This window comes from Onthophagus taurus, chromosome 10 (assembly GCF_036711975.1).
Source record: "Onthophagus taurus isolate NC chromosome 10, IU_Otau_3.0, whole genome shotgun sequence".
In the NCBI taxonomy this organism is placed as follows: domain Eukaryota; kingdom Metazoa; phylum Arthropoda; class Insecta; order Coleoptera; family Scarabaeidae; genus Onthophagus; species Onthophagus taurus.
Genome location: NC_091975.1, coordinates 11565526 through 11691964, shown reverse-complemented (window position 1 = coordinate 11691964; position 126439 = coordinate 11565526). Strand labels below are relative to the sequence as shown.

The 126439-nt window shown below is 27.2% G+C and overlaps 4 protein-coding genes across 4 annotated transcripts; 3 read left to right on the top strand and 1 right to left on the bottom strand.

Annotated features, from left to right (window-relative positions):
* Positions 1-12680: 12680 nt before the first annotated feature.
* Positions 12681-123981, bottom strand: LOC111421536 (uncharacterized). The gene is made up of 4 exons (XM_071199176.1): positions 123881-123981; positions 56690-56824; positions 13553-13667; positions 12681-13340 (listed from the first exon to the last, which is right to left on the bottom strand). The coding sequence occupies exons 1-4, from the start codon at positions 123896-123898 to the stop codon at positions 12997-12999; spliced, it is 612 nt and encodes a 203-aa protein (XP_071055277.1). The 5' UTR covers positions 123899-123981; the 3' UTR covers positions 12681-12996.
* Positions 37982-38857, top strand: LOC111421533 (transmembrane reductase CYB561D2-like). Its single transcript, XM_023054704.1, has 2 exons — positions 37982-38293; positions 38345-38857. Exons 1-2 carry the CDS (start codon positions 38099-38101, stop codon positions 38855-38857), a joined length of 708 nt encoding a protein of 235 aa, XP_022910472.1. The 5' UTR covers positions 37982-38098.
* Positions 84168-85358, top strand: LOC139431445 (dynein axonemal intermediate chain 3-like). Its single transcript, XM_071199173.1, has one exon. It carries the CDS (start codon positions 84267-84269, stop codon positions 85356-85358), a length of 1092 nt encoding a protein of 363 aa, XP_071055274.1. The 5' UTR covers positions 84168-84266.
* LOC111418297 (missing minor mitochondria) lies at positions 92890-105457 on the top strand. The gene is made up of 2 exons (XM_023050805.2): positions 92890-95018; positions 104081-105457. The coding sequence occupies exons 1-2, from the start codon at positions 92991-92993 to the stop codon at positions 105329-105331; spliced, it is 3279 nt and encodes a 1092-aa protein (XP_022906573.1). The 5' UTR covers positions 92890-92990; the 3' UTR covers positions 105332-105457.
* Positions 123982-126439: the final 2458 nt, after the last annotated feature.

Genomic DNA, 126439 nt, shown 5'->3' with positions numbered 1-126439 from the left:
TTAATCTTTGATTCTATGTATAATAAGTAATACGTTTGATGATAAAGTTTGTTTGTAAAATCGAGAAACGTCAATGTTTAATTATAGCAAAAATCGAAAATATTTGTTAAACTTTAAAAAATCATACCAACTTTATTAATAAGAATTAAGAAACGACTTGTATCTTAAATTAAAGCTTAAACTTTAATCTTTGATTCTATGTATAATAAGTAATACGTTTGATGATAAAGTTTGTTTATAAAATCGAGAAATGTCAATGTTTAATTATAGCAAAAATCGAAAATATTTGTTAAACTTTAAAAAATCATACCGACTTGGTTTATAGGAATTAAGAAACGACTTGTATCTTAAATTAAAGCTTAAACTTTAATCTTTGATTCTATGTATAATAAGTAATACGTTTGATGATAAAGTTTGTTTGTAAAATCGAGAAACGTCAATGTTTAATTATAGCAAAAATCGAAAATATTTGTTAAACTTTAAAAAATCATACCAACTTTATTAATAAGAATTAAGAAACGACTTGTATCTTAAATTAAAGCTTAAACTTTAATCTTTGATTCTATGTATAATAAGTAATACGTTTGATGATAAAGTCAGAATATTTAGAATCTGCTTTACTTATTATATATTGTAAATATTAATTTTAAATACTCGAGGCTATTATACAGGTGTTCCTGTAAGTGGTGACATAATTTTAATAACAAATACTAGAGTTAAATTGATTATGATTCGTACAGAAATTAACATTTATGTTTAAGGTTATGCAAGGTTGCAATCGAAATATCATATCTCCAAAATTTGCAGATTCAAAAAAATGGTGTTCAATATACCAAATACTAAATACATTGGCTTTAAATTGCTTCTTATTTCATGATGATATCTCCATTCGTTCTTGAGATACGATTGTTTTAACATCTCGTACCTATAACAACAAACAAATATGCAGAGTTGGGTTTAAAAAATCATAACAACGATGTTTATTTGAAATAAGAAATTATTTATGGCACATTCAATCTTCATCAAATTTACTTTAATTATTCTTTATTTCAATTCGATATCTCAATTCGTTCTTGAAATACGATCTTTTAAAGTTTATATTTTATAATAGAAAGAATGATGGATGATACAAAAAGTGTTGTGTATTAAAATTCGATAAATGCGATTTATTTTAATAATATTACGTATTACCAGACAATTCGTCATCCATGGTTTTTTATTTATGCACCTCCACTATTTCTACTCTGCATTGTAATCCAAGGAGGGGATGTTGAGATGTTGGTTGGCCAATAACGCTTTTAGTTGATGTGCGGACATTGTGGGGTGGTAAAGTAGTTGCGAAAATTAAAACTTATTACGCGAATTAAGTGATAAATACTAAATGTTATATTTGTGCTAAATGATGAGTGATGTTAGTGATGTTGAGATCGTCGGATTGCTATTTTGTGGATGTTAAAAGGTATCATATTAATTCATTTTTTGTGGCAATAGATTAATTTATCTTTTTTTTCCAGCTGAGCTACGACGTGAGCACCAAGGAAGTCAACATCTAATCGGTGAGTCATTTCGAAATTTATTTATGGTTTCCATAAAAAAAAACCAATTCGATTTGTGCTTGAAAAAAACGTTACGCCGCAGCCTGATCTTATTTACTGATTTAGTACTTTCAGAAAATGCAATTTTTATCGGTTTTTTTCTTATACAACCTTATGACATGATATGTTCATAAGACAGAAGGAAATATTTCCTATCAAAACATATAAAAACAACATTGCGTTCCATTTAAGATCACAATACTGATTACCATAGCCATAGTCATTTGACAACGCTGCAAAAATGTTCGGTCAATATAATAATTACAAGTACATGTCAAAGAAAACAATAAATATGCTGATTATGTGTCATATACTGCTAACTCCCTAAATCTTGTTGGTAATGAAGCAGTAAAGACTTCAACTCACATCATTAATTTTTTTGGAATAGTTCAACAAATATATATCTTCTTCCCTCTTAAATAGTGAAAGAAAACTTAAATTTTCAATAAGATGGTTGAGCCAAACTAGGTGGTCTTGCCATTATGATGGTGTCAGAGCGTTAAAAGATAGTTATGGCAATACTAAAAAGTTTATCAATTGGGGTTGCAGAGCTTCTAAACTTGCTTGCATTATGGCAAATTCCGCTCCAAATTCCAAAAACTTCTCTATTCCAACATCCATCGTATCACTTCTTACCCATTAAAATTTCCCTAAATATAATAAAAGTATTATGTAAAAAAGTTGATAATTGGATATTTTGAGTATATGTATTAATGAGTTCTGAATAAGAAATGGGAGTAACGTAATTTTTCGACCCAATCTATTAAACAACTCATATGATAATTTTTGGGTTAATATATGGAATATTTGGCACATATCAATGCAAGCTTTTTACCTTTCTGCTGATCAGTTTCTCGCATCTTCTCAGATAATTCCTCACGCTATTCAGCACTGAAAATATTTGATACTTCACTTCTTTACCTCATGATGATATCTCAATTAGTTATTGAGATGCGATTTTTTTATATTTATATTTCATATCTATAACAATCAAACAGGCAGAGTTGAATTTAAAAAATCATAATAGCGATGTTTATGGAAGTTAAGCAATTATTTATGGCACATTCAATCTTCATCAAATTTACTGTAAATTGTTCTTTATTTCAATTTGATGTCTCAATTCGTTCTTGAAATACGATCTTTTAAAGTTTATATTTCATATCTATAACAATCACACATGCAGAATTGGATTTAAAAAATCATAACAACGATGTTTATGGGGAATAAGGAATTATTTATGATTACTAAGGCCCACTTTTACCACCTCTTGATAAATTTAACCGATAGATAAATTGGAGCTCTTAACCAATGAAAGCGCTTAAAACCGCTGTAACCATGGTAATTATCTATCGGATAAATTTATCAAGAGGTGGTAAAAGTGGGCCTAAATCTTGTAAATCTTGTTAAATCAATTGTAGCCGAGGTCGCTTGCGGCCGAGGCAGAATATTTAAAATCGATTTTATTTATTATATCTTGTAAATATTAATTTTAGACAATTTTGGTCATTATACAAGGTGTATCTGAATGACTGCAACAAACTTCAAGGGGTGATTCTTTAGTGAATTTTAAGGGTACTTTGATATATGAACCATGGGCGACTTCGGCTCCCATAGTGTCCCATTATGTTTAACTCATAATAGGGCATGTTTTGATCTTATTTGTACTTTCAACCTACCCTTCTAAACTACTAAACGTAACCACCCCCTTTGCATTTTTGCGAAAATTTTTTTATATGGATCTATTTTTATATCACATTCAGTAAAGATAATCCTTTATGATCTTGGTATATAAGCGTAGCCGAGGTCGCTTGCGGCCGAGACAGAATATTTAAAAATGTTTTACTTATTATACCTTGTAAATATTAATGTTAGACAATCTTGGCCATCATACGTTACACTCATCAAAGACAATACTTCATGATCTTGGCATATAATTATAGCCGAGGTCGCTTGCGGCCGAGGCAGAATATTTGAATCGTTTTACTTATATCTTGTAAATATTAATTTTAGATAATCTTGGCCATCCTATATCGCACTCTTCAAAAACAATCCTTCATAATCTTGGCATATAGTCATAGCCGAGGTCGCTTGCGGCCGAGGCAGAATATTTAAAACCAGTTTTACTTATTATATCTTGTAAATATTAATTTTAGACAATCTTGGTCATCATAATATATCACACTCATCAAAGACAATTCTTCATGGTCTTGGCATATACTCGTAGCCGAGGTCGCTTGCGGCCGAGGCAGAATATTTGGAATCTATTTTACTTATTATACATTGAATTGTACTTATCATTGTTATCTCTCTTTTATCCTTAAATATCAACAATAGACAGTTATTTTTACGGGAAAGTACTGTATCACCTTCTTTCATTTTTTTTACTTATTGGTAATCCTCTATTTTCCCTGATTGTTCCGCAAACTCTAGTTTTTATTGTAATAATAATTCTGCATTTTGGACACTATTATAATAATTGTCTTGGTATAAGTAATGCCACTTTCGTGATACTGGATGCAAAACCGACAACATGGTCTCTTATAATTTGTTACCTTTTGCTCAGTATATTTCTAGATTTATTAGATATCCAGACTTACTTTCGCATACAGCCGTTCTTTGTTTTATAAGTAAAGGTAACGATGGAGAATCGGAACATATTATAAAAAAACTTTTAGAACTAAAGTTGTAGCAAATTTTATTCTTAACAATATTACTCTCTTTCACTTTTGCTCTCAAATGTATTGATATGGAGAAAAATACGAAAATATAATAATTTGATGAATTTCGTTGTTTTACAAACTTGTAACGACTGTTAATGGTAATAATCAGGAATCAGAACATATTACAAAAAAATTTTTAGAACAAAACTTGTAGTAAATTTCCTTCTTAATAATATTGCTCTCTTTCGATTTTGCTCTCAAATGTATTGATATGGAGAAAAATACGAAAATATAATAATTTGATGAAGTTTGTTGTTTTACAAACTTGTAACAACTGCTAATGGTAATAATCAGGAATCGGAACATATTATAAAAAAATTTTTGGAACAAAACTTGTAGCAAATTTTATTGTTAACAATATTGCTCTCTTACACTTTTGCTCTTAGATGTATAGATATGGAGAGAAACACGATAATATTGTAATTTGATGAATTTCTTTGTTTTACAAGTGATGGTAACACTGGAGAACCGGAGCATATTATAAAAAAACTTTTGAAACTAAAATTGTAGCAAATTTTATTCTTAACAATATTGCTCTCTTTCACTTTTGCTCTTAAATGTATAGATATAGAGAGAAATACAATAATATTGTAATTTGATGAATTTCTTTGTTCTACAAGTAATGGTAACACTGGAGAACTGGAGCACATTACAAAAAAACTTTTACAACGATAGTTATAGCAAATTTCATTCTTAATAATATTGCTCTCTTTCACTTTTGCTCTAAAATGTATTGATATGGAGAAAAATACGAAAATATAATTTGATGAATTTCGTTGTTTTACAAACTTGTAACAATTGTTAATAGTAATAATCAGGAATTGGAACATGTTACAAAAAAAATTTTAGAACAAAACTGGTAGCAAATTTTATTGTTAACAATATTGCTCTCTTGCACTTTTGCTCATAGACGTATAGATATGGAGAAAAATACGATAATATTGTAATTTGATGAATTTCTTTGTTTTACATGTACTTAATGGTAACACTGGAGAACCGGAGCACATTACAAAAAAACTTTTACAACGATAGTTATAGCAAATTTCATTCTTAATAATATTGCTCTCTTTCACTTTTGCTCTCAAATGTATTGATATAGAGAAAAATACGAAAATATAATAATTTGATGAATTTCGTTGTTTTATAAACTTGTAACAACTGTAAAATGGTAATAATCAGGAATCGGAACATATTACAAAAAATATTTTAGAACAAAACTTGTAGCAAATTTTATTGTTAACAATATTGCTCTCTTGCACTTTTGCTCTTAGATGTATACAGTGTGTCCCCGAATTGTGTCCCCGTAAGGCATAATTGACGATAAATTTTTGAATTCAAATTCCATCTTTTGCAATTAAAGTCTGGATGTCATAAAACGAAATATAACCAAGTTTTACGTCAAATGTCCTCAAAGTACCAAAGTTAACGCAAGAAGTTTGTTAACCGTGGCAGGTAAAGTGGTCTTTCTGAGCAATGTACAACAAAAGTTGATTAAGATAAAATGTTTGTTATGTTAAATTATAGCGATATGCCGAATTTTATTAATTTTGGATATAAAAGCAAAATGCAAATTTTTAAATCATAAGATTAACAAAACATTTTCGATCTAAGCTAAATTAACATAAAAGCTTATTCAATGATACCACCACCAACACTAACACATAATTCAGCCCTTTTCCGACATTGTTTATAACTTTTTCTAATATGGTCCAACGGAATTTCTCTAATAACAGTTTCAATTTTTTGTTTTAAACTGTCTAAATTGTTATTAAAATTTAAAATTTAGTGTACACTTTTTGTTTTACATAACCCCAAAAATAAAAATCCATAATAGATAAATCCGGACTTCTTGGCGGCTATGGTTGCGAACCATATCTACCAATCCATTTTTTTCCAAATAACGTCTTTAACAAATTTCTAATTAAAGTAGTCGAATGTGGGGCCGTAACCATCTTGTTGAAAATATAATTTATTGCGTTCTTCTAAATCCGCGCCGTCAAGATAATTAAATAAATAATTTTCTAGTACTTCCAAATATCGGTGTTGATTCAAATTGCCGTTTATGAAGTAAGGTCCAATAACACCGTTCAACGAAACAGCACACCACACATTCACTTTCTGGGAATACTGGCGTTTACAAGCGATGCGATAATGTGGATTAGTCTTTGACCAGAATCGACAATTTTGCGATGTAACCACTCCATTAATGGTGAACCATGCTTCGTCCGAAAATATTATGTTTTTTAAAAAAGTTCTGTCTTTCAAAATTTTGTACCCAAGCCACAAACAATAATCTAAACGCTTTGCTTCATCACCTAATTCGATGGTGTGGTGAAATTTTGGTTTATACGGCAATATTTTATTTTCTCGATACATTCTTTGTAATTGGGATTTACTTACACCAACTTGAACTGCCTTTTTTCTTAACGACACCTTACCGTAATCCATTGCATTCGTTAATGCAACAATCGACCCCGCATCATGTTCATCTAAAAGCTTTTTTCCTTCCTATTATTTTCCACATTGCCCGTTTCCAAAATTTTTTTATCAATTCTCTTAATTGTTTTCTTATCTACTAAAAATCCAAATTTTTCCTCAAATTGTCTTTGCATTGTAACTAATGTTCCCTAAGCCATAGCACTGCACTATAAATATTTTATGTTGTAATGTAAACATGTTTAATTAATACTTGACAATAGGCTAAAGCTAAGCTATCAAATGATAATTGTTAGTTCACTCAGATCATTTGTTTTTGATGTAAAACGGAATATTAGAAAAAAATTTTCAAGAAAAAACTCATTTTCTCTTTTATACAGGTGTCCCGTAAAGCGTACGGTAAGACCTAGAGGTTTGGGAAAAAAGTCCTTATAAGCAAAGTGACCAAGAGAAATAGCTGGAAATTATTTAGAAGTTCGTAATTCGACCGCTAGGGGGCGTAACTGCCATTGAGAAACATAAAGTTGCCGCTATCTCAGAAACTTAGACGATGAGCTATAACTTTGACAACATCATTTAATAGCTTGGATAATACCGCATCGCTTTTGTTTTGCGATATTTCTCGTATCTGTCATAATAAGGGAAGGGGAGGCCAATGCGTTTTCATATGTTTACATTTTAATATCTCCTAGACCATTCAACCGATTTGAATATTTTCGGTATTGTTTGAAAGAGCATTTTATGCTCTTTTTAAAGATGTTTTCAGTAAGACCGTTTGTTTTAAAACAAATGAGCTAGAGGACGTTATCTGCAGCGATTACATATCTTTGTGATTTTTGAAGAAAAGTTAAATGTAACGATACTATTTACTTTACAGACCCTTAGTCACCTTAAAATTTGCTAAATTTTAGTGAAAACCGCATCTCGATATCGCCACCCGTTCTCGAATTATAGAAGAAAATGTTAAAAACTCGAGTGCCATCAATTGGATCCAGTTACCTCATCGAGAAAAACAAATCACATAACCATGGTAACTGTAAACATGCCATTTACTAACGCAGAAGCGTATGATGATTTATTTTCAATGTTTCGAATACGATACAACTGCATGGCAAAAATGTGCAATGCAATTACGACAAAGAAAGACATTTATCTCTAGAAGTGTTTTTAAGATTGACTTAGCGATTACGGAAAACTGGCAACGTGTAGCCCATTCAGACATCTCTATGAATTCGTAAATCACATTGGTGCGCAATGTGATTCCTCATAATCTGGGAACTCCGAAAACAATTGTCCACAAGAGTTCTCAAGAGAATAATATCTCCACCACGTTGTTTTACATCAGGCCTTAACAGATACCGATTATGATAACAGACTGAACTATTACCATTGACTTTTAAATATGATTTGGGCAAATCCAAACCTTTTATCACAAATGCTATGGATGCATGAAGCATCTGTCCACAAGCTGATGTAAACTTGCATAATATGCATTCTTGGTTCGAGCAAAACCCACATTGCTTTCACCCCTTTATCTATTGGGTAGACTAAACGACCTGACTTTTCAAGAAAACCCAATAACCAGGGAAAATATGACAAAACACTAAATACCAGTAGAAACGTGTCCAGGGCCGAGACTTAAGCAGCGCTTTTTTTTCATCGAAACTAGATTAAATAAATGCATCGAGGTTTATGAAAGGCATTTAGCACATTAGCGAGTTATTTTTGCCAAAAATTTAAGTTATTCTAAGTGTTTTGGTTTATTTTGTTTTATTATCATTGTTGATGTTTCATTGATCCGTTGGCTTTTCAACACGCCTCAAAAGTAGTTTTGAAGCAGTTCTAAGCTTGGATAAAGTGTTCTAGAAGGTTCTAGATAATAAAATTATTGTTCTCTCTTATTTGTTTCTTAAGGTAACTTGATCCGATTAAGATATACGAATTTTTAACATTTTCTTTTATAATTCGAGAATGGATGGAGATATCGAGATGCGGTTTTCATTAATATTTAGCAAATTTTATGGTGATTAACGGTCTGTCAAGTAAATAGTACCGTTCCATTTAACTTTTTTTTTAAATCACAAAAATATGCAACCGCTGCAGATAACGCCCTCTAGCTTATTTGTTTTAAACCAAGCGGTCTTACTGAAAATATCTTTTAAAAGAGCATGAAATGCTCTTTCAAACAAGACTAAAAATATTCAAATCGGTTGAATGGTCCAGGAGATATTCAAATGTAAACATTTGAAAACGCATTGGCCTCCCCCTGCCTTATTATGACAGTTATGAGAAATATCGCAAAACAAAAGCGATGCGGTATTATCCAAGCTACTTATTGATGTTGTCAAAGTTATAGCTCATCGTCTAACTTTCTGAGATAGAGGGAATTTTATGTTTCTCTATGGCAGTTACGCCCCCTAGCGGTCGAATTACGAACTTCAAAATAATTTCCAGCTATTTCTCATGCCCACTTTGCTTATAAGGATTTTTTTCCCAAACCTTTAGGCCTTACCGTTGTTGAGATACAGACGCTCCCTACGCTTAACAGGACACCCTGTATACTAAATTAATAAAATTCGGCATATCGCTATAATTTAACATAACAAACATTTTATCTTAATCAACTTTTGTTGTACATTGCTCAGAAAGACCACTTTACCTGCCACGGTTAACAAACTTCTTGCGTTAACTTTGGTACTTTGAGGACATTTGACGTAAAACTTGGTTATATTCCGTTTTATGACATCCAGACTTTAATTGCAAAAGATGGAATTTGAATTCAAAAATTTATCGTCAATTATACCTTACGGGGACACAATCCGGGGACACACTGTAGATATGGAGAGAAACACGATAATATTGTAATTTGATAAATTTCTTTGTTTTACAAGTAATGGTAACACTGGAGAACCGGAGCATATTATAAAAAAACTTTTGAAATTAAAGTTATAACAAATTTTATTATTAACAATATTGCTTTCTTGCACTTTTGCTCTAAGACGTATAGATATGGAGAAAAATACGAAAATATAATAATTTGATGAATTTCGTTGTTTTACAAACTTGTAACACCTGTTAATGGTAATAATCAGGAATCGGAACATATTACAAAAAAAATTTTAGAACAAAACTTGTAGCAAATTTTATTGTTAACAATATTGCTCTCTTACACTTTTGCTCTTAGATGTATAGATATGGAGAAAAACACGATAATATTGTAATTTGATGAATTTCTTTGTTTTACAAGTAGTGGTAACACTGAAGGACTGGAGCATATTACAAAAAAACTTTTACAACGATAGTTATAGCAAATTTCATTTTTAATAATATTGCTCTCTTTCACTTTTGCTCTCAAATGTATTGATATGGAGAAAAATACGAAAATATAATAATTTGACGAATTTCGTTGTTTTACAAACTTGTAACAACTGTTAACGGTAATAATCAGTAATCGGAACATATTACAAAGAAATGTTTAGAACAAAACTTGTAGCAAATTTTATTGTTAACAATATTGCTCTCTTGCACTTTTACTCTTAGATGTATAGATATGGAGAAAAACACGATAATATTGTAATTTGATGAATTTCTTTGTTTTACAAGTAATGGTAACACTGGAGAACTGGAGCACATTACAAAAATACTTTTACAACGATAGTTATAGCAAATTTTATTCTTAACAGTATTGCTCTCTTGCACTTTTGCTCTTAAATGTATAGATATAGCGAAAAATACAATAATATTGTAATTTGATGAATTTCTTTGTTCTACAAGTAATGGTAACACTGGAGTACTGGAGCACATTACAAAAAAACTTTTACAACGATAGTTATAGCAAATTTCATTCTTAATAATATTGCTCTCTTTCACTTTTGCTCTCAAATGTATTGATATAGAGAAAAATACGAAAATATAATAATTTGATGAATTTCGTTATTTTACAAACTTGTAACAACTGTTAATGGTAATAATCAGGAATCGGAACATATTACAAAAAAATTTTTAGAACAAAACTTGTAGCAAATTTTATTGTTAACAATATTGCTCTCTTGCACTTTTGCTCTTAGATGTATAGATATGGATAAAAATACGATAATATTGTAATTTGATGAATTTCTTTGTTTTACAAGTAATGGTAACACTGGAGAACTGGACCATATTACAAAAAAACTTTTAGAACGATAATTATAGCAAATTTTATTCTTAACAATATTGCTCTCTTTCACTTTTGCTCTCAAATGTATTGATATGGAGAAAAATACGAAAATATAATAATTTGATGAATTTCTTTGTTTTACATGTAATGGTAACACTGGAGAACTGGAGCACATTACAAAAAAACTTTTAGAACGATAATTATAGCAAATTTCATTCTTAATAATATTGCTCTCTTTCACTTTTGCTCTCAAATGTATTGATATGGAGAAAAATACGAAAATATAATAATTTGATGAATTTCGTTGTTTTACAAACTTGTAACAACTGCTAATGGTAATAATCAAGAATCGGAACATATTACAAAAAAATTTTTTGAACAAAACTTGTAGCAAATTTTATTGTTAACCATATTGCTCTCTTGCACTTTTGCTCTTAGATGTATAGATATGGAGAGAAACACGATAATATTGTAATTTGATGAATTTCTTTGTTTTACAAGTAATGGTAACACTGGAGAACCGGAGTATATTATAAAAAAACTTTTGGAATTAAAGTTATAGCAAATGTTATTGTTAACAATATTGCTCTCTTACACTTTTGCTCTCAAATGTATAGATACAGAAAAAACTACGATAATATTGTAATTTGATGAATTTCTTTGTTCTACAAGTCTGGAGCACATTACAAAAATACTTTTACAACGATAGTTATAGCAAATTTCATTCTTAATAATATTGCTCTCTTTCGCTTTTGCTCTCAAATGTATAGATATGGAGAAAAATACGAAAATATAATAATTTGATGAATTTCTTTGTTTTACAAGTAATGGTAACACTGGAGAACCGGGGTATATTACAAAAAAATTTTTAGAACAAAACTGGTAGCAAATGTTATTATTAACAATATTGCTCTCTTGCACTTTTGCTCTCAAATGTATAAATATAGAGAAAAATACGATAATATTGTAATTTAATAAATTTCTTTGTTCTACAAATAATGGTAACACTGGAGAACTGGAGCACATTAGAAAAATATTTTTAAAATGATAGTTATAGCAAATTTCATTCTTAACAGTATTGCTCTCTTGCACTTTTGCTCTCAAATGTATAGATATAGAGAAAAATACAATAATATTGTGATTTTAAGAATTTCTTTGTTCTACAAGCAATGGTAACACTGGAAGACTGGAGCACATTACAAAAAAACATTTACAACGATAGTTATAGCAAATTTCATTCTTAATAATAGCTCTCTTTCACTTTTGCTCTCAAATGTATAGATATGGAGAAAAATACGAAAATATAATAATTTGATGAATTTCGTTGTTTTACAAACTTATAGCAACTGCTAATGGTAATAATCAGGAATCGGAACATATTACAAAAAAAATTTTAGAACAAAACTTGTAGCAAATTTTATTATTAACAATATTGCTCTCTTGCACTTTTGCTCTCAGATGTATAGATATGGAGAAAAATATAATACATGGTAATTTTACATGAGAAGATAATTAAATTCTATATTCTTAGTATTGTACTTTTGAAACAGGTTCTATTATTTATTTAATTAAGTCTTACTAGTTTCGGCCCATGGCCATCTTCAAAGACTAATGTAATACTAATAAGACTAATATTAAGTGTAATTGTAAATATTTTAAACAAAATTACTTTGAAGTTACGACAAACAACAGATCGACACGTTAAAAAGAACGTTCTTTGGCAATATAATGGATTTTAACTATAATTATCTATGGTAATTTTAAATGAAATGCTTGTTCATCATTTTTTTACGTTTATTGTCCCTCTAAAAATCTAAATACATAATTACAAGTGAACCCTACTTTTATCTACATAAATATTTTATTAATAACGATTTTATTTGGTAATATTGACGTTGATATCTTCATTAATTTTGGGCTGTTTATGGATCTATTTGTGTCTTAAAATTTCTTACACAACCCAAGCAACTCTTCCAACTCTTTCGTTACTTGTAGATGTAACCATAGCGGGTGCTAAACAATTATTTTCCCCACCGACCACGCTAACCCCGATTTGATGGGTTCCGCTTTGGTCGATGGTAAGCGCAGATCAATCTGGGTCGTATTTGCAATCGATTCTTAATAAGGTAATGATGGAAATGATGACAACGAAACACAAGGATGCTTCCAACGAGGCTAAAATCGTCAAATCGCGTTTGTGACATAAATAATTAGGTTCTTCGTCGTCGTAGTTAGGCTTCATTATCGGATTAATAGTTAACGTTTTAAGTGATTTAACGAAAAGTGCGACTAGAAACGAACAAGCTGTCCCCCAAATGATTGTTAATGGAACGGCGATTTGAAGTGTTGGACCCAAAAAGCGTAATGGAGAGTTTGGTGGACACGTTGATGTTTTGTAGCCTCCGAAACCTTTGGTTGTGTGCAAACTTCCAGCTAAAAATAAATAAATAAATAAATAAATAAATAAATGATAATATAGAAAGGAAGATTGAAATAAATTGTAAATGAAATTGCTGAGGGAGTCTATTTATATTCGTTATCTGGAAAGCGCAGCGGTTCATTTTCTCTCCGTATTTTTGTTGTAACACTTCCGGCTCTTGGTATTGATTGGGAGGGCTGATATATTGGATTTAATTGTAACGAACCTGCTGCTAAAATTATGGCCGATCCCGCTGGTATTCCAAATCCCAAATTTAGTTCTCCTCTTTCTTCGATAAATCCAACGGTGCCCATTATTAAAAAAGTTATTCCACAAACAATCTGTAAAAAAGAGAAATTTATTAATTCAAAATGATTCTAATGAGTGTTTCTAAACATTTTAATATTTTAGAGTCATTTTCAAAAAATCATAACTCATCGATTTTTTAAGATACCAAAATGAATCATTTACCAAATTATAACGCAAAGAACCCACTTTTTAACAAAATAAAAGATTTAAGCGTATCTCGATTAGTTTTTGAGATAACACGTTTCAAATTAAATCGCGTTTGTAGACATTTTAATATTTTAGACTTATTTTTAAAAAATCATAACTCATCGATTTTTTGAGATACCAAAATGAATCATTTACCAAATTATAACACAAAAAACCACCTTTTTAACAAAATAAAAGATTTAATTGTATCTCGATTAGTTTTTGAGATAGCACGTTTCAAATTAAATCGTGTTTGTAGACATTTCAATGTGTTAGAGTCATTTTCAAAAAATCATAACTCATCGATTTTTTGAGATACCACAATGAATTGTTTATCAAATTATAAAGCAAAGATAGCACTTTTTAACAAAATAAAAGATTTAAGCGTATCTCGATTAGTTTTTGAGATAACACGTTTCAAATTAAACCGTGTTTCTAAACATTTTAATATTTTAGAGTTATTTTCAAAAAATCATAACTCATCGATTTTTTGAGATACCAAAATGAATTTTTTATCAAATTATAAAGCAAAGAACCCACTTTTTAACAAAATAAAAGATTTAAGCGTATCTCGATTAGTTTTTGAAATAGCACGTTTCAAATTAAATCGCGTTTGTAGACATTTTAATATTTTAGAGTTATTTTCAAAAAATCATAACTCATCGATTTTTTGAGATACCAAAATGAATTTTTTATCAAATTATAAAGCAAAGAACCCACTTTTTAACAAAATAAAAGATTTAAACGTATCTCGATTAGTTTTTGAGATAGCACGTTTCAAATTAAATCGTGTTTGTAGACATTTTAATATTTTAGAGTCATTTTCAAAAAATCATAACTCATCGATTTTTTGAGATACCAAAATGAATTTTTTATCAAATTATAAAGCAAAGAACCCACTTTTTAACAAAATAAAAGATTTAAGCGTATCTCGATTAGTTTTTGAGATACCACGTTTCAAATTAAATCGTGTTTGTGAACATTTTAATATTTTAGAGTCATTTTCAAAAAATCATAACTCATCGATTTTTTGAGATACCAAAATGAATCATTTACCAAATTATAACGCAAAGAACCCACTTTTTAACAAAATAAAAGATTTAAGCGTATCTCGATTACTTTTTGAGATAACACGTTTCAAATTAAATCGTGTTTCTAAACATTTTAATATTTTAGAGTAATTTTCAAAAAAACCTATCTCATCGATTTTTTGAGATACCAAAATGAATCTTTTACCAAATTATAACGCCAAGAATCCACTTTTTAACAAAATAAAAGATTTAAGCTTATCTCGATTAGTTTTTGAGATACCACGTTCCAAATTAAATCGCGTTTGTAGACATTTCAATATTTTAGAGTCATTTTCAAAAAATCATAACTCATCGATTTTTTGAGATACCACAATGAATTGTTTATCAAATTATAAAGCAAAGATAGCACTTTTTAACAAAATAAAAGATTTAAGCGTATCTCGATTAGTTTTTGAGATAACACGTTTCAAATTAAACCGTGTTTCTAAACATTTTAATATTTTAGAGTTATTTTCAAAAAATCATAACTCATCGATTTTTTGAGATACCAAAATGAATTTTTTATCAAATTATAAAGCAAAGAACCCACTTTTTAACAAAATAAAAGATTTAAGCGTATCTCGATTAGTTTTTGAAATAGCACGTTTCAAATTAAATCGCGTTTGTAGACATTTCAATATTTTAGAGTCATTTTTAAAAAATCATAACTCATCGATTTTTTGAGATACCAAAATGAATTTTTTATCAAATTATAAAGCAAAGAACCCACTTTTTAACAAAATAAACGATTTAAGATTATCTCGATTCGTTTTTGAGATACCACGTTTCAAATTAAATCGCGTTTGTGAACATTTTAATATTTTAGAGTCATTTTCAAAAAATCATAACTCATCGATTTTTTGAGATACCAAAATGAATTTTTTATCAAATTATAAAGCAAAGAACCCACTTTTTAACAAAATAAAAGATTTAAGCGTATCTCGATTAGTTTTTGAGATACCACGTTTCAAATTAAATCGTGTTTCTAAACATTTTAATGTGTTAGAGTCATTTTCAAAAAATCATAACTCATCGATTTTTTGAGATACCAAAATGAATCATTTACCAAATTATAACGCAAAGAACCCACTTTTTAACAAAATAAAAGATTTAAGCGTATCTCGATTAGTTTTTGAGATAACACGTTTCAAATTAAATCGCGTTTGTAGACATTTTAATATTTTAGACTTATTTTTAAAAAATCATAACTCATCGATTTTTTGAGATACCAAAATGAATCATTTACCAAATTATAACACAAAAAACCACCTTTTTAACAAAATAAAAGATTTAATTGTATCTCGATTAGTTTTTGAGATAGCACGTTTCAAATTAAATCGTGTTTGTAGACATTTCAATGTGTTAGAGTCATTTTCAAAAAATCATAACTCATCGATTTTTTGAGATACCACAATGAATTGTTTATCAAATTATAAAGCAAAGATAGCACTTTTTAACAAAATAAAAGATTTAAGCGTATCTCGATTAGTTTTTGAGATAACACGTTTCAAATTAAACCGTGTTTCTAAACATTTTAATATTTTAGAGTTATTTTCAAAAAATCATAACTCATCGATTTTTTGAGATACCAAAATGAATTTTTTATCAAATTATAAAGCAAAGAACCCACTTTTTAACAAAATAAAAGATTTAAGCGTATCTCGATTAGTTTTTGAAATAGCACGTTTCAAATTAAATCGCGTTTGTAGACATTTTAATATTTTAGAGTTATTTTCAAAAAATCATAACTCATCGATTTTTTGAGATACCAAAATGAATTTTTTATCAAATTATAAAGCAAAGAACCCACTTTTTAACAAAATAAAAGATTTAAACGTATCTCGATTAGTTTTTGAGATAGCACGTTTCAAATTAAATCGTGTTTGTAGACATTTTAATATTTTAGAGTCATTTTCAAAAAATCATAACTCATCGATTTTTTGAGATACCAAAATGAGTTTTTTATCAAATTATAAAGCAAAGAACCCACTTTTTAACAAAATAAAAGATTTAAGCGTATCTCGATTAGTTTTTGAGATACCACGTTTCAAATTAAATCGTGTTTGTGAACATTTTAATATTTTAGAGTCATTTTCAAAAAATCATAACTCATCGATTTTTTGAGATACCAAAATGAATCATTTACCAAATTATAACGCAAAGAACCCACTTTTTAACAAAATAAAAGATTTAAGCGTATCTCGATTACTTTTTGAGATAACACGTTTCAAATTAAATCGTGTTTCTAAACATTTTAATATTTTAGAGTAATTTTCAAAAAAACCTATCTCATCGATTTTTTGAGATACCAAAATGAATCTTTTACCAAATTATAACGCCAAGAATCCACTTTTTAACAAAATAAAAGATTTAAGCTTATCTCGATTAGTTTTTGAGATACCACGTTCCAAATTAAATCGCGTTTGTAGACATTTCAATATTTTAGAGTCATTTTCAAAAAATCATAACTCATCGATTCTTTGAGATACCAAAATGAATTTTTTATCAAATTATAACGCAAAGAACCCACTTTTTAACAAAATAAAAGATTTAAGCGTATCTCGATTAGTTTTTGAGATAACACGTTTCAAATTAAATCGTGTTTCTAAACATTTTAATGTGTTAGTCATTTTCAAAAAATCATAACTCATCGATTTTTTGAGATACCACAATGAATTTTTTATCAAATTATAAAGCAAAGAACCCACTTTTTAACAAAATAAAAGATTTAAGCGTATCTCGATTAGTTTTTGAGATACCACGTTTCAAATTAAATTCCGTTTGTAGACATTTTAATATTTTAGAGTTATTTTCAAAAAATCATAACTCATCGATTTTTTGAGATACCAAAATGAATTTTTTATCAAATTATAAAGCAAAGAACCCACTTTTTAACAAAATAAAAGATTTAAGCGTATCTCGATTAGTTTTTGAGAAAACACGTTCCAAATTAAATCGTGTTTGTAGACATTTTAATATTTTAGAGTCATTTTCAAAAAATCATAACTCATCGATTTTTTGAGATACCAAAATGAATCATTTACCAAATTATAACGCAAAGAATCCACTTTTTAACAAAATAAAAGATTTAAGCGTATCTCGATTAGTTTTTGAGATAACACGTTTCAAATTAAATCGTGTTTCTAAACATTTTAATATTTTAGAGTTATTTTCAAAAAATCATAACTCATCGATTTTTTGAGATACCAAAATGAATCATTTACCAAATTATAACGCAAAGAATCCACTTTTTAACAAAATAAAAGATTTAAGCGTATCTCGATTAGTTTTTGAGATACCACGTTTCAAATTAAATCGTGTTTGTGAACATTTTAATATTTTAGAGTCATTTTCAAAAAATCATAACTCATCGATTTTTTGAGATACCAAAATGAATCATTTACCAAATTATAACGCAAAGAACCCACTTTTTAACAAAATAAAAGATTTAAGCGTATCTCGATTAGTTTTTGAGTTACCACGTTTCAGATTAAATCGCGTTTGTAGACATTTCAATATTTTAGAGTCATTTTCAAAAAATCATAACTCATCGATTTTTTGAGATACCAAAATGAATTTTTTATCAAATTATAAAGCAAAGAACCCACTTTTTAACAAAATAAACGATTTAAGATTATCTCGATTCGTTTTTGAGATACCACGTTTCAAATTAAATCGCGTTTGTGAACATTTTAATATTTTAGAGTCATTTTCAAAAAATCATAACTCATCGATTTTTTGAGATACCAAAATGAATTTTTTATCAAATTATAAAGCAAAGAACCCACTTTTTAACAAAATAAAAGATTTAAGCGTATCTCGATTAGTTTTTGAGATACCACGTTTCAAATTAAATCGCGTTTGTAGACATTTCAATATTTTAGAGTCATATTTAAAAAATCATAACTCATCGATTTTTTGAGATACCAAAATGAATTTTTTATCAAATTATAAAGCAAAGAACCCACTTTTTAACAAAATAAACGATTTAAGATTATCTCGATTCGTTTTTGAGATACCACGTTTCAAATTAAATCGCGTTTGTGAACATTTTAATATTTTAGAGTCATTTTCAAAAAATCATAACTCATCGATTTTTTGAGATACCAAAATGAATTTTTTATCAAATTATAAAGCAAAGAACCCACTTTTTAACAAAATAAAAGATTTAAGCGTATCTCGATTAGTTTTTGAGATACCACGTTTCAAATTAAATCGCGTTTGTAGACATTTCAATATTTTAGAGTCATATTTAAAAAATCATAACTCATCTATTTTTTGAGATACCAAAATGACTTTTTTATCAAATTATAAAGCAAAGAACCCACTTTTTAACAAAATAAACGATTTAAGCGTATCTCGATTAGTTTTTGAGATACCACGTTTCAAATTAAATCGCGTTTGTGAACATTTTAATATTTTAGAGTCATTTTCAAAAAATCATAACTCATCGATTTTTTGAGATACCAAAATGAATTTTTTATCAAATTATAAAGCAAAGAACCCACTTTTTAACAAAATAAAAGATTTAAGCGTATCTCGATTAGTTTTTGAGATACCACGTTTCAAATTAAATCGCGTTTGTAGACATTTCAATATTTTAGAGTCATTTTCAAAAAATCATAACTCATCGATTTTTTGAGATACCAAAACGAATTTTTTATCAAATTATAAAGCAAAGAACCCACTTTTTAACAAAATAAAAGATTTAAGCGTATCTCGATTAGTTTTTGAGATACCACGTTTCAAATTAAATCGTGTTTCTAAACATTTTAATGTGTTAGAGTCATTTTCAAAAAATCATAACTCATCGATTTTTTGAGATACCAAAATGAATTTTTTATCGAATTATAAAGCAAAGAACCCACTTTTTAACAAAATAAAAGATTTAAGCGTATCTCGATTAGTTTTTGAGATACCACGTTTCAAATTAAATCGTGTTTCTAAACATTTTAATGTGTTAGAGTCATTTTCAAAAAATCATAACTCATCGATTTTTTGAGATACCAAAACGAATTTTTTATCAAATTATAAAGCAAAGAACCCACTTTTTAACAAAATAAAAGATTTAAGCGTATCTCGATTAGTTTTTGAGATACCACGTTTCAAATTAAATCGCGTTTGTAGACATTTTAATATTTTAGAGTTATTTTCAAAAAATCATAACTCATCGATTTTTTGAGATACCAAAATGAATTTTTTATCAAATTATAAAGCAAAGAACCCACTTTTTAACAAAATAAAAGATTTAAGCGTATCTCGATTAGTTTTTGAGATACCACGTTTCAAATTAAATCGTGTTTGTGAACATTTTAATATTTTAGAGTCATTTTCAAAAAATCATAACTCATCGATTTTTTGAGATACCAAAATGAATCATTTACCAAATTATAACGCAAAGAATCCACTTTTTAACAAAATAAAAGATTTAAGCGTATCTCGATTAGTTTTTGAGATACCACGTTTCAAATTAAATCGTGTTTGTGAACATTTTAATATTTTAGAGTCATTTTCAAAAAATCATAACTCATCGATTTTTTGAGATACCAAAATGAATCATTTACCAAATTATAACGCAAAGAACCCACTTTTTAACAAAATAAAAGATTTAAGCGTATCTCGATTAGTTTTTGAGTTACCACGTTTCAGATTAAATCGCGTTTGTAGACATTTCAATATTTTAGAGTCATTTTCAAAAAATCATAACTCATCGATTTTTTGAGATACCAAAATGAATTTTTTATCAAATTATAAAGCAAAGAACCCACTTTTTAACAAAATAAACGATTTAAGATTATCTCGATTCGTTTTTGAGATACCACGTTTCAAATTAAATCGCGTTTGTGAACATTTTAATATTTTAGAGTCATTTTCAAAAAATCATAACTCATCGATTTTTTGAGATACTAAAATGAATTTTTTATCAAATTATAAAGCAAAGAACCCACTTTTTAACAAAATAAAAGATTTAAGCGTATCTCGATTAGTTTTTGAGATACCACGTTTCAAATTAAATCGCGTTTGTAGACATTTCAATATTTTAGAGTCATTTTTAAAAAATCATAACTCATCGATTTTTTGAGATACCAAAACGAATTTTTTATCAAATTATAAAGCAAAGAACCCACTTTTTAACAAAATAAAAGATTTAAGCGTATCTCGATTAGTTTTTGAGATACCACGTTTCAAATTAAATCGTGTTTCTAAACATTTTAATGTGTTAGAGTCATTTTCAAAAAATCATAACTCATCGATTTTTTGAGATACCAAAATGAATTTTTTATCGAATTATAAAGCAAAGAACCCACTTTTTAACAAAATAAAAGATTTAAGCGTATCTCGATTAGTTTTTGAGATACCACGTTTCAAATTAAATCGTGTTTCTAAACATTTTAATGTGTTAGAGTCATTTTCAAAAAATCATAACTCATCGATTTTTTGAGATACCAAAACGAATTTTTTATCAAATTATAAAGCAAAGAACCCACTTTTTAACAAAATAAAAGATTTAAGCGTATCTCGATTAGTTTTTGAGATACCACGTTTCAAATTAAATCGCGTTTGTAGACATTTTAATATTTTAGAGTTATTTTCAAAAAATCATAACTCATCGATTTTTTGAGATACCAAAATGAATTTTTTATCAAATTATAAAGCAAAGAACCCACTTTTTAACAAAATAAAAGATTTAAGCGTATCTCGATTAGTTTTTGAGATAACACGTTTCAAATTAAATCGCGTTTGTAGACATTTCAATATTTTAGAGTCATTTTCAAAAAATCATAACTCATCGATTTTTTGAGATACCAAAATGAATTTTTTATCAAATTATAACGCAAAGAACCCACTTTTTAACAAAATAAAAGATTTAAGCGTATCTCGATTAGTTTTTGAGATAACACGTTTCAAATTAAATCGCGTTTGTAGACATTTCAATATTTTAGAGTCATTTTCAAAAAATCATAACTCATCGATTTTTTGAGATACCACAATGAATTTTTTATCAAATTATAAAGCAAAGAACCCACTTTTTAACAAAATAAAAGATTTAAGCGTATCTCGATTAGTTTTTGAGATAACACGTTTCAAATTAAATCGTGTTTCTAAACATTTTAATGTGTTAGAGTCATTTTCAAAAAATCATAACTCATCGATTTTTTGAGATACCAAAATGAATTTTTTATCAAATTATAACGCAAAGATAGCACTTTTTAACAAAATAAAAGATTTAAGCGTATCTCGATTAGTTTTTGAGATACCACGTTTCAAATTAAATCGCGTTTGTAGACATTTCAATATTTTAGAGTCATTTTCAAAAAATCATAACTCATCGATTTTTTGAGATACCAAAATGAATTTTTTATCAAATTATAACGCAAAGATAGCACTTTTTAACAAAATAAAAGATTTAAGCGTATCTCGATTAGTTTTTGAGATACCACGTTTCAAATTAAATCGCGTTTGTAGACATTTCAATATTTTAGAGTCATTTTCAAAAAATCATAACTCATCGATTTTTTGAGATACCACAATGAATTTTTTATCAAATTATAAAGCAAAGAACCCACTTTTTAACAAAATAAAAGATTTAAGCGTATCTCGATTAGTTTTTGAGATAACACGTTTCAAATTAAATCGTGTTTCTAAACATTTTAATGTGTTAGTCATTTTCAAAAAATCATAACTCATCGATTTTTTGAGATACCACAATGAATTTTTTATCAAATTATAAAGCAAAGAACCCACTTTTTAACAAAATAAAAGATTTAAGCGTATCTCGATTAGTTTTTGAGATAACACGTTTCAAATTAAATCGCGTTTGTAGACATTTCAATATTTTAGAGTCATTTTCAAAAAATCATAACTCATCGATTTTTTGAGATACCACAATGAATTTTTTATCAAATTATAAAGCAAAGAACCCACTTTTTAACAAAATAAAAGATTTAAGCGTATCTCGATTAGTTTTTGAGATAACACGTTTCAAATTAAATCGTGTTTCTAAACATTTTAATGTGTTAGTCATTTTCAAAAAATCATAACTCATCGATTTTTTGAGATACCACAATGAATTTTTTATCAAATTATAAAGCAAAGAACCCACTTTTTAACAAAATAAAAGATTTAAGCGTATCTCGATTAGTTTTTGAGATAACACGTTTCAAATTAAATCGCGTTTGTAGACATTTCAATATTTTAGAGTCATTTTCAAAAAATCATAACTCATCGATTTTTTGAGATACCACAATGAATTTTTTATCAAATTATAAAGCAAAGAACCCACTTTTTAACAAAATAAAAGATTTAAGCGTATCTCGATTAGTTTTTGAGATAACACGTTTCAAATTAAATCGCGTTTGTAGACATTTCAATATTTTAGAGTCATTTTCAAAAAATCATAACTCATCGATTTTTTGAGATACCACAATGAATTTTTTATCAAATTATAAAGCAAAGAACCCACTTTTTAACAAAATAAAAGATTTAAGCGTATCTCGATTAGTTTTTGAGATAACACGTTTCAAATTAAATCGCGTTTGTAGACATTTCAATATTTTAGAGTCATTTTCAAAAAATCATAACTCATCGATTTTTTGAGATACCACAATGAATTTTTTATCAAATTATAAAGCAAAGAACCCACTTTTTAACAAAATAAAAGATTTAAGCGTATCTCGATTAGTTTTTGTGATAACACGTTTCAAATTAAATCGTGTTTCTAAACATTTTAATGTGTTAGTCATTTTCAAAAAATCATAACTCATCGATTTTTTGAGATACCACAATGAATTTTTTATCAAATTATAAAGCAAAGAACCCACTTTTTAACAAAATAAAAGATTTAAGCGTATCTCGATTAGTTTTTGAGATAACACGTTTCAAATTAAATCCTGTTTCTAAACATTTTAATGTGTTAGTCATTTTCAAAAAATCATAACTCATCGATTTTTTGAGATACCACAATGAATTTTTTATCAAATTATAAAGCAAAGAACCCACTTTTTAACAAAATAAAAGATTTAAGCGTACCTCGATTAGTTTTTGAGATACCACGTTTCAAATTAAATCGTGTTTCTAAACATTTTAATGTGTTAGAGTCATTTTCAAAAAATCATAACTCATCGATTTTTTGAGATACCACAATGAATTTTTTATCAAATTATAAAGCAAAGAACCCACTTTTTAACAAAATAAAAGATTTAAGCGTATCTCGATTAGTTTTTGAGATAACACGTTTCAAATTAAATCGTGTTTCTAAACATTTTAATATTTTAGGGTTATTTTCAAAAAACCATAACTCATCGATTTTTTGAGATACAAAAATGAATTTTTTATCAAATTATAAAGCAAAGAACCCACTTTTTAACAAAATGAAAGATTTAAGCGTATCTCGATTAGTTTTTGAGATAACACGTTTCAAATTAAATCGCGTTTGCAGACATTTTAATATTTTAGAGTCATTTTCAAAAAATACTAACTCATCGATTTTTTGAGGTACCAAAATGAATTTTTTATCAAATTATAACGCAAAGAATCCACTTTTTAACAAAATAAAAGATTTAAGCGTTTCTCGATTAGTTTTTGAGATAACACGTTTCAAATTAAATCGTGTTTCTAAACATTTTAATGTGTTAGTCATTTTCAAAAAATCATAACTCATCGATTTTTTGAGATACCACAATGAATTTTTTATCAAATTATAAAGCAAAGAACCAACTTTTTAACAAAATAAAAGATTTAAGCGTATCTCGATTAGTTTTTGAGATAACACGTTTCAAATTAAATCGTGTTTCTAAACATTTTAATGTGTTAGTCATTTTCAAAAAATCATAACTCATCGATTTTTTGAGATACCACAATGAATTTTTTATCAAATTATAAAGCAAAGAACCCACTTTTTAACAAAATAAAAGATTTAAGCGTATCTCGATTAGTTTTTGAGATACCACGTTTCAAATTAAATCGAGTTTGTAGACATTTCAATATTTTAGAGTTACTTTTAAAAAATCATAACTCATCGATTTTTTGAGATATCAAAATGAATTTTTTATCAAATTATAAAGCAAGGAACCCACTTTTTAACAAAATAAAAGATTTAAGCGTATCTCGATTAGTTTTTGAGATAACACGTTTCAAATTAAATCGTGTTTGTAGACATTTTAATATTTTAGAGTTATTTTCAAAAAATCATAACTCATCGATTTTTTGAGATACAAAAATGAATTTTTTATCAAATTATAAAGCAAAGAACCCACTTTTTAACAAAATAAAAGATTTAAGCGTATCTCGATTAGGTTTTGAAGATAACACGTTTCAAATTAAATCGCGTTTGTAGACATTTTAATATTTTAGAGTTATTTTCAAAAAATCTTAACTCATCGATTTTTTGAGATACCAAAATGAATTTTTTATCAAATTATAAAGCAAAGAACCCACTTTTTAACAAAATAAAAGATTTAAACGTATCTCGATTAGTTTTTGAGATACCACGTTTCAAATTAAATCGTGTTTCTAAACATTTTAATGTGTTAGAGTCATTTTCAAAAAATCATAACTCATCGATTTTTTGAGATACCAAAATGAATTTTTTATCAAATTATAAAGCAAAGAACCCACTTTTTAACAAAATAAACGATTTAAGCGTATCTCGATTAGTTTTTGAGATAACACGTTTCAAATTAAATCGTGTTTCTAAACATTTTAATGTGTTAGTCATTTTCAAAAAATCATAACTCGTTGATTTTTTGAGATACCAAAATGAATTTTTTATCAAATTATAAAGCAAAGAACCCACTTTTTAACAAAATAAAAGATTTAAGCGTATCTCGATTAGGTTTTGAAGATAACACGTTTCAAATTAAATCGCGTTTGTAGACATTTTAATATTTTAGAGTCATTTTCAAAAAATCATAACTCATCGATTTTTTGAGGTACCAAAATAAATTTTTTATCAAATTATAAAGTAAAGAACCCACTTTTTAACAAAATAAAAGATTTAAGCGTATCTCGATTAGTTTTTGAGATACCACGCTTCAAATTAAATCGTGTTTGTAAGCACTTTAATATTTTAGAGTCTTTTTCAAAAAATCATAACTCATCGATTCTTTGAGATACCAAAATGAATTTTTTATCAAATTATAAAGCAAAGAACCCACTTTTTAACAAAATAAAAGATTTTAGCGTGTCTCGATTAGTTTTTGAGATAACACGTTTCAAATTAAATCGCGTTTGTAGACATTTTAATATTTTAGAGTCATTTTCAAAAAATCATAACTCATCGATTTTTTGAGATACCAAAATGAATTTTTTATCAAATTATAAAGCAAAGAACTCACTTTTTAACAAAATAAAAGATTTAAGCGTATCTCGATTAGTTTTTGAGATACCACGTTTCAAATTAAATCGTGTTTCTGATCATTTTAATGTGTTGGAGTCATTTTTAAAAAATCATAACTCATCGATTTTTTGAGATACCAAAATGAATCATTTATCAAATTATAAAGCAAAGAACTCACTTTTTAACAAAATAAAAGATTTAAGCGTATCTCGATTAGTTTTTGAGATACCACGTTTCAAATTAAATCGCGTTTGTAGACATTTCAATATTTTAGAGTCATTTTCAAAAAATCATAACTCATCGATTTTTTGAGATACCAAAATGATTTTTTTATCAAATTATAAAGCAAAGAACCCACTTTTTAACAAAATAAAAGATTTAAGCGTATCTCGATTAGTTTTTGAGATAACACGTTTCAAATTAAATCGCGTTTGTAGACATTTTAATATTTTAGACTTATTTTTAAAAAATCATAACTCATCGATTTTTTGAGATACCAAAATGAATCATTTACCAAATTATAACGCAAAGATAACACTTTTTAACAAAATAAAAGATTTAAGCGTATCTCGATTAGTTTTTGAGATACCACGTTTCAAATTAAATCGCGTTTGTAGACATTTTAATATTTTAGAGTCATTTTCAAAAAATCATAACTCATCGATTTTTTAAGATACCAAAATTAATTTTTTACCAAATTATAACGCAAAGAACCCACTTTTTAACAAAATAAAAGATTTAAGCGTATCTCGATTAGTTTTTGAGATAACACGTTTCAAATTAAATCGCGTTTGTAGACATTTCAATATTTTAGAGTTATTTTCAAAAAATCATAACTCATCGATTTTTTGAGATACCAAAATGAATTTTTTATCAAATTATAACGCAAAGAACCCACTTTTTAGCAAAATAAAAGATTTAATCGTTTAGTTTTCGAGTTAATACATTTCTTCAAAAATTACTTATTGGTCAGATTAAGAAATGTAGATGATAAATCAATAGTCACAACTAAATTTTTAATATCGGTACACGTATCCACATACACGTAAACTCGAAGCTAAGCTTTCTTTTTAGTTCAACATCATTCAAGATGTCGAAAACATTCGGTTTTTACCTTCTCGAAAAGTATCTCCGCAAATGCCACTCTTGGCCCATATCGCGCGGGTTTAATAAAATAGGAACATCAATATTGGTCGTAATCAACTTAATTTGGAGCTTTTATCCGCTTTTTATAAATCTTACAGGTGAGTGTGTTACAACAACAATAATTAAGTATACTTTAGTGGTTATTTTAACGATTTTAGATTACAAGAAGAATTTTACTAATATATTACTTAATCTCGAATTTTTTGCTATAGCTGCAGTTATTCTGGTTAATACCATTCAAGTTTTGCGAAAACGATTTGAGTTGCTCGAAATGATTACCATATTAAGTGATATTAAACAACTCGTTGACCACGAAAGATTTAAATTTATTGAAGAAAATATGAAAATTATTTTGAAATTGGCTCGTTTTGGTGGATTTCTTTTGGGATATGTTTTGGCGTATTATGTTATGATACGAAATGATTGTGACAACGTCGTTAATACTAAACTCTGCTTTATAATAGAATGTTATGTACCATTTAAATTAAAGCGGTGGGAAATAACGTTAATAATGTTATTCCAAATTTATGTCATAAGCAGCGAATTGCATATCATAATTTTTTCATTAATAATGTATACCTATGCGATTGAATTATTAATCGTACGAATTGAAAACGTTCAAATCATGATTAATAACACATATTTAACGAGAAATAAGAAAGGAAATTTTAAGAGTTTACGACCTATCATCTTGTATCATCAAGATATTTTCGGGTATACTAATCTTGGAGTTTATTTTTTAACCTTTACGATATTAAAGCAACAATACATTTTCTTTGTTTATTTTTTCTATGATGATTTCGATTGAGATTTATGACCTGAAAATTTTTATAATCCTACATAAAACTTTTTATGTATACCATGATAGATAGAAACAGGAACAAGCAAAGATATATAGATTAAGAGAAGAACATGTACGTAAGAAAACTTGCTGTTTAGCTTTCTTGGATATTTGATCACCATGAAGACAGATGTGGGCATAAAACTTAGAGTTTAACAACACTTTACTCACCAAACTCAACCAAAATAATAATGCAGAAATCTGAAAGAAGTTGTCTAACACACACAGGACCTCACACATATGAGGTCCTCAAATCTGACCCAACTACCACGGTTCAAAGGAAATTCGATTAAACTCGATTTAAAACACATCTCGAAGGAAACATATAGAAGACTGGTTTTCCATAATGGTACCATCCCTAAATTATATGGTTTACTAAAAATCCATCCACCCTACTCCATACAATATCAAAGACTCGTTCACCTTGGCTGAAAATGTTAGAGATTCTTTTTATCAGAATCCCATTAAGCTCCCCTTAAATTATAAGCTTTCCCATAAAAAAACGGATTAAAAAATCTTTTAGTTTTTGGAATATTAATTTTTAAACATTTCTTGATAACAATTATTTTCAAAAAATCGTAATAAATTGTAAGTTTAATGAATTCTTGTGAAATTATCAGCATATCTAATTCAATTTATGAGCTTTCCAATGAAATAAACGGATTTTCAAAATATCTTTTAGTTTTTGAGATATTAATTATTAACGAGTTTCTCATTTTTTGGGTTAAGCAATTATTTTCACTCATTTTCAAAAAATCATAACAAATCGGAATTTCAATAAATCATTATGAAACTATCAGCACTTATTCTGCAAATTATAAGCTTTCCAATGAAAGAAACGGATTCTCAAAATATCTTTTAGTTTTTGAATTATTAAGTTTTAAACAATAACTCATCTTTCGGTTTAAGCAACAATTTTCACTTATTTTTAAAGAATCATAACAAATCGGGATTTAAACACATCATTTTGAAACTATCAGCATTTATTCTACAAATTATGAGCTTTCCAATGAAAGAAACGGATTTTCAAAATATCTTTTAGTTTTTGAGATATTAGTTATTAGACAGTTTCTCATTTTTTGGGTTAAGCAACTATTTTCACTCATTTTCAAAAAATCATAACAAATCGGGTTTCAATAAATCATTATGAAACTATCGGCACTTATTGTACAAATTATGAGCTTTCCAATGAAAGAAACGGATTTTCAAAATATCTTTTAGTTTTTGAGATATTAATTATTAAAGAGTTTCTCATTTTTTGGGTTAAGTAACAATTTTCGTTCATTTTCAAAAAATCATAACAAATCGGGATTTAAACAAATCATTATGAAACTATCAGCACTTATTCTACAAATTATGAGCTTTCCAATTAAAGAAACGGATTTTCAAAATATCTTTTAGTTTTTGAGATATTAATTATTAGACAGTTTCCCATTTTTTGGGTTAAGCAACCATTTTCACATATTTTCAAAAAATCATAACAAATCGAGATTTCAATAAATCATTATGAAACTATCAGCACTTATTGTACAAATTATGAGCTTTCCAATGAAAGAAACGGATTTTCAAAATATCTTTTAGTTTTTGAGATATTAATTATTAGTTTCTCATTTTTTGGGTTAAGTAACAATTTTCGTTCATTTTCAAAAAATCATAACAAACCGGGATTTAAACAAATCATTATGAAACTATCAGCACTTATTCTGCAAATTATGAGCTTTCCAATGAAATAAACGGATTTTCAAAATATCTTTTAGTTTTTAAGATATTAATTGTTAGACAGTTTCTCATTTTTTGGGTTAAGCAACTATTTTCACTCATTTTCAAAAAACATAACAAATCGGGATTTCAATAAATCATTTTGAAACTATCAGCATTTATTCCACAAATTATGAGCTTTCCAATGAAAGAAACAGATTTTCAAAATATCTTTTAGTTTTTAAGATATTAATTATTAGACAGTTTCTCATTTTTTGGGTTAAGCAACAATTTTCACTCATTTTCAAAAAATCATAACAAATCGGGATTTCAATAAATCATTTTGAAACTATCAGCATTTATTCCACAAATTATGAGCTTTCCAATGAAAGAAACAGATTCTCAAAATATCTTTTAGTTTTTAAGATATTAATTATTAGACAGTTTCCCATTTTTTGGGTTAAGCAACAATTTTCACTCATTTTCAAAAAATCATAACAAATCGGGATTTCAATAAATCATTTTGAAACTATCAGCATTTATTCCACAAATTATGAGCTTTCCAATGAAAGAAACAGATTCTCAAAATATCTTTTAGTTTTTAAGATATTAATTATTAGACAGTTTCCCATTTTTTGGGTTAAGCAACAATTTTCACTCATTTTCAAAAAATCATAACAAATCGGGATTTCAATAAATCATTTTGAAACTATCAGCATTTATTCCACAAATTATGAGCTTTCCAATGAAAGAAACAGATTCTCAAAATATCTTTTAGTTTTTAAGATATTAATTATTAGACAGTTTCCCATTTTTTGGGTTAAGCAACAATTTTCACTCATTTTCAAAAAATCATAACAAATCGGGATTTCAATAAATCATTTTGAAACTATCAGCATTTATTCCACAAATTATGAGCTTTCCAATGAAAGAAACAGATTTTCAAAATATCTTTTAGTTTTTGAGATATTAATTATTAGACAGCTTCTCATTTTTTGGGTTTAGCAACTATTTTCATTAATTTTCAAAAAATCATAACAAATCGGGATTTCAACAAATCATTTTGAAACTATCAGCACTTATTCTACAAATTATGAGCTTTCCAATGAAAGAAACGGATTTTCAAAATATCTTTTAGTTTTTGAGATATTGATTATTATTCAGTTTCTCACTTTTTTGGGTTAAGCAACAATTTTCACTCATTTTCAAAAAATCATAACAAATCGGGATTTAAACAAATCATTTTGAAACTATCAGCACTTATTCTACAAATTATAAGCTTTCCAATGAAATAAACAGATTTTCAAAATATCTTTTAGTTTTTGAGATATTAATTATTAGACAGATTTTCATTTTTTGGGTTAAGCAACAATTTTCACTCATTTTCAAAAAATCATAACAAATCGGGATTTAAACAAATCATTATGAAACTATCAGCACTTATTCTACAAATTATGAGCTTTCCAATGAAAGAAACGGATTTTCAAAATATCTTTTAGTTTTTGAGATATTAATTATTAGACAGCTTCTCATTTTTTGGGTTAAGCAACTATTTTCACTCATTTTCAAAAAATCATAACAAATCGGGATTTAAACAAATCATTTTGAAACTATCAGCACTTATTCTACAAATTATGAGCTTTCCAATGAAAGAAACAGATTTTCAAAATATCTTTTAGTTTTTGAGATATTAATTATTAGACAGCTTCTCATTTTTTGGGTTAAGCAACAATTTTCATTAATTTTCAAAAAATCATAACAAATCGGGATTTAAACAAATCATTTTGAAACTATCAGCACTTATTCTACAAATTATGAGCTTTCCAATGAAAGAAACGGATTTTCAAAATATCTTTTAGTTTTTGAGATATTAATTATTAGACAGCTTCTCATTTTTTGGGTTAAGCAACAATTTTCATTAATTTTCAAAAAATCATAACAAATCGGGATTTAAACAAATCATTTTGAAACTATCAGCACTTATTCTACAAATTATGAGCTTTCCAATGAAAGAAACAGATTTTCAAAATATCTTTTAGTTTTTGAGATATTAATTATTAGACAGCTTCTCATTTTTTGGGTTAAGCAACAATTTTCATTAATTTTCAAAAAATCATAACAAATCGGGATTTAAACAAATCATTTTGAAACTATCAGCACTTATTCTACAAATTATGAGCTTTCCAATGAAAGAAACGGATTTTCAAAATATCTTTTAGTTTTTGAGATATTAATTATTAGACAGCTTCTCATTTTTTGGGTTAAGCAACAATTTTCATTAATTTTCAAAAAATCATAACAAATCGGGATTTAAACAAATCATTTTGAAACTATCAGCACTTATTCTGCAAATTATGAGCTTTTCAATGAAAGAAACGGATTTTCAAAATATCTTTTAGTTTTTGAGATATTAATTATTAGACAGCTTCTCATTTTTTGGGTTAAGCAACAATTTTCATTAATTTTCAAAAAATCGTAACAAATCGGGATTTAAACAAATCATTTTGAAACTATCAGCACTTATTCTACAAATTATGAGCTTTCCAATGAAAGAAACAGATTTTCAAAATATCTTTTAGTTTTTGAGATATTAATTATTAGACAGCTTCTCATTTTTTGGGTTAAGCAACAATTTTCATTAATTTTCAAAAAATCATAACAAATCGGGATTTAAACAAATCATTTTGAAACTATCAGCACTTATTCTACAAATTATGAGCTTTCCAATGAAAGAAACGGATTTTCAAAATATCTTTTAGTTTTTGAGATATTAATTATTAGACAGCTTCTCATTTTTTGGGTTAAGCAACAATTTTCATTAATTTTCAAAAAATCATAACAAATCGGGATTTAAACAAATCATTTTGAAACTATCAGCACTTATTCTACAAATTATGAGCTTTCCAATGAAAGAAACGGATTTTCAAAATATCTTTTAGTTTTTGAGATATTAATTATTAGACAGCTTCTCATTTTTTGGGTTAAGCAACAATTTTCATTAATTTTCAAAAAATCATAACAAATCGGGATTTAAACAAATCATTTTGAAACTATCAGCACTTATTCTACAAATTATGAGCTTTCCAATGAAAGAAACAGATTTTCAAAATATCTTTTAGTTTTTGAGATATTAATTATTAGACAGCTTCTCATTTTTTGGGTTAAGCAACAATTTTCATTAATTTTCAAAAAATCATAACAAATCGGGATTTAAACAAATCATTTTGAAACTATCAGCACTTATTCTACAAATTATGAGCTTTCCAATGAAAGAAACGGATTTTCAAAATATCTTTTAGTTTTTGAGATATTAATTATTAGACAGCTTCTCATTTTTTGGGTTAAGCAACAATTTTCATTAATTTTCAAAAAATCATAACAAATCGGGATTTAAACAAATCATTTTGAAACTATCAGCACTTATTCTGCAAATTATGAGCTTTTCAATGAAAGAAACGGATTTTCAAAATATCTTTTAGTTTTTGAGATATTAATTATTAGACAGCTTCTCATTTTTTGGGTTAAGCAACAATTTTCATTAATTTTCAAAAAATCGTAACAAATCGGGATTTAAACAAATCATTTTGAAACTATCAGCACTTATTCTACAAATTATGAGCTTTCCAATGAAAGAAACAGATTTTCAAAATATCTTTTAGTTTTTGAGATATTAATTATTAGACAGCTTCTCATTTTTTGGGTTAAGCAACAATTTTCATTAATTTTCAAAAAATCATAACAAATCGGGATTTAAACAAATCATTTTGAAACTATCAGCACTTATTCTACAAATTATGAGCTTTCCAATGAAAGAAACGGATTTTCAAAATATCTTTTAGTTTTTGAGATATTAATTATTAGACAGCTTCTCATTTTTTGGGTTAAGCAACAATTTTCATTAATTTTCAAAAAATCATAACAAATCGGGATTTAAACAAATCATTTTGAAACTATCAGCACTTATTCTACAAATTATGAGCTTTCCAATGAAAGAACCGGATTTTCAAAATATTTTTTAGTTTTTGAGATATTAATTATTAGACAGCTTCTCATTTTTTGGGTTAAGCAACAATTTTCATTAATTTTCAAAAAATCATAACAAATCGGGATTTAAACAAATCATTTTGAAACTATCAGCACTTATTCTACAAATTATGAGCTTTCCAATGAAAGAAACGGATTTTCAAAATATCTTTTAGTTTTTGAGATATTAATTATTTGACAGCTTCTCATTTTTTGGGTTAAGCAACTATTTTCACTCATTTTCAAAAAATCATAACAAATCGGGATTTAAACAAATCATTTTGAAACTATCAGCACTTATTCTACAAATTATGAGCTTTCCAATGAAAGAAACAGATTTTCAAAATATCTTTTAGTTTTTGAGATATTAATTATTAGACAGCTTCTCATTTTTTGGGTTAAGCAACAATTTTCATTAATTTTCAAAAAATCATAACAAATCGGGATTTAAACAAATCATTTTGAAACTATCAGCACTTATTCTACAAATTATGAGCTTTCCAATGAAAGAAACGGATTTTCAAAATATCTTTTAGTTTTTGAGATATTAATTATTAGACAGCTTCTCATTTTTTGGGTTAAGCAACTATTTTCACTCATTTTCAAAAAATCATAACAAATCGGGATTTAAACAAATCATTTTGAAACTATCAGCACTTATTCTACAAATTATGAGCTTTCCAATGAAAGAACCGGATTTTCAAAATATTTTTTAGTTTTTGAGATATTAATTATTAGACAGCTTCTCATTTTTTGGGTTAAGCAACAATTTTCATTAATTTTCAAAAAATCATAACAAATCGGGATTTAAACAAATCATTTTGAAACTATCAGCACTTATTCTACAAATTATGAGCTTTCCAATGAAAGAAACGGATTTTCAAAATATCTTTTAGTTTTTGAGATATTAATTATTAGACAGCTTCTCATTTTTTGGGTTAAGCAACAATTTTCATTAATTTTCAAAAAATCATAACAAATCGGGATTTAAACAAATCATTTTGAAACTATCAGCACTTATTCTGCAAATTATGAGCTTTTCAATGAAAGAAACGGATTTTCAAAATATCTTTTAGTTTTTGAGATATTAATTATTAGACAGCTTCTCATTTTTTGGGTTAAGCAACAATTTTCATTAATTTTCAAAAAATCATAACAAATCGGGATTTAAACAAATCATTTTGAAACTATCAGCACTTATTCTACAAATTGTGAGCTTTCCAATGAAAGAAACAGATTTTCAAAATATCTTTTAGTTTTTGAGATATTAATTATTAGACAGCTTCTCATTTTTTGGGTTAAGCAACAATTTTCATTAATTTTCAAAAAATCGTAACAAATCGGGATTTAAACAAATCATTTTGAAACTATCAGCACTTATTCTACAAATTATGAGCTTTCCAATGAAAGAAACAGATTTTCAAAATATCTTTTAGTTTTTGAGATATTAATTATTAGACAGCTTCTCATTTTTTGGGTTAAGCAACAATTTTCATTAATTTTCAAAAAATCATAACAAATCGGGATTTAAACAAATCATTTTGAAACTATCAGCACTTATTCTACAAATTATGAGCTTTCCAATGAAAGAAACGGATTTTCAAAATATCTTTTAGTTTTTGAGATATTAATTATTTGACAGCTTCTCATTTTTTGGGTTAAGCAACTATTTTCACTCATTTTCAAAAAATCATAACAAATCGGGATTTAAACAAATCATTTTGAAACTATCAGCACTTATTCTACAAATTATGAGCTTTCCAATGAAAGAACCGGATTTTCAAAATATTTTTTAGTTTTTGAGATATTAATTATTAGACAGCTTCTCATTTTTTGGGTTAAGCAACAATTTTCATTAATTTTCAAAAAATCATAACAAATCGGGATTTAAACAAATCATTTTGAAACTATCAGCACTTATTCTACAAATTATGAGCTTTCCAATGAAAGAAACGGATTTTCAAAATATCTTTTAGTTTTTGAGATATTAATTATTTGACAGCTTCTCATTTTTTGGGTTAAGCAACTATTTTCACTCATTTTCAAAAAATCATAACAAATCGGGATTTAAACAAATCATTTTGAAATTATCAGCACTTATTCTACAAATTATGAGCTTTCCAATGAAAGAAACAGATTTTCAAAATATCTTTTAGTTTTTGAGATATTAATTATTAGACAGCTTCTCATTTTTTGGGTTAAGCAACAATTTTCATTAATTTTCAAAAAATCATAACAAATCGGGATTTAAACAAATCATTTTGAAACTATCAGCACTTATTCTACAAATTATGAGCTTTCCAATGAAAGAAACGGATTTTCAAAATATCTTTTAGTTTTTGAGATGTTAATTATTAGACAGCTTCTCATTTTTTGGGTTAAGCAACTATTTTCACTCATTTTCAAAAAATCATAACAAATCGGGATTTAAACAAATCATTTTGAAACTATCAGCACTTATTCTACAAATTATGAGCTTTCCAATGAAAGAACCGGATTTTCAAAATATTTTTTAGTTTTTGAGATATTAATTATTAGACAGCTTCTCATTTTTTGGGTTAAGCAACAATTTTCATTAATTTTCAAAAAATCATAACAAATCGGGATTTAAACAAATCATTTTGAAACTATCAGCACTTATTCTACAAATTATGAGCTTTCCAATGAAAGAAACGGATTTTCAAAATATCTTTTAGTTTTTGAGATATTAATTATTAAAGAGTTTCTCATTTTTTGGGTTAAGTAACAATTTTCGTTTATTTTCAAAAAATCATAACAAATCGGGATTTAAACAAATCATTTTGAAACTATCAGCACTTATTCTACAAATTATGAGCTTTCCAATGAAAGAAACAGATTTTCAAAATATCTTTTAGTTTTTGAGATATTAATTATTAGACAGCTTCTCATTTTTGGGGTTAAGCAACAATTTTCACTCATTTTCAAAAAATCATAACAAATCGAGATTTAAACAAATCATTTCGAAACTATCAGCACTTATTCTACAAATTATGAGCTTTCCAATGAAAGAAACAGATTTTCAAAATATCTTTTAGTTTTTGAGATATTAATTATTAGACAGCTTCTCATTTTGTGGGTTAAGCAACAATTTTCATTCATTTTCAAAAAATCATAACAAATAAGAATTTCAACGAATCATTTTCAAATTATCATCACTTATTATATAAATTGTCAGCTTTCCAGTGAGAGAAACGGCTTTTCAAAATATCTTTTAGTTTTTGAGATATTAGTTTTTAAACATAGTGTCAAAGTGGCAACAGTTGAAATAACCTGTTGAAGCAACAAATCTCAAAATTTAGATTAGAAGAAAAACTAACGTGATGGTCACCTCGAACATACAAGTTACCACATATATATTGAAGGCTTCCTCAATACAGGATTCTGTTTCCTGAGAGGATCCTTTCTAAGACATGAGGAAATTTCCAGAAATGCGTATTCATGGCTTTGAAAGCTGAGTTATGGCAAGTAACCAAATATAAGTCCCAAAATTTTGGGCAACCTGTAATAAAACTTGGTTTAATAGAAAATTCGTGTACAAAAAGGAATGATTACGACCATGAAATGTTAATTTAATATCGTGAGAGAGAAGAGCACCCCTATTAATTCGGTGTTAATTAAAAGATTTATGCGGGTCCTTGATAATTAAAATTCGCGACGACGATGAAACTGGAACGAAAAGAAAAAATGCAAATAGAGTTCAACAAAAAAAAATGAATCAATAACCCGGAAAATCCATTAAAACATAATAATCCTAAAAATACCACGCTTTTTATCTTTTTTATCAAAATTATTATCTAAATAACGCAACAAATATTATTTCCACATCAATTTTCGTCTTATTAATTACATTTTTTTATCGGAACCGAAGACAAATCGTTTAATATAATTAAATTAATTTTTAGATCTCGCCAGTACGTGATTTGATAAGAAATGTTTTTATTTCATTGTATTCTTTGTTTATATACTTAATGGTAAGTAAACGTAAAGCTTAGAGCATCAGTCAAAAATAATCTGTTGGTTTAAGGACTTGTCTCGAAATCCATTAAAAAGATTCCGTTTGGATCGTAAATCTAATTTTGATCGAATATAAAAGAATACGATCGCTTTTTTAGATGTTATTTTTCATTTTTATCATTTACAATGAATTTCGATCAAAAAGTTAAACAAAATGAGCAACCTCCTCTTGATTGTCTTGAAGATCTTATGGCTCATGTAACAACGGCGATTCGGATTATAAATTTGGGGTTGTCTATTTATATTATTTATTTGTGTTTTCCCGTTCCTGAAGATGGATTAAGTTTAACAACTTGGCATGTGCTTTTATATACAATTGGGGTGAGCTACATCTTAAATTAATTTATTATTTATCAAACAAATTCTTTTTAGTGGACATTTTTAATGGTGGAAGGAATATTTTTTGTACCAAAAGAAAATATTTGTACAAGCCGACTTTCTCAACCAACAAGAGTATTAATTCATTGGTTGGTTTTGGTGGTTGCAACAGGATTTATAATCGCAGGATTTACCGTGATTGTTGTGCAAGCTGCTGATAGGGGTAGTGATCATTTTAGTACTAACCACGGTTTACCGGGGGCGGTAGCTACAATTTTAGCTTATGTTTGTTGCATAAATGGAATTCCTGCTGTTTTCGCAGGAAAGCTTCGCAAAATCATCAAGCCGAATATAAACAAGCTGTTCCATGCTTTGGTTGGAATCGCAGCTGTGTTAAGCGGAGCTGTTGCCACTGTAACTGGTTTTTATACGGGGTGGTTCAGAAATAGATCGACTCCGACGATGCAAAACGTTTGTTATGTCGTTTTAGTCATAATTACGTGTTGGTTGTTGTTAAAGCCTGTTATTAATTCTTTGGTTAGAATAAAAAGTTTTTGTTCTTCATAAAAATATATTTTCTTTCATCAAGATTGACTAGGCAAATTTTTGGATTTGCCTAGTATGCAACTAGGCAAACTTGTACCAAATGAGGCTAAAGCAAAGTGCGAAAAGTGCAACTTAATCAACATACAAACTGACCTATCCTAACATTCCTTCACGTTATAATTAGGGTTGCAAAATAAAACTAACCCAACCTAACATTCTTTCCCCTGGATGATTAACATTTCAAAAGAAAACTGACTTTTCACAATAGAAACTGTCTAATAATTAATATCTCAAAAACTAAAAGATATTTTGAAAATCCGTTTACTTCATTGGAAAGCGCATAATTTGTAGAATATGTGCTGATAGTTTCATATTGATTTGCTGAAATCCCGATTTGTTATGATTTTTTGAAAATGAGTGAAAATAGTTGCTTAACCCAAAAAATGAGAAACAGTTTAATAATTAATATCTCAAAAACTAAAAGATATTTTGAAAATCCGTTTACTTCATTGGAAAGCGCATAATTTGTAGAATAAGTGCTGATAGTTTCATATTGATTTGGTGAAATCCCGATTTGTTATGATTTTTTGAAAATGAGTGAAAATAGTTGCTTAACCCAAAAAATGAGAAACAGTTTAATAATTAATATCTCAAAAACTAAAAGATATTTTGAAAATCCGTTTACTTCATTGGAAAGCGCATAATTTGTAGAATAAGTGCTGATAGTTTCATATTGATTTGGTGAAATCCCGATTTGTTATGATTTTTTGAAAATGAGTGAAAATAGTTGCTTAACCCAAAAAATGAGAAACAGTTTAATAATTAATATCTCAAAAACTAAAAGATATTTTGAAAATCCGTTTACTTCATTGGAAAGCGCATAATTTGTAGAATAAGTGCTGATAGTTTCATATTGATTTGGTGAAATCCCGATTTGTTATGATTTTTTGAAAATGAGTGAAAATAGTTGCTTAACCCAAAAAATGAGAAACAGTTTAATAATTAATATCTCAAAAACTAAAAGATATTTTGAAAATCCGTTTACTTCATTGGAAAGCGCATAATTTGTAGAATATGTGATGATAGTTTCATAATGATTTGCTGAAATCCCGATTTGTTATGATTTTTTGAAAATGAGTGAAAATAGTTGCTTAATCCAAAAAATGGGAAACTGTCTAATAATTAATATCTCAAAAACTAAAAGATATTTTGAAAATCCGTTTCTTTCGTTGAAAAGCTCATAATTTGTAGAATAAGTGCTGATAGTGTCATAATGATTTATTGAAATCCCGATTTGTTATGATTTTTTGAAAATGAGCGAAGATAGTTGCTTAACCCAAAAAATGAGAAACTGTCTAATAATTAATATCTCAAAAACTAAAAGATATTTTGAAAATCCGTTTACTTCATTGGAAAGCGCATAATTTGTAGAATAAGTGCTGATAGTTTCATAATGATTTATTGAAATCTCGATTTGTTATGATTTTTTGAAAATGAGTGAAGATAGTTGCTTAATCCAAAAAATGGGAAACTGTCTAATAATTAATATCTCAAAAACTAAAAGATATTTTGAAAATCCGTTTATTTCATTAAAAAGCTCATAATTTGTAGAATAAGTGCTGATAGTTTCATAATGATTTCTTGAAATCCCGATTTGTTATGATTTTTCGAAAATGAGTGAAAATAGTTGCTTAATGCAAGAAATGAGAAACTGTTTAATAATTAGTACCTATCTCAAAAACTAAAAGATATTTCGAAAATCCGTTTGTTACATTGGAAAGTTCATAATTTGTAGAATAAGTGCTGATAGCTTCATAATGATTTATTGAAATCTCGATTTGTTATGACTTTTTGAAAATCAATGAAAATAGTTGCTTAATCCAAAAAATGGGAAACTGTCTAACAATTAATATCTCCAAAAGTAAAAGATATTTTGAAAATCCGTTTCCCTTATTGGAAAGTTCATGATTTGTAGAATAAGTGCTGACAGTTTCATAATGATTTATTGAAATCCCGATTTGTTATGATTTTTTGAAAATGAGTGAAAATAGTTGCTTAACCCAAAAAATGAGAAACAGTTTAATAATTAATATCTCAAAAACTAAAAGATATTTTGAAAACCTGTTTACTTCATTGGAAAGCGCATAATTTGTAGAATATGTGATGATAGTTTCATAATGATTTGCTGAAATCCCGATTTGTTATGATTTTTTGAAAATGAGTGAAAATAGTTGCTTAATCCAAAAAATGGGAAACTGTCTAATAATTAATATCTCAAAAACTAAAAGATATTTTGAAAATCCGTTTCTTTCGTTGAAAAGCTCATAATTTGTAGAATAAGTGCTGATAGTGTCATAATGATTTATTGAAATCCCGATTTGTTATGATTTTTTGAAAATGAGCGAAGATAGTTGCTTAACCCAAAAAATGAGAAACTGTCTAATAATTAATATCTCAAAAACTAAAAGATATTTTGAAAATCCGTTTACTTCATTGGAAAGCGCATAATTTGTAGAATAAGTGCTGATAGTTTCATAATGATTTATTGAAATCTCGATTTGTTATGATTTTTTGAAAATGAGTGAAGATAGTTGCTTAATCCAAAAAATGGGAAACTGTCTAATAATTAATATCTCAAAAACTAAAAGATATTTTGAAAATCCGTTTATTTCATTAAAAAGCTCATAATTTGTAGAATAAGTGCTGATAGTTTCATAATGATTTCTTGAAATCCCGATTTGTTATGATTTTTCGAAAATGAGTGAAAATAGTTGCTTAATGCAAGAAATGAGAAACTGTTTAATAATTAGTACCTATCTCAAAAACTAAAAGATATTTCGAAAATCCGTTTGTTACATTGGAAAGTTCATAATTTGTAGAATAAGTGCTGATAGCTTCATAATGATTTATTGAAATCTCGATTTGTTATGACTTTTTGAAAATCAATGAAAATAGTTGCTTAATCCAAAAAATGGGAAACTGTCTAACAATTAATATCTCCAAAAGTAAAAGATATTTTGAAAATCCGTTTCCCTTATTGGAAAGTTCATGATTTGTAGAATAAGTGCTGACAGTTTCATAATGATTTATTGAAATCCCGATTTGTTATGATTTTTTGAAAATGAGTAAAAATAGTTGCTTAATCCAAAAAATGGGAAACTGTCTAATAATTAATATCTCAAAAACTAAAAGGTATTTTGAAAATCCGTTTCTTTCATTGGAAAGCTCATAATTTGTAGAATAAGTGCTGATAGTTTCATAACGATTTATTTAAATCTCGATTTGTTATGATTTTTTGAAGATGAATAAAAATAGTTGCTTAATGCAAGAAATGAGAAACTATTTAATAATTAATATCTCAAAAACTAAAAGATATTTTGAAAATCCGTTTCTTTCATTGGAAAGCTCATAATTTGTAGAATAAGTGCTGATAGTTTCAAAATGATTTGTTTAAATCCCGATTTGTTATGATTTTTTGAAAATGAGTGAAAATTGTTACTTAACCCAAAAAATGAGAAACTGTCTAATAATTAATATCTCAAAAACTAAAAGATATTTTGAAAATCCGTTTCTTTCATTGAAAAGCTCATAATTTGTAAAATAAGTGCTGATAGTTTCATAACGATTTATTGAAATTCCGATTTGTTATGATTTTTTGAAAATGAGTGAAAATAGTTGCTTAACCCAAAAAATGAGAAACTGTCTAATAATTAATACCTCAACAACTAAAAGATATTTCGAAAATCCGTTTCTTTAATTGAAAAGCTCATAATTTGTAGAATAAGTGCTGATAGTTTCATAACGATTTATTGAAATCCCGATTTGTTATGATTTTTTGAAAATTAACAAAAATAGTTGCTTAACCCAAGAAATGAGAAACTGTTTAATAATAAATATCTCAAAAACTAAAAGATATTTTGAAAATCCGTTTCTTTCATTGAAAAGCTCATAATTTGTAGAATAAGTGCTGATAGTTTCATAACGGTTTATTGAAATTCCGATTTGTTATGATTTTTTGAAAATGAGTGAAAATAGTTGCTTAACCCAAAAAATGAGAAACTGTCTAATAATTAATACCTCAACAACTAAAAGATATTTCGAAAATCCGTTTCTTTAATTGAAATGCTCATAATTTGTAGAATAAGTGCTGATAGTTTCATAACGATTTATTGAAATCCCGATTTGTTATGATTTTTTGAAAATTAACAAAAATAGTTGCTTAACCCAAAAAATGAGAAACTGTCTAATAATTAATATCTCAAAAACTAAAAGATATTTTGAAAATCCGTTTCTTTCATTGAAAAGCTCATAATTTGTAGAATAAGTGCTGATAGTTTCATAACGATTTATTGAAATTCCGATTTGTTATGATTTTTTGAAAATGAGTGAAAATAGTTGCTTAACCCAAAAAATGAGAAACTGTCTAATAATTAATACCTCAACAACTAAAAGATATTTCGAAAATCCGTTTCTTTAATTGAAAAGCTCATAATTTGTAGAATAAGTGCTGATAGTTTCATAACGATTTATTGAAATCCCGATTTGTTATGATTTTTTGAAAATTAACAAAAATAGTTGCTTAACCCAAGAAATGAGAAACTGTTTAATAATAAATATCTCAAAAACTAAAAGATATTTTGAAAATCCGTTTCTTTCATTGAAAAGCTCATAATTTGTAGAATAAGTGCTGATAGTTTCATAACGGTTTATTGAAATTCCGATTTGTTATGATTTTTTGAAAATGAGTGAAAATAGTTGCTTAACCCAAAAAATGAGAAACTGTCTAATAATTAATACCTCAACAACTAAAAGATATTTCGAAAATCCGTTTCTTTAATTGAAATGCTCATAATTTGTAGAATAAGTGCTGATAGTTTCATAACGATTTATTGAAATCCCGATTTGTTATGATTTTTTGAAAATTAACAAAAATAGTTGCTTAACCCAAAAAATGAGAAACTGTCTAATAATTAATATCTCAAAAACTAAAAGATATTTTGAAAATCCGTTTCTTTCATTGAAAAGCTCATAATTTGTAGAATAAGTGCTGATAGTTTCATAACGATTTATTGAAATTCCGATTTGTTATGATTTTTTGAAAATGAGTGAAAATAGTTGCTTAACCCAAAAAATGAGAAACTGTCTAATAATTAATACCTCAACAACTAAAAGATATTTCGAAAATCCGTTTCTTTAATTGAAAAGCTCATAATTTGTAGAATAAGTGCTGATAGTTTCATAACGATTTATTGAAATCCCGATTTGTTATGATTTTTTGAAAATTAACAAAAATAGTTGCTTAACCCAAGAAATGAGAAACTGTTTAATAATAAATATCTCAAAAACTAAAAGATATTTTGAAAATCCGTTTCTTTCATTGAAAAGCTCATAATTTGTAGAATAAGTGCTGATAGTTTCATAACGGTTTATTGAAATTCCGATTTGTTATGATTTTTTGAAAATGAGTGAAAATAGTTGCTTAACCCAAAAAATGAGAAACTGTCTAATAATTAATACCTCAACAACTAAAAGATATTTCGAAAATCCGTTTCTTTAATTGAAATGCTCATAATTTGTAGAATAAGTGCTGATAGTTTCATAACGATTTATTGAAATCCCGATTTGTTATGATTTTTTGAAAATTAACAAAAATAGTTGCTTAACCCAAAAAATGAGAAACTGTCTAATAATTAATATCTCAAAAACTAAAAGATATTTTGAAAATCCGTTTCTTTCATTGAAAAGCTCATAATTTGTAGAATAAGTGCTGATAGTTTCATAACGATTTATTGAAATTCCGATTTGTTATGATTTTTTGAAAATGAGTGAAAATAGTTGCTTAACCCAAAAAATGAGAAACTGTCTAATAATTAATACCTCAACAACTAAAAGATATTTCGAAAATCCGTTTCTTTAATTGAAAAGCTCATAATTTGTAGAATAAGTGCTGATAGTTTCATAACGATTTATTGAAATCCCGATTTGTTATGATTTTTTGAAAATGAATAAAAATAGTTGCTTAATGCAAGAAATGAGAAACTGTTTAATAATTAATATCTCAAAAACTAAAAGATATTTTGAAAATCCGTTTCTTACATTGGAAAGCTCATAATTTTTACAATAAGTGCTGATAGTTTTCTAATGATTTACTGAAATCCCGATTTGTTATGATTTTTTGAAAATGAGTGAAAATAGTTGCTTAACCCCAAAGATGAGAAACTGTCTAATAATTAATATCTCAAAAACTAAAAGATATTTCGAAAATCAGTTTGTTACATTGGAAAGTTCATAATTTGTAGAATACGAGCTGATAGTTTCATAATGATTTATTGAAATCCCAATTTGTTATGACTTTTTGAAAATGAATAAAAATAGTTGCTTAACGCAAGAAATGAGAAACTGTTTAATAATTAATATCTCAAAATCTAAAAGATATTTTGAAAATCCGTTTCTTTCATTAAAAAGCTCATAATTTGTACAATAAGTGCTGATAGTTTTCTAATGATTTACTGAAATCCCGATTTGTTATGATTTTTTGAAAATGAGTGAAAATAGTTGCTTAACCCAAAAAATGAGAAACTGTTTAATAATTAATACCTCAAAAACTAAAAGATATTTTGAAAATCCGTTTCTTTCATTGAAAAGCTCATAATTTGTAGAATAAGTGCTGATAGTTTCATAATGATTTATTGAAATCCCGATTTGATATGATTTTTTGAAAATGAGTGAAAATAGTTGCTTAACCCAAAAAATTAGAAACTGTCTAATAATTAATATCTCAAAAACTAAAAGATATTTTGAAAATCCGTTTCTTACATTGGAAAGCTCATAATTTGTAGAATAAGTACTGATAGTTTCATAATGATTTATTGAAATCCCGATTTGTTATGATTTTTTGAAAATGAGTGAAAATAGTTGCTTAATCCAAAAAATGGGAAACTGTCTAATAATTAATATCTCAAAAACTAAAAGATATTTTGAAAATCCGTTTATTTCATTGGAAAGCTCATAATTTGTAGAATAAGTGCTGATAGTTTCATAATGATTTATTGAAATCTCGATTTGTTATGATTTTTTGAAAATGAGGGAAGATAGTTGCTTAATCCAAAAAATGGGAAACTGTCTAATAATTAATATCTCAAAAACTAAAAGATATTTTGAAAATCCGTTTATTTCATTGAAAAGCTCATAATTTGTAGAATAAGTGCTGATAGTTTCATAATGATTTCTTGAAATCCCGATTTGTTATGATTTTTTGAAAATGAGTGAAAATAATTGCTTAACCCGAAAGATGAGTAACTGTCTAATAATTAATATCTCAAAAACTAAAAGATATTTTGAAAATCCGTTTCTTTCATTGGAAAGCTCATAATTTGTAGAATAAGTGCTGATAGTTTCATAATGATTTATTGAAATCCCGATTTGTTATGATTTTTTGAAAATGAGTGAAAATAGTTGCTTAATCCAAAAAATGAAAAACTGTTTAATAATTAATATCTCAAAAACTAAAAGATATTTTGAAAATCCGTTTACTTCATTGGAAAGCGCATAATTTGTAGAATATGTGATAATAGTTTCATATTGATTTGCTGAAATCCCGATTTGTTATGATTTTTTGAAAATGAGTGAAAATAGTTGCTTAATCCAAAAAATGGGAAACTGTCTAATAATTAATATCTCAAAAACTAAAAGATATTTTGAAAATCCGTTTCTTTCATTGAAAAGCTCATAATTTGTAGAATAAGTGCTGATAGTTTCAAAATGATTTGTTTAAATCTCGATTTGTTATGATTTTTTGAAAATGAGTGAAAATTGTTGCTTAACCTAAAAATGAGAAACTGAATAATAATTAATATCTCAAAAACTAAAAAATATTTTGAAAATCCGTTTCTTTCATTGGAAAGCTCATAATTTGTAGAATAAGTGCTGATAGTTTCATAATAATTTATTGAAATCCCGATTTGTTATGATTTTTCGAAAATGAGTGAAAATAGTTGCTTAATGCAAGAAATGAGAAACTGTTTAATAATTAGTATCTCAAAAACTAAAAGATATTTCGAAAATCCGTTTGTTACATTGGAAAGTTCATAATTTGTAGAATAAGTGCTGATAGCTTCATAATGATTTATTGAAATCTCGATTTGTTATGACTTTTTGAAAATCAATGAAAATAGTTGCTTAATCCAAAAAATGGGAAACTGTCTAACAATTAATATCTCCAAAAGTAAAAGATATTTTGAAAATCCGTTTCCCTTATTGGAAAGTTCATGATTTGTAGAATAAGTGCTGACAGTTTCATAATGATTTATTGAAATCCCGATTTGTTATGATTTTTTGAAAATGAGTAAAAATAGTTGCTTAATCCAAAAAATGGGAAACTGTCTAATAATTAATATCTCAAAAACTAAAAGGTATTTTGAAAATCCGTTTCTTTCATTGGAAAGCTCATAATTTGTAGAATAAGTGCTGATAGTTTCATAACGATTTATTGAAATCTCGATTTGTTATGATTTTTTGAAGATGAATAAAAATAGTTGCTTAATGCAAGAAATGAGAAACTATTTAATAATTAATATCTCAAAAACTAAAAGATATTTTGAAAATCCGTTTCTTTCATTGGAAAGCTCATAATTTGTAGAATAAGTGCTGATAGTTTCATAACGATTTATTGAAATTCCGATTTGTTATGATTTTTTGAAAATGAGTGAAAATAGTTGCTTAACCCAAAAAATGAGAAACTGTCTAATAATTAATACCTCAACAACTAAAAGATATTTCGAAAATCCGTTTCTTTAATTGAAAAGCTCATAATTTGTAGAATAAGTGCTGATAGTTTCATAACGATTTATTGAAATCCCGATTTGTTATGATTTTTTGAAAATGAATAAAAATAGTTGCTTAATACAAGAAATGAGAAACTGTTTAATAATTAATATCTCAAAATCTAAAAGATATTTTGAAAATCCGTTTCTTTCATTGAAAAGCTCATAATTTGTAGAATAGGTGCTGATAGTTTCATAGCGATTTATTGAAATCCCGATTTGTTATGATTTTTTGAAAATGAGTGAAAATAATTGCTTAACCCAAAAAATGAAAAACTAAATAATAATTAATATCTCAAAAACTAAAAAATATTTTCAAAATCCGTTTCTTTCATTGGAAAGTTCATAATTTGCAGAATAAGTGCTGATAATTTCATAATGATTTATTGAAATCCCGATTTGTTATGATTTTTTGAAAATGAATAAAAATAGTTGCTTAATGCAAGAAATGAGAAACTGTTTAATAATTAATATCTCAAAAACTAAAAGATATTTTGAAAATCCGCTTCTTTCATTGAAAAGCTCATAATTTGTAGAATAAGTGTTGACAGTTTCATAATGATTTATTGAAATCCCGATTTATTATAATTTTTTAAAGATGAGTGAAAATAATTGTTTAATAATAATAATAATAATAATAATATTCCTTTATTACCCAACAGGCATAGCCCAAAAAAGGATAACAATATATATTATGTATGTGAGAAAAAAAAAACAAAAATTACAAAAAATTCAAGAAATTAACATTTGACCGAATTATAAAGAAAATAAAAATAAAAACTAAATAAGTGAATTTACATGCAGGTGATCACTGATTGTCTGGAATCCTGTTGCCCACTTTACAGAGAGTGTATGTTGGCGCCCGTCTCATAATGTTTGTCCTAGCATAAGGAATGACGAATACGCAGCTATATCTTGAGTTACTCCTTGGAACAACAAACCCTAGTCGCTCAAGAATGAAAGGGCAATCGATGTTATATTCGATAAGCCTTTGTAGAAACCTTTCATAAAACGCGTTTCTTCTGTCCATCAAGGAAATCATACTGTGTCGTGCAAGCAAATCATTTTGTGGTATACCTCGCTCAGGGTAAATTCCATCAGATTTGTAAGAAAGAAATTTTAAGAATCTACGATGGACTCGATCAAGGCTTAAGAACTCACATGCATATAAGGGACTCCAAATCAGGCAAGCGTATTCTAACTTACTCAGAACGTAAGCACAATACAAGGTCTTTAATAAGCTGACACTTGTGAAATATTTAAACCTAGGGACCTAAAGGCCTCCGAACACACATTATTGATATGTTTTTTAAAATTAAGACTTGCATCAAACAGGACCCCCAAATCCCTGTACTCCTCAACACGACTTAAAATGCTGCCAGCAATATTGTAAGGATATATGCATGGTGACGAGCATCGGCTATAAGTAAGTAACCCGAAAGATGAGTTATTAGCTTTGTTCGTTGGGACTGCACTACTTGCACTAAGCAGATTAGTGCAGATGTTGTGTGTTCGTTGGGGGCAGTGCAGTTTAGTGCAGCTACACTCGTAAGCTTTGTTTGTTGGGACTGCACTACTCTGCAAGACATGTCACTCGTATGACGTCATAGTGCAATGAAGTGTAAGTCAGTGCAATGTCATGTCAACTTAGTGCAGGTCAGAAAAGTGTATAAACCGTGGTCCCAACGAACAGATTTTTATAAAAAAAGTGTATAATATTTGAAATGGACGAACAGGAGATTGTCAGCGAAATACTCGTGGAAAATGAAATTATCGCAGAATGTTTTTTTAGTATTCATCAATTATTATTTTTTTTTTTTTTCAATTATTAGCGAAATATATTTTCTATACCAAACTACTAACCCTTATTAGTTCTTTTAAAAGTACTACTTAACGTATAAAGAAATCACATGCTAAATTGCACCAAAATTGATAAGCAGTGCTTGCAAAAAAAAATTTGGGGTGGTGAGGGTAGTTAACCCCAGCCACCCCTAAATGAGAAAAAACACATAATATTTTTAAATGTACTATAAGTGTATTTAATGCCGCCAAAATCGACAGGGTAGTTTCTAAATTATTCAAAAAAAGGAGGGGTAGTTTTCTACTGCCTCTACTGGGATTGAATATACTGTGTTCTCTAATACAACAAATATTAATTATTATAAGGTTTTATTTCTTAATATTTAATATTAATATTAATTATTACAAAACACGTTTTCAAATATTCCGCCATTTTAGTTACACTGCATTTATTGAACTTAATCGAAAGCAGGTGCAACAAAATCTGCACTAACTTGCACTGGCTGCACTAAATTGCACTGCACCTGGCCCAACGAACAGTATGAGTGCAACTGCACTAAACTGCACTATCCCCAACGAACACACAATATCTGCACTAAACTGCATAGTGCAAGTGAGTGCAAGTAGTGCAGTCCCAACGAACAAAGCTTAAGTTCAATAAGTGCAGTGTAACTGAAATGGCGGAATATTTGAAAGCATGTTTTGTAATAATTAATATTAATATTAAATATTAAGAAATAAAACCTTATAATAATTAATATTTGTTGTATTAGAGAACACAGTATACTCAATCCCAGTAGAGGCAGTAAAAAACTACCCCTACTTTTTTGGAATAATTTAAAAACTACCCTGTCGATTTTGGCTTCATTAAATACACTTATAGTACATTTAAAAATGAGTAATTGTTTAAAACATAATTACTCAATACCTAACAGATATTTTAAAAATCCGTTTGTTACATTGGAAAGCTCATAATTCGTAGAATAACTGCTGATAGTTTCAAAATGATTTATTAAAATTCCGATTTGTTATGATTTTTTGAAAATGAGTGAAAATAGTTGCTTAACCCAAAAAATGAGAAACTGTCTAATAATTAATACCTCAAAAACTAAAAGATATTTCGAAAATCCGTTTGTTACATAGGAAAGCTCATAATTTGTACAATAAGTGCTGATAGCTTCATAATGATTTATTGAAATCCCGATTTGTTATGATTTTTTGAATATGAGTGAAAATAGTTGCTTAACCTAAAAAATGGTAAACTGTCTAATAATTAAAATCTCAAAAACTAAAAGATATTTTGAAAATCCGTTTCTTTCATTGAAAAGCTCATAATTTGTAGAATAAGTGCTGATAGTTTCATAACGATTTATTGAAATCCCGATTTGTTATGATTTTTTGAATATGAATAAAAATAGTTGCTAAATGCAAGAAATGAGAAACTGTTTAATAATTAATATCTCAAAATCTAAAAGATATTTTGAAAATCCGTTTCTTTCATTAAAAAGCTCATAATTTGTAGAATAACTGCTGATAGTTTCATAATGATTTATTGAAATCCCGATTTGTTATGATTTTTTGAAAATGAGTGAAAATAATTGCTTTACCCGAAAGATGCGTAACTGTCTAATAATTAATATCTCAAAATCTAAAAGATATTTTGAAAATCCGTTAAATTCATTGGAAAGCTCATAATTTGTAGAATGCGTGCTGATAGTTTCATAATGATTTATTGAAATCCCGATTTGTTATGATTTTTTGAAAATGAGTGAAAATAGTTGCTTAACCTAAAAAATGGCAAATTGTTTAATAATTAATATCTCAAAAACTAAAAGATATTATGAATATCCGTTTCTTTCATTGGAAAGCTCATAATTTGCAGGATAAGTAGTGATACTTTCATAATGATTTATTGATATTCCGATTTGTTATGATTTTTTGAAAATGAGTGAAAATAATTGCTTAACCGGAAAGATGAGTAACTGTCTAATAATTAATAGTTCTCAATAATTCTCAAAGACTAAAAGATATTTTAAAAATCTGTTTCCTTCATTGGAAAGCTCATAATTTGTAGATTGAGTGGTGATAGTTTCATAATGATTTATTGAAATCTCGATTTGTTATGATTTTTTGAAAATTAGTGAAAATAGTTGCTTAACCCAAAAAATGACAAACTGTCTAATAATTAATATCTCAAAAGCTAAAAGATGTTTTGAAAATCCGTTTCTTTCACTGGAAAGCTCATAATTTGTAGAATGAGTGGTGATACTTTCATAATGATTCATTGAAATCCCAATTTGTTATGATTTTTTGAAAATGGGTGAAAATAATTGCTTAACCCGAAAGATGAGTAACTGTCTAATAATTAATATCTGAAAGACTAAAAGATATTTTGAAAATCCGTTTCTTTCGTTGGAAAGCTCATAATTTGTAGAATAAGTGCTGATAGTTTCATAATGATTTATTGAAATCCCGATTTGTTATGATTTTTTGAAAATTAGTGAAAATAGTTGCACAGAGAGAAATATATTCTTGAACGAAGATTATTACTCTTGACTCAAGCTTGTCATATTCTTATATATCCACAAGAAGATCATTTTGTTGAGTGAAGAAAAACCGCATATTCTCAAAGCAAGTATACAAATATTCTTGATTCTCAGGAAAACGAATTCTTAGTAAAAGTAAATCAATAATCTTGAAAAAGAGTATCTAAGTGTTACGTCAACAACCCCATTTTCGTACCGAGAATAGATTTCTTAAGTCTTGAATAACGTATCTTTCTTTTTAGAAAAACTTATTCATGTAACAACAATCTTGTATAATTCTTCATTTGAGTATTATAAATTATTGACGCAAGAATGGTTTTTTTGATACAAAAAATTGATATTCTTCGATGCCAAGAATATGACATGCTTCATTCGATGATATTTCTATTCTTAAAACAAAGAAAATATTTTTGTTTTAAGAATATCTTATACTTGTTTCTAAGAAATACATTCAAGAATAAATTTTTCTTGAGACTCAAGAATAATTTCCCTCAGTGTGGTTAACTCGAAAGATGAGTTATTGTTTAAAACTTAATAATTCAAAAATTAAAAGATATTTTGAAAATCTGTTTCCTTCATTGGAAAGCTCATAATTTGTAAAATAAGTGCTGATAGTTTCATAATGATTTATTGAAATCCCGATTTGTTGTGATTTTTTGAAAATGAGTGAAAATTGTTGCTTATCCCAAAAAAATGAGAAACTGTCTAATAATTAATATCTCAAAAACTAAAAGATATTTTGAAAATCCGTTACTTTCATTGAAAAGCTCATAATTTGTAGAATATGTGCTGATAGTTTCATAATGGTTTATTGAAATCCCGATTTGTTATGATTTTTTGAAAATGAGTGAAAATAGTTGCTTAACCCAAAAAATGAGAAACTGTCTAATAATTAATATCTCAAAAACTAAAAAATATTTTGAAAATCCTTTGCTTTCATTGGAAAGCTCATAATTTGTAGAATAAGTGCTGATTGTTTCGTAATGATTTATTGAAATTTCGATTTGTTATGATTTTTTGAAAATGAGTGAAAATAATTGCTTAACCCGAAAGATGAGTAACTGTCTAATAATTAATATCTCAAAAACTAAAAGATATTTTGAAAATCCTTTGCTTTCATTGGAAAGCTCATAATTTGTAGAATAAGTGCTGATAGTTTCGTAACGATTTATTGAAATCCCGATTTGTTATGATTTTTTGAAAATGAGTGAAAATAATTGCTTAATCCAAAAAATGGGAAACTGTCTAATAATTAATATCTCAAAAACTAAAAAATATTTTGAAAATCCTTTGCTTTCATTGGAAAGCTCATAATTTGTAGAATAAGTGCTGATTGTTTCGTAATGATTTATTGAAATTTCGATTTGTTATGATTTTTTGAAAATGAGTGAAAATAATTGCTTAACCCGAAAGATGAGTAACTGTCTAATAATTAATATCTCAAAAACTAAAAGATATTTTGAAAATCCTTTGCTTTCATTGGAAAGCTCATAATTTGTAGAATAAGTGCTGATAGTTTCGTAACGATTTATTGAAATCCCGATTTGTTATGATTTTTTGAAAATGAGTGAAAATAATTGCTTAATCCAAAAAATGGGAAACTGTCTAATAATTAATATCTCAAAAACTAAAAAATATTTTGAAAATCCTTTGCTTTCATTGGAAAGCTCATAATTTGTAGAATAAGTGCTGATTGTTTCGTAATGATTTATTGAAATTTCGATTTGTTATGATTTTTTGAAAATGAGTGAAAATAATTGCTTAACCCGAAAGATGAGTAACTGTCTAATAATTAATATCTCAAAAACTAAAAGATATTTTGAAAATCCTTTGCTTTCATTGGAAAGCTCATAATTTGTAGAATAAGTGCTGATAGTTTCGTAACGATTTATTGAAATCCCGATTTGTTATGATTTTTTGAAAATGAGTGAAAATAATTGCTTAATCCAAAAAATGGGAAACTGTCTAATAATTAATATCTCAAAAACTAAAAGATATTTTGAAAATCCGTTTCTTTCATTGAAAAGCTCATAATTTGTAGAATAAGTGCTGATAGTTTCATAACGATTTCTTGAAATCCCGATTTGTTATGATTTTTTGAAAATGAATAAAAATAGTTGCTTAATGCAAGAAATACGAAACTGTTTAATAATTAATATCTCAAAAACTAAAAGATATTTTGAAAATCCGTTTCTTACATTGGAAAGCTCATAATTTGTACAATAAGTGCTGATAGTTTTTTCATAATGATTTATTGAAATCCCGATTTGTTATGATTTCTTGAAAATGAGTGAAAATAATTGCTTAATCCAAAAAATGGGAAACTGTTTAATAATTAATATCTTAAAATCTAAAAGATATTTTGAAAATCCGTTTCTTTCATTGGAAAGCTCATAGTTTGTAGAATAATTGCTGATAGTTCCGTAATGATTTATTGAAATTCCGATTTGTTATGATTTTTTGAAAATTAGTGATAATAGTTGCCTAACCCAAAAAATGACAAACTGTGTTATAATTAATATCTCAAAAACTAAAAGATATTTTGAAAATCCGTTTCTTACATCGGAAAGCTCATAATTTGTAGAATAAGTGCTGATAATTTCATAATTATCCATTAAAATTCCAATTTATTATGATTTTTTGAAAATGAGTGAAAATAGTTGCTTTACCCAAAAAATGAGAAACTGTCTAATAATTAATATCTCAAAAACTAAAAGATATTTCGAAAATCAGTTTGTTACATTGGAAAGTTCATAAGTTGTAGAATAAGAGCTGATAGCTTCATAATTATTTATTGAAATCCCAATTTGTTATGATTTTTTAAATATGAATAAAAATAGTTGCTTAACGCAAGAAATGAGAAACTGTCTAATAATTAATATCTCAAAAACTAAAAGATGTTTTGAAAATCCGTTTCTCTCATTGGAAAGCTCATGATTTGTAGAATATGTGCTGATAGTTTCATAATGATTTATTGAAATCCCGATTTGTTATGATTTTTTGAAAATGAGTGTAAATTGTTGCTTAACCCAAAAAATGAGAAACTGAATAATAATTAATATCTCAAAAACTAAAAGATATTTTGAAAATCCGTTTCTTACATTGGAAAGCTCATAATTTGTAGAATAAGTGCTGATAGTTTCAAAATGATTTGTTTAAATCCCGATTTGTTACGATTTTTTGAAAATGAGTGAAAATAGTTGCTTAAACCAAAAAATGAGAAACTGTCTAATAATTAATATCTCAAAAACTAAAAGATATTTTAAAAATCCGTTTATTTCATTGGAAAGCTCATAATTTGTAGAATAAGTGCTGATAGTTTCATAACGATTTATTGAAATCCCGATTTGTTATGATTTTTTGAAAATGAGTGAAAATAGTTGTTTAACCCAAAAAATGAGAAACTGTCTAATAATTAATATCTCAAAAACTAAAAGATATTTTGAAAATCCGTTTCTTTCATTGGAAACCTCATAATTTGTAGAATAAGTGCTGATAATTTCATAATTATCCATTAAAATTCCAATTTATTATGATTTTTTGAAATTGAGTGAAAATAATTGCTTTACCCTAAAACTGAGTAAATGTCATTTTGACGTTTAAAAATTAATATCTCAAGAACTCAACGATATTTTTAAAATCTGTTTATTTCATTGGAAAGCTTATAATTTCTTTAATCATTGGTGATAATTTCATAATTATTTATTAAAATTCCAATTTATTATGATTTTTTTAAAATGAGTCGACTAAATGACATTTCTGTCACGATCATATTAATTTAATTTTTTTTAATTACAAATGTTATTTTCCTTCTTATTATTATTAACACAAATAGTTGCCGATTACACCCCCCAAGATTATTGCAACTTACCATGCTACATCGGCAACAAATCCATCCCAAACGCGATATGTAAAAATAAATGTAAGCAAAACAATTCTTGCAAAAACACAAATTTCGGCGAACTACAATTCTCCAATTCCGATCGATATTACATTTTAACATGGCACAATTTGTACAGACATCGTTACGCAATCGGCAAAGAAAACAACATAACTGTCTCAAACATGATGGTTCTTTCTTACGATCAAGAATTAGAAAACATCGCGATGTGTTTAGCCAAAAAATGTAATGAAGAAGTAGATTTTTGTAAAAGAAGTTTTAAATTTGGAAATATTGGTCAAAACGAGTTCCAATTGATTCATATCACAAAATCGGAGCTTGATAATAAGTTATTGATCCAAATGGGGATCCAATTTTGGTTTGATGAGTACAAACATTTAAGAGATGGCGTCAAAAAGGTTTTTGATGAAAAAAAGATGTTTGCCAAATCGTTTAGCCAAATGATTTGGGCCAAAACGAGGTACGTTGGGTGTGGAGGGGTTCATTACGAAGTCGATAAAAAAGTTTTTTATAAATTAATTTGTAATTATGGACAAGAAGGGAATTTAAACGGAAAAGAGATTTATCTTGAAGGAAATCCTGGGAGTCGATGCCCAAAAGGATTTAAAAGAAATTTGGTACTAAACGGTCTTTGTGGAACAAATCTAAAAAGTGGAAGTTATGAATTTGTTGATGAATACAAAGAGTTTGTGAAAATTCGGGCGAATTCACCCAAAAATCACGGATATAAAACGTTATTTGTGTTGATTTATTTTATTATTAGATGTATTTAAAAGTTACAAACCTGTAACACCCTTAATCTTAAAACGGTGGCGAAAGGGTAAGCCTCAAAGGTGGTAATCTTGTTTATCTGTCCTCCATCAAGGTCGGAGCACGACGTCTGCGGTGGCAAAATCGGTTTTATCCCGGAGAGACAGACCTAAAATTGAAATTGAAATCAAAAACATCGTTGTTTTTTATCTCTACGTATAGATATATAAATATAAATGCGTTTTTAATTCATTGTTTGTTGTTGTTTCATTCAACGTGTTAAAAAGAGATCTAAAAATACGAAGCGTCTGAAACAGGAACGTGAAGTGAAGGAAATAGGAAAAAGGGAACAATGCGATCCATACAGACACGAAACCCTGGAATATTTCGTTTCCACGTATACATGTAAATTTAGACTGAATTGAGAATGATGTTATTATTCCCTTTTCGAGAAACTTGAAGGTTATTTCCAATTTGTGAGTATAATAAGATGTTGAACTTTATTGTTGTGATGTATTTTAATGCGGTTAATAATTGGATGAAATGTTTAATCCCTAATTCGAATCCTGGATATATCCGCCTTGTAATAATATACATTTCAACCAACAAGACACTTTTAGGTTATACGAAAATGCAAGTTTTGTTTCAACATTTCTTTTTCTCAATATTTTTCCAATCCAACCCGTCAATTATTATACACCATTTTAAAGAGAAAGCTTTGAGCTTTAATTTAGAATAAGTCTCATTCCTTAATTTCAATAAATACGGCTTCCAGGAATTTTTAAATTAGCATCTTTTTTGACACTTTTAGGTTATACGAAAATGTAAGTTTTGTTTCAACATTTTTTTTCTTAATATTTTTCCAATCCAACCCGTCAATTATTATACACCATTTTAAAGAGAAAGCTTTGAGCTTTAATTTAAAATAAGTCTTATTCCTTAATTTCAATAAATACGGCTTCCAGGAATTTTTAAATTAGCATCTTTTTTGACATTCCTTGGTTATACCAAAATGAAAGTTTTGTTTCAACAATTTTTTTCTCAATATTTTTCCAATCCAACCCAACAATTATTATACATCATTTTAAAGAGAAAGCTTTAATTTAAAATAAGTCTCATTCCTTAATTTCAATAAATACGGCTTCCAGGAATTTTTAAATTAGCATCTTTTTTGACATTCTTAGGTTATACGAAAATGTAAGTTTTATTTCAACATTTTTTTTTTTAATGTTTTTCCAATCCAACCCATCAATTATTATACACCATTTTAAAAAGATAGCTTTGAGCTTTAATTTAAAATAAGTCTCATTCCTTAATTTCAATAAATACGGCTTCCAGGAATTATTAAATTAGCATCTTTTTTGACATTCTTAGGTTATACGAAAATTTAAGTTTTGTTTCAACAATTTTTTTCTCAATATTTTTCTAATCCAACCCATCAATTATTATCCATCATTTTAAAGAAAAAGCTTTGAGCTTTAATTTAGAATAAGTCTCATTCCTTAATTTCAATAAATACGGCTTCCAGGAATTTTTAAATTAGCATCTTTTTTAACACTTTTAGGTTATACGAAAATGTAAGTTTTGTTTCAACAATTTTTTTCTCAATATTTTTCCAATCCAACCCAACAATTATTATACATGATTTTAAAGAGAAAGCTTTGAGCTTTAATTTAGAATAAGTCTCATTCCTTAATTTAAATAAATACGGCTTCCAGGTATTTTTAAATTAGCATCTTTTTCGTCACTTTTAGGTTATACGAAATTGCAAGTTTTGTGTCAACATTTGTTTTCTTAATATTTTTCCAATCCAACTCAACAATTATGATACATCATTTTAAAGAAAAAGCTTTGAGCTTTAATTTAAAATAAGTCTCATTCCTTAATTTCAATAAATACGGCTTCCAGGTATTTTTAAATTAGTTGTATGAATCCATGTTGCAAGTTATATTATATATAGGAAAGTGTATATGTACGTATATATACATATAAAAATATAAAAAACTTCTTACTTGCTTAAATTTTAAACATTTATTGGAACCGGTTTCGACACATAAAGGTCATCATCAGCCAAAATGTCATAAATGAAGAAAATGCTAACGCAACAATATGACAAACACAACAAGATTATTGTGCGCTGTGTTCGTCTTCTTGTACGTTTAATTTTATTTCATAACATATTTATTTAATTTTAACATTTTACCTTAGTTTATTTATTTAAATTTTAATATTTTAATATTCAATGTGTTATTTTTATAAAATTCAACGTTAGCATTTTCTTCATTTATGACATTTTGGCTGATGATGACCTTTATGTATCGAAACCGGATCCAATAAATATTTAAAATTTAAGCAAGTAAGAAGTTTTTTATATTTCTATATGTTTATATACATTTTCCCATTTTTAAATTAGCATCTTTTTTGACACTTTTAGGTTGTACGAATATGTAAGTTTTGTTTCAACAATTCTTTTCTCAATATTTTTCCAATCCAACCCAACAATTATTATACATAATTTTAAAGAGAAAGCTTTGAGCTTTAATTTAGAACAAGTCTCATTCCTTAATTTCAATAAATACGGCTTCCAAGAATTTTTAAATTAGCATCTTCTTTGACACTTTTAGGTTATACGAAAATGAAAATTTTGTTTCAACATTTTTTTTCTCAATATTTTTCTAATCCAACCCATCAATTATTATACATAATTTTAAAGAGAAAGCATTGAGCTTTAATTTAGAAGAAGTCTCATTCCTTAATTTCAATAAATACGGCTTCCAGGAATTTTTAAATTAGCATCTTATTTGACATTCTTAGGTTATACGAAAATGTAAGTGTTGTTTCAACATTTTTTTTCTTAATATTTTTCCAATCCAACCCAACGATTATTATACATCATTTTAAAGAAAAAGCTTTGAGATTTAATTTAGAACAAGTCTCATTCCTTAATTTCAATAAATACGGCTTCCAAGAATTTTTAAATTAGCATCTTCTTTGACACTTTTAGGTTATACGAAAATGTAAGTTTTGTTTCAACATTTTTTTTCTCAATATTTTTCCAATTCAACCCAACGATTATTATACATCATTTTAAAGAGAAAGCTTTGAGATTTAATTTAGAACAAGTCTCATTCCTTAAGTTCAATAAATACGGCTTCCAAGAATTTTTAAATTAGCATCTTCTTTGACACTTTTAGGTTATATGAAAATGAAAGTTTTGTTTCAACATTTTTTTTCTCAATATTTTTCTAATCCAACCCATCAATTATTATACATCATTTTAAAGAGAAAGCTTTGAGCTTTAATTTAGAAGAAGTCTCATTCCTTAATTTCAATAAATACGGCTTCCAGGAATTTTTAAATTAGCATCTTATTTGACATTCTTAGGTTATACGAAAATGTAAGTGTTGTTTCAACATTTTTTTTCTTAATATTTTTCCAATCCAACCCAACAATTATTATACATCGTTTTAAAGACAAAGGTTTGAGCTTTAATTTAGAATAAGTCTCATTCCTTAATTTCAATAAACACGGCTTCCAGGAATTTTTGAATTAGCGTCTTTTTTGACACTTTTAATTTATACAAAAATGTAAGATTTGTTTCAACATTTTTTTTCTCAATATTTTTTCAATCCAACCCAACAATTATTATACATCATTTTAAAGAGAAAGCTTTGAGCTTTAATTTAGAATAAGTTTCCTTCCTTAATTTAAATAAATACGGCTTTCAGGAATTTTTAAATTAGCATCTTTTTTGACATTCTTAGGTTATACGAAAATAAAAGTTTTGTTTTAAAATTTTTTTTCTTAATATTTTTCCAATCCAACCTATTAATTATTATACATCATTTTAAAGAGAAAGTTTTGAGCTTTAATTTAAAATAAGTCTCATTCCTTAATTTCAATAAACACGGCTTCCAGGAATTTTTAAATTAGCATCTTTTTTAACACTTTTTAGCTATACGATAATATAAGTTTTGTTTCAACATTCTTTTTCTCAATATTTTTTCAATTCAACCCAACAATTATTATACACCCTTTTAAAGAGAAAGCTTTGAGCTTTAATTTAGAATAAGTTTTCTTCCTTAATTTAAATAAATACGGCTTCCAGGAATTTTTAAATTAGCATCTTTTTTAACATTTTTAGGTTATACGAAAATGTAAGTTTTGTTTCAACAATTTTTTTCTCAATATTTTTCCAATCCAACCCAACAATTATTATACATCATTTTAAAGAGAAAGCTTTGAGCTTTAATTTAGAATAAGTCTCATTCCTTAATTTCAATAAATACGGCTTCCAGGAATTTTTAAATTAGCATTTTTTTTGACATTCTTAGGTTATACGAAAATGTAAGTTTTATTTCAACTTTTTTTTTCTCAATATTTTTCCAATCCAACCCAATAATTATTACACATGATTTTAAAGAGAAAGCTTTGAGCTTTAATTTAGAATAAGTCTCATTCCTTAATTTCAATAAATACAGCTTCCAGGAATTTTTAAATTACCATCTTTTTGACACTTTTAGGTTATACCAAAATGTACGTTTTGTTTCAACAATTTTTTTCTTAATATTTTTCCAATCCAACCCAACAATTATTATACATGATTTTAAAGAGAAAGCTTTGAGCTTTAATTTAGAATAAGTCTCATTCCTTAATTTCAATAAATACAGCTTTCAGGAATTTTTAAATTAGCATCTTTTTGACACTTTTAGGTTATACCAAAATGTACGTTTTGTTTCAAAAATTTTTTTCTTAATATTTTTCCAATCCAACCCAACAATTGTTAAACATCATTTTAAAGACAAAGCTTTGTGCTTTACTTTAGAATAAGTTTCCTTCCTTAATTTAAATAAATACGGCTTCCAGGTATTTTTAAATTAGCATCTTTTCGACACTTTTAGGTTATACGAAATTGCAAGTTTTGAGTCAACATTTTTTTTCTTAATATTTTTCCAATCCAACTAAACAATTATTATACATCATTTTAAAGAGAAAGCTTTGAGCTTTAATTTAAAATAAGTCTCATTCCTTAATTTCAATAAATACGGTTTCCAGGAATTTTTAAGTTAGCATCTTTTTTGACACTGTTAGGTTATACGAAAATGTAAGTTTTGTTTCAACATTTCTTTTCTTAATATTTTTCCAATCCAACCCAACAATTATTATACATCATTTTAAAGAGAAAGCTTTGAGCTTTAATTTAGAATAAGTCTCATTCCTCTATTTCAATAAATACGGCTTCCAGGAATTTTTAAATTAGCATCTTTTTTGACACTCTTAGGTTATACGAAAATGTAAGATTTGTCTCAACATTTTTTTTCTCAACATTTTTCCAATCCAACTCAACAATTATTATACATCATTTTAAAGAGAAAGCTTTGAGCTTTAATTTAGAATAAGTCTCATTCCTTAATTTCAATAAATACGGCTTCCAGGAATTTTTAAATTAGCATCTTTTTTGACACTTTTAGGTTATACGAAAATGTAAGTTTTTTTTCAAAATTTTTTTTCTTAATATTTTTCCAATCCAACTCAACAATTATTATACATCATTTTAAAGAGAAAGCTTTGAGCTTTAATTTAGAATAAGTCTCATTCCTTAATTTCAATAAGCACGGCTTCCAGGAATTTTTAAATTAGTATCTTTTTTGACACTTTTAGGTTATACGGAAATGTAAGTTTTGTTTCAACATTTTTTTTCTCAATATTTTTCCAATCTAACCCAACAATTATTATACATCATTTTAAAGAGAAAGCTTTGAGCTTTAATTTAGAATAAGTCTCATTCCTTAATTTCAATAAATACGGCTTCCAGGAATTTTTAAATTAGCATTTTTTTTGACATTCTTAGGTTATACGAAAATGTAAGTTTTATTTCAACTTTTTTTTTCTCAATATTTTTCCAATCCAACCCAATAATTATTATACATCATTTTAACGAGAAAGCTTTGAGCTTTAATTTAGAACAAGTCTTATATCTTAATTTCAATAAATACGGCTTCCAGGAATTTTTAAATTAGCATCTTTTTTGACACTTTTAGGTTATACGAAAATGTAAGTGTTGTTTCAACATTTTTTTTCTCAATATTTTTCCAATCCAACCCATCAATTATTATCCATCATTTTAAAGAAAAAGCTTTGAGCTTTAATTTAGAATAAGTCTCATTCCTTAATTTCAATAAATACGGCTTCCAGGAATTTTTAAATTAGCATCTTTTTTAACACTTTTAGGTTATACGAAAATGTAAGTTTTGTTTCAACAATTTTTTTCTCAATATTTTTCCAATCCAACCCAACAATTATTATACATGACTTTAAAGAGAAAGCTTTGAGCTTTAATTTAGAATAAGTCTCATTCCTTAATTTCAATAAATACAGCTTTCAGGAATTTTTAAATTAGCATCTTTTTGACACTTTTAGGTTATACCAAAATGTACGTTTTGTTTCAACATTTTTTTTCTTAATATTTTTCCAATCCAACCCAACAATTATGATACATCATTGTAAAGAGAAAGCTTTGAGCTTTAATTTAAAATAAGTATCATTCCTTAATTTCAATAAATACAGCTTCCAGGAATTTTTAAATCAGCATCTTTTTTGACACTTTTAGGTTATACGAAAATGTAAGTTTTGTTTCAACATTTTTTTTCTTAATATTTTTCCAATCCAACCCGTCAATTATTATACACCATTTTAAAGAGAAAACTTTGAGCTTTAATTTAGAATAAGTCTCATTCCTTAATTTCAATAAACACGGCTTCCACGAATTTTTAAATTAGCATCTTATTTGTCACTTTTAGGTTATACGAAAATGTAAGTTTTGTTTCAACAATTTTTTTCTCAATATTTTTCCAATCCAACCCAACAATTATTATGCATGATTTTAAAGAGAAAGCTTTGAGCTTTAATTTAGAATAAGTCTCATTCCTTAATTTCAATAAATACAGCTTCCAGGAATTTTTAAATTAGCATCTTTTTTGACACTTTTAGGTTATACGAAAATGTAAGTTTTATTTCAACTTTTTTTTTCTTAATATTTTTCCAATCCAACCCAACAATTATTATACATCATTTTAAAGAGATAGCTTTGAGCTTTAATTTAAAATAAGTCTCATTCCTTAATTTCAATAAATACGGCTTCCAGGAATTTTTAAATTAGCATCTTTTTTGACACTTTTAGGCTATACGATAATATAAGTTTTGTTTCAACATTTTTTTTCTCAGTATTTTTTCAATTCAACCCAACAATTATTATACACCCTTTTAAAGAGAAAGCTTTGAGCTTTAATTTAGAATAAGTTTTCTTCCTTAATTTAAATAAATACGGCTTCCAGGAATTTTTAAATTAGCATCTTTTTGACACTTTTAGGTTATACCAAAATGTACGTTTTGTTTCAACATTTTTTTTCTTAATATTTTTCCAATCCAACCCAACAATTATGATACATCATTGTAAAGAGAAAGCTTTGAGCTTTAATTTAAAATAAGTATCATTCCTTAATTTCAATAAATACAGCTTCCAGGAATTTTTAAATCAGCATCTTTTTTGACACTTTTAGGTTATACGAAAATGTAAGTTTTGTTTCAACATTTTTTTTCTTAATATTTTTCCAATCCAACCCGTCAATTATTATACACCATTTTAAAGAGAAAACTTTGAGCTTTAATTTAGAATAAGTCTCATTCCTTAATTTCAATAAACACGGCTTCCACGAATTTTTAAATTAGCATCTTATTTGTCACTTTTAGGTTATACGAAAATGTAAGTTTTGTTTCAACAATTTTTTTCTCAATATTTTTCCAATCCAACCCAACAATTATTATGCATGATTTTAAAGAGAAAGCTTTGAGCTTTAATTTAGAATAAGTCTCATTCCTTAATTTCAATAAATACAGCTTCCAGGAATTTTTAAATTAGCATCTTTTTTGACACTTTTAGGTTATACGAAAATGTAAGTTTTATTTCAACTTTTTTTTTCTTAATATTTTTCCAATCCAACCCAACAATTATTATACATCATTTTAAAGAGATAGCTTTGAGCTTTAATTTAAAATAAGTCTCATTCCTTAATTTCAATAAATACGGCTTCCAGGAATTTTTAAATTAGCATCTTTTTTGACACTTTTAGGCTATACGATAATATAAGTTTTGTTTCAACATTTTTTTTCTCAGTATTTTTTCAATTCAACCCAACAATTATTATACACCCTTTTAAAGAGAAAGCTTTGAGCTTTAATTTAGAATAAGTTTTCTTCCTTAATTTAAATAAATACGGCTTCCAGGAATTTTTAAATTAGCATCTTTTTTAACATTTTTAGGTTATACGAAAATGTAAGTTTTGTTTCAATAATTTTTTTCTCAATATTTTTCCAATCCAACCCAACAATTATTATACATCATTTTAAAGAGAAAGCTTTGAGCTTTAATTTAAAATAAGTCTCATTCCTTAATTTCAATAAATACAGCTTCCAGGAATTTTTAAATTAGCATCTTTTTTAACATTTTTAGGTTATATGAAAATGTAAGTTTTGTTTCAATACTTTTTTTCTCAATTCTTTTTTGACACTCTTAGGTTATACGAAAATAGGGGATTGTATATTTTGCTAAAATTGATTCCAAAGGCCTTTACTGAGTGTATTTTGATAGCATTTTAATTCTGCCTGATTCTGTCACAAAGTTTCAAAATTTTTAACTTCTAGCTTTAATGCTGCATAATCATAATCATAGATGCTAAGATAATCTTTAATACTTGATATCTTAGGAACTAATTGAGATATCACCATGAAACAGAACGCAATTGAAAACAAATTTAGTTAGTATTTAAATGCTTTAAATATCAATTTTTCAAATTTTTAAATTTGGGAGTTACGATTTTTTGAACTCATCTCTGCATAACCATAATTATAACTGTTATAAGATAAAAGTACTTAATATTTAAGATTTCGTATCTCGAAGACTAATTGAGATATCAGTATAAACCACCAGTATAAATACAATGAATATTTCGTTTCCACATATACATATAAATTTAGACTAAATTGAGAATGATATTGAAGGTTATTTCCAAATTGTGAGTATAATAAGATGTTGAACTTATTGTTTTGATGTATTCTAACACAATTAATAATTGTATGAAATGTTTAATCCCTAATTCAATGTCCTGGATATATCCGCTTTGTAATAATTTACATTTCAATTACGACCAATTAGCTGTGTTCGATCGAATTCCACCCTGGCTAAAAGCTCTAACAAAAAATTAATTTCGATGTTGTTCGAGAATGTTCTAATGATAATGTGTTAATGGAAATAAATGGATTTTGCAACGTTAGTTAATTATTACATTTACATAATTAGATTTAATACACTTTTTTTTGTACAAAATAAAATGGGAAGAATGACCAAAACGAGTTAACATATCATTAGTTGGTGTAAAAGCTGTTATAATATGATGCAAAAATGTAAATAAGAGGAAACAAAGAGGAGAATACAAACAACTCTGAAATTTCAAACAATACTGAAAATAAAAACAAAAAAAATGTTTTACTCATTATTTTCTTGGTAGAGCACGGAATTCGGAAAGGTTTAGAAAAAAAGCTTTCTCTGCATAATCATAATTATAACTGTTATAAGATAAAACTAATTAATCTTTAGGAATTCGTATCTCGAAGACTAATTGAGATATCAGTATAAAACTAAAAGAAATTTAAAGCAAATTTAATCAATATTTAATACTGTGAATATCATTTTTTTAAATCTTTAAGTTAGGGAGTTATCATTTTTTGAATTAATGTCTGTATAATCATAATCATAGATGTTAAGATAATCTTTAATACGTGATATCTTAGGAACTAATTGAGATATCGCCATGAAATAGAAAGCAATTTAAAGCAAATTTAGTTAGTATTTGATGTCTTGAGTATCAATTTTTCAAATCTTTAAATTTGGTAGTTACGATTTTTTGAATTCATCTCTGCATAATCATAATTATAACTGTTATAAGATAAAACTACTTAATCTTTAAGATTTCGTATCTCGAAGACTAATTGAGATATCAGTATAAAACTAAAAGAAATTTAAAGCAAATTTAATCAATATTTAATACCATGAATATCATTTTTTTAAATTTTTAAGTTAGGGAGTTATCATTTTTTGTATTAATGTCTGTATAATCATAATCATAGATGTTAAGATAATCTTTAATATGTGAAATCTTGGGAACTAATTGAGATATCGACATGAAATGAAAACCAATTTAAAGCAAATTTAGATAGTATTTAATGTCTTGAATATCAATTTTTCAAATCTTTAAATTTGGGAGTTACGATTTTTTGAATTCATCTCTGCATAATCATAATTATAACTGTTACAAGATAAAAGTACTTAATCTTTAAGAATTCGTATCTCGAAGACTAATTGAGATATCAGTATAAAACTAAAAGAAATTTAAAGCAAATTTAATCAATATTTAATACCTTGAATATCATTTTTTTAAATTTTTAAGTTAGGGAGTTATCATTTTTTGAATTAATTTCTGAATAATCATAATCATAGATGTTAAGATAATCTTTAATACTTGATATCATAGGAACTAATTGAGATATCACCATGAAATAGAAAGCAATTTAAAGCAAATTTAGTTAGTATTTGAGGTCTTGAATATCAATTTTCCAAATCTTTAAATTTGGGAGTTACGATTTTTTGAATTCATCTCTGCATAATCATAATTATAACTGTGATAAGATAAAAGTACTTAATCTTTAAGAATTCGTATCTCGAAGACTAATTGAGATATTAGTATAAAACTAAAAGACATTTAAAGCAAATTTAATCAATATTTAATACCGTCAATATCATTTTTTTAAATCTTTAAGTTAGGGAGTTATCATTTTTTGAATTAATGTCTGTATAATCATAATCATAGATTTTAAGATAATCTTTAATACTTGATATTTTAAGAACTAATTGAGATATCGCCATGAAATAGAAAGCAATTTAAAGCAAATTTAGTTAGTATTTAATGTCTTGAATATCAATTTTTCAAATCTTTAAATTTGGGAGTTACCATTTTTTGAGTTCATCTCTGCATAATTATAATTATAATTGTTATAAGATAAAAGTACTTAATCTTTAAGATTTCGTATCTCGAAGACTAATTGAGATATCAGTATAAAACTAAAAGAAATTTAAAGCAAATTTAATCAATATTTAATACCGTGAATATCATTTTTTTAAATCTTTAAGTTAGGGAGTTATCATTTTTTGAATTAATGTCTGCATGATCATAATCATAGATGTTAAGATAATCTTTAATACTTGATATCTTAGGAACTAATTGAGATATCGCCATGAAATAGAAAGCAATTTAAAGCAAATTTAGTTAGTATTTGATGTCTTGAGTATCAATTTTCCAAATCTTTAAATTTGGGAGTTACGATTTTTTGAGTTCATCTCTGCATAATCATAATTATAATTGTTATAAGATAAAAGTACTTAATCTTTAAGACTTCGTATCTCGAAGACTAATTGAGATATCAGTATAAAACTAAAAGAAATTTAAAGCAAATTTAATCAATATTTAATACCGTGAATATCATTTTTTAAAATCTTTAAGTTAGGGAGTTATCATTTTTTGAATTAATATCTGCACAATCATAATCATAGATGTTAAGATAATCTTTAATACTTAATATCTTAGGAACTAATTGAGATATCGCCATGAAATAAAAAGCGATTTAAAGCAAATTTAGTTAGTATTTGATGTCTTGAGTATCAATTTTTCAAATCTTTTAATTTGGGAGTTACGATTTTTTGAATTCATATCTGCATAATCATAATTATAACTGTTATAAGATAAAACTACTTAATCTTTAAGATTTCGTATCTCGAAGACTAATTGAGATATCAGTATAAAACTAAAAGAAATTTAAAGCAAATTTAATCAATATTTAATACCGTGAATATCATTTTTTTAAATCTTTAAGTTAGGGAGTTATCATTTTTTGAATTAATGTCTGCATGATCATAATCATAGATGTTAAGATAATCTTTAATACTTGATATCTTAGGAACTAATTGAGATATCGCCATGAAATAAAAAGCGATTTAAAGCAAATTTAGTTAGTATTTGATGTCTTGAGTATCAATTTTTCAAATCTTTTAATTTGGGAGTTACGATTTTTTGAATTCATATCTGCATAATCATAATTATAACTGTTATAAGATAAAACTACTTAATCTTTAAGATTTCGTATCTCGAAGACTAATTGAGATATCAGTATAAAACTAAAAGAAATTTAAAGCAAATTTAATCAATATTTAATACCGTGAATATCATTTTTTTAAATCTTTAAGTTAGGGAGTTATCATTTTTTGAATTAATGTCTGCATGATCATAATCATAGATATTAAGATAATCTTTAATACTTGATATCTTAGGAACTAATTGAGATATCGCCATGAAATTGAAATCAATTTAAAGCAAATTTAGTTAGTATTTGATGTCTTGAATATCGATTTTTCAAATCTTTTAATTTGGGAGTTAGGATTTTTTGAATTCATCTCTGCATAATCATAATTATAACTGTTATAAGATAAAAGTACTTAATCTTTAAGAATTCGTATCTCGAAGACTAATTGAGATATCAGTATAAAACTAAAAGCAATTTAAAGCAAATTTAATCAATATTTAATACCGTAAATATCATTTTTTTTAAATCTTTAAGTTAGGGAGTTATCATTTTTTGAATTAATGTCTGAATAATCATAATCATAGATGTTAAGATAATCTTTAATACTTGATATCTTAGGAACCAATTGAGATATCGCCATGAAATAGAAAGCAACTTAAAGCAAATTTAGTTAGTATTTGATGTCTTGAATATCAATTTTTCAAATCTTTAAATTTGGGAGTTACGATTTTTTGAATTCATCTCTGCATAATCATAATTATAACTGTTATAAGATAAAAGTACTTAATCTTTAAGAATTCGTATCTCGAAGACTAATTGAGATATCAGTATAAAACTAAAAGCAATTTAAAAAAAATTTAATCAATATTTACAGCAATTCAATAAATTATCTAGACCTCACAATTTATTGAAATAAAAACAACATTCTGGTATAAGAAACATGACCTATATTGCCGAAATTGGAAGAACGATAAGACAAAGAATAAAACAACATGTGTAACGACAACTCGGGATTTTTTTTATTACAGATAAATATGAAAAATTATTTCACTAACAATAAAAAAACAAATAAACACATTTTATTTGGCAGCGTTGAGATTGACAAATTAAGGGAAGTTGAATGTTTTTTGAAGTTTTCTCTCTTTCAGTATAAAATTCTTAGCATTTATTTACAAATTATAAGCTTTTGATTGTTTACTGTTTAATTCAAATTTTGATAAGTTTATGACCATAAGGCTGATAATGGCCTTACAAAGGTCGAAACCTGTCCCGATGAAATTAAATAAAGCAAGAAGGAGAGAATTCATCATAATATTTTATAATTAACCTTACAACATGGATATTTTCAAAATTATTTTTAATCATTTTCAAAAAATCGTGATAAATTTTGGTTTCAATAAATCTTTATGAAATTATTACCAGTTGTAGTACAAATTATGAGCTTTCCATCGAATGAAATCGATTTTCAAAATATCATTTAGTTTTTGAGATATTAATGGATAAACATTTATTCATTTTCTAGGGGTACAATTACCTCCAAAAATTTTTTAAAAAATTGTAATAAATCAGGATTTCAATAAATCTTTATGATAATATCACAGTTTGTAGTACAAATTATAAGCTTTCTAATGAAAGTAACGGAGTTTCAAAATATCATTTAGCTTTTGAGATATTAATGTGTAAACATAGCGCAGTTTTATTCATTTTCTAGTTATTTCCACTGAATTTTCAAAAAATCGTAATAAATCGGGATTTCAATAAATCTTTATGAAAATATCACCGTTTGTAGTACAAATTATAAGCTTTCTGATGAAAGTAACGAAGTTTCAAAATATCATTTAGCTTTTGAGATATTAATGTATAAACATAGCGCGGTTTTATTCATTTTCTAGTTATCTCCACTGAATTTTCAAAAAATCGTAATAAATCGGGATTTCAATAAATCTTTATCAAATTATCATCGTTTGTAGTACAAATTATGAGCTTTCCAACGAATAAAATCAATTTTCAAAATATCATTTAGCTTTTGAGATATTAATGTATAAACATAGCGCGGTTTTATTCATTTTCTAGTTATCTCCACTGAATTTTCAAAAAATCGTAATAAATCGGGATTTCAATAAATCTTTATGAAAATATCACCGTTTGTAGTACAAATTATAAGCTTTCTGATGAAAGTAACGAAATTTCAAAATATCATTTAGCTTTTGAGATATTAATGTATAAACATAGCGCGGTTTTATTCATTTTCTAGTTATCTCCACTGAATTTTCAAAAAATCATAATAAATCGGAACTTCAATAAATCTTTATCAAATTATCATCGTTTGTAGTACAAATTATGAGCTTTCCAGCGAATGAAATCGATTTTCAAAATATCATTTAGTTTTTGAGATATTAATGTATAAACATTTATTCATTTTCTAGGGGTACAATTACATCCAGAAAATTTTTAAAAATTGTAATAAATCAGAATTTCAATAAATCTTTATGAAAATATCACCGTTTGTAGTACAAATTATAAGCTTTCTAATGAAAGTAACGGAGTTTCAAAATATCCTTTAGCTTTTGAGTTATTGATGTATAAACATAGCGCGGTTTTATTTATTTTCTAGTTATCTCCACTAAATCTTCAAAAAATCGTAATAAATCGGGACTTCAATAAATCTTTATCAAATTATCATCGTTTGTAGTACAAATTATGAGCTTTCCAAGGAATGAAATCGATTTTCAAAATATCATTTAGTTTTTGAGATATTAATGTATAAACATTTATTCATTTTCTAGGGGTACAATTATTACTTCCAGAAAATTTTAAAGAAATTGTAATAAATCACGATTTCAATAAATCTGCATGAAAATATCACCGTTTGTAGTACAAATTATAAGCTTTCTAATGAAAGTAACGGAGTTTCAAAATATCCTTTAGCTTTTGAGATATTGATGTATAAACATAGCGCGGTTTTATTCATTTTCTAGTTATCTCCACTGAATTTTCAAAAAATCATAATAAATCGGGATTTCAATAAATCTTTATCAAATTATCATCGTTTGTAGCACAAATTATGAGCTTTCCAAGGAATGAAATCGATTTTCAAAATATCATTTAGTTTTTGAGATATTAATGGATAAACATTTATTCATTTTCTAGGGGTACAATTATTACTTCCAGAAAATTTTTAAAAAATTGTAATAAATCAGGATTTCAATAAATCTTTATGAAAATATCACCGTTTGTAGTACAAATTATAAGCTTTCTAATGAAAGTAACGGAGTTTCAAAATATCATTTAGCTTCTGAGATATTAATGTATAAACATAGCACTTAATCTACTGAATTTTCAAAAAATCGTAATAAATCGGGACTTCAATAAATCTTTATCAAATTATCATCGTTTGTAGTACAAATTATGAGCTTTCCAGCGAATGAAATCGATTTTCAAAATATCATTTAGTTTTTGAGATATTAATGTATAAACATTTATTCATTTTCTAGGGGTATAATTACTTCCAGAAAATTTTTAAAAAATTGTAATAAATCAGGATTTCAATAAATCTTTATGAAAATATCACCGTTTGTAGTACAAATTATAAGCTTTCTAATGAAAGTAACGGAGTTTTAAAATATCATTTAGCTTTTGAGATATTAATGTATAAACATAGCGCAGTTTTATTCATTTTCTAGTTATCTCCACTGAATTTTCAAAAAATCGTAATAAATCGGGACTTCAATAAATCTTTATCAAATTATCATCGTTTGTAGTACAAATTATGAGCTTTCCAACGAATGAAATCGATTTTCAAAATATCATTTAGTTTTTGAGATATTAATGTATAAACATTTATTCATTTTCTAGGGGTACAATTACTTCAATAAAATTTTTAAAAAATTGTAATAAATCAGGATTTCAATAAATCTTTATGAAAATATCACCGTTTGTAGTACAAATTATAAGCTTTCTAATGAAAGTAACGGAGTTTCAAAATATCATTTAGCTTTTGAGATATTGATGTATAAACATAGCGCGGTTTTATTCATTTTCTAGTTATCTGCACTGAATTTTCAAAAAATCGTAATAAATCGGGATTTCAATAAATCTTTATGAAAATATCACCGTTTGTAGTACAAATTATAAGCTTTCTAATGAAAGTAACGGAGTTTCAAAATATCATTTAACTTTTGAGATATTAATGTATAAACATAGCGCGGTTTTATTCATTTTCTAGTTATCTCCACAGAATTTTCAAAAAATCGTAATAAATCGGGACTTCAATAAATCTTTATCAAATTATCATCGTTTGTAGTACAAATTATGAGCTTTCCAACGAATGAAATCGATTTTCAAAATATCATTTAGTTTTTGAGATATTAATGTATAAACATTTATTCATTTTCTAGGAGTACAATTACTTCCAGAAAATTTTTAAAAAATTGTAATAAATCAGGATTTCAATAAATCTTTATGAAAATATCACCGTTTGTAGTACAAATTATAAGCTTTCTAATGAAAGTAACGGAGTTTCAAAATATCATTTAGCTTTTGAGATATTGATGTATAAACATAGCGCGGTTTTATTCATTTTCTAGTTATCTCCACTGAATTTTTAAAAAATCGTAATAAATCGGGACTTCAATAAATCTTTATCAAATTATCATCGTTTGTAGTACAAATTATGAGCTTTCCAACGAATGAAATCGATTTTCAAAATATCATTTAGTTTTTGAGATATTAATGTATAAACATTTATTCATTTTCTAGGGGTACAATTACTTCAATAAAATTTTTAAAAAATTGTAATAAATCAGGATTTCAATAAATCTTTATGAAAATATCACCGTTTGTAGTACAAATTATAAGCTTTCTAATGAAAGTAACGGAGTTTCAAAATATCATTTAGCTTTTGAGATATTGATGTATAAACATAGCGCGGTTTTATTCATTTTCTAGTTATCTCCACTGAATTTTTAAAAAATCGTAATAAATCGGGACTTCAATAAATCTTTATCAAATTATCATCGTTTGTAGTACAAATTATGAGCTTTCCAACGAATGAAATCGATTTTCAAAATATCATTTAGTTTTTGAGATATTAATGTATAAACATTTATTCATTTTCTAGGAGTACAATTACTTCCAGAAAATTTTTAAAAAATTGTAATAAATCAGGATTTCAATAAATCTTTATGAAAATATCACCGTTTGTAGTACAAATTATAAGCTTTCTAATGAAAGTAACGGAGTTTCAAAATATCATTTAGCTTTTGAGATATTGATGTATAAACATAGCGCGGTTTTATTCATTTTCTAGTTATCTGCACTGAATTTTCAAAAAATCGTAATAAATCGGGATTTCAATAAATCTTTATGAAAATATCACCGTTTGTAGTACAAATTATAAGCTTTCTAATGAAAGTAACGGAGTTTCAAAATATCATTTAACTTTTGAGATATTAATGTATAAACATAGCGCGGTTTTATTCATTTTCTAGTTATCTCCACAGAATTTTCAAAAAATCGTAATAAATCGGGACTTCAATAAATCTTTATCAAATTATCATCGTTTGTAGTACAAATTATGAGCTTTCCAACGAATGAAATCGATTTTCAAAATATCATTTAGTTTTTGAGATATTAATGTATAAACATTTATTCATTTTCTAGGAGTACAATTACTTCCAGAAAATTTTTAAAAAATTGTAATAAATCAGGATTTCAATAAATCTTTATGAAAATATCACCGTTTGTAGTACAAATTATAAGCTTTCTAATGAAAGTAACGGAGTTTCAAAATATCATTTAGCTTTTGAGATATTGATGTATAAACATAGCGCGGTTTTATTCATTTTCTAGTTATCTCCACTGAATTTTTAAAAAATCGTAATAAATCGGGACTTCAATAAATCTTTATCAAATTATCATCGTTTGTAGTACAAATTATGAGCTTTCCAACATATGAAATCGATTTTCAAAATATCATTTAGTTTTTGAGATATTAATGTATAAACATTTATTCATTTTCTAGGGGTACAATTACTTTAATAAAATTTTTAAAAAATTGTAATAAATCAGGATTTCAATAAATTTTTATGAAAATATCACCGTTTGTAGTACAAATTATAAGCTTTCTAATGAAAGTAACGGAGTTTCAAAATATCATTTAGCTTTTAAGATATTAATGTATAAACATAGCGCGGTTTTATTCATTTTCTAGTTATCTACACTGATTTTTCAAAAAATCGTAATAAATCGGGACTTCAATAAAACTTTATGAAAATATCACCGTTTGTAGTACAAATTATAAGGTTTCTAATGAAAGTAACGGAGTTTCAAAATATCATTTAACTTTTGAGATATTAATGTATAAACATTGCGCGGTTTTATTCATTTTCTAGTTATCTCCACTGAATTTTCAAAAAATCTTAATAAATCGGGACTTCAATGAATCTTTATCAAATTATCATCGTTTGTAGTACAAATTGAGCTTTCCAACGAATGAAATCGATTTTCAAAATATCATTTAGTTTTTGAGATATTAATGTATAAACATTTATTCATTTTCTAGGGGTACAATTACTTCCCGAAAATTTTTAAAAAATTGTAATAAATCAGGTTTTCAATAAATCTTTATGAAAGTATCACCGTTTGTAGTACAAATTATAAGCTTTCTAATGAAAGTAACGGAGTTTCAAAATATCATTTAGCTTTTGAGATATTAATGTATAAACATAGCGCGGTTTTATTCATTTTCTAGTTATCTCCACTGAATTTTCAAAAAATCTTAATAAATCGGGACTTCAATAAATCTTTATCAAATTATCATCGTTTGTAGTACAAATTATGAGCTTTCCAACGAATTAAATCGATTTTCAAAATATCATTTAGTTTTTGAGATATTAATGTATAAACATTTATTCATTTTCTAGGGTACAATTACTTCCAGAAAATTTTTAAAAAATTGTAATAAATCAGGATTTCAATAAATCTTTATGAAAATATCACCGTTTGTAGTACAAATTATAAGCTTTCTAATGAAAGTAACGGAGTTTCAAAATATCATTTAACTTTTGAGATATTAATGTATAAACATTGCGCGGTTTTATTCATTTTCTAGTTATCTCCACTGCATATTCAAAAAATCGTAATAAATCGGGATTTCAATAAATCTTTATGAAAATATCACCGTTTGTAGTACAAATTATAAGCTTTCTAATGAAAGTAACGGAGTTTCAAAATATCATTTAGCTTTTGAGATATTAATGTATAAACATAGCGCGGTTTTATTCATTTTCTAGTTATCTCCACTGAATTCTCAAAAAATCGTAATAAATCGGGATTTCAATAAATCTTTATGAAAATATCACCGTTTGTAGTACAAATTATAAGCTTTCTAATGAAAGTAACGGAGTTTCAAAATATCATTTAGCTTTTGAGATATTAATGTATAAACATAGCGCGGTTTTATTCATTTTCTAGTTATCTCCACTGAATTTTCAAAAAATCTTAATAAATCGGGACTTCAATAAATCTTTATCAAATTATCATCGTTTGTAGTACAAATTATGAGCTTTCCAACGAATTAAATCGATTTTCAAAATATCATTTAGTTTTTGAGATATTAATGTATAAACATTTATTCATTTTCTAGGGTACAATTACTTCCAGAAAATTTTTAAAAAAATGTAATAAATCAGGATTTCAATAAATCTTTATGAAAATATCACCGTTTTTAGTACAAATTATAAGCTTTCTAATGAAAGTAACGGAGTTTCAAAATATCATTTAACTTTTGAGATATTAATGTATAAACATTGCGCGGTTTTATTCATTTTCTAGTTATCTCCACTGCATATTCAAAAAATCGTAATAAATCGGGATTTCAATAAATCTTTATGAAGATATCACCGTTTGTAGTACAAATTATAAGCTTTCTAATGAAAGTAACGGAGTTTCGAAATATCATTTAGCTTTTGAGATATTAATGTATAAACATAGCGCGGTTTTATTCATTTTCTAGTTATCTCCACTGAATTTTCAAAAAATCGTAATAAATCGGGATTTCAATAAATAATTATGAAATTACCGCCATTTGTAGTACAAATTACAAACTTTCTAATGAAAGAAACGGATTTTCAAAATTTTTTTTAGTATTTGAGATATTAATTTTTAAACATCATAAGGCATTTATACGTTTTTCTGGTTTAGCAACGTTTTAATGCTTGAGATATAAATTTTTAAACAAAATAAACATTTTCCCACTTTTCGAATATACCCTGAAATTCTTAAAAAATATTTCTAATTCACTTGAAACTGTTACAAGTTTCTGATTGACTTTAAAAATTCTTTGGAAATGTTCCAAAATCGCTGATCTTATTTGAAATCCCTAATACATTCTCAAAATTATTATAAATTTCTTTTTATTTAAACTAAACGTTTTTTTATAAATTATTCTATTTTTTTATTTCTTAAATCATCAAAATTTTGTTAAAAAATAAAAGCATTTTCAAATTCGTTTGAAATATCACCCCAAAAGCCATTTGGACGGTAATTTCGTGTTCTAAAAATACCTCGTCTAGTTAATACGAGTTGATATTCGGCCGGATCACGACCGCTTAAGTAAGCGTCATGTTGCATAATACAATCTTGTTCGAGCACGAACGGCTTCGTGTTAACAGGGTTATAAAGTTCCACGCCAACTTTCTTTTCATCCACCAACGTTGTTCGAACGAAAAACTTTTCATCACGGACTTTTTTCCTTTTTATTTTATTTCTTTTCTGTTGGTTTTCATTCAATTTATTGTTATTGGTTGCAATCATTTTAACACTTGTAATACAAAGAATGATACACAATTATACAATCAACTCAAATGCAAAGACATAATCATTACTTAATTGTCTGCATGAACATTCATCTTTCATTTCGAGAGTTAAAGCTTACTTGGTAACTCATAAATGTCTGAGAATGAAGCTTAATTATTGGTACGTTATTGATTTTGTATTTCGTCCGTAATGATCGGTTGTTTCAGAGACGCTCTTAGTTTGGTTAATAAGCCAATTCTAAATAATCCGTCAAAGGTATGAGAGAAATTTGGACATAATAAGATAATTTACATTTCTTTCATTGAAAATTTTGGACTTTTATGAATCCTGATCTCCTCATGTCCCTGAATATTATTTCATAAGCTAAAAGGTATTTTGAAAATCCGTTTCTTTTATTAGAAAGCTTATAATTCGTACTATAATTTCATAAAGATTTATTGAAACCCCGATTTATCACGATTTTTTGAAAATGATTAAAAATAATTTTGAAAATATCCATGTTGTAAGGTTAATTAAAATGTAATACTTAATGAAATTAACAGAAAACCAATCTTTGTATGGCCTTCTTCTTGATCTTCTCTTCTTGCTGCTTTATTTCATTTCTCGGGACAGGTTTCGACCTTTTAAAAGGCCTTCAATTCGTCATAACCTAATGAAAATTGGAATTAAACAGTAAACAATTTAACGTTAATATAACACTGTTCTAAATCAATGAAATGTTAAATTATTAAAAATTAAAAATAAAACAATAATAACACATTACTTGAGACAAGCCAATAAAAAACTATTTAAAAGGTCGAAATCGGTCCTGAGGAAATTAAATAAACCAAGAAGTTCATGCTAAGATGTTTTTGATTTAGTTTTATTATAATGTTCTAAAAATTATTATTTATCACGAAAAATGAATGTGTGAATATCTCAAAAACTAAAAGATATTTTGAAAATCTGTTACTTTCATTAGAAAGCTCATAATTTGTAGAATATGTGGTGATAGTTTCATAATGATGTATTGAAATCCCGATTTGTTATGATTTTTTGAAAATGAGTGAAAATAATTGCTTAACCCCAAAAATGAGAAACTGTCTAATAATTAATATCTTAAAAACTAAAAGGTATTTTGAAAATCCGTTTCTTTCATTGGAAAGCTCATAATTTGTAGAATAAGTACTGATAGTCTCATAATGATTTATTGAAATCCCGATTTGTTATGATTTTTTGAAAATGAGTGAAAATAGTTACTTAACCCAAAAAATGGGAAACTGTCTAACAATTAATATCTCAAAAACTAAAAGATATTTTGAAAATTCGTTTATTTCATTGGAAAGCTCATAATTTGTAGAATAAGTGCTGATAGTTTCATAATGATTTATTGAAATCTCGATTTGTTATGATTTTTTGAAAATGATTGAAAATAATGGCTTAACCCGAAAGATAAGTAACTGTCTAATAATTAGTATCTTAAAAACTAAAAGATATTTTGAAAATCCGTTTCTTTCATTGGAAAGCTCATAATTTGTAGAATAATTGCTGATAGTTTCATAATGATTTATTGAAATCCCGATTTCTTACGATTTTTTAAAAATGAGTGAAAATAGTTGCTTAAACCAAAAAATAAGAAATTGTGTAATAATTACTATCTCAAAAACTAAAAGATATTTTGAAAATCCGTTACTTTCATTGGAAAGCTCATAATTTGTAGAATAAGTGCTGATAGTTTCAAAATGATTTGTTTAAATCTCGATTTGTTATGATTTTTTGAAAGTGAGTGAAAATAGTTGCTTAACCCAAAAAATGGGAAACTGTCTAATAATTAATATCTCAAAAACTAAAAAATATTTTGAAAATCCTTTTATTTCATTGGAAAGCTCATAATTTGTAGAATAAGTGCTGATAGTTTCATAATGATTTATTAAAACCTCGATTTGTTATGATTTTTTTAAAATGAGTGAAAATAGTTGCTTAAACCAAAAAATGAGAAACAGTTAGTAATTAATATCTCAAAAACTAAAAGATATTTTGAAAATCCGTTACTTTTATCGGAAAGCTCACAATTTGTAGAATAAGTGCTGATAGTTTCATAATGATTTATTGAAATCCCGATTTGTTATGATTTTTTGAAAATGAGTGAAAATAGTTGCTTAAACCAAAGAATGAGAAATTGTGTAATAATTAATATCTTAAAAACTAAAAGATAATTTGAAAATCCGTTTCTTTTATTGGAAAGCTCAAAATTTGTAGAATAAGTGCTGATAGTTTCATAATGATGTACTGAAATCCCGATTTGTTATGATTTTTTGAAAATGAGTAAAAATAGTTGCTTAACTCAAAAAATGACAAACTGTGTAATAATTAATATCTCAAAAATTAAAAGATATTTTGAAAATCCGTTTCTTTCATTGGAAAGCTCATAATTCGTAGAATAAGTGGTGACAGTTTCATAATGATTTATTGAAATTCCGATTTGTTATGATTTTTTGAAAATGAGTGAAAATAGTTGCTTAACCCCAAAGATAAGAAACTGTCTAATAATTAATAGTTTAAAAACTAAAAGATATTTTGAAAATCCGTTACTTTCATTGGAAAGCTCATAGTTTGTAGAATAAGTGCTGATAGTTTCATAATGATTTATTGAAATCCCGATTTGTTATGATTTTTTGAAAATGAGTGAAAATTGTTGCTTAACCCAAAAAATGAGAAACTCTTTAATAATTAATATCTCAAAAACTAAAAGATATTTTGAAAATCCGTTTCTTTCATTGGAAAGCTCATAATTTGTAGAATAGGTGCTGATAGTTTCATAATGACTTATTGAAATCCCGATTTGTTATAATTTTTTGAAAATGAGTGAAAATAATGGCTTAACTCCAAAAATGAGGAACTATCTAATAATTAATATCATAAAAACTAAAAGATATTTTGAAAATCCGTTTCTTTCATTGGAAAGCTCATAATTTGTACAATAAGTGCTGATAGTTTCATAATGATTTATTGACATTCCGATTTGTTATGATTTTTTAAAAATGAGTGAAAATAGTTGCTTAAACCAAAAAATGAGAAACTGTGTAATAATTAATATCTCAAAAACTAAAAGATATTTTGAAAATTCGTTACTTTCATTGGAAAGCTCATAATTTGTAGAATAAGTGCTGGTAGTTTCATAATGATTTATTGAAATCCCGATTTGTTATAATTTTTTGAAAATGATTGAAAATAGTGGCTTAACCCAAAAATTGACAAACTGTGTAATAATTAATATCTCAAAAATTAAAACATATTTTGAAAACCCGTTTCTTTCATTGGAAAGCTCATAGTTTGTAGAATAATTGCTGATAGTTTCATAATGATTTATTGAAGTCCCGATCTGTTATGATTTTTTGAAAATGATTGAAAATAGTGGCTTAACCCAAAAATTGACAAACAGTGTAATAATTAATATCTCAAAAATTAAAAGATATTTTGAAAATCCGTTTCTTTCATTGGAAAGCTCATAATTTGTAGAATAAGTGCTGATAGTTTCATAATGATTTATTGAAATCTCGATTTGTTATGATTTTTTGAAAATGATTGAAAATAGTTGCTTAACCCAAAAAATGAGAAACTGTCTAATAATTAATATCTCAAAAACTAAAAGATATTTTGAAAATCCTTTTTTTTCATTGGAAAGCTCATAATTTGTAGAATAAGTGCTGACAGTTTCATAATGATTTACTAAAATCCCGATTTGTTATGATTTTTTGAAAATGAGTGAAAATAGTTGCTTAACCCAAAAAATGACAAACTGTGTAATAATTAATATCTCAATAACTAAAAGATATTTTGAAAATCCGTTTCTTTCATTGGAAAGCTCATAATTTGTAGAATAAATGCTGATAGTTTCATAATGATTTATTGAAATCCCGATTTGTTATGATTTTTTGAAAATGAGCGAAGATAGTTCCTTAACCCAAAAAATGAGAAACTGTCCAATAATTAATATCTCAAAAACTAAAAGATATTTTGAAAATCCGTTGCTTTCATTGGAAAGCTCATAATTAGTAGAATAAGTAATAATAGTTTCATAATGATTTCTTGAAATCCCGATTTGTTATGATTTTTTGAAAATTAGTGAAAATAATTGGTTAACCCGAATGATGAGTTATTGTTTAAAACTTAATAATTCAAAAATTAAAAGATATTTTGAAAATCTGTTTCTTTCATTGGAAAGCTCATAATTTGTAGAATGTGTGCTGATAGTTTCATAATGATTTATTGAAATCCCGATTTGTTATGATTTTTTGAAAATGAAATAAAATGTGTAAATAGTTGCTTAACCCAAAAAATTAGAAACTCGTTAATAATTAATATCTCAAAAACTAAAAGATATTTTGAAAATCCGTTTCTTACATTGGAAAGCTCATAATTTGTAGAATAACTGCTGATAGTTTCATAATGATTTATTAAAATTTCGATTTGTTATGATTTCTTGAAAATGAGTGAAGATATTTGCTTAACCCAAAAAATGGAAAACTGTCTAATAATTAATATCTCAAAAACTAAAAGATATTTTGAAAATCCGTTTATTTCATTGGAAAGCTCATAATTTGCAGAATAAGTGCTGATAGTTTCATAATGATTTATTGAAATCCCGATTTGTTATGATTTTTTGAAAATGAGTGAAAATAGTTGCTTAAACCAAAAAATGAGAAACTGTGTAATAGTTAATATCTCAAAAACTAAAAGATATTTTGAAAATCCGGTGACTTCATTGGAAAGCTCATAATTTGTACAATAAGCGCTAATAGTTTCATAATGATTTATTGAAATTCCGATTTGTTATGATTTTTTGAAAATGAGTGAAAATTGTTACTTAACCCAAAAAATGAGAAGCTATCTAATAATTAATATCTTAAAAACTAAAAGATATTTTGAAAATCCGTTTCTTTCATTGGAAAGCTCATAATTTGTAGAATAAGTGCTGATAGTTTCAAAATGATTTGTTTAAATCTCGATTTGTTATGATTTTTTGAAAATGAGTGAAAATAATTGCTTAACCCGAAAGATGCGTAACTGTCTAATAATTAATATCTCAAAAACTAAAAGATATTTTGAAAATCTGTTACTTTCATTGGAAAGCTCATAATTTGTAGAATAAGTGCTGATAGTTTCAAAATGATTTGTTTAAATCTCGATTTGTTATGATTTTTTGAAAATGAGTGAAAATAATTGCTTAACCCGAAAGATGCGTAACTGTCTAATAATTAATATCTCAAAAACTAAAAGATATTTTGAAAATCTGTTACTTTCATTGGAAAGCTCATAATTTGTGGAATAAGTGCTGATAGTTTCAAAATGATTTGTTTAAATCTCGATTTGTTATGATTTTTTGAAAATGAGTGAAAATAATTGCTTAACCCGAAAGATGCGTAACTGTCTAATAATTAATATCTCAAAAACTAAAAGATATTTTGAAAATCTGTTACTTTCATTGGAAAGCTCATAATTTGTAGAATAAGTGCTGATAGTTTCAAAATGATTTGTTTAAATCTCGATTTGTTATGATTTTTTGAAAATGAGTGAAAATAATTGCTTAACCCGAAAGATGCGTAACTGTCTAATAATTAATATCTCAAAAACTAAAAGATATTTTGAAAATCTGTTACTTTCATTGGAAAGCTCATAATTTGTAGAATAAGTGCTGATAGTTTCAAAATGATTTGTTTAAATCTCGATTTGTTATGATTTTTTGAAAATGAGTGAAAATTGTTACTTAACCCAAAAAATGAGAAGCTATCTAATAATTAATATCTTAAAAACTAAAAGATATTTTGAAAATCTGTTACTTTCATTGGAAAGCTCATAATTTGTAGAATAAGTGCTGATAGTTTCAAAATGATTTGTTTAAATCTCGATTTGTTATGATTTTTTGAAAATGAGTGAAAATAATTGCTTAACCCGAAAGATGCGTAACTGTCTAATAATTAATATCTCAAAAACTAAAAGATATTTTGAAAATCTGTTACTTTCATTGGAAAGCTCATAATTTGTAGAATAAGTGCTGATAGTTTCAAAATGATTTGTTTAAATTCCGATTTGTTGTGATTTTTTGAAAATGAGTGAAGATAGTTGTTTAACCTCAAAGATGAGAAACTGTCAATTAATTAATATCTCAAAAACTAAAAGATATTTTGAAAATCCGTTTCTTTCATTGGAAAGCTCATAATTTGTAGAATAAGTGCTGATAGTTTCATAATGATTTATTGAAATCTCGATTTGTTATGATTTTTTGAAAGTTGTAGTAAAATATTGAGGTATTCAAAATATCAATTAAAACCAAATATAATCCGAATTTCGGAATTTCTGCTATCAATTTTGAGTAATGTAAGAACTATAGCTTATAAGAATGGTATTTTTAAGTTTTTTGAAACTTTCAAAACGGTCAAATTTAAGCTGAATTATTTCATCGTCCCCAAAAATCAATTCGAAATAATCGTAACTTGGAAACAGTTTGATCGATAACACCTTCAGTTATAAACGTCAAACAAGAAATCGCTCAAAAAAAGAATTTTAACAATTTTAACCGCAACTTTTAATTATTATTATCGTTTTAAGTGTTTTAAGTTTTAACCATGTCGTCAACCGATAACAAAACCGAACAATCTCAAGATCCGAAGAAAAAGAAATCGAAAAAACAAAAACCATCATCCGCAAAACACCATCACCACCATCGTCGAAGACCAAGAGAGGAAACATTAGAATCTTTAAAACGTTTCAAATTTGACATGCCCGGAGTTCATCGAGTCGTTTTAAGCGAAAAAACCCAAGCTGATATAGGCATGTTGGTCGGAGAAGATGTCACCTCGGAATTACCATGGAAAATAATCCAAAAAGAAGTCATCGCGGACCACATCGAATTAATAGAAGACTCCGAATTTATGGAATTTCGCCTCGAAGTGATCCCATACGAAAGCCCCGAGGTCCTGATGGGGTACATCCCGGACGAAATAAGGGAATACGACGAATTCTATTTGGTATTATCAAAAAACGCGCAAGAAATAATCACAAACGTCATCACAAAAATCAAAGCATTCCAAGAAGCAAAATTAACGCGAGCTTTAGAGGTCGTCCCAAAAGGTTTTTGGCCATCATTCGGAAGCGAAGACGAAATCGCAGAATACACCGAAACTCCAAATCGAAATTTATACGAAGTCGAAGTCGAAACGACTTATCCAATAATTAGTAGAAAGGTGAAGTTTCGTATTCGACCGGTTGAGAAGGCACGTGATGGTTATATGGAGCTTTTAACTCGAGTGCCGATTCAAAATGTGATTAAATCACGAATTGATGCGATCGTCCAAAGATCTCCGAATGTTATAACTCGAGAGGCACAAACTAATTGTCCATATCCGAAGAATGCTTGGACGCAATACTTTTATGAATTCGAACCTGTCACGAATTTAACCGCAAAGTTTACCCAAAACATTCGAGATTTCGTCGATTACGAATTAGACGATTTATGCGATAAAATCAACGTTAACGACCATATTAATTTATATTCCAACGATTATCGCGATTTAGTAACCGACCAAGCTTTCGCAGAAACTCCAGAAAGAGTCAGTTGGGACGAATACATGTCTTTTGCCGATTTAAAAGACGCCAGAAATAAAATCAAATTTTCGAAATTTTTTTTCGTTCTTTTTTACATGTTACATGCACTTTAGGTCCTAATAGACTGAGAGGTGAAAGGAATAAAGTCTTATGTACTTTCTAGTGCCAACTGTACGCAATAAAACAGTACTACAATTCTTGTGTATTAAATATCATAAAATGCTACAACTTTAGATGAAGAAAATATATTGTGTTCCACTTTTTCAAGACAATACGTTGCTGCTATCTTGAACAGTATAGAAAGGTCTTCATTTGGCACTTTTCTAATTTTTAAAATATTTTTGCAGAAATACGTAATAAGCACTTCTTTTAAAGCTAATTAACACCTACTTGAAGTTACAACCAAATGTTTTAACATATATATCTCGCAGAAGACGCAAGAAGAACTTTTGTCGCTAGAATATTCTTATTCTTTGAGATGTGCTCTATATAACATGATAACCATCTTGCTTTAACTTGCTCCTTACCAAGATATTAACGATCAAAGATGATCAGTGACTGAGTGTGTTATTTGACTGTTTTCATATAAAATGCTTATATTCTTTTTTTTAAAAGATAATTCTCGTATATTTGGTGTAAATCCGCATAACAGTAATAGAATACCAGACTTAAAGTTTCAGGCATATCTAACAACCGGAAGTGGTTGTTAGATACAGTGCGGCAAAAAACTGGAACATTTGACATATCTACTTTTTTTATAAGTACGAAGGCTTTCACGGCCGGAGTTAATTGAACTAAAATTAGAACTAAAACACTTCGAACCAGTTTCTGAAGAAGGTTGCAACATGGCATCCGAAACGCTAAACCTTTTCTTAAAAGACGCACGGCAAAACCCGAAAGATTCTAGTGTTAGTTGATGGTTTGTCTGTTCTCCATGCATACATTCGGTTTTTTGTGTGTCTGCTTCACATTTCATATAGATTAGAAATTAGATCTTGGAAGGTGACTGGTTCATATGTACTTTTACTAAATTATCATCAGAGATTTCATTAAACAGTGGGTACAATATTAATTGCAATGAATTTGATAAATACTGTTTCAAAACTGCCGAAAAGTACGTCCATTTTATGGTTGGTACTATATGCCAACCAGCGTTCATAAAATTTTGATACATGGATCTGCAGTCATTAAAGAAGCTCTACTACCTATTGGAGAGTTGTCGGAAGAAGCGCAAGAAGCTAATAACAAAAAAATATGAAAATTTAGAGAGAGCCACACAGAAATGTAGTAGACTGGATACGAATGAAGATCTATTTAAAAGACTGCTACTCAGCTCAGATCCATTTATAAGTAATTTTCAACAGCACATTTCTAGAAAACATAAAAAGATGAGTATGGAGACTAAAAGATTACTTATAATAGACAATGTAGAAGACCAGGAAGAAGAAAAAGATCGCGAAGAAGAAGATGAATATGACGAAGAACAAGAATCAGAACAAGAGCTATATGAGGCAGGATGCAAGGAAGATGAAGATGACGAAGAATGATCTGAAACAGAACAAGAAGAAACACACATTGTTAAGCAACAATACAAAAAAGCATGGTACCATTTAAAATTTTCTACTTTCTCGCCATTGAAAATGGAGAAACAATAATTCAATTTTTGACCATCCTGTATAAGATACTCTGATACAATATATGACAATCTATTTGACAGCATCTCAAGAATAATCGTACCAATTTAGACCTTTTTTGAATGAACGTTGGCTGAGATATGGGATTTTAAAGAGCATGGTGAAATTTACCAAAAAAAGTTTAGAACCAAAATAACTCGAAAACGAAAAACGCTAGGTACCAATACCTTTTATCAAAGTTAACCTACTTTTTTACGTACAATTAAATGGTGTAATAAAAACTATAGCATTCTATTTAAAATAACGAAGTGGCAGCCATCTTGAAAATATTTTAGATTGAAAGTTCCGAATGAACAACCCATGCTACCAAAATTTCAAAATTGTACGAATCGTGGAACCTGAAAAAGTTCTAACGAACCAGTTACGTCAGACACTCTGTAGTTAAAGATTTATTTATAGAAACCTTACATCAAAGTAAACTATATAACCAATTTAGTTTAAACAATTTTGAATTTAGCTATCCTTCGCGATTTAATAGCGTTGTATAAAATTTTGTATTTATCCAATTCTCAGGACCTAATTATATGAAAAAAATAGAATGTGGCCTCAAGTAAATTAGTACTTCCGGTTCACAAAGTCTTTAGCATATAGTCCTATAGCCACATACCAAGTTTCAAAAAATTATCTCAACCCAAACTGCGTTAAAATACTTTTGTTAGGGTTTTTTCGAATTTAGACCACTGTGCTCCGATTGCATCTCTTTTTGTCCCTTTTCAAAATATTATTAATAATATCTCAAAAACTAAAAGATATTTTGAAAATCCGTTTCTTTCATTGGAAAGCTCATAGTTTGTAGAATAATTGCTGATAGTTTCATAATGTTTTATTGAAATTCCGATTTGTTATGATTTTTTGAAAATGTGTGAAAATAATTGCTTAACCCAAAAAATGAGAAGCTGTCTAATAATTAATATCTCAAAAACTAAATGATATTTTGAAAGTCCGTTTCTTTCATTAAAAAGCTCATAATTTGTAGAATAAGTGCTGCTAATTTCATAATGATTTATTGAATTCCCGATTTGTTATAATTTTTTGAAAATGAGTGAAAATAATTGCTTAACCCAAAAAATGAGAAACGCTGTAATAATTAATATCTCAAAAACTAAAAGATATTTTGAAAATCCGTTACTTTCATTGGAAAGCTCATAGTTTGTAGAATAATTGCTGATAAGTTCAAAATGATTTATTTAAATCCCGATTTGTTATGATTTTTTGAAAATGTGTGAAAATAGTAGCTTAACCCAAAAAATGACAAACTGTGTAATAATTAATATCTTACAAATTAAAAGATATTTTGAAAATCTGTTACTTTCTTTGGAAAGCTCATAATTTGTGGAATAATTGCTGATAGTTTCATAATGATTTATTGAAATCCCGATTTGTTATGATTTTTTGAAAATGAATGAAAATAATTGCTTAACCCAAAAAATGGGAAACTGTATAATAATTAATTAATATCTCAAAAACTAAAAGATATTTTGAAAATCCGTTTCTTTCATTGGAAAGCTCATGGTTTGTAGAATAAGTGGTGATAGTTTCATAATGATTTATTGAAATTCCGATTTGTTATGATTTTTTGAAAATGAGTGAAAATAATTGCTTAAACCCAAAAATGAGAAACTGTCTAATAATTAATATTTCAAAAACTAAATAATATTTTCAAAGTCCGTTTCTTTCATCGGAAAGCTCATAATTTATAAAATAAATGCTGATAGTTTCATAATGATTTATTAAAATCTAGATTTGTCATGATTTTTTGAAAATGAGTGAAAATAGTTGCTTAACCCCTCAATTAATACCTCAAAAACTAAAAGATATTTTGAAAATCCGTTTCTTTCATTGGAAAGCTCATAATTTGTAGAATAATTGCTGATAGTTTCATAACGATTTATTGAAATCCCGATTTGTTATCATTTTTTAAAAATGAGTGAAAATAGTTGCTTAACTCAAAAAATGATAAACTGTGTTATAATTAATATCTCAAAAATTACAAGATATTTTGAAAATTCGTTTCTTTCATTGAAAAGCTCATAATTTGTAGAATAAGTGCTGATAGCTTCATAATGATTTATTGAAATTCCGATTTGTTATGATTTTTTGAAAATGAATGAAAATAATTGCTTAACCCAAAAAATGGGAAACTGTATAATAATTAATTAATATCTCAAAAACTAAAAGATATTTTGAAAATCCGTTTCTTTCATTGGAAAGCTCTTAGTTTGTAGAATAAGTGCTGATAGTTTCATAATGATTTATTGAAATCCCGATTTGTTATGATTTTTTGAAAATGAGTGAAAATAATTGCTTAAACCCAAAAATGAGAAACTGTGTAATAATTAATATTTCAAAAACTAAATGATATTTTCAAAGTCCATTTCTTTCATTGGAAAGCTCATAATTTATAGAATAAATGCTGATAGTTTCATAATGATTTATTGAAATCCCGATTTGTTATGATTTTTTGAAAATGAGTGAAAATAGTTGCTTAACCCCAAAAATGAGAAACTGTCTAATAATTAATATCTTAAAAACTAAAAGATATTTTGAAAATCCGTTTCTTTCATTGGAAAGCTCATAATTTGTAGAATAAGTGCTGATAGTTTCAAAATGATTTGTTTAAATCTCGATTTGTTATGATTTTTTGAAAATGAGTGAAAATAATTGCTTAACCCGAAAGATGCGTAACTGTCTAATAATTAATATCTCAAAAACTAAAAGATATTTTGAAAATCCGTTTCTTTCATTGGAAAGCTCATGGTTTGTAGAATAAGTGGTGATAGTTTCATAATGATTTATTGAAATCCCGATTTGTTATGATTTTTTGAAAATGAGTGAAAATAGTTGCTTAACCCCAAAAATGACAAACTGTGTAATAATTAATATCTCAATAACTAAAAGATATTTTGAAAATCCGTTTCATTCATTGGAAAGCTCATAATTTGTAGAATAAATGCTGATAGTTTCATAATGATTTATTGAAATCCCGATTTGTTATGATTTTTTGAAAATGAGCGAAGATAGTTCCTTAACCCAAAAAATGAGAAACTGTCCAATAATTAATATCTCAAAAACTAAAAGATATTTTGAAAGTCCGTTGCTTTCATTGGAAAGCTCATAATTAGTAGAATAAGTAATAATAGTTTCATAATGATTTCTTGAAATCCCGATTTGTTATGATTTTTTGAAAATTAGTGAAAATAATTGGTTAACCCGAATGATGAATTATTGTTTAAAACTTAATAATTCAAAAATTAAAAGATATTTTGAAAATCTGTTTCTTTCATTGGAAAGCTCATAATTTGTAGAATAACTGCTGATAGTTTCATAATGATTTATTAAAATTTCGATTTGTTATGATTTCTTTAAAAGTGAGTGAAGATAGTTGCTTAACCCAAAAAATGGAAAACTGTCTAATAATTAATATCTCAAAAACTAAAAGATATTTTGAAAATCCGTTTATTTCATTGGAAAGCTCATAATTTGTAGAATAAGTGCTGATAGTTTCACAATGATGTATTGAAATCCCGATTTGTTATGATTTTTTGAAAATGAGTGAAAATAGTTGCTTAACCCCAAAAATGAGAAACTGTCTAATAATTAATATCTTAAAAACTAAAAGATATTTTGAAAATCCGTTTCTTTCATTGGAAAGCTCATAATTTGTAGAATAAGTGCTGATAGTTTTATAATGATTTATTGAAATCCCGATTTGTTATGATTTTTTGAAAATGAGTGAAAATAGTTGCTTAACCCAAAAAATGACAAACTGTGTAATAATTAATATCTCAATAACTAAAAGATATTTTGAAAATCCGTTTCATTCATTGGAAAGCTCATAATTTGTAGAATAAATGCTGATAGTTTCATAATGATTTATTGAAATCCCGATTTGTTATGATTTTTTGAAAATGAGCGAAGATAGTTCCTTAACCCAAAAAATGAGAAACTGTCCAATAATTAATATCTCAAAAACTAAAAGATATTTTGAAAATCCGTTGCTTTCATTGGAAAGCTCATAATTAGTAGAATAAGTAATAATAGTTTCATAATGATTTCTTGAAATCCCGATTTGTTATGATTTTTTGAAAATTAGTGAAAATAATTGGTTAACCCGAATGATGAGTTATTGTTTAAAACTTAATAATTCAAAAATTAAAAGATATTTTGAAAATCTGTTTCTTTCATTGGAAAGCTCATAATTTGTAGAATAACTGCTGATAGTTTCATAATGATTTATTAAAATTTCGATTTGTTATGATTTCTTTAAAAGTGAGTGAAGATAGTTGCTTAACCCAAAAAATGGAAAACTGTCTAATAATTAATATCTCAAAAACTAAAAGATATTTTGAAAATCCGTTTATTTCATTGGAAAGCTCATAATTTGTAGAATAAGTGCTGATAGTTTCACAATGATGTATTGAAATCCCGATTTGTTATGATTTTTTGAAAATTAGTGAAAATTGTTGCTTAACCCAAAAAATGGGAAACTGTCTAATAATTAATACCTCAAAAATTAAAAGATATTTTGAAAATCCGTTTCTTTCATTGGAAAGCTCATAATTTGTAGAATAAGTGCTGATAGTTTCATAATGATGTATTGAAATTCCGATTTGTTATGATTTTTTTTAAATGAGTGAAAATAGTTACTTAAACCAAAAAATGAGAAACTGTGTAATAAATAATATCTCAAAAATTAAAAGATATTTTGAAAATCCGGTTCTTTCATTAGAAAGCTCATAATTTGTAGAATAAGTGCTGATAGTCTCATAATGATTTATTGAAATCCCGATTTGTTATGATTTTTTGAAAATGAGTGAAAATATTTGCTTAAACCAAAAAATGAGAAACTGTGTAATAATAATTAATATCTCAAAAACTAAAAGATATTTTGAAAATCCGTTAGTTTCATTGGAAAGCTCTTAGTTTGTAGAATAAGTGCTGATAGTTTCACAATGATGTATTGAAATCCCGATTTGTTATGATTTTTTGAAAATTAGTGAAAATTGTTGCTTAACCCAAAAAATGGGAAACTGTCTAATAATTAATACCTCAAAAATTAAAAGATATTTTTAAAATCCGTTTCTTTCATTGGAAAGCTCATAATTTGTAGAATAAGTGCTGATAGTTTCATAATGATGTATTGAAATTCCGATTTGTTATGATTTTTTTAAATGAGTGAAAATAGTTACTTAAACCAAAAAATGAGAAACTGTGTAATAAATAATATCTCAAAAACTAAAAGATATTTTGAAAATCCGGTTCTTTCATTAGAAAGCTCATAATTTGTAGAATAAGTGCTAATAGTCTCATAATGATTTATTGAAATCCCGATTTGTTATGATTTTTTGAAAATGAGTGAAAATATTTGCTTAAACCAAAAAATGAGAAACTGTGTAATAATAATTAATATCTCAAAAACTAAAAGATATTTTGAAAATCCGTTAGTTTCATTGGAAAGCTCTTAGTTTGTAGAATAAGTGCTGATAGTTTCATAATGATTTATTGAAATCCCGATTTGTTATAATTTTTTGAAAATGATTGAAAATAGTTACTTAACCCAAAAAATGAGAAACTATTTAATAATTAATATCTCAAAAACTAAAAGATATTTTAAAAATCCGTTTCTTTCACTGGAAAACTCATAATTTGTAGAATAGGTGCTGATAGTTTCATAATGATTTATTGAAATCTCGATTTGTTATGATTTTTTGAAAGTTGTAGTAAAATATTGAGGTATTCAAAATATCAATTAAAACCAAATATAATCCGAATTTCGGAATTTCTGCTATCAATTTTGAGTAATGTAAGAACTATAGCTTATAAGAATGGTATTTTTAAGTTTTTTGAAACTTTCAAAACGGTCAAATTTAAGCTGAATTATTTCATCATCCCCAAAAATCAATTCGAAATAATCGTAACTTGGAAACAGTTTGATCGATAACACCTTCAGTTATAAACGTCAAACAAGAAATCGCTCAAAAAAAGAATTTTAACAATTTTAACCGCAACTTTTAATTATTATTATCGTTTTAAGTGTTTTAAGTTTTAACCATGTCGTCAACCGATAACAAAACCGAACAATCTCAAGATCCGAAGAAAAAGAAATCGAAAAAACAAAAACCATCATCCGCAAAACACCATCACCACCATCGTCGAAGACCAAGAGAGGAAACATTAGAATCTTTAAAACGTTTCAAATTTGACATGCCCGGAGTTCATCGAGTCGTTTTAAGCGAAAAAACCCAAGCTGATATAGGCATGTTGGTCGGAGAAGACGTCACCTCGGAATTACCATGGAAAATAATCCAAAAAGAAGTCATCGCGGACCACATCGAATTAATAGAAGACTCCGAATTTATGGAATTCCGCCTCGAAGTGATCCCATACGAAAGCCCCGAGGTCCTGATGGGGTACATCCCGGACGAAATAAGGGAATACGACGAATTCTATTTGGTATTATCAAAAAACGCGCAAGAAATCATCACAAACGTCATCACAAAAATCAAAGCATTCCAAGAAGCAAAATTAACGCGAGCTTTAGAGGTCGTCCCAAAAGGTTTTTGGCCATCATTCGGAAGCGAAGACGAAATCGCAGAATACACCGAAACTCCAAATCGAAATTTATACGAAGTCGAAGTCGAAACGACTTATCCAATAATTAGTAGAAAGGTGAAGTTTCGTATTCGACCGGTTGAGAAGGCACGTGATGGTTATATGGAGCTTTTAACTCGAGTGCCGATTCAAAATGTGATTAAATCACGAATTGATGCGATCGTCCAAAGATCTCCGAATGTTATAACTCGAGAGGCACAAACTAATTGTCCATATCCGAAGAATGCTTGGACGCAATACTTTTATGAATTCGAACCTGTCACGAATTTAACCGCAAAGTTTACCCAAAACATTCGAGATTTCGTCGATTACGAATTAGACGATTTATGCGATAAAATCAACGTTAACGACCATATTAATTTATATTCCAACGATTATCGCGATTTAGTAACCGACCAAGCTTTCGCAGAAACTCCAGAAAGAGTCAGTTGGGACGAATACATGTCTTTTGCCGATTTAAAAGACGCCAGAAATAAAATGATAACTTCAGCGTGTTGGCACCCGATGTTAACCGGAACCGTTGCAATTTCTTACGCAGATAAAGCCCCAAATACGTTCCTCCGAGGACCCGGGACGATAGACCCCGTTAATAACATAATCCATGGGAAAAATCCCATTTTGGTGTGGTGCTTCAACGATGGGCTTTACCCCAAATTAGAATTGGAATGCCCAAGACCGGCCGATTGCATCTCTTTTTGTCCCTTTGACCCCAACATAATCGTTGGAGCTTTGTCAAATGGGCAAGTTGTCGTGTGGGATATCAAAAATAAATTGGAACACGTCGAGGAGCAAGAAATTTTAACTCAGGCGCAACAAAAATATCGCGTTTTAATGTTCTCCTTAATGAATTGGTTTCAAAATACTCGCGATATAAAATTAGTTAGAGTCACAGCTCAATCTGACATGGCAGTTTCGCATTCGCGCAACGTAACGAGAATTAACTGGATTAATCCGTTTCGGAGATTATTTCGAACTGGAAAAATCGTAAATTTACTCGAAGATGAACCGATGACCATGCAATTCAGTACCAGCTCAATCGATGGGAGCTTATTCTTTTGGGATATGTTGGCCAAACCTACTGGTCATGCTGGGGAGCACCAAAAAAGAAAATCGAAACGTTTAAAAATACGCCCGAGTGCTCTAACTTTGGATGCTTCGCCTTTTCAGTTTTTGAATCGGGTGTGGAGGCCGTTGTATAAAATAAGTGTGAGTAATTCGAAGAAAAATCGGGGGTTTCCCATCGCTTCGTCGGATATTTTGGCGCATCTTTTGTATTATGAGAAAGCTGATCCGAAACAACCGGATTCGATGATCGAGAGGGTTGCTTATAAGCCGGTGTGGAAAAGGCCGACGAAACCGCATAGTTGTACGGCGATTTGTGGGACTTCTAATGGGTATGTTTATATGATGAAATGGGATGGGTATGAGGTGGATCCTGGGGAGCCCATTAATACTGAATATGCTAAGGTAATTATATCATTAAATGTTATTTTGAAGTAAGATCGGGCTTACTGAAATTCGCTTCCCTGAAAGCCCATCATTACAAACATCCCTATTAAGCTTTCTTCTAAACATTCTCACTCCAACCATCATGTCTCAAATTAAAAACTTTATTACAATAAATCTTCCCAAAAATGCACTACTAATGGAATAATAAATCAAAAAAATAATACTATTGATATTTCTAGGAAAAATTGTTAAATTTACGAATAAAAGAAATTTGTAGAAAATGTATGCTAAATTGAAGCTTAAAGATTGTGGTTTATGATATGATATAAAAACTATGAGATAATATTAATGAAATTTTCAGGAAAAAATTGATGAAGAAGAAATTGTTAAATTTATAAATTATAGAGGATACAAAATTTTCAAAAAATCACATCATCTGTATTTTTAAGAATCATGATATGATATGTATGTTAAATTGAAGCTTAAAGATTGTAGTTTATGATATAATATAAAAATTATTAGGTAATATTAATGAAATTTCCATTAATAAATTAATAAAGAAAAAATTGTCTAATTTATAAATTATAAAAAATACGAAATTTTCAAAAAATCATATCTGCTATATTTTTGAGAATCACGATATGATATGTATGTTAAATTGAAGCTTAAAGATTGTAGTTTATGATATGATATAAAAACTATTAGGTAATATTAATGAAATTTCCAAGAATAAATTTTTAAAGAAAAAATTGTCAATTATAAATCAAAAATAATACGAAATTTTCAAAAAATCATATCTCCTATATTTTTGAGAAGCACGATATGATATGTATGTTAAATTGAAGCTTTAAGATTGTAGTTTATGATATGATATAAAAACTATTAGGTAATATTAATGAAATTTCCAGAAATAAGTTGATAAAGAAATTGTTAAATTTGTAAATTATAAAGGATACGAAATTTTCAAAAAATCATATCTGCCATATTTTTGAGAATCACGATATAATATGTATGTTAAATTGAAGCTTAAAGATTGTAGTTTATGATATAATATAAAAACTATTAGGTAATATTAATGATATTTCTAAGAATAAGTTGATAAAGAAATTGTTAAATTTATAAATTATGTATAAAGGATACGAAATTTTCAAAAAATCGTATCTGCCATATTTTTGAGAATCACGATATGACATGTATGTTAAATGGAAGCTTAAAGATTGTATTTTATGATATGATATAAGAACTATTGGGTAGTATTAATGAAATTTCCAGGAATAAGTTAATAAAGAAGAAATTGTTAAATTTATAAATTATAAAGGATACAACATTTTCAAAAAATCACATCATCTGTAATTTTAAGAATCATGATATGATCTGTATGTTAAATTGAAGCTTAAAGATTGCAGTTTATGATATGATATAAAAAATATGAGATGATATTAATGAAATTTCCAGGAATAGGTTGATAAAGAAATTGTTAAATTTATAAATTATAAAGGATACGAAATTTTCAAAAAATCATATCTGCCATATTTTTGAGAATCACGATATAATATGTATGTTAAATTGAAGCTTAAAGATTATAGTTTGTGATATAATATAAAAACTGTTAGGTAATATTAATGAAATTTTCAGGAATAAGCTGATAAAGAAGAAATTGTAAAATTTATAAATTATAAAGGATACGAAATTTTCAAAAAATCATATTTGCCATATTTTTGAGAATCACGATATGATATGTATGTTAAATTGAAGCTTAAAGATTGTAGTTTATGATATGATATAAAAACTATTAGGTAATATTAATGAAATTCCCAGGAATAAATTGATAAAGAAAAAATTGTCAAATTTGTAAATCAAACAAAATGCGAAATTTTCAAAAAATCATATCTACTATATTTTTGAGAATCATGATATGATATGTACGTTAGATTGAAGCTTAAAGGTTGTAGTGTATGATATGATATAAAATCTATGACATAATATTAATGAAATTTCCAGGAATATATTCTTAAAGAAAAAATTGTCAATTATAAATCAAAAATACTACGAAATTTTCAAAAAATCATATTTGCTGTATTTTTGAGAATGACGATATGAGATGTATGTTAAATTGAAGGTTAAAGATTGTAGTTTATGATATGATATAAAAACTATTAGGTAATATTAATGAAATTTCCAGGAATAAATTGATAAAGAAGAAATAGTCTAATCTACAAATTATAAACCATACGAAATTTTCAAAAAATCATATCTGCCATATTTTTGAGAATCACGATATGATATGTATGTTAAATTGAAGCTTAAAGATTGTACTTTATGATATGATGTAAAAACTATTAGGTAATGTTAATGAAATTTCCAGGAATAAATGGATAAAGAAAAAATTTTCAAATTTGTAAATCAAACAGAATGCGAAATTTTCAAGAAATCATATCTACCATATTTTTGAGAATCACGATATGATATGTATGTTAAATTGAAGCTTAAAGATTGTGCTTTATGATATGATATAAAAACTATTAGGTAATGTTAATGAAATTTCCAGGAATAAATGAATAAAGAAAAAATTGTCAAATTTGTAAATCAAACAATGCGAAATTTTCAAAAAATCATATCTACTATATTTTTGAGAATCACGATATGATATGTATGTTAAATTGAAGCTTAAAGGTTGTAGTGTATGATATGATATAAAAACTATGAGATAATATTAATGAAATTTCCAGGAATAAGTTGATAAAGAAGAAATTGTTAAATTTATAAATTATAAAGAATACAGAATTTTTAAAAAATCACATCATCTGTAGTTTTAAGAATCATGATATGATCTGTATGTTAAATTGAAGCTTAAAGATTGCAGTTTATGATATGATATAAAAAATATGAGATGATATTAATGAAATTTCTAGGAATAAATTGTTAAGGAAAAAATTGTCAAATTTATAAATCATAAAGAATACGAAATTTTCATAAAATCATATCATCTCTATTTTTGATGGTAATGATATGATATGTATGTTAAATTGAAGCTTTAAGATTGCAATTTATGATATGCTATAAAAACTATTAGGTAATATAAATGAAATTTCCAGGAATAAGCTGATAAAGAAATTGTTAAATTTATAAATTATAAAGGATACGAAATTTTCAAAAAATCATATCTACTATATTTTTGAGAATCACGATATGATATGTATGTTAAATTGAAGCTTAAAGATTGTAGTTTACGATATGATATAAAAACTATGTGAAAATATTAATGTAATTTCCAGGAATATATTGTTAAAGAAGAAATTGTCAGTTATAAATCAAAATACTAAGAAATTTTCAAAAAATCATATCTGCTATATTTTTGAGATTCACGATATGATATGTATGTTAAATTGAAGCTTAAATATTGTAGTTTATGATATGATATAAAAACTATTAGGTAATATTAATGAAATCCCCAGGAATAAATTGATAAAGAAAAAATTGTCAAATTTGTAAACCAAACAAATTACGAAATTTTCAAAAAATCATATCTACTATATTTTTGAGAATCACGATATGATATGTATGTTAAATTGAAGTTTAAAGGTTGTAGTGTATGATATGATATAAAAACAATGAGATAATATTAATGAAATTTCCAGGAATACATTCTTAAAGAAAAAATTGTCAATTATAAATCAAAAATACTACGAAATTTTCAAAAAATTATATCTGCTATATTTTTGAGATTCACGATATGATATGTATGTTAAATTGAAGTTTAAAGATTGTAGTTTATGATATGATATAAAAACTATTAGGTAATATTAATGAAATTTCCAGAAATAAGTTTATAAAGAAGAAATTGTTAAATTTATAAATTATAAAGAATACAAAATTTTCAAAAAATCATATCATCTGTAGTGTTAAGAATCATGATATGATCTGTATGTTAAATTGAAACTTAAAGATTGTAGTTTATGATATGATATAAAAACTATTAGGTAATATTAATAAAATTTCCAGAAATAAATTGATAAAAAAGAAATAGTCTAATCTACAAATTATAAACAATACGAAATTTTCAAAAAATCATATCTGCCATATTTTTGAGAATCACGATATGATATGTATGTTAAATTGAAACTTAAAGATTGTGCTTTATGATATGATATAAAAACTATTAGGTAATGTTAATGAAATTTCCAGGAATAAATGGATAAAGAAAAAATTGTCAAATTTGTAAATCAAACAGAATGCGAAATTTTCAAAAAATCATATCTACTATATTTTTGAGAATCACGATATGATATGTATGTTAAATTGAAGCTTAAAGGTTGTAGTGTATGATATGATATAAAAGCTATGAGATAATATTAATGAAATTTCCAGGAATAAGTTGATAAAGAAGAAATTGTTAAATTTATAAATTATAAAGGATACAGAATTTTTAAAAAATCACATCATCTGTAGTTTTAAGAATCATGATATGATCTGTATGTTAAATTGAAGCTTAAAGATTGCAGTTTATGATATGATATAAAAAATATGAGATGATATTAATGAAATTTCCAGGAATAAATTGTCAAATTTATAAATCATAAAGAATACGAAATTTTCATAAAATCATATCATCTGTATTTTTAAGAATGATGATATGATATATATGTTAAATTGAAGCTTAAAGATTCCAGTTTATAATATGATATAAAAATTATTAGGTAATATCAATGAAATTTCAAGGAATAAATTATTAAAGAAGAAATTGTGAAATTTACAAATTATAAAGAATATGAAATTTGCAAAAAATCATATCATCTTTATTTCTCAGAATCATGATATGATATGTATGTTAAATTGAAGCTTAAAGATTGTAGTTTATGATATTATATAAAAACTATTAGGTAATATTAATGAAATTTCTAGGAATAAATTGATAAAGAAGAAATTGTCAAATTTATAAATTATAAAGAATACGAAATTTTCAAAAAATAATATATTCTGCTATATTTTTGAGAATCACGATATGATATGTATGTTAACTTGAAGCTTTAAATTGAATTGAAACTATTAGGTAATATTAATGACACTTCCAGGAATATGTTGATAAAGAAGAAATTGTTAATTTATAAATCAAAAAGAGTACGATATTTTCAAAAAACCATATTATCTGCATTTTTGAGAATCATGATATGATATGCATGTTAAATTGAAGTTTAAAGATTGCAGTTTATGATATGATATAAAAAATATGAGATGATATTAATGAAATTTCCAGGAATAAGTTGATAAAGAAATTGTTCAATTTATAAATTATAAAGGATACGAAATTTTTAAAAAAATTATATCTGCCATATTTTTGAGAATCACTATATGATATGTATGTTAAATTGAAGCTTAAAGATTGTAGTTTATGATATGATATAAAAACTATTAGGTAATATTAATGAAATTCCCAGGAATAAATTGATAAAGAAAAAATTGTCAAATTTGTAAATCAAACAAAATGCGAAATTTTCAAAAAATCATATCTACTATATTTTTGAGAATCACGATATGATATGTATGTTAAATTGAAGCTTAAAGGGTGTAGTGTATGATATGATATAAGAACTATGAGATAATATTAATGAAATTTCCAGAAATAAATTGTTAAAGAAGAAATTGTCAATTATAAATCAAAAATACTACGAAATTTTCAAAAAATCACATCTGCTGTATTTTTGAGATTCACGATATGATATATATGTTAAATAGAAGCTTAAAGATTGTAGTTTATGATATGATATAAAAACTATCAGGTAATATTAATGGAATTTCCAGAAATAGATTGTTAAAGAAGAAATTGTCAATTATAAATCAAATGTAATACAAAATTTTCAAAAAATCATATCATCTGTATTTTTGAGAATCACGATATGATATGTATGTTCAATTGAAGCTTAAAGATTGTAGTTTATGATATGTTACAAAATCTATGAGATAATATTAATGAAATTTCCAAGAAGAAATTGTTAAAAACGAAACAGTCAAATTTGTAAATCAAACAGAATACGAAATGTAGTCGAAGTTGATGTTCTAGTTCATTTTTAACCAGTTTTTTAACATAGAGGTAACAAAGGTTTTTTTGTGAGGTTTACACTTTTTCTGATTAGTAAAAAATATTGTATTAAATATAATACGTCTCTTTATTTACATGTTTCGCCTGTCCTAGCAGGCATCTTCAGAATAATTACAAGAATGATCATTTAAAAGAATCCAAAGAGAAAAAAACAAAAGCCTTTCAAAAGCCAAAACCCAAAGTTTGCGACTCCTATGTATGGCTAACCATAGGAGCCTTCTGTATTTTGGGATATGGGCCAGATATGGATTTATATATTGGCACCTGTGAGTAATATATTTTTTTTGTAGTTATTCTGAAGATGCCTACTAGGACAGGCGAAACATGTAAATAAAGAGACGTATTATATTTAATACAAGATTTTTTTACTAACCAGTAAAAGTACAAACCTCATAAAAAAACCTTTGTTACCTCTAGAATACGAAATGTTCAAAAAATATCATCTGTATTTCTGAGAATCACGATATGATATGTATGCTAAATTGAAGCTTTAAGATTGCAATTTATGATATGATATTAAAACTGTTAGGTAATGTTAATGAAATTTCGAGAAATAACTTGTTAAAGAAGAAATTGTCAATTATAAATCAATAATAATACGAAATTTTCAAAAAATCATATCTTCTATGTTTTTGATAATCACGATATGATATGTATGTTAAATTGAAGCTTAAAGATTGTAGTATATGATATGATATAAAAACTATGAGATAATATCAATGAAATTTGCAGGAATAAATTGTTAAAGACGAAATTATTATATTCATAAATGATAAAGAATACGAAATTTTCAAAAAATCATATCTATATTTTTAAGAATCATGATATGATATGTATGTTAAACTGAAGCTTAAAGATTGTAATTTATATGATATAAAAACTATGAGATAATATTAATGATATTTCCAGGAAAAAATTATTAAAGAAGAAATTGTCAATTATAAATCAAAAATAATTTGAAATTTTCAAAAAATCATATCATCTGTATTTCTGAGAATCACGATATGATATGTATGCTAAATTGAAGCTTTAAGATTGCAATTTATGATATGCTATAAAAACTATTAGATAATATTAATGAAATTTCCAGGAATAAATTGTTGAAGAAGAAATTGTTAATTATAAATCAAAAATGATACGAAATTTTCAAAAAATCATATCTACTATATTTTTGTGAATCATGATATGATATGTATGCTAAATTGAAGCTTAAAGATTGCAGTTCGTAATATGATACACAAACTATGAGATAATATTAATGAAGTTTCCAGAAATTAATTTGTTAAAAAAGAAATAATACGAAATTTTCAAAAAACCATATCTGCTATATTTTTAATAATCACGATATGATGTGTATGTTAAATTGAAGTTTAAAGGTTGTAGTGTATGATATGATATAAAAACAATGAGATAATATTAATGAAATTTCCAGGAATAAATTCTTAAAGAACAAAATTGTCAATTATAAATCAAAAATAATAAGAAATTTTCAAAAAATCATATCTGCTATATTTTTGAGAATCACGATATGCTATGTATGTTAAATTGAAGCTTAAAGATTGTAGTTTATGATATTATATAAAAACTATTAGGTAACATAAATGAAATTTCCAGGAATAAGTTGACAAAAAAGAAATTGTTAAATTTATAAATTATAAAGAATACAAAATTTTGAAAAAATCACATCATCTATATTTTTAAGTATTATGATATGATATGTATGTTAAATTGAAGCTTAAAGATTGTAGTTTACGATATGATATAAAAACTATATGATAATATTAATGTAATTTCTAGGAATATATTGTTAAAGAAGAAATTGTCAATTATAAATCAAAAATATTAAGAAATTTTCAAAAAATCATAGCTGCTATATTTTTGAGATTCACGATATGATATGTATGTTAAATTGAAGCTAAAAGATTGTAGTTTATGATATGATATAAAATCTATGAAGTAATATTAATGAAATTTCCAAGAATAAGTTGTTGAAGAGGAAATTGTTATATTTATAAATCAAAAAGAGTACGATATTTTCAAAAAACCATATCATCTGCATTTTTAAGAATCACGATGTGATATATATGTTAAATTAAAGCTTAAAGATCGTAGTTTATGATATGATATAAAAACTATGTAATAATATTAATAAAATTTCCAGGAATAAATCGTTAAAGACGAAATTGTCAATTATAAATCAAAAATAATACGAAATTTTCAAAAAATCATATCTGCTATATTTTTGAGGTTCACTATATGATATGTATGTTAAATTGAAGGTAAAAGATTGTAGTTTATGATATAATATAAAATCTATGAGGTAATATTAATGAAATTTCCAGGAATAAGTTGTTGAAGAGGAAATTGTTATATTTATAAATCAAAAAGAGTACGATATTTTCAAAAAAACATATCATCTGCATTTTTAAGAATCACGATGTGATATATATGTTAAATTAAAGCTTAGAGATCGTAGTTTATGATATGATATAAAAACTATGTGATTATATTAATGAAATTTCCACGAATAAATTGTTAAAGACGAAATTGTCAAATTTGTAAACCAAATATGAAACTTTCAAAAAATCATATCACCTTTATTTTTCAGAATCACGTTGTGATATGTATGTCAAATTGGAGCTTAAAAATTGTAGTTTAATTTTAGTTTTATCAGTTTTTTTGTAACATGCTCCGATACCGATAAATAACGAAATTTACCAAATTTTCATATTCTTGTGTTTTTCTCGATATCTGCGCATCCGCGAGCAAAAGTGCAAGAGAGTAATATTGTTAACAATAAAATTTGCTACAACTTTTGTTCTAAAACTTTTTTTGTAACATGCTGCGATTACGAGATTTATTGTTACTTAAGCCCTTCAATCCTGTGCATCTCCTTTTTTGAATATTAATTAACTTTTGACGCGCATTGTATATTGAATACTTAAAAACGATTATTTCATCAAATTTTATTCGTTTCTTACAGGTAATTAGTATAGGTCGTTACCACGACGGTCCAGTTCACACAATGGATAGAAATGCTTATTCGAAAACTACATTTTTATCGATCGGAGGTAGAATATTTGCAATTTGGCGCCCGGATTTAAAAGATCGTCCGGTTTTATGGAGAAAATCCCGGGTAAGATATCTCCACGGGCACTGGGCGAAAGGAAATCCTTCGATGTTCCGTTTAAGTCGACGTGATGGAAGTCGTGAAGTATGGAGCCTTTTAAAACGGAGCGACAAGAAAATGTACGAACAAAATATGTCAGGCGAAAGAGTTTTGGGCTCTTACGTTCATCATCGCGTTTTACCAATGGGAGTAATCGGAATTGCCGATAACAACGGAGCTTTCCGAATGTTTTATATCCCACATTTAAATCAACACGAAGAAGCGGGAAAAAAATTGGAGCGGATGTTAGATCGCGAAGTTATCCGTAAAAAAGCCTTTATGGAGTGGCAAACAAATTGGTTAAACACCAATTCCGCCATCGTCGAACAACGCCTGGAATATCGCCGATTAAGAATGGAAATGTTAATGGAGAAAGCGTTAAAAGAACAACAAAAAATAGCAGACGAAAAAGCCGAACAAGAAAGACAACAGAAATTATTAGAAAAAAAGAACAAACCCGAACCGGGTCATTACCAAGAATGGGCGCAAGAACAACTAAGAATTAAAGAAGAAGAACGCATGAAACGAGTTTTATTACTAAAAAAGCAACTCGATCCCGAATTATTAGTTTCACAACAAGCCCCATTAAAGAAACTCGCGCAAGAAGAGGAAAAGAAAAAGAAACGCCAAAAAGAACGCCTCGCAGAAGCCGATAAATTATTCGCAGAAGCGGTGGCCACTTTATTTCCAGACGTTATCAAAGTTAAACCACCGCCACCGTTGGATCCGTACGAGGGAGATTATCCCATCACCGATACCATCGAATGTTTTGCACATTTCGCAGCTTTGCACAATCTCGCGGATATGTTCGTTCAGCTACATCCGTTTGTCTATAATTTCGATTGGAAGAGGGTGGTCCAAAGCGGAATCGAAAGACGAAAACAAATCCATAGTCAATTCGTTGCGATTTCGCATCGCGAACGATACGAAGCAGAGAAACGAATGGCAGAAGGACCTAGCGTAATTGAGGTGGGTAGGAGTAAAGTTCTTAGCACTCCGAGCGGTGGAAATATTGTCGAGGAAGAAGACGAGGGGGAAGAGGAGGAAGATAAAGGTTTATTCTAATATTTATATGTATTTGTTGAATTGGGGAAATAAAAAGGATTAAATGTAAATTTGTGTAAATTTGATGTAAGCAAAAAAAAGTTTTTGTATGAAAGTTGTAGCAAATTTCATTCTTAACAATATTGCTCTTTTACACTTTTGCTCTCAGATGCTTAATATCGAGAAAAATTAGAAAAAGTGAAAATTTGATAAAATCGTTATTTTGCATCTTGTTGCTTGTATAGGATGGAATACGGAATTCGGAACGTTTTAGAAAAAAAGTTTTAATATAAAAGTTGTAGCAAATTTGATTCTTAACAATATTGCTCTTTTACACTTTTGCTCTCAGATGTAAAATTATAGAGAAAATTTCGAAAAGGTGACAATTAGATGAAATCGTGGTTTCGCATCCTGTTGGTAGAGGAGAAATGAGAAATTCAGAACGTTTTAGAAAAAAAGTTTTAGTATAAAAGTTGTAGCAAATTTGATTCTTAACGATATTGCTCTTTTACACTTTTGCTCTCAGATGCATAAATATCGAGAAAAATTAGAAAAAGTGAAAATTTGATAAAATCGTTATTTTGCATCTTGTTGCTTGTAAGGATGGAATACGGAATTTGGAACGTTTTAGAAAAAAGGTTTTGGTATAAAAGTTGTAGCACATTTGATTCTTAACAATATTGCTCTGTTACACCTTTGCTCTCAGATGCATAAATATTGAGAAAAATTAAAAAAAGTGAAAATTTGATAAAATCGTTATTTTGCATCTTGTTGCTTGCATAGGATGGAATACGGATTTCACAACATTTTAGAAAAAAAGTTTTAGTATAAAAGTTATAGCAAATTTGATTCTTAACAATATTGCTCTTTTACACTTTTGCTCTCAGATGCATAAATAACGAGAAAAATTAGAAAAAGTGAAAATTTGATAAAATCGTTATTTTGCATCTTGTTGCTTGCATAGGATGGAATACGGATTTCACAACATTTTAGAAAAACAGTTTTAATATAAAAGTTATAGCAAATTTGATTCTTAACACTATTGCTCTTTTACACTTTTGCTCTCAGATGCATAAATAACGAGAAAAATTAGAAAAAGTGAAAATTTGATAAAATCGTTATTTTGCATCTTGTTGCTTGCATAGGATGGAATACGGATTTCACAACATTTTAGAAAAACAGTTTTAATATAAAAGTTATAGCAAATTTGATTCTTAACACTATTGCTCTTTTACACTTTTGCTCTCAGATGCATAAATAACGAGAAAAATTAGAAAAAGTGAAAATTTGATAAAATCGTTATTTTGCATCTTGTTGCTTACATAGGATGGAATACGGATTTCACAACATTTTAGAAAAAAAGTTTTAGTATAAAAGTTATAGCAAATTTGATTCTTAACACTATTGCTCTTTTACACTTTTGCTCTCAGATGCATAAATAACGAGAAAAATTAGAAAAAGTGAAAATTTGATAAAATCGTTATTTTGCATCTTGTTGCTTGCATAGGATGGAATACGGATTTCACAACATTTTAGAAAAACAGTTTTAATATAAAAGTTATAGCAAATTTGATTCTTAACACTATTGCTCTTTTACACTTTTGCTCTCAGATGCATAAATAACGAGAAAAATTAGAAAAAGTGAAAATTTGATAAAATCGTTATTTTGCATCTTGTTGCTTGCATAGGATGGAATACGGATTTCACAACATTTTAGAAAAAAAGTTTTAGTATAAAAGTTGTAGCAAATTTGATTCTTAACAATATTGCTCTTTTACACTTTTGCTCTCAGATGCATAAATATCGAGAAAAATTAAAAAAAGTGAAGATTTGATAAAATCGTTATTTTACATCTTGTTGCTTGTATAGGATGGAATACGGAATTCTAAACGTTTTAGAAAAAAAGTTTTAGTATAAAAGTTGTAGCAAATTTGATTCTTAACAATATTGCTCTTTTACACTTTTGCTCTCAGATGCATAAATATCGAGAAAAATTAGAAATTTGATAAAATCGTTATTTTACATATTGTTGCTTGTATAGGATGGAATACGGAATTCGGAACATTTTAGAAAAAAAGTTTTAGTATAAAAGTTGTAGCAAATTTGATTCTTAACAATATTGCTCTTTTACACTTTTGCTCTCAGATGCATAAATATCGAGAAAAATTAGAAATTTGATAAAATCGTTATTTTACATATTGTTGCTTGTATAGGATGGAATACGGAATTCGGAACATTTTAGAAAAAAAGTTTTAGTATAAAAGTTGTAGCAAATTTGATTCTTAACAATATTGCTCTTTTACACTTTTGCTCTCAGATGCATAAATATCGAGAAAAATTAAAAAAAGTGAAGATTTGATAAAATCGTTATTTTACATCTTGTTGCTTGTATAGGATGGAATACGGAATTCTAAACGTTTTAGAAAAAAAGTTTTAGTAGAAAAGTTGTTGCAAATTTGATTCTTAACAATATTGCTCTTTTACACTTTTGCTCTCAGATGCATAAATATCGAGAAATATTAGAAAAAGTGAAAATTTGATAAAATCGTTATTTTACATCTTGTTACTTGTATAGGATGGAATATAGAATTCCGAACGTTTTAGAAAAAAGTTTTAGTATAAAAGTTGTAGCAAATTTGATTCTTAACAATATTGCTCTTTTATACTTTTGCTCTCAGATGCATAAATATCGAGAAAAATTAGAAATTTGATAAAATCGTTCTTTTACATATTGTTGCTTGTATAGGATGGAATACGGAATTCGGAACATTTTAGAAAAAAAGTTTTAGTATAAAAGTTGTAGCAAATTTGATTCTTAACAATATTGCTCTTTTATACTTTTGCTCTCAGATGTAAAAGTATAGAGAAAATTTCGAAAAGGTGATAATTAGATAAAATCGTGATTTTGCATCTTGTTAGTAGGGGATGAATGAGAAATTCGGAACGTTTTAGAAAAAAAGTTTTAATACAAAAGTTGTAGCAAATTTCATTCTTAACAATATTGCTCTTTTACACTTTTACTTTCAGATGCATAGAAATTGAGAAAGAATCGAAAAGGTGACAATTAGGTGAAATCGTGGTTTTGCATCTTGTTCGTAAAGGATGAATGAGAAATTCGGAACATTTCAGAAAAAAAGTTTTAATACAAAAGTTGTAGCAAATTTCATTCTTAACAATATTGCTCTTTTACACTTTTACTCGCAGATGCATAGAAATCGAGAAAAATTCGAAAAGCTGACAATTAGATGAAATCGTGGTTTCGCATGTTGTTCGTATAGGACGAATCAGAAATTCGGAACGTTTTAGAAAAAAAGTTTTAATACAAAAGTTGTAGCAAATTTCATTCTTAACGATATTGGTCTTTTACACTTTTGCTCTCAGATGTAAAATTATAGAGAAAATTTCGAAAAGTTGACAATTAGATGAAATCGTGGTTTTACATCTCGTTGGTAGAGGAAGAATGAGAAATTCGGAATGTTTTAGAGAAAAAGTTTTAGTATAAAAGTTGCAGCAAATTTCATTCTTAACAATATTGCTCTTTTACACTTTTGCCCTCAGATGTAAAATTATAGAGATAATTTCGAAAAGGTGACAATTAGATAAAATCGTGGTTTTACATCTTGTTGATAGAGGAAGAATGAGAAATTCTGAACGTTTTAGAAAAAAAGTTTTAGTATAAAAGCTGTAGCAAATTTCATTCTTAACAATATTGCTCTTTTACACTTTTGCTCTCAGATGCATAAATATCGAGAAAAATTAAAAAAAGTGAAAATTTGATAAAATCGTTATTTTGCATCTTATTGCTTGTATAGGATAGAATACGGAATTCGGAATATTTTAGAAAGAAAGTTTTAGTATAAAAGTTGTAGCAAATTTCACTCTTAATAATATTGCTCTTTTACACTTTTGCTCTCAGATGTAAAATTATAGAAAAAATTTCGAAAAGGTAACAATTAAATGAAATCGTGGTTTTACATCTTGTTGGTAGAGGAAGAATGAGAAATTCGGAACGTTTTAGAAAGAAAATTTTAGTATAAAAGTTGTAGCAAATTTAATTCTTAACGATATTGCTCTTTTACACTTTTGCTCTCAGATACATAAATATCCAGAAAAATTAAAAAAAGTGAAAATTTTATAAAATCGTTATTTTACATCTTGTTGCTTGCATAGGATGGAATACGGAATTCCGAACGTTTTAGAAAAAAAGTTTTGGTATAAAAGTTGTAGAACACATTATTTTTAACAATTTTGCTCTTTTATACTTTTGCTCTCAGATGCATAAATATCGAGAAAAGTTCGAAATGGTAAAAATTAGAAGAAATCGTCATTTTACATCTTGTTGCTGGTAGAGCAAGTTCTTCAAACTTAATACAGCATTTACATGTACTTTTTGAATTGAATAAATAAAAAGGATTAAATGTAAATGTATGTAAATTTGATATAGTTGCGGTAAACATCCCGTTTTATTGATTGACATGGATATTTCAAGAGACAAAAAAAATAAAAATGTTTTCCTCTCACATAACATCATTGTATTGAGTGGTGAATTTAACACCAAATCGATAAACTCTCTAAAACCACTCTAAATGGAGTAAAAAAAATATAGAACGTGTGATAAATTCTCCATTTGGCAGATTTATAGGGGTAATAAATCTGACTAAAACATACACTTGGGGGAAGAGGGAGATATTTTTAGCTTTAATTAAACGAACTTTTTAATTTTAATATTGATAGAAAAAGCTATTCAATTCAAGCAAACTTTAATTTCAAACAAATTCATAGAGGAAGTTTGTCGGACACCGAGTGAGAGACAACTTTGTAATTTAACTCCTAAATTTAACTTTTAAAAGCAGAAGGTTCCCGCAAGTTGGCAAGGTAATGCTAAAAGCTGCAAGTTTGCGACGAGATTTCTTGGGGCTTTGGTTGCAATTTGGGAGGGGCGATTTAAGCTGCTCTAAATCGGCTTAGTTTCTACTTCCGTTCGGAAGAGAAGAGATTAAAATAGATTTATTTAATAGAGTTTTTTTTTCGATCGAAATTTGAGTAACTCGGGAATTTGATGATTCTCTTTAAGGAAGTCTCAAGATTAATTGCGTGGAAGGATGATTGATTGATTGAGTTTTCATGAGGATAAGTTTTGAAGTTGTCGGATAATTTATCACCGAATATTTCTTTTATTTACCCAACACACATTATTCCTTAAATCGGCTTCAATATCAGTTTGAATTAAATAATTTTGGGTTAAATAAAAGTGTAGCCAATATTGGAAGTCGATCTACTTTGTGATTTTTATCTCACAACACATCAAAAGCTTATCTAAATTTCAAATCTTTTCATAGAAAAAGAGATTCGGGAAGTGGACCGAGTTTGTTGTTGAAGTATCGATCCTTCAGCTGAAGAAAATAAAGTAGTTTTATAACCCAATTTAAGGCAAGGATCCTTGTTAAAATAAAAAAAGGATAATTGTTCCAAAAGCAGACGGAAGAAATAAAAACACAATTCTTGAATATTATATAAAAGCAAAATTGTACCATAACAAAAAAAATGATAAACTCATAAATGAAAATTTGTTGTAGTAAATTTTATTCGTAATTGCTCTGTTGCATTCTTGCTCTTAGATGCATAGATTTCGAGAAAAACATGAAAATGTGAGATAAATTTTGTTGTTTTACAAGGTATTAATGGTAACACACGGGTATCGAAATATGACACAAAAAAATGTATAGAACAAAAGTTGTAGCAAATTTTATTGTTAACAATATTGCTCTCTTGCACTTTTCCTCGCAGATGTGTAGATATCGAGAAAAGCACGAAAGTATGGAAATTTGATAAATTTTGTTATTTTACAAGAAGTTAATGGTGAGACTCCGATATCGGCGCATATTAGAAAAAAACTTTTAAAACAAAAGTTGTAGCAAATTTTATTGCTAACAATATTGCTCTCTTGCATTTTTGCTCTCAGATGTATAGATTTTGAGATAAATACGAATATGAAAATTTGATAAATTTCGTTAATTTATAAATAGTTAATGGTAAGACTCGGGTATCGGCGCATATTAGAAAAAAACTTTTTACGCAAAAGTTGTAGCAAATTTTATTGCTAACAATATTGTTCTCTTACACTTTTACTCGTAGATGTATAGATATCGAGAAAAACACGAGAATATGATAATTTGATAAATTTCGTTATTTTATAGAGAGTTAATGGTAAGACTCGGGTATCGACGCATATTAGAAAAAAACTTTTTAAGCAAAAGTTGTAGCAAATTTAATTGTTAACAATATTGCGCTCTTGCACTTTTGCTCGCAGATGCGTAGATATCGAGAAAAACACGAGAATATGAAAATTTGATAAATTTCGTTATTTTATAGAGAGTTAATGGTAAGACTCGGGTATCGGCGCATGTTGCAAAAAAACTTTTGAAACAAAAGTTGTAGCAAATTTAATTGTTAACAATATTGCTCTCTTGCACTTTTGCTCGCAGATGCGTAGATATCAAGAAAAACACGAGAATATGAAAATTTGATAAATTTCGTTATTTTATAGAGAGTTAATGGTAAGACTCGGGTATCGGCGCATGTTGCAAAAAAACTTTTGAAACAAAAGTTGTAGCAAATTTAATTGTTAACAATATTGCTCTCTTGCACTTTTGCTCGCAGATGCGTAGATATCAAGAAAAACACGAGAATATGAAAATTTGATAAATTTCGTTATTTTATAGAGAGTTAATGGTAAGACTCGGGTATCGGCGCATGTTGCAAAAAAACTTTTGAAACAAAAGTTGTAGCAAATTTAATTGTTAACAATATTGCTCTCTTGCACTTTTGCTCGCAGATGCGTAGATATCAAGAAAAACACGAGAATATGAAAATTTGATAAATTTCGTTATTTTATAGAGAGTTAATGGTAAGACTCGGGTATCGGCGCATGTTGCAAAAAAACTTTTGAAACAAAAGTTGTAGCAAATTTAATTGTTAACAATATTGCTCTCTTGCACTTTTGCTCGCAGATGCGTAGATATCAAGAAAAACACGAGAATATGAAAATTTGATAAATTTCGTTATTTTATAGAGAGTTAATGGTAAGACTCGGGTATCGGCGCATGTTGCAAAAAAACTTTTGAAACAAAAGTTGTAGCAAATTTAATTGTTAACAATATTGCTCTCTTGCACTTTTGCTCTCAGATGCATAGATTTTGAGATAAATACTAATATGAAAATTTTATAAATTTCGTTATTTTATAGGTAAGACTCGGGTATCGGAGCATGTTACAAAAAAACTTTTAGAACAAAAGTTGTAGCAAATTTAATTGTTAACAATAATGCTCTCTTGCATTTTTGCTCGCAGATGCGTAGATATCGAGAAAAATACGAGAATATGAAAATTTGATAAATTTCGTTATTTTATAGAGAGTCAATGGTAAGACTCGGGTATCGGAGCATGTTACAAAAAAACTTTTAGAACAAAAATTGTAGCAAATTTTATTGCTAACGATATTGTTCTCTTGCACTTTTACTCGTAGAGGCGTAGATATCGAGAAAAACACGAGAACATGAAAATTTGATAAATTTCGTTATTTTATAGAGAGTTAATGGTAAGACTCGGGTATCGGAGCATGTTACAGAAAAACTTTTAGAACAAAAATTGTAGCAAATTTTATTGTTAACAATATTGCTCTCTTGCACTTTTGCCCTCAGATGCACAGATTTTGAGATAAATACGAATATGAAAATTTGATGAATTTCGTTATTTTATAGAGAGTTAATGGTAAGACTCGGGTATCGGCGCATATTAGAAAAAAACTTTTAAAACAAAAGTTGTAGCAAATTTTATTGTTAACAATATTGCTCTCTTGCACTTTTACTCGTAGATGCGTAGATATCGAGAAAAACACGAGAATATGAAAATTTTATAAATGTCGTTATTTTATAGATAGTTAATGGTAAGAGTCGGGTATCGGCGCATGTTGCAAAAAAACTTTTGAAACAAAAGTTGTAACAAATTTTATTGTTAACAATATTGCTCTCTTGCACTTTTGCTCTCAGATGTATAGATTTTGAGAGAAATACGAATATGAAAATTTGATGAATTTCGTTAATTTATAAATAATTAATGGTAAGACTCGGGTATCGGCCCATATTAGAAAAAAACTTTTCAAACAAAAGTTGTAGCAAATTTTATTGCTAACAATATTGCTCTCTTGCACATTTACTTGTAGATGCATAGATATCGAGAAAAACACGACAATATGAAAATTTGATAAATTTCGTTATTTTATAGAGAATTAATGGTAAGACTCGGGTATCGGCGCATGTTGCAAAAAAACTTTTGAAACAAAAGTTGTAGCAAATTTAATTGCTAACAATATTGTTCTCTTGCACTTTTACTCGTAGATGTGTAGATATCGAGAAAAGCACGAGAATATGAAAATTTGATAAATTTCGTTATTTTATAAATAGTTAATAGTAAGACTCGGGTATCGGCGCATATTAGAAAAAAACTTTTAAAACAAAAGTTGTAGGAAATTTTATTGTTAACAATATTGCTCTCTTGCACTTTTACTCGTAGATGCGTAGATATCGAGAAAAACACGAGAATATGAAAATTTGATAAATGTCGTTGTTTTATAGATAGTTAATGGTAAGACTCGGGTATCGGCGCATGTTGCAAAAAAACTTTTGAAACAAAAGTTGTAGCAAATTTAATTGTTAACAATATTGCTCTCTTGCACTTTTGCTCGCAGATGCGTAGATATCGAGAAAAACACGAGAATATGAAAATTTGATAAATTTCGTTATTTTATAGAGAGTTAATGGTAAGACTCGGGTATCGGCGCATGTTGCAAAAAAACTTTTGAAACAAAAGTTGTAGCAAATTTAATTGTTAACAATATTGCTCTCTTGCACTTTTGCTCGCAGATGCGTAGATATCGAGAAAAACACGAGAATATGAAAATTTGATAAATTTCTTTATTTTATAGAGAGTTAATGGTAAGACTCGTGTATCGGCGCATGGTACAAAAGAACTTTTAGAACAAAAGTTGTAGCAAATTTAATTGTTAACAATATTGCTCTGTTGCACTTTTGCTCTCAGATGCATAGATATTGAGATAAATGTAAATATGAAAATTTGATGAATTTCGTTATTTTAAAAAATGTTAATGATAAGACTCGGGTATCCGCGCATATTAGAAAAAAACTTTTAAAACAAAAGTTGTAGCAAATTTAATTGCTAACAATATTGCTCTCTTGCACTTTTACTTGTAGATGCATAGATATCGAGAAAAACACGACAATATGAAAATTTGATAAATTTCGTTATTTTATAAATAGTTAATGGTAAGACTCGGGTATCGGAGAATGTTACGAAAAAACCTTTTAAACAAAAGTTGTGGCAAATTTTATTGTTAACAATATTGCTCTCTTGCACTTTTGCTCGCAGATGCGTAGATATCGAGAAAAGCACGAGAATATGAAAATTTGATAAATTTCGTTATTTTATAGATAGTTAATGGTAAGACTCGGGTATCGGCGCATATTAGAAAAAAACTTTTAAAACAAAAGTTGTAGCAAATTTTATTGTTAACAATATTGCTCTCTTGCACCTTTACTCGTAGATGCGTAGATATCGAGAAAAACACGAGAATATGAAAATTTGATAAATGTCGTTATTTTATAGATAGTTAATGGTAAGAGTCGGGTATCGGCGCATGTTGCAAAAAAACTTTTGAAACAAAAGTTGTAACAAATTTTATTGTTAACAATATTGCTCTCTTGCACTTTTGCTCTCAGATGTATAGATTTTGAGAGAAATACGAATATGAAAATTTGATGAATTTCGTTAATTTATAAATAATTAATGGTAAGACTCGGGTATCGGCCCATATTAGAAAAAAACTTTTCAAACAAAAGTTGTAGCAAATTTTATTGCTAACAATATTGCTCTCTTGCACATTTACTCGTAGATGCATAGATATCGAGAAAAACACGACAATATGAAAATTTGATAAATTTCGTTATTTTATAGAGATTTAATGGTAAGACTCGGGTATCGGAGCATGTTACAAAAAAACTTTTAGAACAAAAATTGTAGCAAATTTAATTGTTAACAATATTGCTCTCTTGCACTTTTGCTCTCAGATGCATAGATTTTGAGATAAATACGAATATAAAAATTTGACGAATTTCGTTATTTTATAGAGAGTTAATGGTAAGACTCGGGTATCGGCGCATGTTGCAAAAAAATGTTTAAAACAAAAGTTGTAGCAAATTTTATTGCTAACAATATTGTTCTCTTGCACTTTTACTCGTAAATGCGTAGATATCGAGAAAAACACAAAAATATGAAAATTTGATAAATTTCGTTATTTTATAAAGACTAGGATATCGCAGCATGTTACAAAAAATCTTTTAGAACAAAGGTTGTAGCAAATTTAATTGTTAACAATATTGCTCTCTTGCACTTTTGCTCGCAGATGCGTAGATATCGAGAAAAACACGAGAATATGAAAATTTGATAAATTTCTTTATTTTATAGAGAGTTAATGGTAAGACTCGTGTATCGGCGCATGGTACAAAAGAACTTTTAGAACAAAAGTTGTAGCAAATTTAATTGTTAACAATATTGCTCTGTTGCACTTTTGCTCTCAGATGCATAGATATTGAGATAAATGTAAATATGAAAATTTGATGAATTTCGTTATTTTAAAAAATGTTAATGATAAGACTCGGGTATCCGCGCATATTAGAAAAAAACTTTTAAAACAAAAGTTGTAGCAAATTTAATTGCTAACAATATTGCTCTCTTGCACTTTTACTTGTAGATGCATAGATATCGAGAAAAACACGACAATATGAAAATTTGATAAATTTCGTTATTTTATAAATAGTTAATGGTAAGACTCGGGTATCGGAGAATGTTACGAAAAAACCTTTTAAACAAAAGCTGTGGCAAATTTTATTGTTAACAATATTGCTCTCTTGCACTTTTGCTCGCAGATGCGTAGATATCGAGAAAAGCACGAGAATATGAAAATTTGATAAATTTCGTTATTTTATAGATAGTTAATGGTAAGACTCGGGTATCGGCGCATATTAGAAAAAAACTTTTAAAACAAAAGTTGTAGCAAATTTTATTGTTAACAATATTGCTCTCTTGCACTTTTACTCGTAGATGCGTAGATATCGAGATAAACACGAGAATATGAAAATTTGATAAATGCCGTTATTTTATAGATAGTTAATGGTAAGAGTCGGGTATCGGCGCATGTTGCAAAAAAACTTTTGAAACAAAAGTTGTAACAAATTTTATTGTTAACAATATTGCTCTCTTGCACTTTTGCTCTCAGATGTATAGATTTTGAGAGAAATACGAATATGAAAATTTGATGAATTTCGTTAATTTATAAATAATTAATGGTAAGACTCGGGTATCGGCCCATATTAGAAAAAAACTTTTCAAACAAAAGTTGTAGCAAATTTTATTGCTAACAATATTGCTCTCTTGCACATTTACTCGTAGATGCATAGATATCGAGAAAAACACGACAATATGAAAATTTGATAAATTTCGTTATTTTATAGAGAGTTAATGGTAAGACTCGGGTATCGGCGCATGTTGCAAAAAAACTTTTGAAACAAAAGTTGTAACAAATTTTATTGTTAACAATATTGCTCTCTTGCACTTTTGCTGTCAGATGTATAGATTTTGAGAGAAATACGAATATGAAAATTTGATGAATTTCGTTAATTTATAAATAGTTAATGGTAAGACTCGGGTATAGGCGCATATTAAAAAAAAACTTTTAAAACAAAACTTGTAGCAAATTTAATTGTTAACAATATTGCTCTCTTGCACTTTTGCTCGCAGATGCGCAGATATCGAGAAAAACTCGAGAATAAGAAAATTTGATAAATTTCGTTGTTTTATAGAGAGTTAATGGTAAGACTCGGGTATCGGCGCATGTTACAAAAAAACTTTTAAAACAAAAGTTGTAGCAAATTTTATTGCTAACAATATTGTTCTCTTGTACTTTTACTCGTAGATGCGTAGATAACGAGATAAGCACTAGAATATGAAAATTTGATAAATTTCGTTATTTTATAGATAGTTAATGGTAAGACTCGGGTATCGGAGAATGTTACAAAAAAACCTTTTAAACAAAAGTTGTAGCAAATTTTATTGTTAACAATATTGCTCTCTTGCACTTTTGCTCGCAGATGCGTAGATATTGAGATAAATGTAAATATGAAAATTTGATGAATTTCGTTATTTTAAAAAATGTTAATGATAAGACTCGGGTATCGGCGCATATTAGAAAAAAACTTTTAAAACAAAAGTTGTAGCAAATTTAATTGTTAACAATATTGCTCTCTTGCACTTTTGCTCTAGATGCATAGATATTGAGATAAATACGAATATGAAAATTTGATGAATTTCGTTAATTTATAAATAGTTAATGGTAAGACTCGGGTATCGGAGAATGTTACAAAAAAAACCTTTTAAACAAAAGTTGTAGCAAATTTTATTGTTAACAATATTGCTCTCTTGCACTTTTACTCGTAGATGCGTATATAACGAGATACTTAATACTTTTAAGGATATTTGAGGATTTATACAGAAGATGTTTACAAGAACTATTCCTTATGATTAGACAAAATTATTCATGTTTTAAAATCATTCCAAATGCTTCATTATTAGAGGAAAGAATTTTCAAAGATTTACAGCAAATACCTTAAAATTTTCAAAGGTATCTATAGATTTCCAATGATTTTTATACATTTCTAGATACTTCCAGAAATGTTCAAATGCTTAAAAACGAACTTTTTGGAATTTCAGAGGTGAACAAGAATTTCTTAGGATTTTAAAGCATTTTCAGAACTTTTAGAATAATTTGTAAACATATTTGTAAACGAAACATATTTTACCTAACATATTTTAATTTAAATTTATGAACAAATGTTTTGAAGTAGGACTTAGCGTTAAAAAACTGAACTGTTAGACCGGTAATCAAACACTTAAAAGCAGCGGCGGTTAAAGTTTGTTTCCACTCTGCTACTCCAGTTCGTTGTCATTTTTTGTTGAAAATTCGATTACGTTCTCTCCCGATTTTCCAGAAAAAATTGGCAAATTGACTAACGAAATTGTCGACGTGAAAATAGTGTTTACGTTAGTTTACAAAAATTAATTTCTGATGAATTGTATTATAATTAAGCGATCATCTATTTAATACCAAATCTAATTTTGTACCAAATCCAATACTTTTGTAGTTACCAAGCTATATTGGATCTTATTGAAGCTCTCTAATTATAATATCATACAGTTTGAAAAAAACTGTGTCAACAAATTTTTTGTGTTTAACCTCATTTATATTAAACGTAAAATTACGATGGCAACTTTTAAAACTTTTATTAAAAAAATATTAAGCCTGGAAACTTAATATTTCGTATAAGTTAACTTCAAATATTCTTTTACAACCTAAAAAAGTTTGATTACTTACTTCCAAATAGTTATAAAGAAAAAAGATTTTTTCCTAAATCAACTTTTTTAATAAAAATCAAATTTTAATGGTAATATTTAATAATTTTTATAAAATAAACTGTGAACGCTAGAAGCTTAATATTTTGTATAACCTAACCACAAACATTCTTTTATATCCTCAATTGGTTATAGTTTTATAATCCAAACAATTTTGTTCAAAAAAATTTGTCAACGAAATTCATCAAATTTTCATATTTTCGGCTTTTTCTCGATATCTATGCATCTGAGAGCAAAAGTAAAACAGAGCAATATTGGTAAGAATTAAATTTGCTACAACTTTTGTTCAATAAGTTTTTTTGTAACGTATTCCGATTCCCGAGTGCTACCATTAACCTAGTAAAACAACAAATTCTTAAACATTTCATATTTTCGTATATTTCTCGATATTGACGCATCTGAGAGCAAAAGTAAAAGAGAGCAATATTGGTAGGAATAAAATTTGCAACAACTTTTATTTTAAAAGTTTTTTTATAACATATTAGGATTCCCGAGTGCTATCATTAACTGTTAGTAATATACTGAATTCTTCAAATTTTCATATTTTCCTATTTTTCTCGATATTGACGCATTTAAGAGCAAAAGTAAAAGAGAGCAATATTGTTAAGAATTAAATTTGCCACAACTTTTGTTCTAAAAGTTTTTTTGTAACATGCTCCGATTCCCGAGTGCTACCATTAACCTAGTAAAACAACAAATTCTTAAAAATTTCATATTTTCGTATATTTCTCGATATTGACGCATTTGAGAGCAAAACTAAAAGAGAGCAATATTAGTAGGAATAAAATTTGCAACAACTTTTGTATTAAAAGTTTTTTTATAACATATTAGGATTCCCGAGTGCTACGATTAACTATTTGTAATACACCGAATTCTTCAAATTTTCATATTTTTGTATTTTTCTCGATATTGACGCATTTGAGAGCAAAACTAAAAGAGAGCAATATTAGTAGGAATAAAATTTGCAATAACTTTTATATTAAAAGTTTTTTTATAACATATTAGGATTCCCGAGTGCTACCATTAATTATTAGTAATACACCGAATTTTTTAAATTTTCATATTTTTATATTTTTCTCGATATTGACGCATTTGAGAGCAAAAGTAAAAGAGAGCAATATTGGTAAGAATTAAATTTGCTACAACTTTTGTTCTAAAAGTTTTTTTGTAACATGTTCCGATTCCCGAATGCTACTATTATCTGCTAGTAAAACAACGAATTCTTTAAAATTTCATATTTTCGTATATTTCTCAATAATGACACATTTGAGGGCAAACGTAAAAGAGAGCAATATTGGTAAGAACTAAATTTGCCACAACTTTTGTTCAAAAAGTTTTTTTGTAACATGTTCCGATTCCCGAGTGCTACCATTAATTAACCTAGTAAAACAACAAATTCTTAAAAATTTCATATCTTCCTATATTTCTTAATATTGACGCATCTGAGAGCAAAACTAAAAGAGAGCAATATTGGTAAGAATTAAATTTGCTACAACTTTTGTTCAAAAAGTTTTTTTGTAACATGTTCCGATTCCCGATTGCTACCATTAACTATTAATAATACACCGAATTCTTCAAATTTTCATATTTTCGTATATTTCTCGATATTGACGCACTTGAGGGCAAAAGTAAAAGAGAGCAATATTGGTAAGAACTAAATTTGCCACAACTTTTGTTCAAAAAGTTTTTTTGTAACATGTTCCGATTCCCGAGTGCTACCATTAATTAACCTAGTAAAACAACAAATTCTTAAAAATTTCATATTTTCCTATATTTCTTAATATTGACGCATCTGAGAGCAAAACTAAAAGAGAGCAATATTGGTAGGAATAAAATTTGCAACAACTTTTATATTAAAAGTTTTTTTATAACATATTAGGATTCCTGATTGCTACCATTAACTATTAATAATACACCGAATTCTTCAAATTTTCATATTTTCGTATATTTCTCGATATTGACGCACTTGAGGGCAAAAGTAAAAGAGAGCAATATTGGTAAGAACTAAATTTGCCACAACTTTTGTTCAAAAAGTTTTTTTGTAACATGTTCCGATTCCCGAGTGCTACCATTAATTAACCTAGTAAAACAACAAATTCTTAAAAATTTCATATTTTCCTATATTTCTTAATATTGACGTATCTGAGAGCAAAACTAAAAGAGAGCAATATTGGTAAGAATTAAATTTGCTACAACTTTTGTTCAAAAAGTTTTTTTGTAACATGTTCCGATTCCCGATTGCTACCATTAACTATTAATAATACACCGAATTCTTCAAATTTTCATATTTTCGTATATTTCTCGATATTGACGCACTTGAGGGCAAAGGTAAAAGAGAGCAATATTGGTAAGAACTAAATTTGCCACAACTTTTGTTCAAAAAGTTTTTTTGTAACATGTTCCGATTCCCGAGTGCTACCATTAATTAACCTAGTAAAACAACAAATTCTTAAAAATTTCATATTTTCCTATATTTCTTAATATTGACGTATCTGAGAGCAAAACTAAAAGAGAGCAATATTGGTAAGAACTAAATTTGCCACAACTTTTGTTCAAAAAGTTTTTTTGTAACATGTCCCGATTTCCGAGTGCTACCATTAACCTAGTAAAACAACAAATTCTTAAACATTCCATATTTTCGTATATTTCTCGATATTGACGCATCTGAGAGCAAAAGTAAAAGAGAGCAATATTGATAGGAATAAAATTTGCAACAACTTTTATTTTAAAAGTTTTTTTATAACATATTAGGATTCCCGAGTGCTACCATTAACTATTAGTAATACACCGAATTCTTCAAATTTTCATATTTTTGTATTTTTCTCGTTATTGATACATTTGAGGGCAAAAGTAAAAGAGAGTAATATTGGTAAGAATTAAATTTGCTACAACTTTTATTCTAAAAGTTTTTTTGTAACATGCTTCGATTCCCGAGTGCTACCATTAACCTAGTAAACCAACAAATTCTTAAAAATTTCATATTTTCGTATATTTCTCGATATTGACGCATTTGAGAGCAAAACTAAAAGAGAGCAATATTAGTAGGAATAAAATTTGCAACAACTTTTATATTAAAAGTTTTTTTATAACATATTAGGATTCCCGAGTGCTACCATTAACTATTAGTAATACACCGAATTTTTTAAATTTTCATATTTTAGTATTTTTCTCGATATTGACGCATTTAAGAGCAAAAGTAAAAGAGAGCAGTATTGGTAAGAATTAAATTTGCTACAACTTTTGTTCTAAAAGTTTTTTTGTAACATGTTCCGATTCCCGAATCCTACCATTATCTGCTAATAAAACAACGAATTCTTCAAATTTTCATATTTTCGTATATTTCTCGATATTGACGCATTTGAGAGCAAAACTAAAAGAGAGCAATATTAGTAGGAATAAAATTTGCAACAACTTTTATATTAAAAGTTTTTTTTATAACATATTAGGATTCCCGAGTGCTACCATTAACTATTAGTAATACACCGAATTTTTTAAATTTTCATATTTTAGTATTTTTCTCGATATTGACGCATTTGAGGGCAAAAGTAAAAGAGAGTAATATTGATAAGAATTAACTTAGCTACAACTTTTGTTCTAAAAGTTTTTTTGTAACATATTCCATTTCCCGAGTGCTACCACCATTAACCTAGTAAAACAACAAAATCTTAAAAATTTCATATTTTCGTATATTTCTCAATATTGACGCATTTGAGAGCAAAAGTAAAAGACAGCAATATTGGTAAGAATTAAATTTGCTACAACTTTTGTTCAAAAAGTTTTTTTGTAACATGTTCCGATTCCCGAATGCTACCATTATCTGCTAATAAAACAACGAATTTTTTAAAATTTCATATTTTTGTATTTTTCTCGATATTGACGCATCTGAGAGCAAAAGTAAAAGAGAGCAATATTGGTAGGAATAAAATTTGCAACAACTTTTATATTAAAAGTTTTTTTATAACATATTAGGATTCCCGAGTGCTACCATTAACTATTAGTAATACACCGAATTCTTTAAAATTTCATATTTTCGTATTTTTCTCGATATTGACGCATTTGAGGGTAAAAGTAAAAGAGAGCAATATTGGTAAGAATAATATTTGCTACAACTTTTATATTAAGTTTTTTTGAATAAAATGCTCCGATTCCAGGTTGTTACCATTAAGAACTTGTAAAATAACGAAATTTATTACGTGTTTTTTGCAATACTACATCTGAGAGCAAGAGTTAATCAGAGAATTAACGTTCTGATAATAAACAAAATATAGTAGCAAAAAATTTGGTATTTGGCAAATCGATATAAGATAAATTGCCCTATTTTTTGAGAGTAGTAGCATTATGTTACTTCCTCTTATTACTGCTGCTTTACTATTTTGTTTTTGTCATGTTTGGCAAAATAGCTTTTTTGTTTACAATTTATCAAACTTCTTTTCTGGTTTCTTATTGAGGTTGCAGCTAAGGCGTCTTCTTCAGTTTCTGTTGCGTTAAGGTTATTTTCTTCATTAATCAACCTTAATGATAAATTTCCAACCAAGCTTCTCTAAAAGTTCTGTATTTACTTGGTAGTGTGTCTAAAATCTTTTTAGACACACTATCGGTGAAAACTACCTACTGGTGAAATCTTTCGTGCAGAATCATCTTATTTGTTTCGGACTAAGTTTACTAAAAACTTTAAATTTTACAAGTCTATGAATGATTTATTAAAATTTAAATTTATAATTTTATTTTCCTATCTATTTCTATCTATGCTATAATAACTTTATAAGATTTATATTTCTTTTAATCAATTCATAAAAAGAAACGTTATTAAAGTTCAAACGTGCTTGTTAAATTATCTACCCCAGTCACTACGAGAACCTTAACTCCTTTTATCCCTGTTCGTTTGAGTACCCTTTGACCCTTTACAAAGATTGTACTCGGCTTGGAAGTCCCTTTGTGGTTTCCTTCATAAAAGCATTAAATGGGGGGACTCAAATATAATTAATTTACCAAACGATATTTAAATAAATATAATAAAAGATAGATAAACTTACAGTTTCTTCTCGATCCATTTCTCTTCTCACTAATTTAAGAACGAACGCGCTCCCACAGCTTCGAAACGAAACGGAATCGACCTCTGCGACGGATAAAAACTTACTGTGTCGAACCATATAGTGTCCACAGGTGGATCCTTGCTCCTGAAACGGCGCAGGTCCGAAACTTTGTGGTTATGAGAAATCCACAGGGAGATAATATTTACAACGTCGCAAAGATAATTAATTTGATCAAATTTTAATTGTTGAAAGTTTCAAGAAGTGAAACATAAATCTGGGATGACTTGGATTTTTCATGGATAACTTATCCATGCGAAGTTGGCCCACTATTTTGATTATAACTGAATGATGAAACTCGCTAAAATAACACAAAAGTTACCTGATTTTAGGTGGTGATAACTCGTAAAAGATGTCCACGATTATTAAGACGTATACGTCATTGGATTCGTCTTAGTTTCTTCTATCGAAACTACAAAGTTCATGTTCTTAATTCGTTTCTGTTAAATTTGTGCAGCCCTCAGAATAACACCGTGTTTGTGAAAGTCTACGAAATGCTAAGATACACGGTTTTAATTATAAAAATCGCTGACAACTTTTAAACTAAAGCAGAGGGATAAAAATGTAATGCATAATTATTGTTCATAATAAACCGAGAAATTACAATTTATAACCAGATCTAACCTAGCTGTTAGCACAGTCTAGGTATGAAGTCGAAAGTTGCGAAATACTAAGATGCATGGTTTTAATTATAAAAATCGCTCACAACTTTTAAACTAAAGCAGAGGGATAAAAATGTAATGCATAATTATTGTTCATAATAAACCGAGAAATTACAATTTATAACCAGATCTAACCTAGCTGTTAGCACAGTCTAGGTATGAAGTCGAAAGTTGCGAAATACTAAGATGCATGGTTTTAATTATAAAAATCGCTCACAACTTTTAAACTAAAGCAGAGGGATAAAAATGTAATGCATAATTATTGTTCATAATAAACCAAGAAATTACAATTTATAACCAGATCTAGTCTAGCAGTTAGCACAGTCTAGGTATGAAGTCGAAAGTTGCGAAATACTAAGATGCATGGTTTTAATTATAAAAATCGCTGACAACTTTTAAACTAAAGCAGAGGGATAAAAATGTAATGCATAATTATTGTTCATAATAAACCGAGAAATTACAATTTATAACCAGATCTAACCTAGCTGTTAGCACAGTCTAGGTATGAAGTCGAAAGTTGCGAAATACTAAGATGCATGGTTTTAATTATAAAAATCGCTCACAACTTTTAAACTAAAGCAGAGGGATAAAAATGTAATGCATAATTATTGTTCATAATAAACCGAGAAATTACAATTTATAACCAGATCTAACCTAGCTGTTAGCACAGTCTAGGTATGAAGTCGAAAGTTGCGAAATACTAAGATGCATGGTTTTAATTATAAAAATCGCTCACAACTTTTAAACTAAAGCAGAGGGATAAAAATGTAATGCATAATTATTGTTCATAATAAACCAAGAAATTACAATTTATAACCAGATCTAGTCTAGCAGTTAGCACAGTCTAGGTATGAAGTCGAAAGTTGCGAAATACTAAGATGCATGGTTTTAATTATAAAAATCGCTCACAACTTTTAAACTAAAGCAGAGGGATAAAAATGTAATGCATAATTATTGTTCATAATAAACCAAGAAATTACAATTTATAACCAGATCTAGTCTAGCAGTTAGCACAGTCTAGGTATGAAGTCGAAAGTTGCGAAATACTAAGATGCATGGTTTTAATTATAAAAATCGCTCACAACTTTTAAACTAAAGCAGAGGGATAAAAATGTAATGCATAATTATTGTTCATAATAAACCGAGAAATTACAATTTATAACCAGATCTAACCTAGCTGTTAGCACAGTCTAGGTATGAAGTCGAAAGTTGCGAAATACTAAGATGCATGGTTTTAATTATAAAAATCGCTCACAACTTTTAAACTAAAGCAGAGGGATAAAAATGTAATGCATAATTATTGTTCATAATAAACCAAGAAATTACAATTTATAACCAGATCTAGTCTAGCAGTTAGCACAGTCTAGGTATGAAGTCGAAAGTTGCGAAATACTAAGATGCATGGTTTTAATTATAAAAATCGCTCACAACTTTTAAACTAAAGCAGAGGGATAAAAATGTAATGCATAATTATTGTTCATAATAAACCAAGAAATTACAATTTATAACCAGATCTACCCTAGGAATTAGCACAGTCTAGGTATGAAGTCGAAAGTTGCGAAATACTAAGATGCATGGTTTTAATTATAAAAATCGCTCACAACTTTTAAACTAAAGCAGAGGGATAAAAATGTAATGCATAATTATTGTTCATAATAAACCAAGAAATTCCAATTTATAACCAGATCTACCCTAGGAATTAGCACAGTCTAGGTATGAAGTCGAAAGTTGCGAAATACTAAGATGCATGGTTTTAATTATAAAAATCGCTCACAACTTTTAAACTAAAGCAGAGGGATAAAAATGTAATGCATAATTATTGTTCATAATAAACCAAGAA

Bases quoted from the DNA above. Each gene is read 5' to 3' on its own strand.
- LOC111421536 (XM_071199176.1), bottom strand. The intron at 13,668-56,689 runs GTTTGTAACTTT...TCTTTTTTACAG, and splicing joins TAAGATTAAGGGTGTTACAG to ATTGTTTGTGGAATAACTTT. The intron at 13,341-13,552 runs GTTCGTTACAAT...ATTTATTTTTAG, and splicing joins GGCCATAATTTTAGCAGCAG to CTGGAAGTTTGCACACAACC.
- LOC139431445 (XM_071199173.1), top strand. From the start codon at position 84,267: ATGTCGTCAACCGATAACAAAACCGAACAATCTCAAGATCCGAAGAAA.
- LOC111418297 (XM_023050805.2), top strand. From the start codon at position 92,991: ATGTCGTCAACCGATAACAAAACCGAACAATCTCAAGATCCGAAGAAA. The intron at 95,019-104,080 runs GTAATTATATCA...CGTTTCTTACAG, and splicing joins TTAATACTGAATATGCTAAG to GTAATTAGTATAGGTCGTTA.
- LOC111421533 (XM_023054704.1), top strand. From the start codon at position 38,099: ATGAATTTCGATCAAAAAGTTAAACAAAATGAGCAACCTCCTCTTGAT. The intron at 38,294-38,344 runs GTGAGCTACATC...AATTCTTTTTAG, and splicing joins TGCTTTTATATACAATTGGG to TGGACATTTTTAATGGTGGA.